At 32.3% G+C, this 144,179-nt stretch overlaps 3 protein-coding genes across 4 annotated transcripts; 2 read left to right on the top strand and 1 right to left on the bottom strand.

Annotated features, from left to right (window-relative positions):
- Window positions 1-70,912: 70,912 nt before the first annotated feature.
- On the bottom strand, window positions 70,913-90,597 carry LOC143057117 (centrosomal protein 15-like). 2 transcript variants are annotated; one of them, XM_076230361.1, is made up of 5 exons: window positions 90,343-90,597; window positions 86,426-86,545; window positions 74,775-74,898; window positions 74,153-74,227; window positions 70,913-73,335 (listed from the first exon to the last, which is right to left on the bottom strand). In XM_076230361.1, the coding sequence occupies exons 2-5, from the start codon at window positions 86,434-86,436 to the stop codon at window positions 73,192-73,194; spliced, it is 354 nt and encodes a 117-aa protein (XP_076086476.1). In that variant the 5' UTR covers window positions 86,437-86,545; window positions 90,343-90,597; the 3' UTR covers window positions 70,913-73,191. The 2 variants fall into 2 exon arrangements, with proteins under 2 accessions (XP_076086476.1, XP_076086475.1); XM_076230360.1 differs by lacking the exons at window positions 86,426-86,545; window positions 90,343-90,597 and adding an exon at window positions 77,687-77,951.
- LOC143057116 (uncharacterized) lies at window positions 77,889-97,530 on the top strand. Its single transcript, XM_076230359.1, has 8 exons — window positions 77,889-77,998; window positions 82,216-82,981; window positions 83,845-84,030; window positions 87,080-87,418; window positions 88,202-88,310; window positions 90,284-90,510; window positions 94,654-94,780; window positions 96,130-97,530. The coding sequence occupies exons 2-8, from the start codon at window positions 82,238-82,240 to the stop codon at window positions 96,267-96,269; spliced, it is 1,872 nt and encodes a 623-aa protein (XP_076086474.1). The 5' UTR covers window positions 77,889-77,998; window positions 82,216-82,237; the 3' UTR covers window positions 96,270-97,530.
- A 7,670-nt stretch (window positions 97,531-105,200) lies between these two features.
- Window positions 105,201-115,791, top strand: LOC143057949 (uncharacterized). The gene is made up of 3 exons (XM_076231420.1): window positions 105,201-105,500; window positions 110,194-110,563; window positions 114,866-115,791. Exons 1-3 carry the CDS (start codon window positions 105,315-105,317, stop codon window positions 115,633-115,635), a joined length of 1,326 nt encoding a protein of 441 aa, XP_076087535.1. The 5' UTR covers window positions 105,201-105,314; the 3' UTR covers window positions 115,636-115,791.
- The last annotated feature ends 28,388 nt before the right edge of the window (window positions 115,792-144,179 follow it).

Raw genomic sequence — 144,179 nt, 5'->3', positions numbered from 1 at the left:
TACCTATATTTATTTGTCCGTAAAACCCTTTATCATTAGTTTATTATACTTCTTTTCGTGTACAATTTTTTTGGACAAACAATCGATTGTCGTTTTCAAAATATTTCGGGTTTAAAGGCATCTTTTGTTCTAGGTATTGGAGAAATCATTAAAATTGATAAAACTGCTTTATGACCAGCGGCAAATATTACAGTCATAATGCAACATATATAGTAACAAGTTTGTGATGCAAAACATTGCTCTAGTGAAATAACAATTCCAGTTAATAGTTTCTTGTTTACCAAACCAATGATCGATGTAGAAAAACGTCTGAAATAAACAATGATTGATTTATTGATTATTGGTGTTTAATGCCACTTTCATCACTATGGGATATTTCATACGAACAGTAATTTTTATTATCTGAAAATGCCGAAAAATTGACAGAAAAATAAATTTGTGGTAGCATGAGCCAAGTGAATAGTTCATGCATACATATATTTTGTCGCTGGGATGCTGTCCCATTGAGGGAAACTCACATCTCTCTTTCACGTCAACTTTGCGCATGTCTTTTGGGTTGTTTTTTTTTTGTCGTTAGGTTGCGGTTCATTGACGTTTACACCACACTTGTTTTTGATGGACATTGTAAATTTTCAAACATGCAGTAAAGGAGTTATTGTAGGCTGATAAAAGCTGAAGAGAAGATAAATAGACCTGACAGAAAAAAAAAAGAAATGATCTTATTTTCAAACATGACCTGTTGGGTCGCTCGTATTTCGGTTGTCCATAAATATAGTTCCTGTCATTTTTATGAATGTAAACTATGAGTACTGTGTCTTTTAGGTGGACATCAGTGGCTTAAAATTATTAGTTATGCTATTTCTTTTATAGGGAAGATGATCGTCATTTTTAAATATTTATTTTAATCAGATGGCATTGTGAATTTAAGTGGCAGAGTTGTATGGATGGCAAATCTGTCTAACTAACAAACGAAATAGAAAATCGTAGGTTAAAAAATGCGACTTTTCCAATGTGTCTATTGACTCCATTTAAATATCTAAGCAGTTCAAAAATGTTCACAGTCGAGTATAAGTCAAGATTTTCCAGAGATTTTCATCTTTTGTTTTCCTTTAGTAGCTGTATACTTCAAATGTGTAAATGCCAAAAAAATGTCTTCACTGGGAGCCCCAGAGCTGAAACATGTAGACTTCAGTTTAGCAGGGACGTAACTCTAAGGCTAGTTTTTGGTCATTTTGCACATAGGAACTTTACAGAAACAGTTAGTGTTAAACCATTGTGCTTCACGACGACGTGTCTTCTTAATTACAGAATGATGCATTGAAATAGAGACCGCGCGATACATTTACAGAATTTTAGAAGTTTTTCGACATATAAAACACCCTTTCACTTTGAAAATTAATATTCTATATTTAATGGTGTCGACTTAAAGTTGCAAGACGAGTTTACTTTAAGTATGAAAAGTTTAACTTAGTATATATTTATAAACAAAAGGTCTCCACACATAAATTGTAATGGACACAAAGACCTTAAAAAGCAGCTCCTACCTATATTTATTTGTCCGTAAAACCCTTTATCATTAGTTTATTATACTTCTTTTCGTGTACAATTTTTTTGGACAAACAATCGATTGTCGTTTTCAAAATATTTCGGGTTTAAAGGCATCTTTTGTTCTAGGTATTGGAGAAATCATTAAAATTGATAAAACTGCTTTATGACCAGCGGCAAATATTACAGTCATAATGCAACATATATAGTAACAAGTTTGTGATGCAAAACATTGCTCTAGTGAAATAACAATTCCAGTTAATAGTTTCTTGTTTACCAAACCAATGATCGATGTAGAAAAACGTCTGAAATAAACAATGATTGATTTATTGATTATTGGTGTTTAATGCCACTTTCATCACTATGGGATATTTCATACGAACAGTAATTTTTATTATCTGAAAATGCCGAAAAATTGACAGAAAAATAAATTTGTGGTAGCATGAGCCAAGTGAATAGTTCATGCATACATATATTTTGTCGCTGGGATGCTGTCCCATTGAGGGAAACTCACATCTCTCTTTCACGTCAACTTTGCGCATGTCTTTTGGGTTGTTTTTTTTTTGTCGTTAGGTTGCGGTTCATTGACGTTTACACCACACTTGTTTTTGATGGACATTGTAAATTTTCAAACATGCAGTAAAGGAGTTATTGTAGGCTGATAAAAGCTGAAGAGAAGATAAATAGACCTGACAGAAAAAAAAAAGAAATGATCTTATTTTCAAACATGACCTGTTGGGTCGCTCGTATTTCGGTTGTCCATAAATATAGTTCCTGTCATTTTTATGAATGTAAACTATGAGTACTGTGTCTTTTAGGTGGACATCAGTGGCTTAAAATTATTAGTTATGCTATTTCTTTTATAGGGAAGATGATCGTCATTTTTAAATATTTATTTTAATCAGATGGCATTGTGAATTTAAGTGGCAGAGTTGTATGGATGGCAAATCTGTCTAACTAACAAACGAAATAGAAAATCGTAGGTTAAAAAATGCGACTTTTCCAATGTGTCTATTGACTCCATTTAAATATCTAAGCAGTTCAAAAATGTTCACAGTCGAGTATAAGTCAAGATTTTCCAGAGATTTTCATCTTTTGTTTTCCTTTAGTAGCTGTATACTTCAAATGTGTAAATGCCAAAAAAATGTCTTCACTGGGAGCCCCAGAGCTGAAACATGTAGACTTCAGTTTAGCAGGGACGTAACTCTAAGGCTAGTTTTTGGTCATTTTGCACATAGGAACTTTACAGAAACAGTTAGTGTTAAACCATTGTGCTTCACGACGACGTGTCTTCTTAATTACAGAATGATGCATTGAAATAGAGACCGCGCGATACATTTACAGAATTTTAGAAGTTTTTCGACATATAAAACACCCTTTCACTTTGAAAATTAATATTCTATATTTAATGGTGTCGACTTAAAGTTGCAAGACGAGTTTACTTTAAGTATGAAAAGTTTAACTTAGTATATATTTATAAACAAAAGGTCTCCACACATAAATTGTAATGGACACAAAGACCTTAAAAAGCAGCTCCTACCTATATTTATTTGTCCGTAAAACCCTTTATCATTAGTTTATTATACTTCTTTTCGTGTACAATTTTTTTGGACAAACAATCGATTGTCGTTTTCAAAATATTTCGGGTTTAAAGGCATCTTTTGTTCTAGGTATTGGAGAAATCATTAAAATTGATAAAACTGCTTTATGACCAGCGGCAAATATTACAGTCATAATGCAACATATATAGTAACAAGTTTGTGATGCAAAACATTGCTCTAGTGAAATAACAATTCCAGTTAATAGTTTCTTGTTTACCAAACCAATGATCGATGTAGAAAAACGTCTGAAATAAACAATGATTGATTTATTGATTATTGGTGTTTAATGCCACTTTCATCACTATGGGATATTTCATACGAACAGTAATTTTTATTATCTGAAAATGCCGAAAAATTGACAGAAAAATAAATTTGTGGTAGCATGAGCCAAGTGAATAGTTCATGCATACATATATTTTGTCGCTGGGATGCTGTCCCATTGAGGGAAACTCACATCTCTCTTTCACGTCAACTTTGCGCATGTCTTTTGGGTTGTTTTTTTTTTGTCGTTAGGTTGCGGTTCATTGACGTTTACACCACACTTGTTTTTGATGGACATTGTAAATTTTCAAACATGCAGTAAAGGAGTTATTGTAGGCTGATAAAAGCTGAAGAGAAGATAAATAGACCTGACAGAAAAAAAAAAGAAATGATCTTATTTTCAAACATGACCTGTTGGGTCGCTCGTATTTCGGTTGTCCATAAATATAGTTCCTGTCATTTTTATGAATGTAAACTATGAGTACTGTGTCTTTTAGGTGGACATCAGTGGCTTAAAATTATTAGTTATGCTATTTCTTTTATAGGGAAGATGATCGTCATTTTTAAATATTTATTTTAATCAGATGGCATTGTGAATTTAAGTGGCAGAGTTGTATGGATGGCAAATCTGTCTAACTAACAAACGAAATAGAAAATCGTAGGTTAAAAAATGCGACTTTTCCAATGTGTCTATTGACTCCATTTAAATATCTAAGCAGTTCAAAAATGTTCACAGTCGAGTATAAGTCAAGATTTTCCAGAGATTTTCATCTTTTGTTTTCCTTTAGTAGCTGTATACTTCAAATGTGTAAATGCCAAAAAAATGTCTTCACTGGGAGCCCCAGAGCTGAAACATGTAGACTTCAGTTTAGCAGGGACGTAACTCTAAGGCTAGTTTTTGGTCATTTTGCACATAGGAACTTTACAGAAACAGTTAGTGTTAAACCATTGTGCTTCACGACGACGTGTCTTCTTAATTACAGAATGATGCATTGAAATAGAGACTGCGCGATACATTTACAGAATTTTAGAAGTTTTTCGACATATAAAACACCCTTTCACTTTGAAAATTAATATTCTATATTTAATGGTGTCGACTTAAAGTTGCAAGACGAGTTTACTTTAAGTATGAAAAGTTTAACTTAGTATATATTTATAAACAAAAGGTCTCCACACATAAATTGTAATGGACACAAAGACCTTAAAAAGCAGCTCCTACCTATATTTATTTGTCCGTAAAACCCTTTATCATTAGTTTATTATACTTCTTTTCGTGTACAATTTTTTTGGACAAACAATCGATTGTCGTTTTCAAAATATTTCGGGTTTAAAGGCATCTTTTGTTCTAGGTATTGGAGAAATCATTAAAATTGATAAAACTGCTTTATGACCAGCGGCAAATATTACAGTCATAATGCAACATATATAGTAACAAGTTTGTGATGCAAAACATTGCTCTAGTGAAATAACAATTCCAGTTAATAGTTTCTTGTTTACCAAACCAATGATCGATGTAGAAAAACGTCTGAAATAAACAATGATTGATTTATTGATTATTGGTGTTTAATGCCACTTTCATCACTATGGGATATTTCATACGAACAGTAATTTTTATTATCTGAAAATGCCGAAAAATTGACAGAAAAATAAATTTGTGGTAGCATGAGCCAAGTGAATAGTTCATGCATACATATATTTTGTCGCTGGGATGCTGTCCCATTGAGGGAAACTCACATCTCTCTTTCACGTCAACTTTGCGCATGTCTTTTGGGTTGTTTTTTTTTTTGTCGTTAGGTTGCGGTTCATTGACGTTTACACCACACTTGTTTTTGATGGACATTGTAAATTTTCAAACATGCAGTAAAGGAGTTATTGTAGGCTGATAAAAGCTGAAGAGAAGATAAATAGACCTGACAGAAAAAAAAAAGAAATGATCTTATTTTCAAACATGACCTGTTGGGTCGCTCGTATTTCGGTTGTCCATAAATATAGTTCCTGTCATTTTTATGAATGTAAACTATGAGTACTGTGTCTTTTAGGTGGACATCAGTGGCTTAAAATTATTAGTTATGCTATTTCTTTTATAGGGAAGATGATCGTCATTTTTAAATATTTATTTTAATCAGATGGCATTGTGAATTTAAGTGGCAGAGTTGTATGGATGGCAAATCTGTCTAACTAACAAACGAAATAGAAAATCGTAGGTTAAAAAATGCGACTTTTCCAATGTGTCTATTGACCCCATTTAAATATCTAAGCAGTTCAAAAATGTTCACAGTCGAGTATAAGTCAAGATTTTCCAGAGATTTTCATCTTTTGTTTTCCTTTAGTAGCTGTATACTTCAAATGTGTAAATGCCAAAAAAATGTCTTCACTGGGAGCCCCAGAGCTGAAACATGTAGACTTCAGTTTAGCAGGGACGTAACTCTAAGGCTAGTTTTTGGTCATTTTGCACATAGGAACTTTACAGAAACAGTTAGTGTTAAACCATTGTGCTTCACGACGACGTGTCTTCTTAATTACAGAATGATGCATTGAAATAGAGACCGCGCGATACATTTACAGAATTTTAGAAGTTTTTCGACATATAAAACACCCTTTCACTTTGAAAATTAATATTCTATATTTAATGGTGTCGACTTAAAGTTGCAAGACCAGTTTACTTTAAGTATGAAAAGTTTAACTTAGTATATATTTATAAACAAAAGGTCTCCACACATAAATTGTAATGGACACAAAGACCTTAAAAAGCAGCTCCTACCTATATTTATTTGTCCGTAAAACCCTTTATCATTAGTTTATTATACTTCTTTTCGTGTACAATTTTTTTGGACAAACAATCGATTGTCGTTTTCAAAATATTTCGGGTTTAAAGGCATCTTTTGTTCTAGGTATTGGAGAAATCATTAAAATTGATAAAACTGCTTTATGACCAGCGGCAAATATTACAGTCATAATGCAACATATATAGTAACAAGTTTGTGATGCAAAACATTGCTCTAGTGAAATAACAATTCCAGTTAATAGTTTCTTGTTTACCAAACCAATGATCGATGTAGAAAAACGTCTGAAATAAACAATGATTGATTTATTGATTATTGGTGTTTAATGCCACTTTCATCACTATGGGATATTTCATACGAACAGTAATTTTTATTATCTGAAAATGCCGAAAAATTGACAGAAAAATAAATTTGTGGTAGCATGAGCCAAGTGAATAGTTCATGCATACATATATTTTGTCGCTGGGATGCTGTCCCATTGAGGGAAACTCACATCTCTCTTTCACGTCAACTTTGCGCATGTCTTTTGGGTTGTTTTTTTTTTGTCGTTAGGTTGCGGTTCATTGACGTTTACACCACACTTGTTTTTGATGGACATTGTAAATTTTCAAACATGCAGTAAAGGAGTTATTGTAGGCTGATAAAAGCTGAAGAGAAGATAAATAGACCTGACAGAAAAAAAAAAGAAATGATCTTATTTTCAAACATGACCTGTTGGGTCGCTCGTATTTCGGTTGTCCATAAATATAGTTCCTGTCATTTTTATGAATGTAAACTATGAGTACTGTGTCTTTTAGGTGGACATCAGTGGCTTAAAATTATTAGTTATGCTATTTCTTTTATAGGGAAGATGATCGTCATTTTTAAATATTTATTTTAATCAGATGGCATTGTGAATTTAAGTGGCAGAGTTGTATGGATGGCAAATCTGTCTAACTAACAAACGAAATAGAAAATCGTAGGTTAAAAAATGCGACTTTTCCAATGTGTCTATTGACTCCATTTAAATATCTAAGCAGTTCAAAAATGTTCACAGTCGAGTATAAGTCAAGATTTTCCAGAGATTTTCATCTTTTGTTTTCCTTTAGTAGCTGTATACTTCAAATGTGTAAATGCCAAAAAAATGTCTTCACTGGGAGCCCCAGAGCTGAAACATGTAGACTTCAGTTTAGCAGGGACGTAACTCTAAGGCTAGTTTTTGGTCATTTTGCACATAGGAACTTTACAGAAACAGTTAGTGTTAAACCATTGTGCTTCACGACGACGTGTCTTCTTAATTACAGAATGATGCATTGAAATAGAGACTGCGCGATACATTTACAGAATTTTAGAAGTTTTTCGACATATAAAACACCCTTTCACTTTGAAAATTAATATTCTATATTTAATGGTGTCGACTTAAAGTTGCAAGACGAGTTTACTTTAAGTATGAAAAGTTTAACTTAGTATATATTTATAAACAAAAGGTCTCCACACATAAATTGTAATGGACACAAAGACCTTAAAAAGCAGCTCCTACCTATATTTATTTGTCCGTAAAACCCTTTATCATTAGTTTATTATACTTCTTTTCGTGTACAATTTTTTTGGACAAACAATCGATTGTCGTTTTCAAAATATTTCGGGTTTAAAGGCATCTTTTGTTCTAGGTATTGGAGAAATCATTAAAATTGATAAAACTGCTTTATGACCAGCGGCAAATATTACAGTCATAATGCAACATATATAGTAACAAGTTTGTGATGCAAAACATTGCTCTAGTGAAATAACAATTCCAGTTAATAGTTTCTTGTTTACCAAACCAATGATCGATGTAGAAAAACGTCTGAAATAAACAATGATTGATTTATTGATTATTGGTGTTTAATGCCACTTTCATCACTATGGGATATTTCATACGAACAGTAATTTTTATTATCTGAAAATGCCGAAAAATTGACAGAAAAATAAATTTGTGGTAGCATGAGCCAAGTGAATAGTTCATGCATACATATATTTTGTCGCTGGGATGCTGTCCCATTGAGGGAAACTCACATCTCTCTTTCACGTCAACTTTGCGCATGTCTTTTGGGTTGTTTTTTTTTTTGTCGTTAGGTTGCGGTTCATTGACGTTTACACCACACTTGTTTTTGATGGACATTGTAAATTTTCAAACATGCAGTAAAGGAGTTATTGTAGGCTGATAAAAGCTGAAGAGAAGATAAATAGACCTGACAGAAAAAAAAAAGAAATGATCTTATTTTCAAACATGACCTGTTGGGTCGCTCGTATTTCGGTTGTCCATAAATATAGTTCCTGTCATTTTTATGAATGTAAACTATGAGTACTGTGTCTTTTAGGTGGACATCAGTGGCTTAAAATTATTAGTTATGCTATTTCTTTTATAGGGAAGATGATCGTCATTTTTAAATATTTATTTTAATCAGATGGCATTGTGAATTTAAGTGGCAGAGTTGTATGGATGGCAAATCTGTCTAACTAACAAACGAAATAGAAAATCGTAGGTTAAAAAATGCGACTTTTCCAATGTGTCTATTGACTCCATTTAAATATCTAAGCAGTTCAAAAATGTTCACAGTCGAGTATAAGTCAAGATTTTCCAGAGATTTTCATCTTTTGTTTTCCTTTAGTAGCTGTATACTTCAAATGTGTAAATGCCAAAAAAATGTCTTCACTGGGAGCCCCAGAGCTGAAACATGTAGACTTCAGTTTAGCAGGGACGTAACTCTAAGGCTAGTTTTTGGTCATTTTGCACATAGGAACTTTACAGAAACAGTTAGTGTTAAACCATTGTGCTTCACGACGACGTGTCTTCTTAATTACAGAATGATGCATTGAAATAGAGACCGCGCGATACATTTACAGAATTTTAGAAGTTTTTCGACATATAAAACACCCTTTCACTTTGAAAATTAATATTCTATATTTAATGGTGTCGACTTAAAGTTGCAAGACGAGTTTACTTTAAGTATGAAAAGTTTAACTTAGTATATATTTATAAACAAAAGGTCTCCACACATAAATTGTAATGGACACAAAGACCTTAAAAAGCAGCTCCTACCTATATTTATTTGTCCGTAAAACCCTTTATCATTAGTTTATTATACTTCTTTTCGTGTACAATTTTTTTGGACAAACAATCGATTGTCGTTTTCAAAATATTTCGGGTTTAAAGGCATCTTTTGTTCTAGGTATTGGAGAAATCATTAAAATTGATAAAACTGCTTTATGACCAGCGGCAAATATTACAGTCATAATGCAACATATATAGTAACAAGTTTGTGATGCAAAACATTGCTCTAGTGAAATAACAATTCCAGTTAATAGTTTCTTGTTTACCAAACCAATGATCGATGTAGAAAAACGTCTGAAATAAACAATGATTGATTTATTGATTATTGGTGTTTAATGCCACTTTCATCACTATGGGATATTTCATACGAACAGTAATTTTTATTATCTGAAAATGCCGAAAAATTGACAGAAAAATAAATTTGTGGTAGCATGAGCCAAGTGAATAGTTCATGCATACATATATTTTGTCGCTGGGATGCTGTCCCATTGAGGGAAACTCACATCTCTCTTTCACGTCAACTTTGCGCATGTCTTTTGGGTTGTTTTTTTTTGTCGTTAGGTTGCGGTTCATTGACGTTTACACCACACTTGTTTTTGATGGACATTGTAAATTTTCAAACATGCAGTAAAGGAGTTATTGTAGGCTGATAAAAGCTGAAGAGAAGATAAATAGACCTGACAGAAAAAAAAAAGAAATGATCTTATTTTCAAACATGACCTGTTGGGTCGCTCGTATTTCGGTTGTCCATAAATATAGTTCCTGTCATTTTTATGAATGTAAACTATGAGTACTGTGTCTTTTAGGTGGACATCAGTGGCTTAAAATTATTAGTTATGCTATTTCTTTTATAGGGAAGATGATCGTCATTTTTAAATATTTATTTTAATCAGATGGCATTGTGAATTTAAGTGGCAGAGTTGTATGGATGGCAAATCTGTCTAACTAACAAACGAAATAGAAAATCGTAGGTTAAAAAATGCGACTTTTCCAATGTGTCTATTGACTCCATTTAAATATCTAAGCAGTTCAAAAATGTTCACAGTCGAGTATAAGTCAAGATTTTCCAGAGATTTTCATCTTTTGTTTTCCTTTAGTAGCTGTATACTTCAAATGTGTAAATGCCAAAAAAATGTCTTCACTGGGAGCCCCAGAGCTGAAACATGTAGACTTCAGTTTAGCAGGGACGTAACTCTAAGGCTAGTTTTTGGTCATTTTGCACATAGGAACTTTACAGAAACAGTTAGTGTTAAACCATTGTGCTTCACGACGACGTGTCTTCTTAATTACAGAATGATGCATTGAAATAGAGACTGCGCGATACATTTACAGAATTTTAGAAGTTTTTCGACATATAAAACACCCTTTCACTTTGAAAATTAATATTCTATATTTAATGGTGTCGACTTAAAGTTGCAAGACGAGTTTACTTTAAGTATGAAAAGTTTAACTTAGTATATATTTATAAACAAAAGGTCTCCACACATAAATTGTAATGGACACAAAGACCTTAAAAAGCAGCTCCTACCTATATTTATTTGTCCGTAAAACCCTTTATCATTAGTTTATTATACTTCTTTTCGTGTACAATTTTTTTGGACAAACAATCGATTGTCGTTTTCAAAATATTTCGGGTTTAAAGGCATCTTTTGTTCTAGGTATTGGAGAAATCATTAAAATTGATAAAACTGCTTTATGACCAGCGGCAAATATTACAGTCATAATGCAACATATATAGTAACAAGTTTGTGATGCAAAACATTGCTCTAGTGAAATAACAATTCCAGTTAATAGTTTCTTGTTTACCAAACCAATGATCGATGTAGAAAAACGTCTGAAATAAACAATGATTGATTTATTGATTATCGGTGTTTAATGCCACTTTCATCACTATGGGATATTTCATACGAACAGTAATTTTTATTATCTGAAAATGCCGAAAAATTGACAGAAAAATAAATTTGTGGTAGCATGAGCCAAGTGAATAGTTCATGCATACATATATTTTGTCGCTGGGATGCTGTCCCATTGAGGGAAACTCACATCTCTCTTTCACGTCAACTTTGCGCATGTCTTTTGGGTTGTTTTTTTTTTGTCGTTAGGTTGCGGTTCATTGACGTTTACACCACACTTGTTTTTGATGGACATTGTAAATTTTCAAACATGCAGTAAAGGAGTTATTGTAGGCTGATAAAAGCTGAAGAGAAGATAAATAGACCTGACAGAAAAAAAAAAGAAATGATCTTATTTTCAAACATGACCTGTTGGGTCGCTCGTATTTCGGTTGTCCATAAATATAGTTCCTGTCATTTTTATGAATGTAAACTATGAGTACTGTGTCTTTTAGGTGGACATCAGTGGCTTAAAATTATTAGTTATGCTATTTCTTTTATAGGGAAGATGATCGTCATTTTTAAATATTTATTTTAATCAGATGGCATTGTGAATTTAAGTGGCAGAGTTGTATGGATGGCAAATCTGTCTAACTAACAAACGAAATAGAAAATCGTAGGTTAAAAAATGCGACTTTTCCAATGTGTCTATTGACTCCATTTAAATATCTAAGCAGTTCAAAAATGTTCACAGTCGAGTATAAGTCAAGATTTTCCAGAGATTTTCATCTTTTGTTTTCCTTTAGTAGCTGTATACTTCAAATGTGTAAATGCCAAAAAAATGTCTTCACTGGGAGCCCCAGAGCTGAAACATGTAGACTTCAGTTTAGCAGGGACGTAACTCTAAGGCTAGTTTTTGGTCATTTTGCACATAGGAACTTTACAGAAACAGTTAGTGTTAAACCATTGTGCTTCACGACGACGTGTCTTCTTAATTACAGAATGATGCATTGAAATAGAGACCGCGCGATACATTTACAGAATTTTAGAAGTTTTTCGACATATAAAACACCCTTTCACTTTGAAAATTAATATTCTATATTTAATGGTGTCGACTTAAAGTTGCAAGACGAGTTTACTTTAAGTATGAAAAGTTTAACTTAGTATATATTTATAAACAAAAGGTCTCCACACATAAATTGTAATGGACACAAAGACCTTAAAAAGCAGCTCCTACCTATATTTATTTGTCCGTAAAACCCTTTATCATTAGTTTATTATACTTCTTTTCGTGTACAATTTTTTTGGACAAACAATCGATTGTCGTTTTCAAAATATTTCGGGTTTAAAGGCATCTTTTGTTCTAGGTATTGGAGAAATCATTAAAATTGATAAAACTGCTTTATGACCAGCGGCAAATATTACAGTCATAATGCAACATATATAGTAACAAGTTTGTGATGCAAAACATTGCTCTAGTGAAATAACAATTCCAGTTAATAGTTTCTTGTTTACCAAACCAATGATCGATGTAGAAAAACGTCTGAAATAAACAATGATTGATTTATTGATTATTGGTGTTTAATGCCACTTTCATCACTATGGGATATTTCATACGAACAGTAATTTTTATTATCTGAAAATGCCGAAAAATTGACAGAAAAATAAATTTGTGGTAGCATGAGCCAAGTGAATAGTTCATGCATACATATATTTTGTCGCTGGGATGCTGTCCCATTGAGGGAAACTCACATCTCTCTTTCACGTCAACTTTGCGCATGTCTTTTGGGTTGTTTTTTTTTTTGTCGTTAGGTTGCGGTTCATTGACGTTTACACCACACTTGTTTTTGATGGACATTGTAAATTTTCAAACATGCAGTAAAGGAGTTATTGTAGGCTGATAAAAGCTGAAGAGAAGATAAATAGACCTGACAGAAAAAAAAAAGAAATGATCTTATTTTCAAACATGACCTGTTGGGTCGCTCGTATTTCGGTTGTCCATAAATATAGTTCCTGTCATTTTTATGAATGTAAACTATGAGTACTGTGTCTTTTAGGTGGACATCAGTGGCTTAAAATTATTAGTTATGCTATTTCTTTTATAGGGAAGATGATCGTCATTTTTAAATATTTATTTTAATCAGATGGCATTGTGAATTTAAGTGGCAGAGTTGTATGGATGGCAAATCTGTCTAACTAACAAACGAAATAGAAAATCGTAGGTTAAAAAATGCGACTTTTCCAATGTGTCTATTGACTCCATTTAAATATCTAAGCAGTTCAAAAATGTTCACAGTCGAGTATAAGTCAAGATTTTCCAGAGATTTTCATCTTTTGTTTTCCTTTAGTAGCTGTATACTTCAAATGTGTAAATGCCAAAAAAATGTCTTCACTGGGAGCCCCAGAGCTGAAACATGTAGACTTCAGTTTAGCAGGGACGTAACTCTAAGGCTAGTTTTTGGTCATTTTGCACATAGGAACTTTACAGAAACAGTTAGTGTTAAACCATTGTGCTTCACGACGACGTGTCTTCTTAATTACAGAATGATGCATTGAAATAGAGACTGCGCGATACATTTACAGAATTTTAGAAGTTTTTCGACATATAAAACACCCTTTCACTTTGAAAATTAATATTCTATATTTAATGGTGTCGACTTAAAGTTGCAAGACGAGTTTACTTTAAGTATGAAAAGTTTAACTTAGTATATATTTATAAACAAAAGGTCTCCACACATAAATTGTAATGGACACAAAGACCTTAAAAAGCAGCTCCTACCTATATTTATTTGTCCGTAAAACCCTTTATCATTAGTTTATTATACTTCTTTTCGTGTACAATTTTTTTGGACAAACAATCGATTGTCGTTTTCAAAATATTTCGGGTTTAAAGGCATCTTTTGTTCTAGGTATTGGAGAAATCATTAAAATTGATAAAACTGCTTTATGACCAGCGGCAAATATTACAGTCATAATGCAACATATATAGTAACAAGTTTGTGATGCAAAACATTGCTCTAGTGAAATAACAATTCCAGTTAATAGTTTCTTGTTTACCAAACCAATGATCGATGTAGAAAAACGTCTGAAATAAACAATGATTGATTTATTGATTATTGGTGTTTAATGCCACTTTCATCACTATGGGATATTTCATACGAACAGTAATTTTTATTATCTGAAAATGCCGAAAAATTGACAGAAAAATAAATTTGTGGTAGCATGAGCCAAGTGAATAGTTCATGCATACATATATTTTGTCGCTGGGATGCTGTCCCATTGAGGGAAACTCACATCTCTCTTTCACGTCAACTTTGCGCATGTCTTTTGGGTTGTTTTTTTTTTGTCGTTAGGTTGCGGTTCATTGACGTTTACACCACACTTGTTTTTGATGGACATTGTAAATTTTCAAACATGCAGTAAAGGAGTTATTGTAGGCTGATAAAAGCTGAAGAGAAGATAAATAGACCTGACAGAAAAAAAAAAGAAATGATCTTATTTTCAAACATGACCTGTTGGGTCGCTCGTATTTCGGTTGTCCATAAATATAGTTCCTGTCATTTTTATGAATGTAAACTATGAGTACTGTGTCTTTTAGGTGGACATCAGTGGCTTAAAATTATTAGTTATGCTATTTCTTTTATAGGGAAGATGATCGTCATTTTTAAATATTTATTTTAATCAGATGGCATTGTGAATTTAAGTGGCAGAGTTGTATGGATGGCAAATCTGTCTAACTAACAAACGAAATAGAAAATCGTAGGTTAAAAAATGCGACTTTTCCAATGTGTCTATTGACTCCATTTAAATATCTAAGCAGTTCAAAAATGTTCACAGTCGAGTATAAGTCAAGATTTTCCAGAGATTTTCATCTTTTGTTTTCCTTTAGTAGCTGTATACTTCAAATGTGTAAATGCCAAAAAAATGTCTTCACTGGGAGCCCCAGAGCTGAAACATGTAGACTTCAGTTTAGCAGGGACGTAACTCTAAGGCTAGTTTTTGGTCATTTTGCACATAGGAACTTTACAGAAACAGTTAGTGTTAAACCATTGTGCTTCACGACGACGTGTCTTCTTAATTACAGAATGATGCATTGAAATAGAGACCGCGCGATACATTTACAGAATTTTAGAAGTTTTTCGACATATAAAACACCCTTTCACTTTGAAAATTAATATTCTATATTTAATGGTGTCGACTTAAAGTTGCAAGACGAGTTTACTTTAAGTATGAAAAGTTTAACTTAGTATATATTTATAAACAAAAGGTCTCCACACATAAATTGTAATGGACACAAAGACCTTAAAAAGCAGCTCCTACCTATATTTATTTGTCCGTAAAACCCTTTATCATTAGTTTATTATACTTCTTTTCGTGTACAATTTTTTTGGACAAACAATCGATTGTCGTTTTCAAAATATTTCGGGTTTAAAGGCATCTTTTGTTCTAGGTATTGGAGAAATCATTAAAATTGATAAAACTGCTTTATGACCAGCGGCAAATATTACAGTCATAATGCAACATATATAGTAACAAGTTTGTGATGCAAAACATTGCTCTAGTGAAATAACAATTCCAGTTAATAGTTTCTTGTTTACCAAACCAATGATCGATGTAGAAAAACGTCTGAAATAAACAATGATTGATTTATTGATTATTGGTGTTTAATGCCACTTTCATCACTATGGGATATTTCATACGAACAGTAATTTTTATTATCTGAAAATGCCGAAAAATTGACAGAAAAATAAATTTGTGGTAGCATGAGCCAAGTGAATAGTTCATGCATACATATATTTTGTCGCTGGGATGCTGTCCCATTGAGGGAAACTCACATCTCTCTTTCACGTCAACTTTGCGCATGTCTTTTGGGTTGTTTTTTTTTTTGTCGTTAGGTTGCGGTTCATTGACGTTTACACCACACTTGTTTTTGATGGACATTGTAAATTTTCAAACATGCAGTAAAGGAGTTATTGTAGGCTGATAAAAGCTGAAGAGAAGATAAATAGACCTGACAGAAAAAAAAAAGAAATGATCTTATTTTCAAACATGACCTGTTGGGTCGCTCGTATTTCGGTTGTCCATAAATATAGTTCCTGTCATTTTTATGAATGTAAACTATGAGTACTGTGTCTTTTAGGTGGACATCAGTGGCTTAAAATTATTAGTTATGCTATTTCTTTTATAGGGAAGATGATCGTCATTTTTAAATATTTATTTTAATCAGATGGCATTGTGAATTTAAGTGGCAGAGTTGTATGGATGGCAAATCTGTCTAACTAACAAACGAAATAGAAAATCGTAGGTTAAAAAATGCGACTTTTCCAATGTGTCTATTGACTCCATTTAAATATCTAAGCAGTTCAAAAATGTTCACAGTCGAGTATAAGTCAAGATTTTCCAGAGATTTTCATCTTTTGTTTTCCTTTAGTAGCTGTATACTTCAAATGTGTAAATGCCAAAAAAATGTCTTCACTGGGAGCCCCAGAGCTGAAACATGTAGACTTCAGTTTAGCAGGGACGTAACTCTAAGGCTAGTTTTTGGTCATTTTGCACATAGGAACTTTACAGAAACAGTTAGTGTTAAACCATTGTGCTTCACGACGACGTGTCTTCTTAATTACAGAATGATGCATTGAAATAGAGACTGCGCGATACATTTACAGAATTTTAGAAGTTTTTCGACATATAAAACACCCTTTCACTTTGAAAATTAATATTCTATATTTAATGGTGTCGACTTAAAGTTGCAAGACGAGTTTACTTTAAGTATGAAAAGTTTAACTTAGTATATATTTATAAACAAAAGGTCTCCACACATAAATTGTAATGGACACAAAGACCTTAAAAAGCAGCTCCTACCTATATTTATTTGTCCGTAAAACCCTTTATCATTAGTTTATTATACTTCTTTTCGTGTACAATTTTTTTGGACAAACAATCGATTGTCGTTTTCAAAATATTTCGGGTTTAAAGGCATCTTTTGTTCTAGGTATTGGAGAAATCATTAAAATTGATAAAACTGCTTTATGACCAGCGGCAAATATTACAGTCATAATGCAACATATATAGTAACAAGTTTGTGATGCAAAACATTGCTCTAGTGAAATAACAATTCCAGTTAATAGTTTCTTGTTTACCAAACCAATGATCGATGTAGAAAAACGTCTGAAATAAACAATGATTGATTTATTGATTATTGGTGTTTAATGCCACTTTCATCACTATGGGATATTTCATACGAACAGTAATTTTTATTATCTGAAAATGCCGAAAAATTGACAGAAAAATAAATTTGTGGTAGCATGAGCCAAGTGAATAGTTCATGCATACATATATTTTGTCGCTGGGATGCTGTCCCATTGAGGGAAACTCACATCTCTCTTTCACGTCAACTTTGCGCATGTCTTTTGGGTTGTTTTTTTTTTTGTCGTTAGGTTGCGGTTCATTGACGTTTACACCACACTTGTTTTTGATGGACATTGTAAATTTTCAAACATGCAGTAAAGGAGTTATTGTAGGCTGATAAAAGCTGAAGAGAAGATAAATAGACCTGACAGAAAAAAAAAAGAAATGATCTTATTTTCAAACATGACCTGTTGGGTCGCTCGTATTTCGGTTGTCCATAAATATAGTTCCTGTCATTTTTATGAATGTAAACTATGAGTACTGTGTCTTTTAGGTGGACATCAGTGGCTTAAAATTATTAGTTATGCTATTTCTTTTATAGGGAAGATGATCGTCATTTTTAAATATTTATTTTAATCAGATGGCATTGTGAATTTAAGTGGCAGAGTTGTATGGATGGCAAATCTGTCTAACTAACAAACGAAATAGAAAATCGTAGGTTAAAAAATGCGACTTTTCCAATGTGTCTATTGACTCCATTTAAATATCTAAGCAGTTCAAAAATGTTCACAGTCGAGTATAAGTCAAGATTTTCCAGAGATTTTCATCTTTTGTTTTCCTTTAGTAGCTGTATACTTCAAATGTGTAAATGCCAAAAAAATGTCTTCACTGGGAGCCCCAGAGCTGAAACATGTAGACTTCAGTTTAGCAGGGACGTAACTCTAAGGCTAGTTTTTGGTCATTTTGCACATAGGAACTTTACAGAAACAGTTAGTGTTAAACCATTGTGCTTCACGACGACGTGTCTTCTTAATTACAGAATGATGCATTGAAATAGAGACCGCGCGATACATTTACAGAATTTTAGAAGTTTTTCGACATATAAAACACCCTTTCACTTTGAAAATTAATATTCTATATTTAATGGTGTCGACTTAAAGTTGCAAGACGAGTTTACTTTAAGTATGAAAAGTTTAACTTAGTATATATTTATAAACAAAAGGTCTCCACACATAAATTGTAATGGACACAAAGACCTTAAAAAGCAGCTCCTACCTATATTTATTTGTCCGTAAAACCCTTTATCATTAGTTTATTATACTTCTTTTCGTGTACAATTTTTTTGGACAAACAATCGATTGTCGTTTTCAAAATATTTCGGGTTTAAAGGCATCTTTTGTTCTAGGTATTGGAGAAATCATTAAAATTGATAAAACTGCTTTATGACCAGCGGCAAATATTACAGTCATAATGCAACATATATAGTAACAAGTTTGTGATGCAAAACATTGCTCTAGTGAAATAACAATTCCAGTTAATAGTTTCTTGTTTACCAAACCAATGATCGATGTAGAAAAACGTCTGAAATAAACAATGATTGATTTATTGATTATTGGTGTTTAATGCCACTTTCATCACTATGGGATATTTCATACGAACAGTAATTTTTATTATCTGAAAATGCCGAAAAATTGACAGAAAAATAAATTTGTGGTAGCATGAGCCAAGTGAATAGTTCATGCATACATATATTTTGTCGCTGGGATGCTGTCCCATTGAGGGAAACTCACATCTCTCTTTCACGTCAACTTTGCGCATGTCTTTTGGGTTGTTTTTTTTTTGTCGTTAGGTTGCGGTTCATTGACGTTTACACCACACTTGTTTTTGATGGACATTGTAAATTTTCAAACATGCAGTAAAGGAGTTATTGTAGGCTGATAAAAGCTGAAGAGAAGATAAATAGACCTGACAGAAAAAAAAAAGAAATGATCTTATTTTCAAACATGACCTGTTGGGTCGCTCGTATTTCGGTTGTCCATAAATATAGTTCCTGTCATTTTTATGAATGTAAACTATGAGTACTGTGTCTTTTAGGTGGACATCAGTGGCTTAAAATTATTAGTTATGCTATTTCTTTTATAGGGAAGATGATCGTCATTTTTAAATATTTATTTTAATCAGATGGCATTGTGAATTTAAGTGGCAGAGTTGTATGGATGGCAAATCTGTCTAACTAACAAACGAAATAGAAAATCGTAGGTTAAAAAATGCGACTTTTCCAATGTGTCTATTGACTCCATTTAAATATCTAAGCAGTTCAAAAATGTTCACAGTCGAGTATAAGTCAAGATTTTCCAGAGATTTTCATCTTTTGTTTTCCTTTAGTAGCTGTATACTTCAAATGTGTAAATGCCAAAAAAATGTCTTCACTGGGAGCCCCAGAGCTGAAACATGTAGACTTCAGTTTAGCAGGGACGTAACTCTAAGGCTAGTTTTTGGTCATTTTGCACATAGGAACTTTACAGAAACAGTTAGTGTTAAACCATTGTGCTTCACGACGACGTGTCTTCTTAATTACAGAATGATGCATTGAAATAGAGACTGCGCGATACATTTACAGAATTTTAGAAGTTTTTCGACATATAAAACACCCTTTCACTTTGAAAATTAATATTCTATATTTAATGGTGTCGACTTAAAGTTGCAAGACGAGTTTACTTTAAGTATGAAAAGTTTAACTCAGTATATATTTATAAACAAAAGGTCTCCACACATAAATTGTAATGGACACAAAGACCTTAAAAAGCAGCTCCTACCTATATTTATTTGTCCGTAAAACCCTTTATCATTAGTTTATTATACTTCTTTTCGTGTACAATTTTTTTGGACAAACAATCGATTGTCGTTTTCAAAATATTTCGGGTTTAAAGGCATCTTTTGTTCTAGGTATTGGAGAAATCATTAAAATTGATAAAACTGCTTTATGACCAGCGGCAAATATTACAGTCATAATGCAACATATATAGTAACAAGTTTGTGATGCAAAACATTGCTCTAGTGAAATAACAATTCCAGTTAATAGTTTCTTGTTTACCAAACCAATGATCGATGTAGAAAAACGTCTGAAATAAACAATGATTGATTTATTGATTATTGGTGTTTAATGCCACTTTCATCACTATGGGATATTTCATACGAACAGTAATTTTTATTATCTGAAAATGCCGAAAAATTGACAGAAAAATAAATTTGTGGTAGCATGAGCCAAGTGAATAGTTCATGCATACATATATTTTGTCGCTGGGATGCTGTCCCATTGAGGGAAACTCACATCTCTCTTTCACGTCAACTTTGCGCATGTCTTTTGGGTTGTTTTTTTTTGTCGTTAGGTTGCGGTTCATTGACGTTTACACCACACTTGTTTTTGATGGACATTGTAAATTTTCAAACATGCAGTAAAGGAGTTATTGTAGGCTGATAAAAGCTGAAGAGAAGATAAATAGACCTGACAGAAAAAAAAAAGAAATGATCTTATTTTCAAACATGACCTGTTGGGTCGCTCGTATTTCGGTTGTCCATAAATATAGTTCCTGTCATTTTTATGAATGTAAACTATGAGTACTGTGTCTTTTAGGTGGACATCAGTGGCTTAAAATTATTAGTTATGCTATTTCTTTTATAGGGGAGATGATCGTCATTTTTAAATATTTATTTTAATCAGATGGCATTGTGAATTTAAGTGGCAGAGTTGTATGGATGGCAAATCTGTCTAACTAACAAACGAAATAGAAAATCGTAGGTTAAAAAATGCGACTTTTCCAATGTGTCTATTGACTCCATTTAAATATCTAAGCAGTTCAAAAATGTTCACAGTCGAGTATAAGTCAAGATTTTCCAGAGATTTTCATCTTTTGTTTTCCTTTAGTAGCTGTATACTTCAAATGTGTAAATGCCAAAAAAATGTCTTCACTGGGAGCCCCAGAGCTGAAACATGTAGACTTCAGTTTAGCAGGGACGTAACTCTAAGGCTAGTTTTTGGTCATTTTGCACATAGGAACTTTACAGAAACAGTTAGTGTTAAACCATTGTGCTTCACGACGACGTGTCTTCTTAATTACAGAATGATGCATTGAAATAGAGACCGCGCGATACATTTACAGAATTTTAGAAGTTTTTCGACATATAAAACACCCTTTCACTTTGAAAATTAATATTCTATATTTAATGGTGTCGACTTAAAGTTGCAAGACCAGTTTACTTTAAGTATGAAAAGTTTAACTTAGTATATATTTATAAACAAAAGGTCTCCACACATAAATTGTAATGGACACAAAGACCTTAAAAAGCAGCTCCTACCTATATTTATTTGTCCGTAAAACCCTTTATCATTAGTTTATTATACTTCTTTTCGTGTACAATTTTTTTGGACAAACAATCGATTGTCGTTTTCAAAATATTTCGGGTTTAAAGGCATCTTTTGTTCTAGGTATTGGAGAAATCATTAAAATTGATAAAACTGCTTTATGACCAGCGGCAAATATTACAGTCATAATGCAACATATATAGTAACAAGTTTGTGATGCAAAACATTGCTCTAGTGAAATAACAATTCCAGTTAATAGTTTCTTGTTTACCAAACCAATGATCGATGTAGAAAAACGTCTGAAATAAACAATGATTGATTTATTGATTATCGGTGTTTAATGCCACTTTCATCACTATGGGATATTTCATACGAACAGTAATTTTTATTATCTGAAAATGCCGAAAAATTGACAGAAAAATAAATTTGTGGTAGCATGAGCCAAGTGAATAGTTCATGCATACATATATTTTGTCGCTGGGATGCTGTCCCATTGAGGGAAACTCACATCTCTCTTTCACGTCAACTTTGCGCATGTCTTTTGGGTTGTTTTTTTTTTTGTCGTTAGGTTGCGGTTCATTGACGTTTACACCACACTTGTTTTTGATGGACATTGTAAATTTTCAAACATGCAGTAAAGGAGTTATTGTAGGCTGATAAAAGCTGAAGAGAAGATAAATAGACCTGACAGAAAAAAAAAGAAATGATCTTATTTTCAAACATGACCTGTTGGGTCGCTCGTATTTCGGTTGTCCATAAATATAGTTCCTGTCATTTTTATGAATGTAAACTATGAGTACTGTGTCTTTTAGGTGGACATCAGTGGCTTAAAATTATTAGTTATGCTATTTCTTTTATAGGGAAGATGATCGTCATTTTTAAATATTTATTTTAATCAGATGGCATTGTGAATTTAAGTGGCAGAGTTGTATGGATGGCAAATCTGTCTAACTAACAAACGAAATAGAAAATCGTAGGTTAAAAAATGCGACTTTTCCAATGTGTCTATTGACTCCATTTAAATATCTAAGCAGTTCAAAAATGTTCACAGTCGAGTATAAGTCAAGATTTTCCAGAGATTTTCATCTTTTGTTTTCCTTTAGTAGCTGTATACTTCAAATGTGTAAATGCCAAAAAAATGTCTTCACTGGGAGCCCCAGAGCTGAAACATGTAGACTTCAGTTTAGCAGGGACGTAACTCTAAGGCTAGTTTTTGGTCATTTTGCACATAGGAACTTTACAGAAACAGTTAGTGTTAAACCATTGTGCTTCACGACGACGTGTCTTCTTAATTACAGAATGATGCATTGAAATAGAGACCGCGCGATACATTTACAGAATTTTAGAAGTTTTTCGACATATAAAACACCCTTTCACTTTGAAAATTAATATTCTATATTTAATGGTGTCGACTTAAAGTTGCAAGACGAGTTTACTTTAAGTATGAAAAGTTTAACTTAGTATATATTTATAAACAAAAGGTCTCCACACATAAATTGTAATGGACACAAAGACCTTAAAAAGCAGCTCCTACCTATATTTATTTGTCCGTAAAACCCTTTATCATTAGTTTATTATACTTCTTTTCGTGTACAATTTTTTTGGACAAACAATCGATTGTCGTTTTCAAAATATTTCGGGTTTAAATGCATCTTTTGTTCTAGGTATTGGAGAAATCATTAAAATTGATAAAACTGCTTTATGACCAGCGGCAAATATTACAGTCATAATGCAACATATATAGTAACAAGTTTGTGATGCAAAACATTGCTCTAGTGAAATAACAATTCCAGTTAATAGTTTCTTGTTTACCAAACCAATGATCGATGTAGAAAAACGTCTGAAATAAACAATGATTGATTTATTGATTATTGGTGTTTAATGCCACTTTCATCACTATGGGATATTTCATACGAACAGTAATTTTTATTATCTGAAAATGCCGAAAAATTGACAGAAAAATAAATTTGTGGTAGCATGAGCCAAGTGAATAGTTCATGCATACATATATTTTGTCGCTGGGATGCTGTCCCATTGAGGGAAACTCACATCTCTCTTTCACGTCAACTTTGCGCATGTCTTTTGGGTTGTTTTTTTTTTGTCGTTAGGTTGCGGTTCATTGACGTTTACACCACACTTGTTTTTGATGGACATTGTAAATTTTCAAACATGCAGTAAAGGAGTTATTGTAGGCTGATAAAAGCTGAAGAGAAGATAAATAGACCTGACAGAAAAAAAAAAGAAATGATCTTATTTTCAAACATGACCTGTTGGGTCGCTCGTATTTCGGTTGTCCATAAATATAGTTCCTGTCATTTTTATGAATGTAAACTATGAGTACTGTGTCTTTTAGGTGGACATCAGTGGCTTAAAATTATTAGTTATGCTATTTCTTTTATAGGGAAGATGATCGTCATTTTTAAATATTTATTTTAATCAGATGGCATTGTGAATTTAAGTGGCAGAGTTGTATGGATGGCAAATCTGTCTAACTAACAAACGAAATAGAAAATCGTAGGTTAAAAAATGCGACTTTTCCAATGTGTCTATTGACTCCATTTAAATATCTAAGCAGTTCAAAAATGTTCACAGTCGAGTATAAGTCAAGATTTTCCAGAGATTTTCATCTTTTGTTTTCCTTTAGTAGCTGTATACTTCAAATGTGTAAATGCCAAAAAAATGTCTTCACTGGGAGCCCCAGAGCTGAAACATGTAGACTTCAGTTTAGCAGGGACGTAACTCTAAGGCTAGTTTTTGGTCATTTTGCACATAGGAACTTTACAGAAACAGTTAGTGTTAAACCATTGTGCTTCACGACGACGTGTCTTCTTAATTACAGAATGATGCATTGAAATAGAGACTGCGCGATACATTTACAGAATTTTAGAAGTTTTTCGACATACAAAACACCCTTTCACTTTGAAAATTAATATTCTATATTTAATGGTGTCGACTTAAAGTTGCAAGACGAGTTTACTTTAAGTATGAAAAGTTTAACTTAGTATATATTTATAAACAAAAGGTCTCCACACATAAATTGTAATGGACACAAAGACCTTAAAAAGCAGCTCCTACCTATATTTATTTGTCCGTAAAACCCTTTATCATTAGTTTATTATACTTCTTTTCGTGTACAATTTTTTTGGACAAACAATCGATTGTCGTTTTCAAAATATTTCGGGTTTAAAGGCATCTTTTGTTCTAGGTATTGGAGAAATCATTAAAATTGATAAAACTGCTTTATGACCAGCGGCAAATATTACAGTCATAATGCAACATATATAGTAACAAGTTTGTGATGCAAAACATTGCTCTAGTGAAATAACAATTCCAGTTAATAGTTTCTTGTTTACCAAACCAATGATCGATGTAGAAAAACGTCTGAAATAAACAATGATTGATTTATTGATTATTGGTGTTTAATGCCACTTTCATCACTATGGGATATTTCATACGAACAGTAATTTTTATTATCTGAAAATGCCGAAAAATTGACAGAAAAATAAATTTGTGGTAGCATGAGCCAAGTGAATAGTTCATGCATACATATATTTTGTCGCTGGGATGCTGTCCCATTGAGGGAAACTCACATCTCTCTTTCACGTCAACTTTGCGCATGTCTTTTGGGTTGTTTTTTTTTTTTGTCGTTAGGTTGCGGTTCATTGACGTTTACACCACACTTGTTTTTGATGGACATTGTAAATTTTCAAACATGCAGTAAAGGAGTTATTGTAGGCTGATAAAAGCTGAAGAGAAGATAAATAGACCTGACAGAAAAAAAAAAAAATGATCTTATTTTCAAACATGACCTGTTGGGTCGCTCGTATTTCGGTTGTCCATAAATATAGTTCCTGTCATTTTTATGAATGTAAACTATGAGTACTGTGTCTTTTAGGTGGACATCAGTGGCTTAAAATTATTAGTTATGCTATTTCTTTTATAGGGAAGATGATCGTCATTTTTAAATATTTATTTTAATCAGATGGCATTGTGAATTTAAGTGGCAGAGTTGTATGGATGGCAAATCTGTCTAACTAACAAACGAAATAGAAAATCGTAGGTTAAAAAATGCGACTTTTCCAATGTGTCTATTGACTCCATTTAAATATCTAAGCAGTTCAAAAATGTTCACAGTCGAGTATAAGTCAAGATTTTCCAGAGATTTTCATCTTTTGTTTTCCTTTAGTAGCTGTATACTTCAAATGTGTAAATGCCAAAAAAATGTCTTCACTGGGAGCCCCAGAGCTGAAACATGTAGACTTCAGTTTAGCAGGGACGTAACTCTAAGGCTAGTTTTTGGTCATTTTGCACATAGGAACTTTACAGAAACAGTTAGTGTTAAACCATTGTGCTTCACGACGACGTGTCTTCTTAATTACAGAATGATGCATTGAAATAGAGACTGCGCGATACATTTACAGAATTTTAGAAGTTTTTCGACATATAAAACACCCTTTCACTTTGAAAATTAATATTCTATATTTAATGGTGTCGACTTAAAGTTGCAAGACGAGTTTACTTTAAGTATGAAAAGTTTAACTTAGTATATATTTATAAACAAAAGGTCTCCACACATAAATTGTAATGGACACAAAGACCTTAAAAAGCAGCTCCTACCTATATTTATTTGTCCGTAAAACCCTTTATCATTAGTTTATTATACTTCTTTTCGTGTACAATTTTTTTGGACAAACAATCGATTGTCGTTTTCAAAATATTTCGGGTTTAAAGGCATCTTTTGTTCTAGGTATTGGAGAAATCATTAAAATTGATAAAACTGCTTTATGACCAGCGGCAAATATTACAGTCATAATGCAACATATATAGTAACAAGTTTGTGATGCAAAACATTGCTCTAGTGAAATAACAATTCCAGTTAATAGTTTCTTGTTTACCAAACCAATGATCGATGTAGAAAAACGTCTGAAATAAACAATGATTGATTTATTGATTATTGGTGTTTAATGCCACTTTCATCACTATGGGATATTTCATACGAACAGTAATTTTTATTATCTGAAAATGCCGAAAAATTGACAGAAAAATAAATTTGTGGTAGCATGAGCCAAGTGAATAGTTCATGCATACATATATTTTGTCGCTGGGATGCTGTCCCATTGAGGGAAACTCACATCTCTCTTTCACGTCAACTTTGCGCATGTCTTTTGGGTTGTTTTTTTTTTGTCGTTAGGTTGCGGTTCATTGACGTTTACACCACACTTGTTTTTGATGGACATTGTAAATTTTCAAACTTGCAGTAAAGGAGTTATTGTTGGCTGATAAAAGCTGAAGAGAAGATAAATAGACCTGACAGAAAAAAAAAAGAAATGATCTTATTTTCAAACATGACCTGTTGGGTCGCTCGTATTTCGGTTGTCCATAAATATAGTTCCTGTCATTTTTATGAATGTAAACTATGAGTACTGTGTCTTTTAGGTGGACATCAGTGGCTTAAAATTATTAGTTATGCTATTTCTTTTATAGGGAAGATGATCGTCATTTTTAAATATTTATTTTAATCAGATGGCATTGTGAATTTAAGTGGCAGAGTTGTATGGATGGCAAATCTGTCTAACTAACAAACGAAATAGAAAATCGTAGGTTAAAAAATGCGACTTTTCCAATGTGTCTATTGACTCCATTTAAATATCTAAGCAGTTCAAAAATGTTCACAGTCGAGTATAAGTCAAGATTTTCCAGAGATTTTCATCTTTTGTTTTCCTTTAGTAGCTGTATACTTCAAATGTGTAAATGCCAAAAAAATGTCTTCACTGGGAGCCCCAGAGCTGAAACATGTAGACTTCAGTTTAGCAGGGACGTAACTCTAAGGCTAGTTTTTGGTCATTTTGCACATAGGAACTTTACAGAAACAGTTAGTGTTAAACCATTGTGCTTCACGACGACGTGTCTTCTTAATTACAGAATGATGCATTGAAATAGAGACTGCGCGATACATTTACAGAATTTTAGAAGTTTTTCGACATATAAAACACCCTTTCACTTTGAAAATTAATATTCTATATTTAATGGTGTCGACTTAAAGTTGCAAGACGAGTTTACTTTAAGTATGAAAAGTTTAACTCAGTATATATTTATAAACAAAAGGTCTCCACACATAAATTGTAATGGACACAAAGACCTTAAAAAGCAGCTCCTACCTATATTTATTTGTCCGTAAAACCCTTTATCATTAGTTTATTATACTTCTTTTCGTGTACAATTTTTTTGGACAAACAATCGATTGTCGTTTTCAAAATATTTCGGGTTTAAAGGCATCTTTTGTTCTAGGTATTGGAGAAATCATTAAAATTGATAAAACTGCTTTATGACCAGCGGCAAATATTACAGTCATAATGCAACATATATAGTAACAAGTTTGTGATGCAAAACATTGCTCTAGTGAAATAACAATTCCAGTTAATAGTTTCTTGTTTACCAAACCAATGATCGATGTAGAAAAACGTCTGAAATAAACAATGATTGATTTATTGATTATTGGTGTTTAATGCCACTTTCATCACTATGGGATATTTCATACGAACAGTAATTTTTATTATCTGAAAATGCCGAAAAATTGACAGAAAAATAAATTTGTGGTAGCATGAGCCAAGTGAATAGTTCATGCATACATATATTTTGTCGCTGGGATGCTGTCCCATTGAGGGAAACTCACATCTCTCTTTCACGTCAACTTTGCGCATGTCTTTTGGGTTGTTTTTTTTTTTGTCGTTAGGTTGCGGTTCATTGACGTTTACACCACACTTGTTTTTGATGGACATTGTAAATTTTCAAACATGCAGTAAAGGAGTTATTGTAGGCTGATAAAAGCTGAAGAGAAGATAAATAGACCTGACAGAAAAAAAAAGAAATGATCTTATTTTCAAACATGACCTGTTGGGTCGCTCGTATTTCGGTTGTCCATAAATATAGTTCCTGTCATTTTTATGAATGTAAACTATGAGTACTGTGTCTTTTAGGTGGACATCAGTGGCTTAAAATTATTAGTTATGCTATTTCTTTTATAGGGAAGATGATCGTCATTTTTAAATATTTATTTTAATCAGATGGCATTGTGAATTTAAGTGGCAGAGTTGTATGGATGGCAAATCTGTCTAACTAACAAACGAAATAGAAAATCGTAGGTTAAGAAATGCGACTTTTCCAATGTGTCTATTGACTCCATTTAAATATCTAAGCAGTTCAAAAATGTTCACAGTCGAGTATAAGTCAAGATTTTCCAGAGATTTTCATCTTTTGTTTTCCTTTAGTAGCTGTATACTTCAAATGTGTAAATGCCAAAAAAATGTCTTCACTGGGAGCCCCAGAGCTGAAACATGTAGACTTCAGTTTAGCAGGGACGTAACTCTAAGGCTAGTTTTTGGTCATTTTGCACATAGGAACTTTACAGAAACAGTTAGTGTTAAACCATTGTGCTTCACGACGACGTGTCTTCTTAATTACAGAATGATGCATTGAAATAGAGACTGCGCGATACATTTACAGAATTTTAGAAGTTTTTCGACATATAAAACACCCTTTCACTTTGAAAATTAATATTCTATATTTAATGGTGTCGACTTAAAGTTGCAAGACGAGTTTACTTTAAGTATGAAAAGTTTAACTCAGTATATATTTATAAACAAAAGGTCTCCACACATAAATTGTAATGGACACAAAGACCTTAAAAAGCAGCTCCTACCTATATTTATTTGTCCGTAAAACCCTTTATCATTAGTTTATTATACTTCTTTTCGTGTACAATTTTTTTGGACAAACAATCGATTGTCGTTTTCAAAATATTTCGGGTTTAAAGGCATCTTTTGTTCTAGGTATTGGAGAAATCATTAAAATTGATAAAACTGCTTTATGACCAGCGGCAAATATTACAGTCATAATGCAACATATATAGTAACAAGTTTGTGATGCAAAACATTGCTCTAGTGAAATAACAATTCCAGTTAATAGTTTCTTGTTTACCAAACCAATGATCGATGTAGAAAAACGTCTGAAATAAACAATGATTGATTTATTGATTATTGGTGTTTAATGCCACTTTCATCACTATGGGATATTTCATACGAACAGTAATTTTTATTATCTGAAAATGCCGAAAAATTGACAGAAAAATAAATTTGTGGTAGCATGAGCCAAGTGAATAGTTCATGCATACATATATTTTGTCGCTGGGATGCTGTCCCATTGAGGGAAACTCACATCTCTCTTTCACGTCAACTTTGCGCATGTCTTTTGGGTTGTTTTTTTTTTTGTCGTTAGGTTGCGGTTCATTGACGTTTACACCACACTTGTTTTTGATGGACATTGTAAATTTTCAAACATGCAGTAAAGGAGTTATTGTAGGCTGATAAAAGCTGAAGAGAAGATAAATAGACCTGACAGAAAAAAAAAAGAAATGATCTTATTTTCAAACATGACCTGTTGGGTCGCTCGTATTTCGGTTGTCCATAAATATAGTTCCTGTCATTTTTATGAATGTAAACTATGAGTACTGTGTCTTTTAGGTGGACATCAGTGGCTTAAAATTATTAGTTATGCTATTTCTTTTATAGGGAAGATGATCGTCATTTTTAAATATTTATTTTAATCAGATGGCATTGTGAATTTAAGTGGCAGAGTTGTATGGATGGCAAATCTGTCTAACTAACAAACGAAATAGAAAATCGAAGGTTAAAAAATGCGACTTTTCCAATGTGTCTATTGACTCCATTTAAATATCTAAGCAGTTCAAAAATGTTCACAGTCGAGTATAAGTCAAGATTTTCCAGAGATTTTCATCTTTTGTTTTCCTTTAGTAGCTGTATACTTCAAATGTGTAAATGCCAAAAAAATGTCTTCACTGGGAGCCCCAGAGCTGAAACATGTAGACTTCAGTTTAGCAGGGACGTAACTCTAAGGCTAGTTTTTGGTCATTTTGCACATAGGAACTTTACAGAAACAGTTAGTGTTAAACCATTGTGCTTCACGACGACGTGTCTTCTTAATTACAGAATGATGCATTGAAATAGAGACTGCGCGATACATTTACAGAATTTTAGAAGTTTTTCGACATATAAAACACCCTTTCACTTTGAAAATTAATATTCTATATTTAATGGTGTCGACTTAAAGTTGCAAGACGAGTTTACTTTAAGTATGAAAAGTTTAACTCAGTATATATTTATAAACAAAAGGTCTCCACACATAAATTGTAATGGACACAAAGACCTTAAAAAGCAGCTCCTACCTATATTTATTTGTCCGTAAAACCCTTTATCATTAGTTTATTATACTTCTTTTCGTGTACAATTTTTTTGGACAAACAATCGATTGTCGTTTTCAAAATATTTCGGGTTTAAAGGCATCTTTTGTTCTAGGTATTGGAGAAATCATTAAAATTGATAAAACTGCTTTATGACCAGCGGCAAATATTACAGTCATAATGCAACATATATAGTAACAAGTTTGTGATGCAAAACATTGCTCTAGTGAAATAACAATTCCAGTTAATAGTTTCTTGTTTACCAAACCAATGATCGATGTAGAAAAACGTCTGAAATAAACAATGATTGATTTATTGATTATTGGTGTTTAATGCCACTTTCATCACTATGGGATATTTCATACGAACAGTAATTTTTATTATCTGAAAATGCCGAAAAATTGACAGAAAAATAAATTTGTGGTAGCATGAGCCAAGTGAATAGTTCATGCATACATATATTTTGTCGCTGGGATGCTGTCCCATTGAGGGAAACTCACATCTCTCTTTCACGTCAACTTTGCGCATGTCTTTTGGGTTGTTTTTTTTTTTTGTCGTTAGGTTGCGGTTCATTGACGTTTACACCACACTTGTTTTTGATGGACATTGTAAATTTTCAAACATGCAGTAAAGGAGTTATTGTAGGCTGATAAAAGCTGAAGAGAAGATAAATAGACCTGACAGAAAAAAAAGAAATGATCTTATTTTCAAACATGACCTGTTGGGTCGCTCGTATTTCGGTTGTCCATAAATATAGTTCCTGTCATTTTTATGAATGTAAACTATGAGTACTGTGTCTTTTAGGTGGACATCAGTGGCTTAAAATTATTAGTTATGCTATTTCTTTTATAGGGAAGATGATCGTCATTTTTAAATATTTATTTTAATCAGATGGCATTGTGAATTTAAGTGGCAGAGTTGTATGGATGGCAAATCTGTCTAACTAACAAACGAAATAGAAAATCGTAGGTTAAAAAATGCGACTTTTCCAATGTGTCTATTGACTCCATTTAAATATCTAAGCAGTTCAAAAATGTTCACAGTCGAGTATAAGTCAAGATTTTCCAGAGATTTTCATCTTTTGTTTTCCTTTAGTAGCTGTATACTTCAAATGTGTAAATGCCAAAAAAATGTCTTCACTGGGAGCCCCAGAGCTGAAACATGTAGACTTCAGTTTAGCAGGGACGTAACTCTAAGGCTAGTTTTTGGTCATTTTGCACATAGGAACTTTACAGAAACAGTTAGTGTTAAACCATTGTGCTTCACGACGACGTGTCTTCTTAATTACAGAATGATGCATTGAAATAGAGACTGCGCGATACATTTACAGAATTTTAGAAGTTTTTCGACATATAAAACACCCTTTCACTTTGAAAATTAATATTCTATATTTAATGGTGTCGACTTAAAGTTGCAAGACGAGTTTACTTTAAGTATGAAAAGTTTAACTCAGTATATATTTATAAACAAAAGGTCTCCACACATAAATTGTAATGGACACAAAGACCTTAAAAAGCAGCTCCTACCTATATTTATTTGTCCGTAAAACCCTTTATCATTAGTTTATTATACTTCTTTTCGTGTACAATTTTTTTGGACAAACAATCGATTGTCGTTTTCAAAATATTTCGGGTTTAAAGGCATCTTTTGTTCTAGGTATTGGAGAAATCATTAAAATTGATAAAACTGCTTTATGACCAGCGGCAAATATTACAGTCATAATGCAACATATATAGTAACAAGTTTGTGATGCAAAACATTGCTCTAGTGAAATAACAATTCCAGTTAATAGTTTCTTGTTTACCAAACCAATGATCGATGTAGAAAAACGTCTGAAATAAACAATGATTGATTTATTGATTATTGGTGTTTAATGCCACTTTCATCACTATGGGATATTTCATACGAACAGTAATTTTTATTATCTGAAAATGCCGAAAAATTGACAGAAAAATAAATTTGTGGTAGCATGAGCCAAGTGAATAGTTCATGCATACATATATTTTGTCGCTGGGATGCTGTCCCATTGAGGGAAACTCACATCTCTCTTTCACGTCAACTTTGCGCATGTCTTTTGGGTTGTTTTTTTTTTTTTGTCGTTAGGTTGCGGTTCATTGACGTTTACACCACACTTGTTTTTGATGGACATTGTAAATTTTCAAACATGCAGTAAAGGAGTTATTGTAGGCTGATAAAAGCTGAAGAGAAGATAAATAGACCTGACAGAAAAAAAAAGAAATGATCTTATTTTCAAACATGACCTGTTGGGTCGCTCGTATTTCGGTTGTCCATAAATATAGTTCCTGTCATTTTTATGAATGTAAACTATGAGTACTGTGTCTTTTAGGTGGACATCAGTGGCTTAAAATTATTAGTTATGCTATTTCTTTTATAGGGAAGATGATCGTCATTTTTAAATATTTATTTTAATCAGATGGCATTGTGAATTTAAGTGGCAGAGTTGTATGGATGGCAAATCTGTCTAACTAACAAACGAAATAGAAAATCGTAGGTTAAAAAATGCGACTTTTCCAATGTGTCTATTGACTCCATTTAAATATCTAAGCAGTTCAAAAATGTTCACAGTCGAGTATAAGTCAAGATTTTCCAGAGATTTTCATCTTTTGTTTTCCTTTAGTAGCTGTATACTTCAAATGTGTAAATGCCAAAAAAATGTCTTCACTGGGAGCCCCAGAGCTGAAACATGTAGACTTCAGTTTAGCAGGGACGTAACTCTAAGGCTAGTTTTTGGTCATTTTGCACATAGGAACTTTACAGAAACAGTTAGTGTTAAACCATTGTGCTTCACGACGACGTGTCTTCTTAATTACAGAATGATGCATTGAAATAGAGACTGCGCGATACATTTACAGAATTTTAGAAGTTTTTCGACATATAAAACACCCTTTCACTTTGAAAATTAATATTCTATATTTAATGGTGTCGACTTAAAGTTGCAAGACGAGTTTACTTTAAGTATGAAAAGTTTAACTCAGTATATATTTATAAACAAAAGGTCTCCACACATAAATTGTAATGGACACAAAGACCTTAAAAAGCAGCTCCTACCTATATTTATTTGTCCGTAAAACCCTTTATCATTAGTTTATTATACTTCTTTTCGTGTACAATTTTTTTGGACAAACAATCGATTGTCGTTTTCAAAATATTTCGGGTTTAAAGGCATCTTTTGTTCTAGGTATTGGAGAAATCATTAAAATTGATAAAACTGCTTTATGACCAGCGGCAAATATTACAGTCATAATGCAACATATATAGTAACAAGTTTGTGATGCAAAACATTGCTCTAGTGAAATAACAATTCCAGTTAATAGTTTCTTGTTTACCAAACCAATGATCGATGTAGAAAAACGTCTGAAATAAACAATGATTGATTTATTGATTATTGGTGTTTAATGCCACTTTCATCACTATGGGATATTTCATACGAACAGTAATTTTTATTATCTGAAAATGCCGAAAAATTGACAGAAAAATAAATTTGTGGTAGCATGAGCCAAGTGAATAGTTCATGCATACATATATTTTGTCGCTGGGATGCTGTCCCATTGAGGGAAACTCACATCTCTCTTTCACGTCAACTTTGCGCATGTCTTTTGGGTTGTTTTTTTTTTTTTGTCGTTAGGTTGCGGTTCATTGACGTTTACACCACACTTGTTTTTGATGGACATTGTAAATTTTCAAACATGCAGTAAAGGAGTTATTGTAGGCTGATAAAAGCTGAAGAGAAGATAAATAGACCTGACAGAAAAAAAAAGAAATGATCTTATTTTCAAACATGACCTGTTGGGTCGCTCGTATTTCGGTTGTCCATAAATATAGTTCCTGTCATTTTTATGAATGTAAACTATGAGTACTGTGTCTTTTAGGTGGACATCAGTGGCTTAAAATTATTAGTTATGCTATTTCTTTTATAGGGAAGATGATCGTCATTTTTAAATATTTATTTTAATCAGATGGCATTGTGAATTTAAGTGGCAGAGTTGTATGGATGGCAAATCTGTCTAACTAACAAACGAAATAGAAAATCGTAGGTTAAAAAATGCGACTTTTCCAATGTGTCTATTGACTCCATTTAAATATCTAAGCAGTTCAAAAATGTTCACAGTCGAGTATAAGTCAAGATTTTCCAGAGATTTTCATCTTTTGTTTTCCTTTAGTAGCTGTATACTTCAAATGTGTAAATGCCAAAAAAATGTCTTCACTGGGAGCCCCAGAGCTGAAACATGTAGACTTCAGTTTAGCAGGGACGTAACTCTAAGGCTAGTTTTTGGTCATTTTGCACATAGGAACTTTACAGAAACAGTTAGTGTTAAACCATTGTGCTTCACGACGACGTGTCTTCTTAATTACAGAATGATGCATTGAAATAGAGACTGCGCGATACATTTACAGAATTTTAGAAGTTTTTCGACATATAAAACACCCTTTCACTTTGAAAATTAATATTCTATATTTAATGGTGTCGACTTAAAGTTGCAAGACGAGTTTACTTTAAGTATGAAAAGTTTAACTCAGTATATATTTATAAACAAAAGGTCTCCACACATAAATTGTAATGGACACAAAGACCTTAAAAAGCAGCTCCTACCTATATTTATTTGTCCGTAAAACCCTTTATCATTAGTTTATTATACTTCTTTTCGTGTACAATTTTTTTGGACAAACAATCGATTGTCGTTTTCAAAATATTTCGGGTTTAAAGGCATCTTTTGTTCTAGGTATTGGAGAAATCATTAAAATTGATAAAACTGCTTTATGACCAGCGGCAAATATTACAGTCATAATGCAACATATATAGTAACAAGTTTGTGATGCAAAACATTGCTCTAGTGAAATAACAATTCCAGTTAATAGTTTCTTGTTTACCAAACCAATGATCGATGTAGAAAAACGTCTGAAATAAACAATGATTGATTTATTGATTATTGGTGTTTAATGCCACTTTCATCACTATGGGATATTTCATACGAACAGTAATTTTTATTATCTGAAAATGCCGAAAAATTGACAGAAAAATAAATTTGTGGTAGCATGAGCCAAGTGAATAGTTCATGCATACATATATTTTGTCGCTGGGATGCTGTCCCATTGAGGGAAACTCACATCTCTCTTTCACGTCAACTTTGCGCATGTCTTTTGGGTTGTTTTTTTTTTTTGTCGTTAGGTTGCGGTTCATTGACGTTTACACCACACTTGTTTTTGATGGACATTGTAAATTTTCAAACATGCAGTAAAGGAGTTATTGTAGGCTGATAAAAGCTGAAGAGAAGATAAATAGACCTGACAGAAAAAAAAAGAAATGATCTTATTTTCAAACATGACCTGTTGGGTCGCTCGTATTTCGGTTGTCCATAAATATAGTTCCTGTCATTTTTATGAATGTAAACTATGAGTACTGTGTCTTTTAGGTGGACATCAGTGGCTTAAAATTATTAGTTATGCTATTTCTTTTATAGGGAAGATGATCGTCATTTTTAAATATTTATTTTAATCAGATGGCATTGTGAATTTAAGTGGCAGAGTTGTATGGATGGCAAATCTGTCTAACTAACAAACGAAATAGAAAATCGTAGGTTAAAAAATGCGACTTTTCCAATGTGTCTATTGACTCCATTTAAATATCTAAGCAGTTCAAAAATGTTCACAGTCGAGTATAAGTCAAGATTTTCCAGAGATTTTCATCTTTTGTTTTCCTTTAGTAGCTGTATACTTCAAATGTGTAAATGCCAAAAAAATGTCTTCACTGGGAGCCCCAGAGCTGAAACATGTAGACTTCAGTTTAGCAGGGACGTAACTCTAAGGCTAGTTTTTGGTCATTTTGCACATAGGAACTTTACAGAAACAGTTAGTGTTAAACCATTGTGCTTCACGACGACGTGTCTTCTTAATTACAGAATGATGCATTGAAATAGAGACTGCGCGATACATTTACAGAATTTTAGAAGTTTTTCGACATATAAAACACCCTTTCACTTTGAAAATTAATATTCTATATTTAATGGTGTCGACTTAAAGTTGCAAGACGAGTTTACTTTAAGTATGAAAAGTTTAACTCAGTATATATTTATAAACAAAAGGTCTCCACACATAAATTGTAATGGACACAAAGACCTTAAAAAGCAGCTCCTACCTATATTTATTTGTCCGTAAAACCCTTTATCATTAGTTTATTATACTTCTTTTCGTGTACAATTTTTTTGGACAAACAATCGATTGTCGTTTTCAAAATATTTCGGGTTTAAAGGCATCTTTTGTTCTAGGTATTGGAGAAATCATTAAAATTGATAAAACTGCTTTATGACCAGCGGCAAATATTACAGTCATAATGCAACATATATAGTAACAAGTTTGTGATGCAAAACATTGCTCTAGTGAAATAACAATTCCAGTTAATAGTTTCTTGTTTACCAAACCAATGATCGATGTAGAAAAACGTCTGAAATAAACAATGATTGATTTATTGATTATTGGTGTTTAATGCCACTTTCATCACTATGGGATATTTCATACGAACAGTAATTTTTATTATCTGAAAATGCCGAAAAATTGACAGAAAAATAAATTTGTGGTAGCATGAGCCAAGTGAATAGTTCATGCATACATATATTTTGTCGCTGGGATGCTGTCCCATTGAGGGAAACTCACATCTCTCTTTCACGTCAACTTTGCGCATGTCTTTTGGGTTGTTTTTTTTTTTTTTTGTCGTTAGGTTGCGGTTCATTGACGTTTACACCACACTTGTTTTTGATGGACATTGTAAATTTTCAAACATGCAGTAAAGGAGTTATTGTAGGCTGATAAAAGCTGAAGAGAAGATAAATAGACCTGACAGAAAAAAAAAGAAATGATCTTATTTTCAAACATGACCTGTTGGGTCGCTCGTATTTCGGTTGTCCATAAATATAGTTCCTGTCATTTTTATGAATGTAAACTATGAGTACTGTGTCTTTTAGGTGGACATCAGTGGCTTAAAATTATTAGTTATGCTATTTCTTTTATAGGGAAGATGATCGTCATTTTTAAATATTTATTTTAATCAGATGGCATTGTGAATTTAAGTGGCAGAGTTGTATGGATGGCAAATCTGTCTAACTAACAAACGAAATAGAAAATCGTAGGTTAAAAAATGCGACTTTTCCAATGTGTCTATTGACTCCATTTAAATATCTAAGCAGTTCAAAAATGTTCACAGTCGAGTATAAGTCAAGATTTTCCAGAGATTTTCATCTTTTGTTTTCCTTTAGTAGCTGTATACTTCAAATGTGTAAATGCCAAAAAAATGTCTTCACTGGGAGCCCCAGAGCTGAAACATGTAGACTTCAGTTTAGCAGGGACGTAACTCTAAGGCTAGTTTTTGGTCATTTTGCACATAGGAACTTTACAGAAACAGTTAGTGTTAAACCATTGTGCTTCACGACGACGTGTCTTCTTAATTACAGAATGATGCATTGAAATAGAGACTGCGCGATACATTTACAGAATTTTAGAAGTTTTTCGACATATAAAACACCCTTTCACTTTGAAAATTAATATTCTATATTTAATGGTGTCGACTTAAAGTTGCAAGACGAGTTTACTTTAAGTATGAAAAGTTTAACTCAGTATATATTTATAAACAAAAGGTCTCCACACATAAATTGTAATGGACACAAAGACCTTAAAAAGCAGCTCCTACCTATATTTATTTGTCCGTAAAACCCTTTATCATTAGTTTATTATACTTCTTTTCGTGTACAATTTTTTTGGACAAACAATCGATTGTCGTTTTCAAAATATTTCGGGTTTAAAGGCATCTTTTGTTCTAGGTATTGGAGAAATCATTAAAATTGATAAAACTGCTTTATGACCAGCGGCAAATATTACAGTCATAATGCAACATATATAGTAACAAGTTTGTGATGCAAAACATTGCTCTAGTGAAATAACAATTCCAGTTAATAGTTTCTTGTTTACCAAACCAATGATCGATGTAGAAAAACGTCTGAAATAAACAATGATTGATTTATTGATTATTGGTGTTTAATGCCACTTTCATCACTATGGGATATTTCATACGAACAGTAATTTTTATTATCTGAAAATGCCGAAAAATTGACAGAAAAATAAATTTGTGGTAGCATGAGCCAAGTGAATAGTTCATGCATACATATATTTTGTCGCTGGGATGCTGTCCCATTGAGGGAAACTCACATCTCTCTTTCACGTCAACTTTGCGCATGTCTTTTGGGTTGTTTTTTTTTTTTTGTCGTTAGGTTGCGGTTCATTGACGTTTACACCACACTTGTTTTTGATGGACATTGTAAATTTTCAAACATGCAGTAAAGGAGTTATTGTAGGCTGATAAAAGCTGAAGAGAAGATAAATAGACCTGACAGAAAAAAAAAGAAATGATCTTATTTTCAAACATGACCTGTTGGGTCGCTCGTATTTCGGTTGTCCATAAATATAGTTCCTGTCATTTTTATGAATGTAAACTATGAGTACTGTGTCTTTTAGGTGGACATCAGTGGCTTAAAATTATTAGTTATGCTATTTCTTTTATAGGGAAGATGATCGTCATTTTTAAATATTTATTTTAATCAGATGGCATTGTGAATTTAAGTGGCAGAGTTGTATGGATGGCAAATCTGTCTAACTAACAAACGAAATAGAAAATCGTAGGTTAAAAAATGCGACTTTTCCAATGTGTCTATTGACTCCATTTAAATATCTAAGCAGTTCAAAAATGTTCACAGTCGAGTATAAGTCAAGATTTTCCAGAGATTTTCATCTTTTGTTTTCCTTTAGTAGCTGTATACTTCAAATGTGTAAATGCCAAAAAAATGTCTTCACTGGGAGCCCCAGAGCTGAAACATGTAGACTTCAGTTTAGCAGGGACGTAACTCTAAGGCTAGTTTTTGGTCATTTTGCACATAGGAACTTTACAGAAACAGTTAGTGTTAAACCATTGTGCTTCACGACGACGTGTCTTCTTAATTACAGAATGATGCATTGAAATAGAGACTGCGCGATACATTTACAGAATTTTAGAAGTTTTTCGACATATAAAACACCCTTTCACTTTGAAAATTAATATTCTATATTTAATGGTGTCGACTTAAAGTTGCAAGACGAGTTTACTTTAAGTATGAAAAGTTTAACTCAGTATATATTTATAAACAAAAGGTCTCCACACATAAATTGTAATGGACACAAAGACCTTAAAAAGCAGCTCCTACCTATATTTATTTGTCCGTAAAACCCTTTATCATTAGTTTATTATACTTCTTTTCGTGTACAATTTTTTTGGACAAACAATCGATTGTCGTTTTCAAAATATTTCGGGTTTAAAGGCATCTTTTGTTCTAGGTATTGGAGAAATCATTAAAATTGATAAAACTGCTTTATGACCAGCGGCAAATATTACAGTCATAATGCAACATATATAGTAACAAGTTTGTGATGCAAAACATTGCTCTAGTGAAATAACAATTCCAGTTAATAGTTTCTTGTTTACCAAACCAATGATCGATGTAGAAAAACGTCTGAAATAAACAATGATTGATTTATTGATTATTGGTGTTTAATGCCACTTTCATCACTATGGGATATTTCATACGAACAGTAATTTTTATTATCTGAAAATGCCGAAAAATTGACAGAAAAATAAATTTGTGGTAGCATGAGCCAAGTGAATAGTTCATGCATACATATATTTTGTCGCTGGGATGCTGTCCCATTGAGGGAAACTCACATCTCTCTTTCACGTCAACTTTGCGCATGTCTTTTGGGTTGTTTTTTTTTTTTGTCGTTAGGTTGCGGTTCATTGACGTTTACACCACACTTGTTTTTGATGGACATTGTAAATTTTCAAACATGCAGTAAAGGAGTTATTGTAGGCTGATAAAAGCTGAAGAGAAGATAAATAGACCTGACAGAAAAAAAAAGAAATGATCTTATTTTCAAACATGACCTGTTGGGTCGCTCGTATTTCGGTTGTCCATAAATATAGTTCCTGTCATTTTTATGAATGTAAACTATGAGTACTGTGTCTTTTAGGTGGACATCAGTGGCTTAAAATTATTAGTTATGCTATTTCTTTTATAGGGAAGATGATCGTCATTTTTAAATATTTATTTTGATCAGATGGCATTGTGAATTTAAGTGGCAGAGTTGTATGGATGGCAAATCTGTCTAACTAACAAACGAAATAGAAAATCGTAGGTTAAAAAATGCGACTTTTCCAATGTGTCTATTGACTCCATTTAAATATCTAAGCAGTTCAAAAATGTTCACAGTCGAGTATAAGTCAAGATTTTCCAGAGATTTTCATCTTTTGTTTTCCTTTAGTAGCTGTATACTTCAAATGTGTAAATGCCAAAAAAATGTCTTCACTGGGAGCCCCAGAGCTGAAACATGTAGACTTCAGTTTAGCAGGGACGTAACTCTAAGGCTAGTTTTTGGTCATTTTGCACATAGGAACTTTACAGAAACAGTTAGTGTTAAACCATTGTGCTTCACGACGACGTGTCTTCTTAATTACAGAATGATGCATTGAAATAGAGACTGCGCGATACATTTACAGAATTTTAGAAGTTTTTCGACATATAAAACACCCTTTCACTTTGAAAATTAATATTCTATATTTAATGGTGTCGACTTAAAGTTGCAAGACGAGTTTACTTTAAGTATGAAAAGTTTAACTCAGTATATATTTATAAACAAAAGGTCTCCACACATAAATTGTAATGGACACAAAGACCTTAAAAAGCAGCTCCTACCTATATTTATTTGTCCGTAAAACCCTTTATCATTAGTTTATTATACTTCTTTTCGTGTACAATTTTTTTGGACAAACAATCGATTGTCGTTTTCAAAATATTTCGGGTTTAAAGGCATCTTTTGTTCTAGGTATTGGAGAAATCATTAAAATTGATAAAACTGCTTTATGACCAGCGGCAAATATTACAGTCATAATGCAACATATATAGTAACAAGTTTGTGATGCAAAACATTGCTCTAGTGAAATAACAATTCCAGTTAATAGTTTCTTGTTTACCAAACCAATGATCGATGTAGAAAAACGTCTGAAATAAACAATGATTGATTTATTGATTATTGGTGTTTAATGCCACTTTCATCACTATGGGATATTTCATACGAACAGTAATTTTTATTATCTGAAAATGCCGAAAAATTGACAGAAAAATAAATTTGTGGTAGCATGAGCCAAGTGAATAGTTCATGCATACATATATTTTGTCGCTGGGATGCTGTCCCATTGAGGGAAACTCACATCTCTCTTTCACGTCAACTTTGCGCATGTCTTTTGGGTTGTTTTTTTTTTTTTTGTCGTTAGGTTGCGGTTCATTGACGTTTACACCACACTTGTTTTTGATGGACATTGTAAATTTTCAAACATGCAGTAAAGGAGTTATTGTAGGCTGATAAAAGCTGAAGAGAAGATAAATAGACCTGACAGAAAAAAAAAGAAATGATCTTATTTTCAAACATGACCTGTTGGGTCGCTCGTATTTCGGTTGTCCATAAATATAGTTCCTGTCATTTTTATGAATGTAAACTATGAGTACTGTGTCTTTTAGGTGGACATCAGTGGCTTAAAATTATTAGTTATGCTATTTCTTTTATAGGGAAGATGATCGTCATTTTTAAATATTTATTTTAATCAGATGGCATTGTGAATTTAAGTGGCAGAGTTGTATGGATGGCAAATCTGTCTAACTAACAAACGAAATAGAAAATCGTAGGTTAAAAAATGCGACTTTTCCAATGTGTCTATTGACTCCATTTAAATATCTAAGCAGTTCAAAAATGTTCACAGTCGAGTATAAGTCAAGATTTTCCAGAGATTTTCATCTTTTGTTTTCCTTTAGTAGCTGTATACTTCAAATGTGTAAATGCCAAAAAAATGTCTTCACTGGGAGCCCCAGAGCTGAAACATGTAGACTTCAGTTTAGCAGGGACGTAACTCTAAGGCTAGTTTTTGGTCATTTTGCACATAGGAACTTTACAGAAACAGTTAGTGTTAAACCATTGTGCTTCACGACGACGTGTCTTCTTAATTACAGAATGATGCATTGAAATAGAGACTGCGCGATACATTTACAGAATTTTAGAAGTTTTTCGACATATAAAACACCCTTTCACTTTGAAAATTAATATTCTATATTTAATGGTGTCGACTTAAAGTTGCAAGACGAGTTTACTTTAAGTATGAAAAGTTTAACTCAGTATATATTTATAAACAAAAGGTCTCCACACATAAATTGTAATGGACACAAAGACCTTAAAAAGCAGCTCCTACCTATATTTATTTGTCCGTAAAACCCTTTATCATTAGTTTATTATACTTCTTTTCGTGTACAATTTTTTTGGACAAACAATCGATTGTCGTTTTCAAAATATTTCGGGTTTAAAGGCATCTTTTGTTCTAGGTATTGGAGAAATCATTAAAATTGATAAAACTGCTTTATGACCAGCGGCAAATATTACAGTCATAATGCAACATATATAGTAACAAGTTTGTGATGCAAAACATTGCTCTAGTGAAATAACAATTCCAGTTAATAGTTTCTTGTTTACCAAACCAATGATCGATGTAGAAAAACGTCTGAAATAAACAATGATTGATTTATTGATTATTGGTGTTTAATGCCACTTTCATCACTATGGGATATTTCATACGAACAGTAATTTTTATTATCTGAAAATGCCGAAAAATTGACAGAAAAATAAATTTGTGGTAGCATGAGCCAAGTGAATAGTTCATGCATACATATATTTTGTCGCTGGGATGCTGTCCCATTGAGGGAAACTCACATCTCTCTTTCACGTCAACTTTGCGCATGTCTTTTGGGTTGTTTTTTTTTTTTGTCGTTAGGTTGCGGTTCATTGACGTTTACACCACACTTGTTTTTGATGGACATTGTAAATTTTCAAACATGCAGTAAAGGAGTTATTGTAGGCTGATAAAAGCTGAAGAGAAGATAAATAGACCTGACAGAAAAAAAAAGAAATGATCTTATTTTCAAACATGACCTGTTGGGTCGCTCGTATTTCGGTTGTCCATAAATATAGTTCCTGTCATTTTTATGAATGTAAACTATGAGTACTGTGTCTTTTAGGTGGACATCAGTGGCTTAAAATTATTAGTTATGCTATTTCTTTTATAGGGAAGATGATCGTCATTTTTAAATATTTATTTTAATCAGATGGCATTGTGAATTTAAGTGGCAGAGTTGTATGGATGGCAAATCTGTCTAACTAACAAACGAAATAGAAAATCGTAGGTTAAAAAATGCGACTTTTCCAATGTGTCTATTGACTCCATTTAAATATCTAAGCAGTTCAAAAATGTTCACAGTCGAGTATAAGTCAAGATTTTCCAGAGATTTTCATCTTTTGTTTTCCTTTAGTAGCTGTATACTTCAAATGTGTAAATGCCAAAAAAATGTCTTCACTGGGAGCCCCAGAGCTGAAACATGTAGACTTCAGTTTAGCAGGGACGTAACTCTAAGGCTAGTTTTTGGTCATTTTGCACATAGGAACTTTACAGAAACAGTTAGTGTTAAACCATTGTGCTTCACGACGACGTGTCTTCTTAATTACAGAATGATGCATTGAAATAGAGACTGCGCGATACATTTACAGAATTTTAGAAGTTTTTCGACATATAAAACACCCTTTCACTTTGAAAATTAATATTCTATATTTAATGGTGTCGACTTAAAGTTGCAAGACGAGTTTACTTTAAGTATGAAAAGTTTAACTCAGTATATATTTATAAACAAAAGGTCTCCACACATAAATTGTAATGGACACAAAGACCTTAAAAAGCAGCTCCTACCTATATTTATTTGTCCGTAAAACCCTTTATCATTAGTTTATTATACTTCTTTTCGTGTACAATTTTTTTGGACAAACAATCGATTGTCGTTTTCAAAATATTTCGGGTTTAAAGGCATCTTTTGTTCTAGGTATTGGAGAAATCATTAAAATTGATAAAACTGCTTTATGACCAGCGGCAAATATTACAGTCATAATGCAACATATATAGTAACAAGTTTGTGATGCAAAACATTGCTCTAGTGAAATAACAATTCCAGTTAATAGTTTCTTGTTTACCAAACCAATGATCGATGTAGAAAAACGTCTGAAATAAACAATGATTGATTTATTGATTATTGGTGTTTAATGCCACTTTCATCACTATGGGATATTTCATACGAACAGTAATTTTTATTATCTGAAAATGCCGAAAAATTGACAGAAAAATAAATTTGTGGTAGCATGAGCCAAGTGAATAGTTCATGCATACATATATTTTGTCGCTGGGATGCTGTCCCATTGAGGGAAACTCACATCTCTCTTTCACGTCAACTTTGCGCATGTCTTTTGGGTTGTTTTTTTTTTTTTTGTCGTTAGGTTGCGGTTCATTGACGTTTACACCACACTTGTTTTTGATGGACATTGTAAATTTTCAAACATGCAGTAAAGGAGTTATTGTAGGCTGATAAAAGCTGAAGAGAAGATAAATAGACCTGACAGAAAAAAAAAGAAATGATCTTATTTTCAAACATGACCTGTTGGGTCGCTCGTATTTCGGTTGTCCATAAATATAGTTCCTGTCATTTTTATGAATGTAAACTATGAGTACTGTGTCTTTTAGGTGGACATCAGTGGCTTAAAATTATTAGTTATGCTATTTCTTTTATAGGGAAGATGATCGTCATTTTTAAATATTTATTTTAATCAGATGGCATTGTGAATTTAAGTGGCAGAGTTGTATGGATGGCAAATCTGTCTAACTAACAAACGAAATAGAAAATCGTAGGTTAAAAAATGCGACTTTTCCAATGTGTCTATTGACTCCATTTAAATATCTAAGCAGTTCAAAAATGTTCACAGTCGAGTATAAGTCAAGATTTTCCAGAGATTTTCATCTTTTGTTTTCCTTTAGTAGCTGTATACTTCAAATGTGTAAATGCCAAAAAAATGTCTTCACTGGGAGCCCCAGAGCTGAAACATGTAGACTTCAGTTTAGCAGGGACGTAACTCTAAGGCTAGTTTTTGGTCATTTTGCACATAGGAACTTTACAGAAACAGTTAGTGTTAAACCATTGTGCTTCACGACGACGTGTCTTCTTAATTACAGAATGATGCATTGAAATAGAGACTGCGCGATACATTTACAGAATTTTAGAAGTTTTTCGACATATAAAACACCCTTTCACTTTGAAAATTAATATTCTATATTTAATGGTGTCGACTTAAAGTTGCAAGACGAGTTTACTTTAAGTATGAAAAGTTTAACTCAGTATATATTTATAAACAAAAGGTCTCCACACATAAATTGTAATGGACACAAAGACCTTAAAAAGCAGCTCCTACCTATATTTATTTGTCCGTAAAACCCTTTATCATTAGTTTATTATACTTCTTTTCGTGTACAATTTTTTTGGACAAACAATCGATTGTCGTTTTCAAAATATTTCGGGTTTAAAGGCATCTTTTGTTCTAGGTATTGGAGAAATCATTAAAATTGATAAAACTGCTTTATGACCAGCGGCAAATATTACAGTCATAATGCAACATATATAGTAACAAGTTTGTGATGCAAAACATTGCTCTAGTGAAATAACAATTCCAGTTAATAGTTTCTTGTTTACCAAACCAATGATCGATGTAGAAAAACGTCTGAAATAAACAATGATTGATTTATTGATTATTGGTGTTTAATGCCACTTTCATCACTATGGGATATTTCATACGAACAGTAATTTTTATTATCTGAAAATGCCGAAAAATTGACAGAAAAATAAATTTGTGGTAGCATGAGCCAAGTGAATAGTTCATGCATACATATATTTTGTCGCTGGGATGCTGTCCCATTGAGGGAAACTCACATCTCTCTTTCACGTCAACTTTGCGCATGTCTTTTGGGTTGTTGTTTTTTTTTTGTCGTTAGGTTGCGGTTCATTGACGTTTACACCACACTTGTTTTTGATGGACATTGTAAATTTTCAAACATGCAGTAAAGGAGTTATTGTAGGCTGATAAAAGCTGAAGAGAAGATAAATAGACCTGACAGAAAAAAAAAGAAATGATCTTATTTTCAAACATGACCTGTTGGGTCGCTCGTATTTCGGTTGTCCATAAATATAGTTCCTGTCATTTTTATGAATGTAAACTATGAGTACTGTGTCTTTTAGGTGGACATCAGTGGCTTAAAATTATTAGTTATGCTATTTCTTTTATAGGGAAGATGATCGTCATTTTTAAATATTTATTTTAATCAGATGGCATTGTGAATTTAAGTGGCAGAGTTGTATGGATGGCAAATCTGTCTAACTAACAAACGAAATAGAAAATCGTAGGTTAAAAAATGCGACTTTTCCAATGTGTCTATTGACTCCATTTAAATATCTAAGCAGTTCAAAAATGTTCACAGTCGAGTATAAGTCAAGATTTTCCAGAGATTTTCATCTTTTGTTTTCCTTTAGTAGCTGTATACTTCAAATGTGTAAATGCCAAAAAAATGTCTTCACTGGGAGCCCCAGAGCTGAAACATGTAGACTTCAGTTTAGCAGGGACGTAACTCTAAGGCTAGTTTTTGGTCATTTTGCACATAGGAACTTTACAGAAACAGTTAGTGTTAAACCATTGTGCTTCACGACGACGTGTCTTCTTAATTACAGAATGATGCATTGAAATAGAGACTGCGCGATACATTTACAGAATTTTAGAAGTTTTTCGACATATAAAACACCCTTTCACTTTGAAAATTAATATTCTATATTTAATGGTGTCGACTTAAAGTTGCAAGACGAGTTTACTTTAAGTATGAAAAGTTTAACTCAGTATATATTTATAAACAAAAGGTCTCCACACATAAATTGTAATGGACACAAAGACCTTAAAAAGCAGCTCCTACCTATATTTATTTGTCCGTAAAACCCTTTATCATTAGTTTATTATACTTCTTTTCGTGTACAATTTTTTTGGACAAACAATCGATTGTCGTTTTCAAAATATTTCGGGTTTAAAGGCATCTTTTGTTCTAGGTATTGGAGAAATCATTAAAATTGATAAAACTGCTTTATGACCAGCGGCAAATATTACAGTCATAATGCAACATATATAGTAACAAGTTTGTGATGCAAAACATTGCTCTAGTGAAATAACAATTCCAGTTAATAGTTTCTTGTTTACCAAACCAATGATCGATGTAGAAAAACGTCTGAAATAAACAATGATTGATTTATTGATTATTGGTGTTTAATGCCACTTTCATCACTATGGGATATTTCATACGAACAGTAATTTTTATTATCTGAAAATGCCGAAAAATTGACAGAAAAATAAATTTGTGGTAGCATGAGCCAAGTGAATAGTTCATGCATACATATATTTTGTCGCTGGGATGCTGTCCCATTGAGGGAAACTCACATCTCTCTTTCACGTCAACTTTGCGCATGTCTTTTGGGTTGTTTTTTTTTTTTTGTCGTTAGGTTGCGGTTCATTGACGTTTACACCACACTTGTTTTTGATGGACATTGTAAATTTTCAAACATGCAGTAAAGGAGTTATTGTAGGCTGATAAAAGCTGAAGAGAAGATAAATAGACCTGACAGAAAAAAAAAGAAATGATCTTATTTTCAAACATGACCTGTTGGGTCGCTCGTATTTCGGTTGTCCATAAATATAGTTCCTGTCATTTTTATGAATGTAAACTATGAGTACTGTGTCTTTTAGGTGGACATCAGTGGCTTAAAATTATTAGTTATGCTATTTCTTTTATAGGGAAGATGATCGTCATTTTTAAATATTTATTTTAATCAGATGGCATTGTGAATTTAAGTGGCAGAGTTGTATGGATGGCAAATCTGTCTAACTAACAAACGAAATAGAAAATCGTAGGTTAAAAAATGCGACTTTTCCAATGTGTCTATTGACTCCATTTAAATATCTAAGCAGTTCAAAAATGTTCACAGTCGAGTATAAGTCAAGATTTTCCAGAGATTTTCATCTTTTGTTTTCCTTTAGTAGCTGTATACTTCAAATGTGTAAATGCCAAAAAAATGTCTTCACTGGGAGCCCCAGAGCTGAAACATGTAGACTTCAGTTTAGCAGGGACGTAACTCTAAGGCTAGTTTTTGGTCATTTTGCACATAGGAACTTTACAGAAACAGTTAGTGTTAAACCATTGTGCTTCACGACGACGTGTCTTCTTAATTACAGAATGATGCATTGAAATAGAGACTGCGCGATACATTTACAGAATTTTAGAAGTTTTTCGACATATAAAACACCCTTTCACTTTGAAAATTAATATTCTATATTTAATGGTGTCGACTTAAAGTTGCAAGACGAGTTTACTTTAAGTATGAAAAGTTTAACTCAGTATATATTTATAAACAAAAGGTCTCCACACATAAATTGTAATGGACACAAAGACCTTAAAAAGCAGCTCCTACCTATATTTATTTGTCCGTAAAACCCTTTATCATTAGTTTATTATACTTCTTTTCGTGTACAATTTTTTTGGACAAACAATCGATTGTCGTTTTCAAAATATTTCGGGTTTAAAGGCATCTTTTGTTCTAGGTATTGGAGAAATCATTAAAATTGATAAAACTGCTTTATGACCAGCGGCAAATATTACAGTCATAATGCAACATATATAGTAACAAGTTTGTGATGCAAAACATTGCTCTAGTGAAATAACAATTCCAGTTAATAGTTTCTTGTTTACCAAACCAATGATCGATGTAGAAAAACGTCTGAAATAAACAATGATTGATTTATTGATTATTGGTGTTTAATGCCACTTTCATCACTATGGGATATTTCATACGAACAGTAATTTTTATTATCTGAAAATGCCGAAAAATTGACAGAAAAATAAATTTGTGGTAGCATGAGCCAAGTGAATAGTTCATGCATACATATATTTTGTCGCTGGGATGCTGTCCCATTGAGGGAAACTCACATCTCTCTTTCACGTCAACTTTGCGCATGTCTTTTGGGTTTTTTTTTTTTTTTTGTCGTTAGGTTGCGGTTCATTGACGTTTACACCACACTTGTTTTTGATGGACATTGTAAATTTTCAAACATGCAGTAAAGGAGTTATTGTAGGCTGATAAAAGCTGAAGAGAAGATAAATAGACCTGACAGAAAAAAAAAGAAATGATCTTATTTTCAAACATGACCTGTTGGGTCGCTCGTATTTCGGTTGTCCATAAATATAGTTCCTGTCATTTTTATGAATGTAAACTATGAGTACTGTGTCTTTTAGGTGGACATCAGTGGCTTAAAATTATTAGTTATGCTATTTCTTTTATAGGGAAGATGATCATCATTTTTAAATATTTATTTTAATCAGATGGCATTGTGAATTTAAGTGGCAGAGTTGTATGGATGGCAAATCTGTCTAACTAACAAACGAAATAGAAAATCGTAGGTTAAAAAATGCGACTTTTCCAATGTGTCTATTGACTCCATTTAAATATCTAAGCAGTTCAAAAATGTTCACAGTCGAGTATAAGTCAAGATTTTCCAGAGATTTTCATCTTTTGTTTTCCTTTAGTAGCTGTATACTTCAAATGTGTAAATGCCAAAAAAATGTCTTCACTGGGAGCCCCAGAGCTGAAACATGTAGACTTCAGTTTAGCAGGGACGTAACTCTAAGGCTAGTTTTTGGTCATTTTGCACATAGGAACTTTACAGAAACAGTTAGTGTTAAACCATTGTGCTTCACGACGACGTGTCTTCTTAATTACAGAATGATGCATTGAAATAGAGACTGCGCGATACATTTACAGAATTTTAGAAGTTTTTCGACATATAAAACACCCTTTCACTTTGAAAATTAATATTCTATATTTAATGGTGTCGACTTAAAGTTGCAAGACGAGTTTACTTTAAGTATGAAAAGTTTAACTCAGTATATATTTATAAACAAAAGGTCTCCACACATAAATTGTAATGGACACAAAGACCTTAAAAAGCAGCTCCTACCTATATTTATTTGTCCGTAAAACCCTTTATCATTAGTTTATTATACTTCTTTTCGTGTACAATTTTTTTGGACAAACAATCGATTGTCGTTTTCAAAATATTTCGGGTTTAAAGGCATCTTTTGTTCTAGGTATTGGAGAAATCATTAAAATTGATAAAACTGCTTTATGACCAGCGGCAAATATTACAGTCATAATGCAACATATATAGTAACAAGTTTGTGATGCAAAACATTGCTCTAGTGAAATAACAATTCCAGTTAATAGTTTCTTGTTTACCAAACCAATGATCGATGTAGAAAAACGTCTGAAATAAACAATGATTGATTTATTGATTATTGGTGTTTAATGCCACTTTCATCACTATGGGATATTTCATACGAACAGTAATTTTTATTATCTGAAAATGCCGAAAAATTGACAGAAAAATAAATTTGTGGTAGCATGAGCCAAGTGAATAGTTCATGCATACATATATTTTGTCGCTGGGATGCTGTCCCATTGAGGGAAACTCACATCTCTCTTTCACGTCAACTTTGCGCATGTCTTTTGGGTTGTTTTTTTTTTTTGTCGTTAGGTTGCGGTTCATTGACGTTTACACCACACTTGTTTTTGATGGACATTGTAAATTTTCAAACATGCAGTAAAGGAGTTATTGTAGGCTGATAAAAGCTGAAGAGAAGATAAATAGACCTGACAGAAAGAAAAAAAAAATGATCTTATTTTCAAACATGACCTGTTGGGTCGCTCGTATTTCGGTTGTCCATAAATATAGTTCCTGTCATTTTTATGAATGTAAACTATGAGTACTGTGTCTTTTAGGTGGACATCAGTGGCTTAAAATTATTAGTTATGCTATTTCTTTTATAGGGAAGATGATCGTCATTTTTAAATATTTATTTTAATCAGATGGCATTGTGAATTTAAGTGGCAGAGTTGTATGGATGGCAAATCTGTCTAACTAACAAACGAAATAGAAAATCGTAGGTTAAAAAATGCGACTTTTCCAATGTGTCTATTGACTCCATTTAAATATCTAAGCAGTTCAAAAATGTTCACAGTCGAGTATAAGTCAAGATTTTCCAGAGATTTTCATCTTTTGTTTTCCTTTAGTAGCTGTATACTTCAAATGTGTAAATGCCAAAAAAATGTCTTCACTGGGAGCCCCAGAGCTGAAACATGTAGACTTCAGTTTAGCAGGGACGTAACTCTAAGGCTAGTTTTTGGTCATTTTGCACATAGGAACTTTACAGAAACAGTTAGTGTTAAACCATTGTGCTTCACGACGACGTGTCTTCTTAATTACAGAATGATGCATTGAAATAGAGACTGCGCGATACATTTACAGAATTTTAGAAGTTTTTCGACATATAAAACACCCTTTCACTTTGAAAATTAATATTCTATATTTAATGGTGTCGACTTAAAGTTGCAAGACGAGTTTACTTTAAGTATGAAAAGTTTAACTCAGTATATATTTATAAACAAAAGGTCTCCACACATAAATTGTAATGGACACAAAGACCTTAAAAAGCAGCTCCTACCTATATTTATTTGTCCGTAAAACCCTTTATCATTAGTTTATTATACTTCTTTTCGTGTACAATTTTTTTGGACAAACAATCGATTGTCGTTTTCAAAATATTTCGGGTTTAAAGGCATCTTTTGTTCTAGGTATTGGAGAAATCATTAAAATTGATAAAACTGCTTTATGACCAGCGGCAAATATTACAGTCATAATGCAACATATATAGTAACAAGTTTGTGATGCAAAACATTGCTCTAGTGAAATAACAATTCCAGTTAATAGTTTCTTGTTTACCAAACCAATGATCGATGTAGAAAAACGTCTGAAATAAACAATGATTGATTTATTGATTATTGGTGTTTAATGCCACTTTCATCACTATGGGATATTTCATACGAACAGTAATTTTTATTATCTGAAAATGCCGAAAAATTGACAGAAAAATAAATTTGTGGTAGCATGAGCCAAGTGAATAGTTCATGCATACATATATTTTGTCGCTGGGATGCTGTCCCATTGAGGGAAACTCACATCTCTCTTTCACGTCAACTTTGCGCATGTCTTTTGGGTTGTTTTTTTTTTTTGTCGTTAGGTTGCGGTTCATTGACGTTTACACCACACTTGTTTTTGATGGACATTGTAAATTTTCAAACATGCAGTAAAGGAGTTATTGTAGGCTGATAAAAGCTGAAGAGAAGATAAATAGACCTGACAGAAAAAAAAAGAAATGATCTTATTTTCAAACATGACCTGTTGGGTCGCTCGTATTTCGGTTGTCCATAAATATAGTTCCTGTCATTTTTATGAATGTAAACTATGAGTACTGTGTCTTTTAGGTGGACATCAGTGGCTTAAAATTATTAGTTATGCTATTTCTTTTATAGGGAAGATGATCGTCATTTTTAAATATTTATTTTAATCAGATGGCATTGTGAATTTAAGTGGCAGAGTTGTATGGATGGCAAATCTGTCTAACTAACAAACGAAATAGAAAATCGTAGGTTAAAAAATGCGACTTTTCCAATGTGTCTATTGACTCCATTTAAATATCTAAGCAGTTCAAAAATGTTCACAGTCGAGTATAAGTCAAGATTTTCCAGAGATTTTCATCTTTTGTTTTCCTTTAGTAGCTGTATACTTCAAATGTGTAAATGCCAAAAAAATGTCTTCACTGGGAGCCCCAGAGCTGAAACATGTAGACTTCAGTTTAGCAGGGACGTAACTCTAAGGCTAGTTTTTGGTCATTTTGCACATAGGAACTTTACAGAAACAGTTAGTGTTAAACCATTGTGCTTCACGACGACGTGTCTTCTTAATTACAGAATGATGCATTGAAATAGAGACTGCGCGATACATTTACAGAATTTTAGAAGTTTTTCGACATATAAAACACCCTTTCACTTTGAAAATTAATATTCTATATTTAATGGTGTCGACTTAAAGTTGCAAGACGAGTTTACTTTAAGTATGAAAAGTTTAACTCAGTATATATTTATAAACAAAAGGTCTCCACACATAAATTGTAATGGACACAAAGACCTTAAAAAGCAGCTCCTACCTATATTTATTTGTCCGTAAAACCCTTTATCATTAGTTTATTATACTTCTTTTCGTGTACAATTTTTTTGGACAAACAATCGATTGTCGTTTTCAAAATATTTCGGGTTTAAAGGCATCTTTTGTTCTAGGTATTGGAGAAATCATTAAAATTGATAAAACTGCTTTATGACCAGCGGCAAATATTACAGTCATAATGCAACATATATAGTAACAAGTTTGTGATGCAAAACATTGCTCTAGTGAAATAACAATTCCAGTTAATAGTTTCTTGTTTACCAAACCAATGATCGATGTAGAAAAACGTCTGAAATAAACAATGATTGATTTATTGATTATTGGTGTTTAATGCCACTTTCATCACTATGGGATATTTCATACGAACAGTAATTTTTATTATCTGAAAATGCCGAAAAATTGACAGAAAAATAAATTTGTGGTAGCATGAGCCAAGTGAATAGTTCATGCATACATATATTTTGTCGCTGGGATGCTGTCCCATTGAGGGAAACTCACATCTCTCTTTCACGTCAACTTTGCGCATGTCTTTTGGGTTGTTTTTTTTTTTTTTTGTCGTTAGGTTGCGGTTCATTGACGTTTACACCACACTTGTTTTTGATGGACATTGTAAATTTTCAAACATGCAGTAAAGGAGTTATTGTAGGCTGATAAAAGCTGAAGAGAAGATAAATAGACCTGACAGAAAAAAAAAGAAATGATCTTATTTTCAAACATGACCTGTTGGGTCGCTCGTATTTCGGTTGTCCATAAATATAGTTCCTGTCATTTTTATGAATGTAAACTATGAGTACTGTGTCTTTTAGGTGGACATCAGTGGCTTAAAATTATTAGTTATGCTATTTCTTTTATAGGGAAGATGATCGTCATTTTTAAATATTTATTTTAATCAGATGGCATTGTGAATTTAAGTGGCAGAGTTGTATGGATGGCAAATCTGTCTAACTAACAAACGAAATAGAAAATCGTAGGTTAAAAAATGCGACTTTTCCAATGTGTCTATTGACTCCATTTAAATATCTAAGCAGTTCAAAAATGTTCACAGTCGAGTATAAGTCAAGATTTTCCAGAGATTTTCATCTTTTGTTTTCCTTTAGTAGCTGTATACTTCAAATGTGTAAATGCCAAAAAAATGTCTTCACTGGGAGCCCCAGAGCTGAAACATGTAGACTTCAGTTTAGCAGGGACGTAACTCTAAGGCTAGTTTTTGGTCATTTTGCACATAGGAACTTTACAGAAACAGTTAGTGTTAAACCATTGTGCTTCACGACGACGTGTCTTCTTAATTACAGAATGATGCATTGAAATAGAGACTGCGCGATACATTTACAGAATTTTAGAAGTTTTTCGACATATAAAACACCCTTTCACTTTGAAAATTAATATTCTATATTTAATGGTGTCGACTTAAAGTTGCAAGACGAGTTTACTTTAAGTATGAAAAGTTTAACTTAGTATATATTTATAAACAAAAGGTCTCCACACATAAATTTTGATGGACACAAAGACCTTAAAAAGCAGCTCCTACCTATATTTATTTGTCCGTAAAACCCTTTATCATTAGTTTATTATACTTCTTTTCGTGTACAATTTTTTGGGACAAACAATCGATTGTCGTTTTCAAAATATTTCGGGTTTAAAGGCATCTTTTGTTCGAGGTATTGGAGAAATCATTAAAATTGATAAAACTGCTTTTTGACCAGCGGCAAATATTACAGTCATAATGCAACATATATAGTAACAAGTTTGCGATGCAAAACATTGCTCTAGTGAAATAACAATTCCAGTTAATAGTTTCTTGTTTACCAAACCAATGATCGATGTAGAAAAACGTCTGAAATAAACAATGATTGATTTATTGATTATTGGTGTTTAAAACCACTTTCATCACTATGGGATATTTCATACGAACAGTAATTTTTATTATCTGAAAATGCCGAAAAATTGACAGAAAAATAAATTTGTGGTAGCATGAGCCAAGTGAATAGTTCATGCATACATATATTTTGTCGCTGGGATGCTGTCCCATTGAGGGAAACTCACATCTCTCTTTCACGTCAACTTTGGGCATGTCTTTTGGGTTGTTTTTTTTTTTGTCGTTAGGTTGCGGTTCATTGACGTTTACACCACACTTGTTTTTGATGGACATTGTAAATTTTCAAACATGCAGTAAAGGAGTTATTGTAGGCTGATAAAAGCTGAAGAAAAGATAAATAGACCTGACAGAAAAAAAAAAGAAATGATCTTATTTTCAAAAATGACCTGTTGGGTCGCTCGTATTTCGGTTGTCCATAAATATAGTTCCTGTCATTTTTATGAATGTAAACTATGAGTACTGTGTCTTTTAGGTGGACATCAGTGGCTTAAAATTATTAGTTATGCTATTTCTTTTATAGGGAAGATGATCGTCATTTTTAAAAATTTATTTTAATCAGATGGCATTGTGAATTTAAGTGTCAGAGTTGTATGGATGGCAAATCTGTCTAACTAACAAACGAAATAGAAAATCGTAGGTTAAAAAATGCGACTTTTCCAATGTGTCTATTGACTCCATTTAAATATCTAAGCAGTTCAAAAATGTTCACAGTCGAGTATAAGTCAAGATTTTCCAGAGATTTTCATCTTTTGTTTTCCTTTAGTAGCTGTATACTTCAAATGTGTAAATGCCAAAAAAGGTCTTCACTGGGAGCCCCAGAGCTGAAACATGTAGACTTCAGTTTGGCAGGGACTTAACTCTAAGGCTAGTTTTTGGTCATTTTGCACATAGGAACTTTACAGAAACAGTTAGTGTTAAACCATTGTGCTTCACGACGACGTGTCTTCTTAATTACAGAATGATGCATTGAAATAGAGACTGCGCGATACATTTACAAAATTTTAGAAGTTTTTCGACTTATAAAACACCCTTTCACTATGAAAATTAATATTCTATATTTAATGGTGTCGACTTAAAGTTGCAAGACGAGTTTACTTTAAGTATGAAAAGTTTAACTTAGTATATATTTATAAACAAAAGGTCTCCACACATAAATTGTAATGGACACAAAGACCTTAAAAAGCAGCTCCTACCTATATTTATTTGTCCGTAAAACCCTTTATCATTAGTTTATTATACTTCTTTTCGTGTACAATTTTTTTGGACAAACAATCGATTGTCGTTTTCAAAATATTTCGGGTTTAAAGGCATCTTTTGTTCGAGGTATTGGAGAAATCATTAAAATTGATAAAACTGCTTTATGACCAGCGGCAAATATTACAGTCATAATGCAACATATATAGTAACAAGTTTGTGATGCAAAACATTGCTCTAGTGAAATAACAATTCCAGTTAATAGTTTCTTGTTTACCAAACCAATGATCGATGTAGAAAAACGTCTGAAATAAACAATGATTGATTTATTGATTATTGGTGTTTAATGCCACTTTCATCACTATGGGATATTTCATACGAACAGTAATTTTTATTATCTGAAAATGCCGAAAAATTGACAGAAAAATAAATTTGTGGTAGCATGAGCCAAGTGAATAGTTCATGCATACATATATTTTGTCGCTGGGATGCTGTCCCATTGAGGGAAACTCACATCTCTCTTTCACGTCAACTTTGCGCATGTCTTTTGGGTTGTTTTTTTTTTTTTGTCGTTAGGTTGCGGTTCATTGACGTTTACACCACACTTGTTTTTGATGGACATTGTAAATTTTCAAACATGCAGTAAAGGAGTTATTGAAGGCTGATAAAAGCTGAAGAGAAGATAAATAGACCTGACAGAAAAAAAAAGAAATGATCTTATTTTCAAAAATGACCTGTTGGGTCGCTCGTATTTCGGTTGTCCATAAATATAGTTCCTGTCATTTTTATAAATGTAAACTATGAGTACTGTGTCTTTTAGGTGGACATCAGTGGCTTAAAATTATTAGTTATGCTATTTCTTTTATAGGGAAGATGATCGTCATTTTTAAAAATTTATTTTAATCAGATGGCATTGTGAATTTAAGTGTCAGAGTTGTATGGATGGCAAATCTGTCTAACTAACAAACGAAATAGAAAATCGTAGGTTAAAAAATGCGACTTTTCCAATGTGTCTATTGACTCCATTTAAATATCTAAGCAGTTCAAAAATGTTCACAGTCGAGTATAAGTCAAGATTTTCCAGAGATTTTCATCTTTTGTTTTCCTTTAGTAGCTGTATACTTCAAATGTGTAAATGCCAAAAAAGGTCTTCACTGGGAGCCCCAGAGCTGAAACATGTAGACTTCAGTTTGGCAGGGACTTAACTCTAAGGCTAGTTTTTGGTCATTTTGCACATAGGAACTTTACAGAAACAGTTAGTGTTAAACCATTGTGCTTCACGACGACGTGTCTTCTTAATTACAGAATGATGCATTGAAATAGAGACTGCGCGATACATTTACAAAATTTTAGAAGTTTTTCGACTTATAAAACACCCTTTCACTTTGAAAATTAATATTCTATATTTAATGGTGTCGACTTAAAGTTGCAAGACGAGTTTACTTTAAGTATGAAAAGTTTAACTTAGTATATATTTATAAACAAAAGGTCTCCACACATAAATTGTAATGGACACAAAGACCTTAAAAAGCAGCTCCTACCTATATTTATTTGTCCGTAAAACCCTTTATCATTAGTTTATTATACTTCTTTTCGTGTACAATTTTTTTGGACAAACAATCGATTGTCGTTTTCAAAATATTTCGGGTTTAAAGGCATCTTTTGTTCGAGGTATTGGAGAAATCATTAAAATTGATAAAACTGCTTTATGACCAGCGGCAAATATTACAGTCATAATGCAACATATATAGTAACAAGTTTGTGATGCAAAACATTGCTCTAGTGAAATAACAATTCCAGTTAATAGTTTCTTGTTTACCAAACCAATGATCGATGTAGAAAAACGTCTGAAATAAACAATGATTGATTTATTGATTATTGGTGTTTAATGCCACTTTCATCACTATGGGATATTTCATACGAACAGTAATTTTTATTATCTGAAAATGCCGAAAAATTGACAGAAAAATAAATTTGTGGTAGCATGAGCCAAGTGAATAGTTCATGCATACATATATTTTGTCGCTGGGATGCTGTCCCATTGAGGGAAACTCACATCTCTCTTTCACGTCAACTTTGCGCATGTCTTTTGGGTTGTTTTTTTTTTTTGTCGTTAGGTTGCGGTTCATTGACGTTTACACCACACTTGTTTTTGATGGACATTGTAAATTTTCAAACATGCAGTAAAGGAGTTATTGAAGGCTGATAAAAGCTGAAGAGAAGATAAATAGACCTGACAGAAAAAAAAAGAAATGATCTTATTTTCAAAAATGACCTGTTGGGTCGCTCGTATTTCGGTTGTCCATAAATATAGTTCCTGTCATTTTTATAAATGTAAACTATGAGTACTGTGTCTTTTAGGTGGACATCAGTGGCTTAAAATTATTAGTTATGCTATTTCTTTTATAGGGAAGATGATCGTCATTTTTAAAAATTTATTTTAATCAGATGGCATTGTGAATTTAAGTGTCAGAGTTGTATGGATGGCAAATCTGTCTAACTAACAAACGAAATAGAAAATCGTAGGTTAAAAAATGCGACTTTTCCAATGTGTCTATTGACTCCATTTAAATATCTAAGCAGTTCAAAAATGTTCACAGTCGAGTATAAGTCAAGATTTTCCAGAGATTTTCATCTTTTGTTTTCCTTTAGTAGCTGTATACTTCAAATGTGTAAATGCCAAAAAAATGTCTTCACTGGGAGCCCCAGAGCTGAAACATGTAGACTTCAGTTTGGCAGGGACTTAACTCTAAGGCTAGTTTTTGGTCATTTTGCACATAGGAACTTTACAGAAACAGTTAGTGTTAAACCATTGTGCTTCACGACGACGTGTCTTCTTAATTACAGAATGATGCATTGAAATAGAGACTGCGCGATACATTCACAGAATTTTAGAAGTTTTTCGACATATAAAACACCCTTTCATTTTGAAAATTAATATTCTATATTTAATGGTGTCGACTTAAAGTTGTAAGACGAGTTTACTTTAAGTATGAAAAGTTTAACTTAGTATATATTTATAAACAAAAGGTCTCCACACATAAATTGTGATGGACACAAAGACCTTAAAAAGCAGCTCCTACCTATATTTATCTGTCCGTAAAACCCTTTATCATTAGTTTATTATACTTCTATTCGTGTACAATGTTTTTTGGACAAACAATCGATTGTCGTTTTCAAAATATTCCGGGTTTAAAGGCATCTTCTGTTCGAGGTATTGAAGAAATCATTAAAATTGATGAAACTGCTTTATGACCAGCGGCAAATATTACAGTCATAATGCAACATATATAGTAACAAGTTTGTGATGCAAAACATTGCTCTAGTGAAATAACAATTCCAGTTAATAGTTTCTTGTTTACCAAACCAATGATCGATGTAGAAAAACTTCTGAAATAAACAATGATTGATTTATTGATTATTGGTGTTTAATGCCACTTTCATCAATATGGGATATGACATACGAACAGTAATTTTTATTATCTGAAAATGCCGAAAAATTGAAAGTTTTTTTTTTATCAGGTCCATTTATTTTCTCTTCAGCTTTTATCAGCCTACAATAACACATTTACTGCATGTTTGAATATTTACAATGTCCAACAAAAACAAGTGTGGTGTAAACGTCAATGAACCGCAACCTACCGAAAATAAAACCAAAAGACATGTGCAAGTTTGACGTGAAAGAGAGAGTTTCCCTCAATGGGACAGCATCCCAGCGACAAAATATATGTATGCATGAACTATTCACTTGGCTCATGCTACCACACATTTATTTTTCTCTCGATTTTTCGGTATTTTCCGAGAATACAAATTACTGTTCGTATGAAATATCCAATAGTGATGAACGTGGCATTAAACACCAATAATCAAGAAATCAATCATTGTTTATTTCAGACGTTTTTCTACACCGATCATTGGTTTGGTAAACAAGAAACTATTAACTGGAATTGTTATTTCACTAGAACAATGTTTTGCATCACAAATTTGTTACTATATCTGTTGCATTATGACTGTAATATTTGCCGCTGGTAATAAAGCAGTTTCATCAAATTTAATGATTTCTTCAATACCTCGAACAAAAGATGCCTTTAAACCCGGAATATTTTGAAAACGACAATCGATTGTTTGTTCAAAAAAATTGTACACGAAAAGAAGTATAATAAACTAATGATAAAGGGTTTTACGGACAAATAAATATAGGTAGAAGCTGCTTTTTAAGGTCTTTGTGTCCATCATAATTTATGTGTGGAGACCTTTTGTTTATAAATATATACTAAGTTAAACTTTTCATACTTAAATTAAACTCGTCTTGCAACTTTAAGTCGACACCATTAAATATAGAATATTAATTTTCAAAATGAAAGGGTGTTTTATATGTCGAAAAACTTCTAAAATTCTGTGAATGTATCGCGCAGTCTCTATTTCAATGCATCATTCTGTAATTAAGAAGACACGTCGTCGTGAAGCACAATGGTTTAACACTAACTGTTTCTGTAAAGTTCCTATGTGCAAAATGACCAAAAACTAGCCTTAGAGTTAAGTCCCTGCCAAACTGAAGTCTACATGTTTCAGCTCTGGGGCTTCCAGTGAAGACATTTTTTTGGCATTTACACATTTCAAGTATACAGCTACTAAAGGAGAACAAAAGATGAAAATCTCTGGAAAATCTTGACTTCTACTCGACTGTGAACATTTTGAACTGCTTAGTATTTAAAGGGAGTCAATAGACACATTGGAAAAGTCGCATTTTTTAACCTACGATTTTCTATTTCGTTTGTTAGTTAGACAGAATTGCCATCCATACAACTCTGACACTTAAATTCACAATGCCATCTGATTAAAATAAATATTTAAAAATGACGACAATCTTCCCTATAAAAGAAATAGCATAACTAATAATTTTAAGCCACTGATGTCCACCTAAAAGACACAGTACTTATAGTTTACATTCATAAAATGACAGGAACTATATGATGAGTTTATGTAACGTTGGAATGGTAGACATTTTTATGTTCTGAGACTTTTGGGATTTAAACGTACAAAAACGAGGATTAAGTAGAAAAAAGTATTTTTCAAACTGTTTTCTTAACGGTGATTGACAAGTATTTCATGAATATTAAAAAAATATACCACAATGACAATGGATGCCGCGAAGAGAATCGATTAACTTTTTTGGATTTTATAAAAAGAGCCATTTGCCAATGTTATAAAAATAATAACTAATCAAAGAATTCAAATATCGAAAAATATTCAACGAGTGACCGAACAACACATTAATTCACGAATGCGCGTAGCGCATGAGTTAAATATCAGTGTTGTTCGGCCACGAGTTGAATATTTTTCGATATTTGAATTCTTTGATTAGTTATTATTTTTATTACATTGGCAAATGGCTCTTTTTATAAAATTAATGTAGAAAATGTAAGGAACTATATGTTTTTCCTACACATGTTTTGGCGTAATTGACGTCTTGACAACGCCTATTGTTGTATGACGTCAGAGAGTGAAATAACCACGTTTATTTCACATGTGAAATTATCGGTTTTTATTTGACTGGGAAATCAATGTAATTCATTGCAACCAATGTAATAATTATAGTATAACTAATCGCCGTATTTGAATATCAAAAATAAGACAACGCGTGACCGAACGACGCATGGATTAAACGAGTGCGCAGCACGATTTTAATCCATAGCGGCGTTCGGTCACAAGTTGTCTTATTTTTGATATTCAAATACGGCGATTAGTTATTCTTTTTATTACATTGGCAAATGGCTTTTTTTATGAAATTAATGTAGAAAATGTAAGGAACTATATCTTTTTCCTACGCATTGACAATTTGTTTTGATCCGACGTTATCGACGTCTTGACAACGCCTATTGTTGTATGACGTCAGAGAGTGAAATAACCACGTTTATTTCACATGTGAAATTATCGGTTTTTATCTAACTGGGAAATCAATGTAATTCATTGCAACCAATGTAATAATTATTAGTAACTTATATTTTTATTTATTTTTTTAAACAATTTTGATCTAATTCTTATAGGTTTTTCATTATCATTTTTAGTATGGAAGTGAACGCAGGAGAAGCTAGTGAAAGGACCAGCACCAGTAACTTGCATAACAAACCAGTCGTAACATTTGTCAGTTGAATATGGGTTTTCGACCAAAATTGACAATCTGAATTATATCTTAAGATGTGATTGTATATATAACGTATAGCAGTCTTTAAAATGTAAATATAAAAAAGTCCTTCATATTTTTGAAATTTTTTGAGCAGTTCTTGAAATCATTTTCTTGTTGATGGTTCATAAAAATAAGAAGATATTGTATGATTCTTCAGATTGGATTTACAGAATTTTTCACATGTATTTTTGCAGTACTCACCAAAGCTACCTATGCAACAAATAAACAGTTTTCGTTTTTTTTTACTTTTACATGTCTGCTTCAATTGTGTAATTGGTGTTGTTTATTCAATCTATTTCCTATCAGATGATTTGAAACATTAATATCAATAACCCATTAGATTGTCAGTGCATATGGTTGCTTAAACGATTTAGCAATTGGTTGTTGTTTGATATACGTCAAATGGCAATTAATGCATGCATATTCAGAACGAGAAACTATTTAAAACTAATTCAATTGGTAGATTCTTTAAAGGAGAATACCGCAAGGATATTTTTTGGGGTTTGTCACTGGAAAGCAATGATAATCGGAATGGTCACAGACTATTTCCATTCTACCAGGGCACCTGAGGGGCCCTCAAATTATTGCAATGATTCTAAAACGTGAAGATCTAGTTGTTATCTCTGATCAGACAATGCTACAAATTCGTAATCTAACACAGCGATACTGATGCCCAACTACGGCAATGGTTTTACTATCTGTTGGAAGACGTCTAGTGAAAATATTTCTGATAAAGCAATACGATTGATAGACAAATCATGGTTTCTGAAGTGTTAAGTGAGTAGATTGTGCATGGGTGATACAGGTATATTCAATTTGGCAGTTTATTTTCAATTTGTACAACTTATCTGTAAAAAGAAGTATTTCATTACTCAAAATAAACTCTTTAAAGGTAACAGGTTTATCATTTGGGACACACATTTTCTCTACAAGAGACTTGTTAGTGATACTTAAAGCCAAAATCAAGTACAAAGTACCACAGCTTTGAGGACCAATAATCCTGAAATATTTCACCATATACGCATAAGTTATGAGTAGAACTAATTGCTAAATGCAGCATATTTGTAACTAAAATATTCTACTTAAAGATCTAACCGAGACATTGGAATCCATGGACAGTGTTAGAAAGCAATATTTATCAAAACAGACAGATTGAATGGAATCTAAGTAACTCAAAATATTTCAATTATTTTATTCTTATATAAAAGTTTACAACTATAATACTAAACACACAACTTTCTATTTAAATATTCTATGAAATTAATATAACTAAAATGCAAAAAGTCTATTTAGATAAATGCTAATTAACTAGATGTATTCTGAAATCCTGAAACATTAAAAAGTATAAAAACAAAAATACTGAACTCTGAGATATTCAAAACAGAAAGTCTGTATGTAGTCAAAGATAGTGTGATATGTAGCAGATACTTTAAATTCATTAATTCAGAAAATGTGTTTTCTTATATGGAAAAATATTATGACATTGAATTTCTTAGAAAAAAAGCTCCACATGCAATAACCATATGAACTATACAAATAACTTCTATCAAGAGTTTGCAAATTTCATTATTTCGAGAATTTTCAAATTGAAATACATCAAAAATAAATTTTAGACAAAATAGTATTTAAACTATCACAAAGTGACGATCTATCAACACTTTTGTGGTATAGATGAGTAGCTTAGACATTCAGTACCCTATCATTATAGAACACTACTAGCAAAATGCTAAATATTTTATTGAATTATTGTAATGTTCATGTTCTTCATGTCAAGTTTTTTTTTTACATTGATGACAACACTGCCTTAATTTCTGAATTAATATGGACTGTAGTAAACAGTTCAAAATGACACTGAGACATACAAATCATAATATCCAAGAGAATGAAATAAATGATAAAAATGTACAAGTATTGAAATAAAATGTTGAAAGTAAAGAGGGCAAAACAAAACTATATCATGAATGAAAATTACCTGATTATTTTTTGTTGATTGCACATTTGTTAATCATAACCTAAAACTGTTAAAAAATTAATGTAATTGATATGAAAAAAAAAACATCATGCTTAGCATCATGTTATATCTTAACTAACAACATACTGCTCAATATTTCAGTACCATAATATTGTTTTTCAGTAAAAAAAAAACCTACTAAACTGCATCTTGCTTTGATTTTAATAAACTCATTATAGATACCAGGATTAAATTTTTAATTTACGCCAGATGCGCGTTTCCTCTACAAAAGACTCATCAGTGACACCCTTATCCAAAAAAGTTAAAAACACCAAATAAAGTACGAAGTTAAAGAGCATTGAGGACCAAAGTTCCTAAAAGTTTTGCCAAATACAGCTAAGGTTATCTAATCCTGAGGTAGAAAAGCCTTAGTATTTCAAAAATTCAAAAGTTTTGCAAACAGTTGACTTATAAATATGACCACATCAATGATCATTCTTGTCAGCATGCACAGAATGCTGACTACTGGGCTGCTGATACCCTCAGGGAATTAAAACTCCATCAACAGTGTCATCAATACACAGAGTGAATTTGGTGATTAAAGATAGAGATTGGTAAAGAAATTTGTTTAACTATCATCCTTTAAATGGTTATTTTTAGACTTGTGATAGTTTATCAAGCTGTAAATGTAATAATTGGAATTGTGTAGGGTTAAATACGTGTTGACTATAAGGAAAATTCACAACTTTAATATGATAGATACAATATTTACCTTTTTCAAGATTTTTGATAGCTCTCGTAATTAATTTTTTATTTCAATGAAATTGTCTTTGAAATTCAGGATTGGGAGGGGTGGTGTGCGAGGGGTCCTGATCCTAAAATCCCAGGCTTCCTGAGGTCCCCAATTTAAAAAGAAAATCCTGACATCCTGAAATTCGAAAAAAGAAATCTCAGATTTTGGAAACACCTTATCCTGATGTCCTGAAAAGGTCCTGCCCCCTCTCCTGATTGGTTCATGGATTTTCCCTTAAAGGAGATAATTTAAAATAGTTTCAAAGAAATATCATTTCAATGTTATATGTATTGCTTATTTATTCATATAGCTATAAATATAATAAAAATATGATTGTACAAAGGTAAACAATGAAAGACAGAAAAGTAGAAAAAAGAAACAATGTTTTATTAAAATTTGTTTCTAAATATATATACAAGTAAGATAGTATGGATAATTCAATAAAAAAAAAAGTTCTGTATAGAAAAACTAACATTTGTTCTTGTATTGCCTTTACAGCTTTTAATTGTATAGACTACAATAAAAGAACAATACGGCATCCAATTAAAAGCAGAAAAGAAGTTTCCATGAGAAGACCATTTTTAAGATTAACTAATGATTAAAATATATACTGTAAATTCAGAAATTATTGCGATGTTTTTATTATTGCGAAAATTGCAACAGGGTTATCATAGCAATATTTAAAACTTGCATTTTGAAAATTTTTATATGAATCAAACAGGATTCTTCTGAATATCGCAAACATTAAAATCGCATATTAGTCTTAAATGACAAAATCGTTAAAATAAATGCACGCAATAATTTCTGAATTTACAGTCTTTGAACACGGTCCAGTTTATTTTTCTATGTTTTTTACAAAGGAGTATGTTCGGTAAGGTCCTAAAATGGCCCCCTTTTTTAGCTTAAATTTCAAATTCGGATTTATTAACAAATATCACAATAAATTATAGCTAATACAGTGACTAGATAGGAAATAAGCCATTTTGTTGAAAATTTTACGTTTCTGCGTTTCATTATGACGTCACAAATTGTACTCATATTGATTTTCACGAAAAATTCAGTGAAAATGGGTGAATTTCCATAGATTACTGGACAGGAAACATAGAGCACATACGTCGACAACAAAGATCTTTTAAAATAATGTTTGTGAAGACATTTTAAATGTCTTATTTGAATATTAAGTTTGTCGACGCCTGCGCTCTATGTTTCCTGGTCCTAAATTTGGTTGAAATCCAGCTGATTTTGTCAAATTTCACCAAAATCCCTTATCTTGACCGTTTTGGGATGAAAAAATCCACGTGTTAAAATTAAACTTTGACAAAAACGGTTCTGTTTTACTTTCTCACATGTCTTTAAGGCATCTTAAAACATTTATTGTCTTGTAACTATGCACTTTATAATTGGGGCCAAATATGGCCCTTACCAAACTTACTCCTTTGATTTCAAAGCTACATGTCTAGGAATAAGTTTGATCTATAAGCAATCATACTGTACAATATCATAATTCATAAGTAATTTTTCTATTCTCTATAAGGTGTCAGACCACCAATTCAAAATCGCTATTTTATCCCAACAAAATATTGCAATATTCACAGCTTTCAAAATATTTGACCTTAAGTTTAACTTCATAGCTATATAAACCATGTATATCCTGAATTATACATGTGCCACCTTTCTACATACAAATTTTGAACCAATGTTTAAATTATTGTCAGAAAGAAAAATTGTTCGAAAGACAAACTACTGAAAATAACTCCTCGTTTTCTAGAAATCTTATACTAGTATACTACGGAGCACATTAATACTAAATTTTTAATGTAAAGTAAAGTACACTTGATTTTTAGCCCACAATTGTCTAAATAATACTCTTTCACTAACAATTTTATTTCTGCAAATTTGTTGGTTATTGAAAGTAAACAATGACATAGAAGGCACTATTTTTTGTCAGGAAAAGGCTACTTTTACATGTACGTTCTAAATTGGAGTGGGTGAATTGGTGGTCTGACACCTAAAACCACATAAAATGCACAAGAAATTCTAAACTATGATTGAAAAATTATCAAAATCTAAAAATAAACACATTACTGAGCAAAGATCAAAGAAATACTGATAAAAAAACAGCCATACTTATGGATTACCTGATTAACATAAAATTTTAAATGAAAATTTTATAATATTAAAAACAATCATAAATGGTCAATTGTAAAGTAACATACATGTATTTACTTTAACATAGCATGTTGAAGACTGAAGATCTGAGATAATGATTTTCTATTTTAATCTTAAAACATAAGCATAAAAAAACTTTAAAACGTTGTTTAAAAAACTTATCAAAATGACACTCATGAGGCTTGTTTAGGGGGGGTATCAATATCCCATATCCCATTAAGTTTTTATCCCAATATCCCGTATCCTTATAATGTTTACCCCTAATATCCCAAAAAATATTGTTTACAAATATCCCATATCCCTAAAACTATTTTGAAATATCCCAAAAAATCATTATAAATTCATTCCCATACCCATTTTTTTCCTCATCATCACAACGTCAACAATTTTGACTGGGAAAACAAACTGTGTTTAAGGAAATTTACAGTGCATACTTCCAGTGTTAAATAAGAATATACATGTATGTGTCCAAAAGATGAAGTGTTCCATCTTAGAGCCTTGTATAACAAACTCTTTTTATGTGATCTTAAACGATAAATTTAGTGTAAGGGGTCTAATTTCAGACTTTTTTTTAATTGTTCAAACCGTGATGCATATGACTGTAAAATTTCATTTTGATAGCATTCTTCTTTCATTGATAAGAAACTTCATCCCACACGTTAACCTATGTTGGAAAGAACAGAAGGAATCAACCCTGTCTCTTGTCTGAGATTGCTCTGACATCCAACGGCTGTTTTGCCAGACAAGCTGAGACTTTGGGACGTCAGAGCACGTCCATATCAAAAAGTGGATATTTAGCATGCAAGTTCAATAACTCAAAATTTAACACAAAAAAGCTTTCTGCTAATGTACCTTTATTACACTTCACTGTTGTAATATTTTTACAGCAGGCAAAATTTGCTCAGCCCTTGTTTTGCAAAGAAATAACACAGCATTTGACTCTGTGATCTTTAACTTTATGAATTACATAGATCCCAATATTTTTGTTACTTTTTTTAAATTTCCTTCCTCACAACACCAGTAATAGAAAGAAATATATTAATTTACATTGATTATTTAGTAATTATTCGTTATTAACATAGTTTATACGGCGAAATATCTACTTTTAGATATGGGACGTGCTCTGACGTGCCTCGGCCCAGCTTGTCTGGCAAAACAGAGCAATCTGTGAAACGTGGAGACCTCTGAAGATCTTCACCACGTAAAAAATAAGAGGTAAAACACTAGAAAATATCCTGTAATCATATAAAGCATCAAAACAAATAAAAACATTGACAACAATAAGGCTTTACTCATCAGATGGATACATCTAACAAAAATCTATGATTATTTCAAGAAAATTATCAATGCATATGAGCATATAATATAAAAAAAAATATGTTATATGATTGCACATGAGACAACTCTTCACAAGAGACCATGTGACACAAAATTAACAACTTTAGGTCACCGTACGACCTTCAACAATGAGCAAAGCTAATCCCGCATAGTTAGCTATAAAAGGTCCCGAAATGACAAATGTAGAACAATTCAAACGAGAAAACTAACGCTCTAATTTATGTATAAAAAAATGAGCAAAAAACAAATATGTAACACAGCAACAAACGACAACCACTGAATTAAAGACTCCTGACTTTGGACAAGCACATACATACAGAATGTGGCGAGGTTAAAAAGTAAAATCACAAAAATACTGAACTCAGAGGAAAATCAATTCGGAAAGTCCATAATCACATGGCAAAATCAAATAACAAAACGCATCAAAAACGAATGGACATGTTAGCGGGATCCCAACACTCCCCTTAACCTGGGACAGTGGTGTAACAGTACAACATAAGAACGAACTATACAAATCAGTTGAAAAAGGCTTAACTCATCAGATGGATACAAATAGAAATACATTTAACAAAAACAGAGAGTGGACGTGACCGAGTACTTGTACATCCCATCAACAAAAAGACGCTAAGTACAGATCTGATAGTACTCGCAGTTACTGACAGCCAGTTCAAATCCAATTACAACTAATAAAAAGTAATGCATCTGAGACTAAATTATCAATCATTACACATCCAGCATCCAATGGCACGGTAAACATCTCCGTAAAAATGAGGATGTGCTATCCCGTTTAAAATAAGTTTTCTACAGGTAGAACCAAACTTCAAAACCAAATCTAGAATTTGGTAAAGATTTTAAGTGATTTGTGGTAACGAAATCCCTGACTTAATAAATTACCAGTAATACATAGACTTCGTTCATTAAAATCCAAAATGTTACAACAGCCACGGGCAAAGCGGAGGTGTTGTGATATACAAACACCGTAAGATAGTGCCAAAGGAACATCACCATCAAAAAAAGGAAAATTAACAATAAGGAACGAAGTATGGAAAGCAAAACAAATACTTTTAAAATTATCAGTACATATGAGCATATAAATATCGAAAATAGATCAATACTTTTCGCTTGGGTTTGGATGACCTTTAAATAAAACGACCATAAACTCAATTAAAATCTACAAAGCACTAAAATGACCTTTAATATTAAACTTTTTTGGGGCAATTTTATCAAGTGAGATGTAAATATTTCTGTACTTAACTTTTAAGTTCCACTTATTATTTTTCATGTTAAAAATTCAATATCCTTATAAATGAATCAATATCCCATATCCCATTTACTTTTAGGACAAATATCCCATATCCCTAAAATTGAAATGGCAAATATCCTGTATCCCAATATACCCTATACAAGCCTCACTCATGTCCTTTCAAGGTCCTTGATTTGCTAATGGAAACCCCAAAAATAATTTAGAACAAAATTAAATTGGTTTAAAATAATTCTAGTTAAATGCAAAATATAAGTATTACATAAATTGCAAACATAAATGCATTATACAATAAAATGCAATATAATATGATAATCTTGCTGGCAACTACAGGTAGTATAATGAAACAAGAATGTGTCCCAAGTACACAGATCTCTGTACTATCATTTTCTATGTTCAGTGGACCGTGAAAATGGGATAAAACCTTTAATTTGGCATTAAAATTAGAAATTTCGTATCATAGGGAACATGTTTACTAAGTTTCAAGTTGATTGGACTTCAACTTCATCATAAACTACCTCGCCCAAAAATTTAACCTCAAGTGGGATGGAGGGACAGACGAATGGATGGAGGAATGGACGGATTGACGCACAGACCAGAAAACATAATGCCCATAAATGGGGAATAAAAATATGTTTTGAACGCCAATGATATTCTTCACCTAACATAAATGTATTGTTCAACTAGAAAAAGTAAATATTTTCCTTATTACTGTATGACATCAACAATATTGCGATTCTTGTAGTGAATTTTATTGTCTTGTAATATCAAGATCACAAATAGATAAACCAATTGTTTTTTTCTTAACATCTAGGGGCTCTTTTTCACAAAATGATCTTATAAATAAAATTGATCGTTAGCAGTGCAGAAATGTTTATGACTTAAAAGGTGGGTTTTTTTCATAAGATATTTAGTGAAAAAAAGACACAATTTTAATCAATTGTACCAAAAATTTAAGTATATGCAATTTACAAAGAGAACAAATATAACTATAGAAACTTACATGAGGTATAAAATAAGGTATAACATACAATAATACATGTATAAATTAATTGAAGACAAATTGCTTGGGCAGTATACAACTCTGAGTATATAAAATACATACATGTAAAAAATAATACAAATAAACGTATAATTTACAATTTGAACTCTAAATGAGTATTTATATTTAGTATAAATTGCTGATATGTTCTGTTTCAAGTCTATAAATTATCTATATGACTCTAATGATGTGGAATATAATGAATATTTTTCCAATTTTCAGAAAAATCAATATACATGTACTAGTGAATCCAAAATGGTTTCCTTATTTTACAACATTTGTACAAGTGCATTTCCTTTCAGACAGAGGCTTTCATTGTGTTTCCAATATTCTTGAAATGTGTATATTTGAACACCAAAAAGTAACATAAAAAATAAGTACTTAACCCTTTTTCACAGGTATTAAATATAGTTTCCATATTAGAGTACTCGTTCAAATTTGGGTTCAATAAAATAAAATTTGTTTGGTATTAAAGATTCATACATCTTAAACAAATGATAGAAATTTCACTAAATGTATTATTCTTATTAATAAAAAGATGATATATAGCAATACTATTAGTTTCAAAAAATCTAAGAATTATAACATCATTTTATTAAAATTCGTGAGTTATCTCCCTTACAACATTTCTACATTTTGAAATATCACAGGTGGTCCAAAGGACACAGTTATCGTCTATTTCTTTATGTCTTATGAGCGAAATATTAAGTAAGGGGATAATAATTCTGGGTGCTGATAATTTATGTTAAGTAGTGATTTGGTTTAGTTAAAAAAGGTCAAAAATTAGTAATTCTGAAGCTGTCAAACTGAACTTTTAGACCCCCCTTACATAGAATTGTCAATCTTTTGAGTTATAGCTGGTAGACTTTATTTATTATTTTGATATTATTTGTCTCTAGTAGTAGTGCAGTACACTGTAAAAATCTTTTTAATTTGAATTTATTGTCTAAAAGAAATTCTAAAAGAAATGCACTACAAAATAACTGTATTTTAGGCCAAGTTTGTGAAAATGTGCTCCTTGCATACTATAAGACAAATGTAAAAATCTTATAAAGTAGATTAGTAAAAAATAAATAAATGCCAAATGTTATTGCGTAAATATTAAATGCAATAAAAAAATTTGACTGTATAAAAAATCTTTTTCAAATTTCTATTTCTTTTTTAAGTTAAGTTTTTAATTTCTTCATTTTTCTTATCTTACAACACAACCACTGAACACTTTGTATGGAATATACACACCTATAAGGCATTTCACGTTAGCGTATTACATCTACATTTACATATTATAAACTACATGTATATATTAACTGTATACCACAACATCTATTACATTTATTTAAATATACATTACAATTTACAATATGTATTAAATAAGCTACATATATACTATGTCTACTTTGATCTCTTCCAAACCCTCTTAGGCTTGGAAGGTTTCTGTTTTCCTGTTGTTTTCTTTGACGATGACAAGCTGGTTTTCTTTTGAAGACTTTGTTCCCACAGTGGTTTCAGACTCTTCACCATTGACCAATAATTGTTCTACAATGAATAGGCAAAGCTGCTATATTATTTGTAAATTGAATTAGGAGTCATACACTTTATTCACACAAAATCTTTTAACTGAAACTAATTGTAAAATATACTAAAATGTTCATGAATCACATGTATTTTAACTTGTGAGATTTTTTGTGAAATAAGTCGCTCTTCACACTCCTTACCCAATTGACCAATATTTGTCCTAAAATGAAAAGTTTATCAAGTTTTAGTAAAATACTATCCGTTTTTGAAAACAGATGACCTACGTTATGCCAAATAAATGTATAGTGTAGCTTCAAACACAAGCACACCAATAGAACATTAAAATATATATCTACAGTAACAGTTTGAACTTTTTCCAATATCCAAATATATATTGAAATATACTTGTTAATATAATGGAATTTTATGTGACTGTCTTACAAGTGAAAGGTTTAGTTACCAATAAAACCAGGTTTAATCCAACATTTTCTACATAAGAAAATGCCAGTACCAAGTCAGATATATATTGTTATCCATTCATTTGATGTGTTTGAGCTTTTGATTTTGTCAATTGCTTACAAATTACAGACAAATGTAACACTAAAACTTAATAACTTAATAACCTATAATGAAAAGGGAGGGGGTATTAAAAAGTCTGCCGAAATATTAAGGGCACCAAAATGACCTGAAAACACCACTATAATGGAAAAAACTTGTGAACATTTTTAAAAATACTTAAAAATCATAACATGCCATGCATAATCTGTTCTTTATAATGTCATTTGAATTTGTAGTCATTTGCATACATAAAACAAGTGTTATAAGCTCTGAATTTTACCTGTAATGTAGTTAGTCTAGGGCTAGGTGGATTACAAGCTTCCTGATAAAGTCGATCTTCTGTGCTTTCCAAATCCTGTAACAAATATCTGATTATTGTTCCCTGATATATTAGAAATATAGACATTTTGTGTGAAAGGTTAAAACAGAAAAAGTCATTTGAACTATGCATACTTCAATTAAAAATATGTTACAATGTATAATGATACATGTGTAGGTGTTTTTTTGTACATATGTCTTTCCAGCAAAAGATGAATTTTTGTAAAAAAAATAAGTAATGCCACCTAGGGCTTCCGTTTTTAGGAAATTAAGGGAAAATTTACTGATCTTTTAATTTAGGTCATGACTGGCAAATTAATATGACCATTTCTGGACCTTTGATTGAAATGTGTTTTACTGACCTGGGTTATATGTAGGTCTGTGGCTTTATCAGGAAGAAGGGCCAATATTTCTCAAAAGTTGTGTTTTTACTCGACAATGTCTACTACATGTATGTGAATTATTGTTTTACTATTCATGGTTTTATATAAACTTTATTTGTATTTCAATATTTATATATATATAAATATCATCTATATCATATCTGCAACTTTATTTAGTCTATAATATAAAAAGATATCTACCTCCAACAACGCTGTGTTTCTAATTGTAGCTGTATTCACATGGGTTTTCACATTCTGACGTCTGGCAAGCTGACTTTCTACATATGTCATAGAATAATGAACAAGAGTCTCCCTCTTGGCAACACTATAAAGAGAAATATTTAAATAAAATTATACTTAAGGTGTACATTACTGTTAAGGAGTTAATTCACAAATGAGAAGCATGCTATGATGATAAGTTCAATTATCTCCCCTTGGAGATGTCTAAATAAAATTATTTTGCTTCATCATTATTATATAGTCTAATGCGTGGTAATACAGCAGAGTTCTGATTTATGTTTAAAAGATTAATGGTCAAATACATGTAAATGGGACAGATATATATAAAGTAATTTCTAAAATGCATAAAAAAATTACCATAGCCTAGGAGTTTTAAAAGATGTTACTTCTTTACTTATTCTGAAAATGTTTTTTTGTGTTGAATATGTCGTTTATCATACCAAGCTACCTACTTGCAGTATTTACACCAAAGCTAGTTATAACAACAATCATGATTTTCAAACACTTAACAATAATAACAAGTTTAGCTGTGTAAATACCAGTTAGCAGTAATCATATCCTCGTGTGATATGATTTCATTATGTGACTTTAATAATAACAATTTTCACTGCCTACTGTTTTCACTGCTGTGTTTCTATTCACGCCAGTACTCAAATTTAAAAGCATGTTCTGTCAAATGTTTTTAGGCATCTAGATTTTTTAGTCAGGGTTACTTTGATTTTTTAATGTTTCCGATTACTTTGCGATTTTCGTATGTCATACAATGACATCAATTCATATATGTTTTTGTATGAAGTAAAAATTAAATCAGTTCACGTTCTGAAAATGATTATTAAATACAGAAATGAGTTCTTTGGAAGTTAATTGTCGTTCTGGTGATTGCTTGAATAAAAAAAAAAATTTAATATTTAATAGTCAATACTAAAAATGGTTTGTAATAAGTACGACCAAAATCACGTGACAGTCATGAAACTTGAAGATCTGGTGTCTGACAAGCAGAAGGCATAGCAGTATTATATATATGTATTACCCTTTAGAAATTTTGTAGTGATGCATACATGTATTTTAACATAAAATAAGAATGGCTGGACAAATAAGTTTGATTAAATTTGTTCTTGCATCTTTAAAGGGGCTTGGATATGTTTGACATTCGTCACGTTGTAGTGTTGTTGTTGTTCCAAATATAGAAACCGGAAACACATCAAAATGTATGTGAGCGCAATCGAGACTGATTGAATATGAATGATACGAAAACATATAACACAACGATACATAATTAACTTTTAATAATTTATCATCAATGATTAATGAAAAAATACATTTCAATATAATAATTCCCTAATTTTTATTCAGGAAAATATAAGTATTTTGGTATTAACATGTACACATGTACATGTACATATTTAAAAAATATGTAATAACTCAACTGGAATTTGAATACAATTTAATTGCGAATGTATAGGCTACAATGTGAGCAAAAAGCCTACATGAATGGGGCGAATGTGAAGTGGGCGAATGCGTAGGGTATACATGTATTGGGACTTTGGGAGTGAACGGACCTGATACCTTTCTAGAGGAGATCAAACGATAACCTAAATAAATGTGTTCACTTTTGATCTGTAGTGAGAATTTATTGAAACGGCTGAGCTAGCGGGGTATTACTTCATGAGACACAATATGAAATACACACGAAAACACGTTTACGTCACAGGCACTTGTTTTCTATCCATTGGAAGGTCGACTATCCATATAAATTCTCGACTATAATCCATATAAATATAAATTCTATTTATATGGATAGTCGACCTTCCAACATTTGGATAGAAACAAGTGCCTGTGGTTTACGTTGCAATATAAACATACATTAATGTGTACATAAAATTGAGAAAGGAAATGGTGAATATGTCAAAGCGACAACCACCCGACCATAGAGCAAACAACAGCCGAAGGCAACCAATGGGTCTTCAATGTAGCGAGAATTCCCGCACCCGTAGGTGTCCTTCAGCTGGCCCCTAAAATATGCATAATAGTACAGTGATAATGGACGTCATACTAAACTCCGAATTATACACAAGAAACTAAAATTTAAAATCATACAAGACTAACAAAGGCCAGAGGCTCCTGACTTGGGACAGGCGCAAAATTGCGGCGGGGTTAAACATGTTTATGAGATCTCAACCCTCCCCCTATACCTCTAGCCAATGTAGAAAAGTAAAAGAATAACAATACGCACATTAAAATTCAGTTCAAGAGAAGTCCGAGTCTGATATCAAAAGATGTAACAAAAGAAAATAAATAAAATGACAATAATACATAAATAACAACAGACTACTAGCAGTTAACTGACATGCCAGCTCCAGACCTCAATTAAACTGATTGAAAGATTATGTCTTCATCATATGAATATCAGGTACAATCCCTCCCGTTAGGGGTTTAGTATCATACTATCATAAAATATATGAGAAGAACATAACCCGTGTCATGCCAACAACTGTTTTTTTAGAAATAAATGTGTGTTCATATATACATGTATATACACAGGCACTAGACGTTCTGTCAATAGCATGAAAATATTGGCAATGGGAAGAAAATAGTGTCCATATATATAATATAGACATTGGAAGCCTTCTCTATATTATATATATGGACACTATTTTCTTCCCATTGCCAATATTTTCATGCTATTGACAGAACGTCTAGTGCCTGTGATATATATATGTTTCTGATGAAATATTGATGATATATCAGGTTTGCAAGAATAAAGAATTGAATTAATTATTTGATAGATCAGAGAATATTATATACATGATTTGCATAAAGAAATTCAGAGCTTAATTATTTATAATTATATGACAACAACAACAGAAACTTGCAGTTCTTCATGAAGACGACTCAGCTGTATTTCTCTTTTTGTCCATTCATTCAGCCTATCATGGTACACATTTTCAGCCGAGCTATTTAATGTCATCACTTTCATTTTTTGAAATCAGTAGCATCGCTTCAAAGCACCGATTTTTATTTTTTACTCTGCATACTAACTCGGTTGTCCGAGACGCCTTACTCTTTTTCGATCTTCTTTATTGAAGAGTTCACCGGTCTAGTGGTTGAAGGCTGTCTGTAAATCAACTGCATAATAACCTACCTGTGCATTATTTGTGTGTTGACAAGCGTTGCAGAGGTAGCAGGTGCACTATTTTTAATTTAACTCATATAGAAAGTGGTATATTGAACTTCTAACATGAAAAGCAATGACGAAAATAAAATGAAACATTTGTAAACAAATGACATGGGGTTATCTCCCATGCCAATGAATCTAATCGTGCTAATGATCTTTAGTGCTTCATATGACATAGACAATTATTTGATTGATTTCTGGTTTCCTTAAAATCCAGTTGCAAATATTACATGCATGTTCAGGACGAGAACAAATTAAGTTCTATAAACACAAAAGACAGGTCCTGTTAATGTTATTATTGATGACATGATAAGGCCAATTAAAATTAATTGATAGATTTTCATCCCCGCCTGCCCCTCTGAAATCGCCCCGCCCCGAATTTTTTATTTTATAAAATTTACGATTTCCGGATTTTGTTCATTCCCGTTACCGGTAACCGTTAAAATTTCGTTTCATTAAATGCTTCCTGTTTCAAATTTCGGTTTTGTACCTCGAGTAAATCTAACCAAAATGATTAAGTCGACCTTTCCGCTGCTCTATGATGACAACATCATCTTCCGAGAGTAAAGGTTGATAACGAGAATGACATGAAATATTGGTGTTACGAGAAAAACGCTGTTTCCAAGACTGCAAATCGCGGTATGTCACAAATTACTGTGATTAGAAAACTGCGGACTTTTTTATTTATGCAATGAATTTGTCTCAGGAAATTTAAACTGTAAATGATACCCAAAGCACAAGATTCGTGGAAACCATTGATACAGAAAACATGACTGAATTATAGATATTGAAACACAAGCACGAACTTGTCAGATTTATGACCGTTTATTGAATTTAAAAAGTCGACTATCATACGCATTTTATTTATGCAAGCCATTTGATTTTACCCATGGCTGGCTTTTTATGTTGACAAACAGCAAATGTCCCAATACACCCAAAAAGACGCATTAAACAACATTTTTTTTTTATTTATTAAGTTCATGTTTTACATGATAATTATATTTTCATCTTAAGTACAAACCCTATTATTTTCAACACTGAGTTTTCATTTTATTCTGTACTCATAATAATTGTGTTGCATACCAATGCATTTGCTTCATTTTATGGTAATACAAACCATTGTTTAGAAACCCAAATACATTTTGTGTATGTAGTCTAACTGAAGAGAGTATTTCATACACGTTTTTGTTGTTAAGTTTTTAAAGCCGGATTTGAAATATTATGTAAGATTCCTCATACTTGTGTATACATGATATAAGCTTATTATTACACTTGCATATATGAAGAACTCGTCACAAAAGGGTTTCATATGAAATAAAATTTAAAAAATAAAATCCTCCCACCCGCCCCATTATTTTCAAAAATTTGGATGAAAATCTACTAATTAATTTTAGTTGGCCTAAACAACCCAACCAAATGTACAACACTACCTTTTTGAATGTGGCCTGTATTCAGATGCCAGAGACAAATTATTTCATCAAATATACTTCATAACAGGACAAATTTTAACAGATCTAGACAATTTATTAACAATCAATTTGCCAAATGCAGAAAATATCAATCATTGAATCAACTATTAGCGGAGTACATAGAGGAAACAAACCGTTTTAGTGGATAATTTGATACAAATTTCTTTAATTTTTTTATATTTTTAATTGTTCATGCCATTTCAATAACCTAATAAACCATTTTTTAAATTTATTTCACTTCATACAATAATTCTATAATATTTTTAAAGCGCCACCTACAATATATAAGTACAAAGGAGAAACTACATTTGTGATAATTATCTTACAAGAGAGGATAATTTACAAGAGAGATTACTCTGTCATCACGACAAAGATTGAAGATTGAAGAATGTTATTCAGAGTCAGGGACTTCTTTTCGTTTGGTTGATCATATATGTTATATGTTGCTCATTTCCTGTGGGTGACATGATAAACAACCCAACCAAAATGTAACGGAGGGCGTCGATGACGACACATCCCAGGACGTGTAGTGGCCAGTACTTTGCCCTATTTGACCATCGGGATACCTGATATCAGATTATGGCTGAACAACAGACAATGAATCAAATGAAACTATATTTTATTCACAAATGTACAATATTTGCATGAATTTAAACAAAGTCGGATAAACAAGAGTCAGAAAACTTTCTTAAATGAAGTTTAAAAATGAAGAGTTTAAAATGTAAAATGAAAATAGTGTTCCCAGAGTTAGTCTTAAAAGTAAAGCAAATTTGCTTCGCATTGTGTTTTTAAAGAAGTAAAAGTTGCACCTAGAAAAATGTAGAAGGGGTGACTAACTCTGGCGAACTGCACCGAAGTGGTGGCTAACTCTAGACTCGAGTGGTACTATTTTAGTTCCGGCGAGTATTTGGAGGCCTGTGCAAGGCCGACTTCGACTCAATAATACTTAAAATCCTAAACTTGTCATTAATCAGGACAACTTTAACATAAAAGGTAATGAACAAAAGATGAATAAATGAATATTCTTAAAACATTATAAAACCAGATGCTCCCCAGGGCGCAGCTTTATACGACCACAGAGGTCAAACCCTGAACAGTTGGGGCAAGTATGGACACAACATTTAAGCTTGATACAGCTCTGAATTTGGATTGTGATTAAATAGTTGACACAACATAGGTTTCTGACACAGAATGAATGTGGTCTAAGAACTTAAACTTAAAAACTTAAATTTTTTAAATTGGACATTTACCTATTATGGTCCAATATCCAAAATCTAAATACATGGTTAGATTCAGCAGATCATAGAACCCCAAGAATTAAATTTTTGATGAAATCAAACAATGTTCAATTTTAGACCCTTTAGACCTCAATGTGGACCAATTTGATAACCGGGCCCAAATATTAAAAATCTAAATACATGGTTAGATTCAGCATATTGAAGAACCCCATATATTTAATTTTTGTTGAAATCAAACAAAGTTTAAATTTTGACCCTTTGGACCTCAATGTAGACCAATTTGAAAACGGCACAATACTGTGCAATTGAATATTTCTTGCTATTGCGCAAAACTGTGCAATTGAAAATTTCTTGCTATTGCGCAATATTGTGCAATTAAATATTTCTTGCTATTGTGCAATACTGTGCAATTGAAGATTTCTTGCTATTGTGCAATACTGTGCAATTGAAAATTTTTTGCTGTTGCACAATACTGTGCAATTGAAGATTTCCTGCTATTGCGGAATACTGTGCAATTGAAAATTTCTTGCTATTGCACAATACTTAATATAATAATTTTGGACCCTGATTTGGACCAGCTTGAAAACTGGGCCCATAATAAAAAATCTAAGTACATGTTTAGATTCAGCATATCAAAGAGCCCCAAGAATTTGATTGTTGGTAAAATCAAGCTAAGTTTTATTTTGGACCCTTTGGACCTTAATGTAGACCAATTTGATAACCGGGCCCAAATATTAAAAATCCGAATACACAGTTAGATTTGGCATATCAAAGAACCCCAATAATTCATTTTTTGATGAAAAAGTTTAATTTTGGACCCTTTTGGCCCCTAATTCGTTGGGACCAAAACTCCCAAAATCAATCCAAACCTTCCTTTTGTGGTCATAAACCTTAATATGTTAAAATTTCATAGATGTCTATTAACTTATACTAAAGTTATTGTGCGAAAATCAAGAAAAATGCTTATTTGGGCCCTTTTTGGCCCTTAATTCCTAAACTGTTGGGACCAAAACACCCAAAATCAATCCCAACCTTCCTTTTATGGTCATAAACCTTGTGTTTAAATTTCATAGATTTCTGTTTACTTCTACTAAACATGCTAAAGTTAGAGTGCAAAAACTAAATGTCTTCGGATGACAACGACGCCAACGTGATACCAATATACGACCAAAAATTTTTCAATTTTTGCGGTCGTATAATCATCAAAAGTTAAATACTAAAACTGTAAAATTAACAATCCTTACTTTTATCTTCCGATGTTTACAATGTATATCAAATTTAACTTAAAATAAACATTTAAATACTACATAATTAATCTGTCCAAATTAAGGGGAATTAACCTAGGCACATCAAGGCACATCTATCACAAAAATAAGGGGCATGTGCAGAGAACCAAGTTTTATTAGAATGAGGATCATGATGATTTTACAGTATCAATTGAGTATATTTGAGAACACTGGTTCATGCTGAGAATATTTGAGAACACTGGTTCATGCTGAGAATATTTTTTATACTTTCAGATCAATAGAAATTTAAACATCAATGGGTGTAAGAGGACTTTTATCCACATGTTTGAGAAGACAGGATGAATGTGTAGAGGAGGTTGACCTAATTGAAGTCGCAAGAGAGAGAAATGGAATTGAGATTTTAGTGGATTATTATGCATTTCAGCAGTTTCTTATTTACAAATTCTGGTACGGTTTACAGCAGTATCGTAATAATGAGTTTTTAAGAATCTGTGGAGGAGAGTATAGAACTTTGGAAGCTTATATTACAAAATTTGTAAAAGACTTACAAACGCTTGATATCACTCTTTTATTTTATGTTGATGGTGCAAAAGGGACTTGTACAGAGACGACAAGACAAAAAATTGATACATGGATGAAAAGGCAGTATGCAGATGTTGAAAAGTTAAATCAAATAATGGACGTTTGTCGTGGAGTGACATTTATTCAAGATCTGCCAGAAGATATATTAGTACGACCAGTACTGCTTGAAATTGAGATATTTCACACATTAAAACAGCTAGGATGTTCAATAATTCATGCAATAGCTGGGGAAGCTGACTATGTTATTGCTAAAGCTTTAAAAGATAGGTCTAAGGCATATGCAATATTATCTAATGATTCTGACTTTTGTATCTTTAAAGACTCTTGTTTTATTCCATTAGAACTATTTGATCAATACCATGATATGAAATTAGGATATCCAGGAGATTTACCAGAACGGCCACAGAGACTTATGGTAGGAGTCATAAGACCTGCAAAGGTGATGGAAATGTTAAAGGTATTTTTATATTTAAAATTGTTTTTAATTATAACAAAAAAAAGAACGAATTGTGCTTACAAAGTATATTTTCCATTAGCATGATTAGCCATTTGAATTCAGAATTAAAAAAACTATTGATAATTCTATTGTTTATACCATGTATACCCACAACTCAAAATAACGTTGAACATTTATAGATGATTGGAGTTATTAAATGTATTCTAAGTATAAAAATTTCCAATTAACTTTTTGTGTGAAAAGGTTATTTTTTACAACTCAAAGCTGTATCATAAAAAGATTTTCAGGGTGTGCTAGTTTACAGAAAAATGAATCTAACATGGTACTTAGAAAATTTTACCATATATGTGAAAATGTATCGTCTTCGAAATGACCCATCATACATCATTGTACATTGTCAGACATATGTCCAAGTTCAAAATATGGACTGAGCTACAGAAGAAAACGTTACCATTACCAGCTATCATCATGGAAATCAATTACACCTCCTGACCCACTTAAATCCCTCAGCCAACAAGGCCCCTCCTCCTATTGAGGAAACAATGAATATTTGTAAAAAAACTGTTCTTTATACTATTTTTAAGCCCCATTTATGGGCATTATGTCTTCTGGTCTGTGCGTCAATCTGTTCATGTGTTCGTCCATCTGTCCCATTTCAGTTAAAGTTATTGGTCGATGTAGTTTTTGATGAAGTTGAAGTCTGATCAACTTGAAACTTAGTAAACATGTTCCCTATGATATGATCTTTCTAATTTTAATGCCAAATTAGAGATTTTATCCCATTTTCACGATCAACTGAACATAGAAAATGATAGTGCGGATGGGGCACATTCTTGTTTATTTATTAATTATATATTTTTCAGTTTAAAAATTATCATTTATTGGTTGAATTGGCAGTTGTTGCTGGTAACGATTTTACAGGACCATTCATGCATAATGGACTTCAGGCACAGCTAGACATCCGGGGACACCCTAATATTCAGACCATAGCAGGTTGGTTATGGCATTATAGAAGTGCTGATCATCACCCTGTTCTTGATAATGCAATGGTAAGAAAAGTTTACATGCTAAATACGTTTAAAACTATAAATAAAATCGCCTTACATTAACTTTTGGCTCCTTATTGTTCATGGGTTTTCAAACTGCATAGAATTTTGGGTAAAGGTGAACCACAATTTTTTTTTTAAACAAATTTGTAATTTTTTATAGACTTGTATGCAGACTTTGACGAAACCATGAAATAAAATATTCACACAATACAATTTTTTCTCATTCAACAAAAATTGGTACACATGGAAATAAAGAATCTGCAGTATGTGCAATTCACTTTTTTTTTTTAACTTTTGTTACAATGGTTACATACATGTAGTATCCTTTTAGTAATATTATTTTGAATGGAGAATAAATACAAATGATAGATTTTTTCTTATTTTAATTTTTATTATGTACATTTCAATCTTATAAAAAAATGGATACATGTCAGTTTGTTTGTTTTCACCATACATTTTGTACATCATTTGTACATGATGAGTAAAATTCTCAGAATTTTTGTTTATATAATTATATTGGTAAATCATGATTAAAAGAATAGAAACTTTATACAAATGTTATAGAAATAAATAGTGTTGTCAAATCGTACACTTTTGCCTAACCGGTTACTCGGACAATCATTCGACCGATTAACCGGTTAACCGGTATAGTTCAGATTGGGGTTTGAAAGCCTTATCAATAGTACCCTACACATAGATATAAGATGTAGTATGAGTGTCAATTTGACAACCTTTCATCCTAGTCATAAATTTACGCTTTTAAAATTTAATATTGTCCTTTTGGCATTATACGGCTTGCTTTGAGGATTCCTGGCGATGTTTGATCTTTAATAATCAGATGCACCGTATCAACTATTGCGTCTGTACCAACTTAAGATTGAAAAATAAAATAAAACTTCTATATCTCGTAGGATTGAATATGTCTGAAACCGATTATTCTTTTCTTTTCTCTTGTTGTCTCCGAAAATAATGTGGAGTGTTTCAATTTGAAATGATTAATTATAAAAAAGAAGATGTGGTATGATTGCCAATGAGACAATTTTCCACAAGAGACCAAAATGACACAGACATTAACAACTATAAGTCACCGTACGACCTGTTTCTTTGCTTTGTTTGCTTGTTTCTTTAAGCATGTTACTCGTACTATCACGTATTCATTGAGAACATTCACTTTGGTTTGTATTTCACAATTTTTAGTAAGCAATTCGTTTCAAGTAAGACTACGCCTTGCACGACGGAGGCTGCACATTTAGATGTAGGTCTACACAAAAATAGATGAAAAAACGAACTTATGAAGTAAATCATAAAATTTAATGGCATTACTGATTTAAAGTTACTGTTAAAAAAACATGTAAACTAATTATGTTTCTTTAAGATCCTGCCCCAAGCTGAGAGACAAGTTCTAATTAATTTTATGTTTTTAGGATGAACAATAACAATCAATATACTGGATAATTGATCTGTCTAATATATTAACACGACGACATTTTTTAAATAAAACATAACTATTTAATGATTTCTATACAAATATATCAAATCTAACAAAATTGAAAAAAGTCAGGTTAACCGGTTAGCGATTTTGGTATTCGGTATTCGGTCGTTCGAACGGTTAACCGGTTAACCGTTGACAACACTAGAAATAAACACTAAGTGAGAGATTTACAATTTTACAAAATAAAACAATTTACAGTATAAATTATTTATTATAAAATTTTGAGTTATCTCCCATTGTAAATCAAATTTTACAGAAAAAACAAAATTTTTTATTTTATTTTTTTGAACATGTTGAATGAAAAATTATTTGAAAGAAAAGTCCTGAAAACACTGCATTTCTGTATTAAACTTCATTTGAAAGATTTTACTGTCAGTAAAACTGACATGCTTTTTATCATAGTAGTTGAACTTTTTAGAACTATGTGCCATAAGGACCCTATTGGTGGTCAAAACTTCTAGGTCTCCTATGCCTATCCTGTGGCAGAGTAGAAATGCATATCATCATAATAATTAAACAAACGATACTTTAGAAAAATTAAGTAAATCTTTTGAATTTAATATTTTTTACAATTTAAATAATAAGACAGGAGTTGGCTCTAGCTCTGCACCATAAAGGGCCAGGCTGAAATGTGAAATGACAAAATCCATCACATGAACTGAAATGTATATCTACCCTTTGAATAATAACTCTGCAATATTTGGTTGAGTTTACTATAGATTGTTGCTCTTAAAAAAACACATATGATGAACAATGAAAGTTCTTAAAATGTGACATGAAAAATTTAATATAATCCAGTAGTTGAATTCATAAGGTTTTTTTCAGAGCTATCCTTGTATAATCTTCATTATATTCTAATTCATTTCCTCAAACGAATATAAAGTATTTAAAATATAAACAAACATTTGTTTCATAGGAATAGCTCGGCAGCATGTGTAGCTTACTGTGAAAATTTTATTAAAAAGAAAATTTGAGTCCTGATGTCATCAGATACCAGATCACCGCTGCGTAGTACACGCCAGCCTACAAAATAGAAAATCATAATGAGAAATCATATATACATATACCTATATATTATAGGTCTTCATGATCAACCAAACAATGTCATACTGGTAGTATTAATATCTATCTATCTATGCATAAAATATTTCATAAATACAAGCATACAACTGGGGGGGGGGGGGGGGGGGGGGAGGAGGGTCTTTACCTAAAATAAACTAATAAACTGCACTTCTCTGAACAGTATACGAGCGTCGAATGACAATATATCTTAACTAACTTTAACAAGAAAACTATTCGCGTTTTAAAAATCCTGTGCTATTTACAATATATTTACCCAATGCGACAAATATTGACCAATCCGAAATATCATATATTTTAAACATAAACCTGTTTATCTTATATAAACACCAATAGATGACCACTATGCGGACACACACTCATGTGTGATTGTTTACAAAATAGAAACACATGTAAGCTCAACTTTAATAAATACATTCATACTGATTTGCTTGATCTTTAAAATGTTTTTTACTTAAATATTTTTTTTTTTTTCAGAGACATAATCCTCAGTTTTGTAATGCTGTCCAGCATAGTCGTAATTTCTATACATTATCCTACCCAGAAAATACAGTAAAACCTCCACAGAAAGGTTACTTTTCACAGCTGATTGGAGAGAGAATAATTAATGGTACACTTCCATCAAACATCATGGCTATGCATAATAACTTTTACTGGCATAGGATGTGTCTTGAAGACAACTCTCAAGGATGGCCTTGTGTTGAAGTCTCATTGGCAGAATTAAGAGGTAGAATTTATCGCATAGTTCTTCCAAGGCAGGAATGTCTGGTTAATGAACATGGGAGAAATCCGTGGGAGCCTTTTAAGGCTGCTGGAGTAAGTAGTTGTGTTTTTTTTTTGTAATAGGTTACTCCCCTTTAAATCAAACCCCTCTGAGTGAGAACTTTTCTCAGGCCTTCATTTAGTTGCATGTTTGAGTTTTTGTATACAAGACAGCTTCACAAGTAAAGGTTCAAAACTGACCATAAGATTTTATAATTGAAGCAAATTTTTAACATGAGGGTCTGATTGGGGGTCAATAGAATAGAGGAAAATTACTAAAATGTGCAGTATAATTGGTGAAAATAATTAAAGAATAATAGAATAAAAACTAAAGAATAAAGAATAACTGGTTATTAAAATAGAGGAAGTACAGAAAAATGGACAAAATAGATAGAAAAAAGAGACAAATGGTATAAAAAATTTAAGAATGAAATGAAGGACCCTCATAAAGATTTTTATAAGAGCACTGTTCTTGTTTCCTAATTCAATAAATTGAAATACTTGTATTTATTAACTCTTTTAGCGATACATAACAAAATCTTAAAGAAAATGTGTTAACAAAAAAAACAAAATTTTTCAAGTTTGGTCCATGGACATTGACATCACAAAACAGAGGATATAGCTTTTTGCTCAAATTTGATGGAAATTTTACCTGTTGAATGATTAAGTTTTTAATGAAAGAAGTGAGGCTTAGTAGAGAGAGAAAATCATGTACATGCTTGTAAGTAAAGAAAATATTGAAAATTATTTTTAAATGGAATAGCCTTAATTTTAAAACAAGTATTCAAAATTTCAAATTTCAAATAAAAAATACTAAACTTCTATTTTACATTTTAGATAATGGCATCAGATGATCCTGACCTCCCTGTTATACATAAAATACAACAAGATAAGATATTCTGGAACCTGAAACATTTTCATCATGTCATGTCTCATCAAGAGGAACGTGAGTAAAATACAAACAGGGATACAGAAATATCAGCATTTTTGATACTCAAACCTAAAATAAAATACATTTACACAATTGATCATGTTGGACCTCTTTTTCCTTTTGTTCTTATATTTAGATACAATGCAAATGGCATCTGCAACTTAAAGGTTTTCAAAATGTCACGGGGGGGTCTCAACATGGGATTTTGGGTACAGGTGTGCAGCTGGGATTTTAAATACACCCCCCATTCATATATTGAATAATTGTGAAATCCCTACCTATACATATATTTCACAGCGAAATCATAACCCATTCATATATTTATCAGCTCAAATAGTACCTATATGCATATACAATCTTATTATACATCAAAAACACTACCTATTGATATATTTCCTCGTTAAAATTGCACCCCATTGATATATTTGACGGATCAAAAAAGGGACCCATTCCAGCGGCACATATGTATATACCTTTATATAGGAAGAGACCCCCCCGTACAAAACTATCCCTCAGACATGTATTTCAATTTGAAAGAGTTTTGAGATTAAAACATTGTTTAAGAATACAAGTATCTCTTCAGGTACACAAAATCCCAAACATTAAAAAAAAACTAAATACAAATAAAAGATGTTAAGGCTGGACTAAAATATTTCCGGTGTTCTGGTTAAAACCTTACATTTTATATGTTATTTCACTTTTTTTTTCAATTTTAAAGTCATAAGAAACCTCAAATCAAAAAAAAATAATGCATATGATTTTAATAACTCAATGGATAGTTTTCATTATAAAACTTATGTACATATACTTTTTTCTGAAGAAAATTCTTTAATTTATTCATATTTAGAAGAAGTTTACTTTATTTGAATAGCTTCCTTCCAGCAAGCAATTCCCCCGAGATATTTTCCGTATGCAAGGTGACCTCAGTGTGACCCATCTCGTAAAAATCCGGTGACCACAATACGCATGGATGTCCTTAAAATAAACTATTATCTGAATTTACATGTTAAACACGTGCTCAATTTCCATGCTTTTTTGTTTATTTTTCGTCAATTGTTGACAAACAGGTGACAATCGTTAAACTTCGGCTTCAAGACACGAACTTTAATTACCTGCTATATTTTCACAACAACACTGACCGATTGAAAAAAAAATTGACAATTATACGAAATTTACACGAAAAAAATGATAAATTCGAGCACAGAAGACTAAGTTTATGATGTTTGTATGCATTGGTTCAAGAATTGGAAGAACATTATTTTTCACCGGTCACTCGTTTCTTATGACTTTAAATTTCTAAGACATATAATAACTATTTCAGAAGACATTTAAAAATTAACTGAAAATAGTAAGATTGTTTAGAAAAGTTTTAGTAGTTTATCTTTTGATAAAAAGAGATGAGACAGCAACCCAATGATACAATAAAGACATCTAGAGGTATGGTTACTTTATATAATGGTATATCAAAACAGCAACATAAACAAATTTCTAAACAAATTTGAATAATAGATGTCGACACCTATTGCTTAAATAGAGGTTACAGTAGATAAAAAATAAATCTGCTTAAATTTCTGACCTTCATAAGGTTCATCTGATACAATTCAAGCAATTCAAATATGAAGCTTTTTATAGAAATAATTGAAAAAGCAAGTCTTATGTCCAATTTTGAAAAACAAGAGTTAATTCCCCTAGCATATATGTATTTTATGTTATTATAAAGAAGAAATAACCTATATTGTGTTTCACAAATACCACTTTTGTGCATGTACCAAACTATTTTAATTGAATCTTAATTGCTGCAAATTATCGAATCTGATAATCAATATCTTTTTAAGGAGTGTAGGAGATCAACTTTGATACCCAATAGGCAATTTGATTGGTATTTAAAAAAAGTTAATATTTTTAAATGATTGGCTATAGCTAGATATGAGGTATATACTGGTACACAAAGTCAGACAGCTACCAAACAACAGCTTTTTTTTTGGCAGCTGGTAAAGATGTAGTATGGTTTGACAGATATGGTAGAAAGAATGGTTTTATAGTATACCTGCTGAGGTACTTCCTTCTACAGAACTGGGGTAGAAATCTTCATATCATTGACAAAGAATTCCTAGCATTGGCGGCTTTAGCACTCGGTAGACCTAATGAGAAGCACTACCAACAAATTCCTCTCAGACCTACACCGAGATGTGTGTCCATTGGTTCATGGTTTCAGGTAAGTCATAGAATGTAATTTTTTGCTCTTAAAAGAACCTTAGCAATACTTCTAGTCCCTTATTTATAGGCTCAGACCATAACTTATTTTTCTGAAAAAAAATTCATTAAGATATTAATATGACTGTTACCAAAATTTTGATGGGAAAATGTGATACCCTGGATTTATCTATTTTTATGTATACCAATTGCAAATTACAAAATACCTGTTTTACAGGGAAGTACCCATGAACTGTGACATTTCAAGTTTTCATGTGAAATTTTCATATTTGAACATCAGAAAAAGACTTAATGTCTGTAGTAAAAGATTATGCCACCATAACTTTACAACTTTCTTCACACTTTTGAAGGGAATTACACTTGACTATTTTTACCTTAGGTGCTTGTCATGAAAACATTCCCCTCCTGTCTTAAGTTCAATATAGTACAGGTTATTTCTTTGCCAGGGGCTCATTTACTACTGTGTTAAATATCTGTCATTACATTCATTCGTAGCAAGGTTTCCAAATCTTCATGAAGACCTAATGCCTCTCTTACAGATAAGGGTCTAAATGGGGTTTACATAATAGAGAATAAAGGGCCAAAAATGCCAAAATAAAGGGCCATTAATATAAAGAATCAAGAAATATAGCCAAAAGTATACTAAAGGATAATGAGGTGCTGAAATATAATGAATACTGGTAATGCATAAGGGTAAAACAGATTATGAGTACAGAAAAGTGATCTAAAATGTTAAATAATGCAGCAATGAAGGATCCCTATCCATACTGTTATACATGGCATGAAGTTTTTTGTTTTTGAATGAGTATATTTGTGATTATTGCGTTATAAGTATTTTATCTCCTTGAAATGCCTTTTTGAGGGTGCACTCTAAAGTAGGTCATACGATTGACGATTTTAAGTGTAAGGTTAATGCCTCTCATAGGGGAAAACCCGTACAAATTGGATTGAAAGTCAGGGGTGTGTATAGTACCTTTACCATTCACCATGTGTATTTAGGAAATAATTTGATATTAACATTGTGACACTTTAAAATTAGCCCCAAATTTATTCGTAAAAAAAATATCAAGTTTAACCTTTTAAATATGGCATTGGTCAGCTAGTTTTGGTGTTGCTTTGAATGCTGATGCCTTGAAAATAGTGAAATCCAAGTCATTTATTTCACGAAAAATGTCAAAAATTTTGGAAAAAAATTACGATATTATGATTGATTCTTTCTAGGATTCCTTAAATACCACAATCTGGTACATGTATTATGACAGAGTCATTCATAGAACAAAATTACTCACTAAGGTTGGGTTAAAAGAATAAAAATAAATCGTGTTGTATGAATGCCTTAAGTTGAAATGTGTCTATACTTGTTTAAACATAATTATTTGTCAGGAATGTTTTGATTGGCTGATTTTAACTTCCTTGTCTAATATGAGATGTATTATGTCAGATGTTAAACGGCCAGATTTGATTTAGGAGGGTCTGAATGAGGGATCCTTCATTTCTAATATTTTTCTTTTTACATCCTCAAAAATAACTCTTATGCATGTATGCTAAACATGCTAAAAATTCTCACTAAAATTATATTATTATTAAATAAGTCTGTAATATTTATGATTTCTTTAATCCATAAATGGTTCATGTCTGTAATCAGTACTATACACACGTATTACCTAATTCTTTTATTTTTCACAGATATTTAATCTTTTTGTGCTCCATTATTCCCTATTCCTTAATAGTTTTTCTTGTTTTTCTCTATTAATTAATTTTATTTTTTTGCAATTTTTTTATTCTCCCCCTTTTAAACACCATCAAGAGCTTCATATATGTACTAATAGTATTTTGGTAGAATGTGGTTCTGATAAGCATTCATGTATTGTCCTGATCAAAAATATCTATCTAGATCTGTGAACATGATGATCATTTCAAAGAATTTAACAAAAGAAATAATAAAAAAAAATCAATTAAAAAATATCTGATTATGTTATATTGAATAGCTTAAGGTATTAGAATAATATCAAATTTGTCCAAACATATTTGGTAATCATATCCTCTTTAATTGACACCTAGACGTCGCTTCCTGTGTGGTTAACAAGACAATTACGTGACTTTAAGTCATCGTTTCTTCACCTGTGAATTAGTAATGACAAACAAATATTCTCAAAAGTACATTTGATAAATTGGGAGCAAAATGTTCCACACAAATATGCAAAGTTTTAATCTGTAGTCTATAGGTAAAAGTCCTTCAGCTTTTGAAATCGTCAATTTTAAACATAACTGAAATATTAAAACTTTTTAAACAATTGCATGTTTTTGTTTTTTTTAACGATAAAACATGAAAGTTAAAATTCAGAAGATAGATTTCAAATTGCAGGTGCAATATTATGAATATTGATATTCATACTTGTATGTATATTAAAAAAAAATCAATGAGATACCAACAATATCAACAAGGTGCCACATGCCAGGCGCGGATCTAGAGGGGGGGTTCCGGGGGTTGGAACCCCCCCTTTTTTTGGACGATCAATGCATTTGAATGGGGACATGTAATTGGAACCCCCCCCCCCCCCCCTTTGTCCTGGGTTAGGAACCCCCCCTTTTTAAAATGGCTGGATCCGCCCCTGCATGCGGAGCAGTTTAATGTTTGTGAATAAGATATAACAATGCTATTTAGTTTCATGGTTGTGCTAAAGTCTGCATACAAGCCTAGAGAAAAATTGTACTTTTAAATTTAATTCACCTATAATCATGAAATTAACCAAATATGGTACAAATGTATTCAACTCATAATACTGTATAGCAGGTTATTTTTGCGGGTGTGAAATTTCGCAATTTTCATTGAATAAGGTATACGAAATATTTTGGTGGTTATTATTTTGGCAAATTCATAACCTTTATTAATACCTTTGCATGTACACGTTTAAATTGGCAGAATTTATTTTGGCGATTTTCTTCTATCTGCGAAAATAGGCGAAACTTTACACCCTGCGAAAATAACCCGCTATACGGTAATGAATTCACAGAAGAACCATGATGGCCTTGTTATTTACTCCAAATGAAAAGCCATGTCCCCCTTTATGTACAAAAAAGAAAAATCCTTGCCATATATATTAGTGTGGACTTTGATATGTTGCCAGAGGGCATAGAATGAATAGACAGTGGTTATTTATGATAGCTTTGAGTTGTATTCTTCCCTAAGATCAAATAATCAGTTCTCCTTTGATGAAGTAATGAAGGTACCGAGGTGGTGTTATTTGAAGGTGACTGAGAAATCTGTGTGTAAGCAATATCTCTATGTGTGGTCTCAATTCTTGAAAATAATCTTTATAGAAAATTTGAATTTACTTTCTGCAATATCATTGACCCATATTACTTTGAACATTTATTCTAGGAGAGTTTAGCAAACTGTCATAAAAAAATAAGGTCACTGAGACCTATATTTTATGCTTCATTGACTGATATTAGATATTAACTACAATGTAATACAATGTATTGCATTATTGTCTTTGGTTTATTTTATATTAGAATAAAGACTTTTTTTCTAAAAGCAGTTGCATCTTATTTGACAATGCCTTTGTAAAATTTTCTCATGGCAAGAACTGATATACTCCTGGCACATAATATAATTACACATTCTGTGTCATATTTTCTCTTGACAAGAACTAGCATAACCTTCAAACTCTCATTCCTGGACCTTGAAATAAAGGAGTCAAAACAACAGTCTCTGTCATGTGGAACAAACTATAGAATAGAATGTGAATCTAACTAAACCTGCACTCAGTTTACACAAAATAATGCTACAATAAGGTTTATTATATGCAGTACTAGTAAATCCAAGATCTTATAGTCAACTCGGTGGCTTATCAGTGTAAGTAGTTCAACTACTACATTAATTGCCACTTTACATTACGCAACCAAAAATCAATCATCAATCTACTGCATCACTAGCTTGTCAACACTTAGGCTGTGAGTTTGAAACCCACACATGGCAGGGTTGTTTTACTCCTCCCAATAATAAACACTGGCTGACATGATGTAGCCAATTGCGCTGAAAGCACCAATGGTCAATGGTTGTTGGATCAATCTATAATTCCCCCTTTCTGTTTACCTGTAAAGCATGGTCAATAAGTGTTGGTTTTATCATTATTTACAGGATATATACAGACATGCTTACAGTTTTCTAGGAGAGTTACTGTATCTGACCCATGAGTTTCCATTACCCAGGGAGATATACTCAGGAGCTGCTTGGACAGCATTCTATACCTGTTGTAAGGACGAAAGTAAGTAGATAGTTTTCAAAGTTCTCCCGAGATCCTGGAATTACCCCCAGTTTTTGGTAGGGTCTAGTTGCTCAGTCTTTATATTTCTATTTTAAGTTTTGTATAATGTTGTATGTCTTCTGATCGTTTTTATACCCCACCTACGATAGTAGAGGGGCATTATGTTTTCTGGTCTGTGCCTCCGTCCGTCCGTCCGTCCGTCCGTCCGTCCGTCTGTGCCTCCGTTCGTCCGTCCGGTTTAAGTTTTGGTCGAGGTAGTTTTTGATGAAGCTGAAGTCCATTCAACTTGAAACTTAATACACATGTTCCCCATGATATGATCTTTCTCATTTTAATGCCAAATTATAGTTTTGACCCCAATTTCATGGTCCACTGAACATAGAAAATGATAGTGCAAAGTTCAGGTTAAAGTTTTTAGTCAAGGTAGTTTTTGATGAAGTTAAAGTTACATCAACTTGAAACTTAGTACACATGTTCCCTATGATATGATCCTTCTAATTTTAATTCCAAATTAAAGTTTTGACCCCAATTTCACGGGGACATAGAAAATGATAGTGGGAGTGGGGCATCCGTGTACTATGGACACATTCTTGTTTTTTTCTTTTTTGACAGGGCATTGTCAGTTGTTTTTAGCTTATTAGTTTGAATATCCTTTCTAAATCTTTAACCCTTCTCTTACTTTGGATTATAAAAAGTTGTGGTATGATTGACAATCAGACAAATATTCACCTGTATGACCTTTAACAATGAGCAAAACCTGTATTGTATAATCAGATGTAAAAGGCCATGATATGATGAAATTTGAAACTGTATTCCAATGAAATAACCAACAAAACATATAAGGAAACCCCAAAAAATGAGGGAAAGCAACCAAGCAAAACCACTGAATTACAGATAACTGACTTTGGACAGGTACATTAAGAATGTGGTGGGGTTAACGTGTTCATGAAGGCTCAATCCTACCCCTTCACTGGGACATTGGTTTAGCAGCACAGCATTAAAACAAACTGTTAAAAAAACATTGGAAATTATCATCACTTAAGCATTTTAAAAACCCTCACAAAAACACAGGGTAACAATTTAAGAGTAATGAAATATAATTAACGGTACCAATTTTCTTGCACCAGATGCGCATTTCGACAATACATGTCTCTTCAGTGATGCTCGTGGCCAAAATATTTGAAATCCAAAGCTTATATAAAAGATGAAGAGCTATAATTCAAAAGGTCCAAAAAGTATAGCCAAATCTGTGAAAGGAATCATTAATGAACATGCATGACATATTTGCCACTGCACTCACATAAATTTGGTGCCTTTGTTAATTAGTTGTTATTTTTTTTAAATTTCAGCATATTACATGGGTGTAAACCAGGTACCTATGAACTTCTTGCTACAGACTCAGACTGAAATGAATAAGATCACCAAAGAAAAGAGACACATGATTAGATACATTGTTGAAGGAGTATTCCCATTTGATGATAGATTCTGAAACTATTGCATTGTGGGAACTGTCATTTATTACATCAGATTCAGGTTAAAAAGAACAAGATCATTAACGAAAATAGACACATGATAAGATATATTGATGAAGGGATTTTACCAATTCATGATAAAGTCAGAACCACTGCATTGTGGGAAATTTTATTTAGATGAGACGAACTTCTTAATGTTGTCCCTTTGATGATTGGTGAATATGCAGTGTCGGAAAGGGAAAGCAATTGAGGAGCTTTATTTGAAAACATTTTAAGATGTTATCAGAATTGTAGTTAGAACTGATGAAGATGAGTTAAGGAAATTTAGTACTGAATTTAAACCTTAACAAATGTTTACAGTTCTTATAGTATAAATGATGGTGAGAAAATAACTTGTTAAAACCTGTTCTAAAGGTTATCATGTCATTATTAACAAGGTTGAGAAAGATTTTCCGCATGACTGCTATATAGTTGTCAGGCTAATTTTACGTTTTTAAAAATATGCTTGTTTAATTTCTGTGAAATTTTTATTTTTGTGCTGTATACTGCAGGATGTATATCTCATTGAAAATTAATGGTCTAGCCATGTTATGTTGTTATTTATAACTTTATATACTTCGGTAAAATATTGAAAGAGAGAACTGTTTAATACTAAAGAGAAATTTTCCTTGTTTTTTTTTTGTCTTTTCATTCTAAATCAGAAAATGTACAAGAAGTTACTTATTATAGATTATTTTTTAGAAATCCTTATTTAAAAGGAGACAGAAGTAAAGTGGATATTGATTATATTGAATGCACTTACCTGTATAAGTAATAAGTAAGAGGTAATAACTTCGTTTTTTTCACACAATTTTCTTCCTTTCTAGACACCTAGTAAAACAAGTTACTTGATGATCTACTTCTTTGTGTATAAGTGGTGGGTGCATGATCAAATTGTAATAATTTTTCATCTCTACATACAACATACAATGCTAAACAAGTCTCAAGGAATAATTTTATAATATGTTTCATAATGGCACTGGCATAACTTAGCTCATATCACATATGCAACATTGGTTTTATCTTCAGCCTTAATAATTATATATGTATTACAACAGTTGAAAGATAGAATTTTGTAACTTTTTTTTTGCTCTACAAACTATTTATCAGAAGTACTTAATTTATTATGCAGGTCATTCTGTTGCATGTATGTTTGTTATTTTTATTTTCTTATTACTAGTATGTAAAAAGTTTGAGAGTGATTTTTCATGCCACGCAATAAAACAGTGGTAAGAAGTTTGGAATGTTATTATTATGCCTCACTCAAGTCTCTCCCAGAAAGATACTCTCAAAGTTCTTGCCGGCCTTCTAAAAAGAGGAAGCTAGATCAAAAAGACAACCTGAATAAGCATATTTAAATAAACCAAAATAGATGTGCAGAGGTCACCATATGATCTTTAATTGACAATTAACCTGTACTACTAGTATTAGTTTTTAAATGTTGTGAATAATAGACAAGATACACTTTGGGGCTTATTTGGTCCTATTAATTCAATAGAACTAAAACATGCTAAGCATGCAAATTACATTGTTAAGCATTGGAAGAAAGACTTCAAAGATTTTTTTTAGCCACGCCTTAATGACACTTTTAGTTTTATGACAACTTAAAACTTAAAAGCTTACTGTTCGATGTGAGCAATCCACTGTGTTAAAGACCATAATTTGTCCTATAATAGTTTACTTTTATAAATTGTGACTTGGATGGAGAGTTGTTTCTCTGGCACTCATACCACATATTCTTTTATTTATTAAGAAGCTAGATTTTTAGCATAAAGTAGGCTCATTGTCAAGAAGATTTTGGCTTAATTAACATACAACATCTGGCCCGAAGGGCTAACTGAACTTTTCTCATAACTTGGCGTCAGTCGTCCCTCATCTTCGTCCTTCGTCGTCGTCGTTTTCATCTTTAACTTTTACAAAAATCTTCTCCTCTGAAACTACTGTGCCAAATTTAACATAACTTATCCACAATCATCATTGGGGTATCTAGTTTAAAAATGTGTCCGGTGACCCGGCCAACCAACCAAGATTGCCTCCATGGCTAAAAATAGAACACAATGTAGATTTTGGCTTATATCTCTGAAACCAAAGCATTTAGAGCAAATTTGACTGAGGTAAAATTGTTTATCAGGTCAAGATCTATCTGCTCTAAAATTTTCAGATGAATTGGGCAACCTGTTGTTGGGTTGCTGCCCCTGACTTGGTAATTTTAAGGAAATTTTGCCGTTTTTGATTATTATCTTGATTATTATTATAGATAGAGATAGACCATTAACAGCAATAATGTTGACCCCTTAAGGAGTTATTGACTTTTATAGTTATTTTTTTTACAATTTTTGGTAAATTTTTGTTATCTTTTCCAAAAATCTTCTCTGAAAATACTTAGACAAATTTAACCAAACTTGTTCACAATTATCATTAGAGTATCTAGTTTGAAAAAATGTGTCCCATGATCCGCCTGCAAACTAAGATGACCGACATAGTTAAAAATAGAACATCGGGTAAAATGCAGATTTTGGCTCATATCTCTAAAAACCAAAGCATTAAAAGCCAATCTGATGTGATAAAATTGTTTATTAGGTCAAGATCTATCTGCCCTGAAATTTTCAGACCAATCAGGCAACCTGTTGTTGGGTTGCTGCCCCTGATTTCTTAATTTTAAGAAAATTTTGCAGCTTTTGGTTATTATCTTGAATATTATTATTATATAGATAGAGATAAACTGTAAACAGCAATAATGTACAGCAATGTAAGACCTACAAATAAGTCAACATGATCAAAATGGTCAATTGACCCCTTAAGGAGTTATTGCCCTTTATAGTCAATTTTAAACAATTTTCAAAATTTTTGTAAATTTTTACATCATTTTTTCCACTGTTGCTACTGGGGCAGCTTCATTATAGATAGAGATAACTGTAAGCAGCAAGAATGTTCAGTTAAGTAAGATCTTCAAACACATCACCATCACCAAAACACAGTTTTGTCATGAATCCATCTGTGTCCTTTGTTTCATATGCACATACACAAAGGTGAGCAACACAGGCTCTTTAGAGCCTCTAGTTATTATTATCATGAAAACTTTAACAGATGGAGAGAAATTTTAATAAGTGAAAATGACCTAAAGAATAAGATGTACAAATAAGTTGAAGTTAGAAGAAATTGTCAAATGACCTCCTTTAAGACGTATATAAGTACCTTTCAATACAATTTTACCTTTTTTAGCTCACCGTTCTCCTCTAAAAATATTGAACCAATTCCTACCAAACTTAAGGTAGGGTATCTAGGATAAAGTTTGTGTTTTATTTTCTCTTTCATAAAAAAACATTGCCGCCATGGCCAAAAATAGAACACAGGGGTAAAAATACAGTTTTTGGCATATATCTCAAAAAACCAAAGCATTTAGAGCATATCTGTCTATTGTAAAAGTGTTCATTAGGTAAAGTTCTATCAACCCTGAAATTTTAAGATGAATCTAATAACCAGTTGTTGGGTTGCTGTCACTAAATTGGTAGTTTTAGGGAAATTTTGAAATTTTTGGTTATCTTGAATATCATTAATGTTAAAGATAAACTGTAAACAGCAAAAATGTTTAGCAAAGTAAGATCTACACATAAGTTTTATATGGTAAAGATTGTCAATTGACCCCTTAAGGAGTTATTGCATTTTGAGGTCAATTTTACACAATTTGTGTATCTTGTTTTCTAATTTTTAAAAATCTTCTCCTCAGAAACTACTAAATCATTTTCACCAAACTGAATCTGAATGATCCTTAGGGTTTCTAGAATGAATTTTTGTGTTTTATTTTCTGTTTCATCAAAAAACGTGGCCGCCATGCCTAAAATAAGACACAGGTGTAAAATGAAGTTTTGGCTTGTATCTTAAACACTAAAGCATTTAGAGAAAGTCTAATGTGAGGTAAAATTGTTCATTAGGTTAAGTTCTATCAGCCATGAAATTTTCAGATGAATCTTACAACCCATTGTTGGGTTGCTACCACTAGATTGGTAATTTTTAAGGAAAATTTAGCCGTTTTTGGTTATTATCTTGAATATTATTAATGATAAAGATAAACTGCAAACAGCAAGCAATGTTCAGCAGAGTAATATCCACAAATATTTTTTTTAGTTTTTAACATGACCAAATTTGTCAATTGACCCCTGAAGGAGTTATTGCCCTTTAAAGACAATTTTTCACAATTTGTTTATCTAGTTTGCTAACTTTTAAAAATCTTCTGCTTTGAAACTGCTGAATCAATTTCAGCCAAACTTCGGCTGAATGAGTTTCGGAGTATCTAGTATAAAAAATAGCCACTATGGCTAAAATGGACATAGGGGTAAAACGCATTTTGTTTTGCTATTGAAAACAATATGACAGATGCAAAGAACATTTAAATTAAGCAAAACATTACAAGTGAGCGTTTCAGGCTTTTGAGAGCCTCTTGTTTCATTTTTTAGACAGCCTGAAATTATTGAGACATTCTTTTGGTGATAAGAATGTTCAACAAAATATGATCCACAAAAAGTTTTCAAGAAGGAATTGGCATTAACCCCAAGCAAGAGTTATTGCCCTTGGAAGATTGATTTGATCATTTTTATACGACCGCCAAAATTTTAATTTTTTGGTCGTATATTGCTATCACGTTGGCGTCGTCGTCTGCGTCGTCGTCGTCGTCGTCGTCTTTTTCAATATTGTGCTATAGCAATTAATTTTCAATTGGAGTTATCTTTCTTTGTATAGAATAGTAGTTGATAATATATGTTGGAAATTTGCCAGACATGACTATGATGTCATTTTCTATTTTTATTTGCCAATAACTTTATGTAAATAACTTCATTGGAAATTTGCCAATATAAAATGTTGCTGATGAAGCTTTTTTTCCTTATCTTATCTAAAATGTTTTTAGATAATGTATGTTGGACATTTGCCAGACATGACTATGATGTCATTTTCTATTTTTATTTGCCAATAACTTTATGTAAATAACTTCATTGGAAATTTGCCAATATAAAATGTTGCTGATGAAGTTTTTTTTATTGTTTTATACAATAAACAATGTATATTCACTTTTACTACCAACCAATCTTTACCATTCAGTGATAACAAGCACTCTATTTTACATTTTAATATTTTATGATGTATTTAAAAGAGTAGTTATTGTTGCAAACTCCATTAGAAATTTGAATTGATATCAGTTTTGGAAAAAGGGAAACGGGGATGTGAAAAAAAGGGGGGTTTAAATTTTTCTCATTTCAGATTTCATAAATAAAAAGAAAATTTCTTCAAACATTTTTTTGAGAGGATTAATATTCAACAGCATAGTGAATTGCTCAAAGGCAAAAAAAAACTTTTAAGTTCATTAGACCACATTCATTCTGTGTCAGAAACCTATGCTGTGTCAACTATTTAATTTTAGATTTAAAAAGTTTGAAGAAGAAATCTTTAATTGATTTGTAAAATCTTGAAATTTGTTTTGTGTAAAAAAAAACATGTAATGTCAAAAATTTGATCAAAATCCAAATTCAGAGCTGTATCACGCTTGAATGTTTTGTCCATACTTGCCCCAACTGTTCAGGGTTCGACCTCTGCGGTCGTATAAAGCTGCGCCCTGCGGAGCACCTGGTTATGGCATGTTTTGAAGAAACTATAATAGATAGAGAGAAACTGTTAAAAGCAAGTTTTCAGCAAACCCAGATCGATTCTGCAAAAACTCAATTTCGCCGAAATTGTCATTTGACAGTTATAGAAGTTATTGATCTTAAAAGATAATTGTATACATTATATATTCAGAAACCATTAAACAAAGTGAGAATTATAAATAACAGATGTCTAGCATAACAAGATCTGCAAATAGATCAATATAGCCTACATTGTCAACTGACTCCTTTTAGAAGCTATTGCACCTGTATGACCAGTTTTACTCATTACATGATTTTATTTTTTTGGCAGAAATAAAGACATCTCAGTATCTATGATGATTGAGATCATTGACCCCTGGGAAAAATTTTGTCCTTGGAAGATAAATTTTATCTATTTTTCCACAAATCAGTCATCCTGACCAAAATTGTCAAGAAAGCAACTAAAAACTACAAGTTATATGGCTAAATTGTCACACTAGTTGTAGGATTAATTGCTATACATGATTTTCTTTTAATTTTAAATACTTTGATAGAAAGGTAAAAACTATGATCACTGAATTCAAGATCTACTAATAAGCACATTATAGCTGTAGCCCATTGCATGAATGAGGGAAAAGGGGGGATGGCATACGTCTTTACCAGGTAATTTATTCAGGGCTGCGTAGGTATTTATCCGCCAAACATCCCACCCTGGCAAAATCAGAGATATTTTTACTGCCGGACGGTATGTCTTTATCCTAGTAAAATCTTAGAGTAAAATAGAGCCTAGTGAGAATTGTAAGGAAGACCTTCTTTGAACCCAAATGACTATAGTACGCACGTGTCACTTTCAAACGGGACGTAGGCAAGCAACAATCAACCACTAGTGCATCTCTTACGCAATATCGCAATATCTAGAGCGTGTTTAGTACGAAGTAGTGAATAAAACATACAGTTGTCTTATTCATCAATATGCAATGATGAATATTCATACTGAAAGTACATGTGGTTGTCGAAGACAATGACAATATATTTACCACAAGATGTATATTTGAAAAATGTGAATTTGTTCTAAAAATGAATTACACGAGCAAATACTTTCTTCATTTTACCACACAGGCACTTATCTCTAAAAATAAATATAATAATAGCTATATTCATTCAAGTACATGATTATGCGTTTCAATTGATATTTTAGAGAGCTGATTCATTTGCACTCGTACCATATTGTCATTTGAGCGAAAATAATGCATGATAGTAAATTTGCTCGATTCATATAAAAGTGTCACAGGAAGTTTCGCTCAATCGTTTTATCTAAAAATCCAGGTAAATTTAATATTCCAGCACTCAAATGACCCTATGTATTTTGTATTTTCACTCAAATGTCCTTTGCCCGAAGAGAATCATCATAGACCATCAGCCTGCACATATTGACAATTAATGGAGGAAAATAACAACGGAATGATCAAAATTCACAAGTCGAAGAGAAACCGACAAAGTACTGAAGTACTGAAATCGAATGACCGCAAGTTCTTATGGAATAATTCGATTTTTCAAATAGACAAGATTTGAGTAGGCATCCATATTATCCGCAAAACGTTCTTTGTGTATCGCGGTCATCGCGATGTAAAAATTGCAAAATACCGTGACGATAAACGATAAAACGTAGATAAGACATACATGCTACACAGACCTCAACACAGAGAAACACGAACATATATGGATGGCCTTTGATGTAAAAATTATTTTATCCTGAATTATCTTAATACATTTTATATTCACATTCACAAATAGGATACAGAAACAAGCAACAAGACTACTTAAGTTACTCTGTCTCCTATGGATTTTGAATGAGGTGATTTATTTTATCCCATTTATATGGAAATAGTATGATTACCATTGAATCAAAGATACCTATAAATGGCTTAAAAGAAGTTAGCAACTATATAGGCTACCGACTTTAACAATGAGCAAAACTCATCATGATTGCATAACAATCAATAAAGGTCCTCACATGACAAATGTGGCATAAATCAAACGAGAAATGAAAATAAAGGAGATGAGGTATAATTGCTGAGACAACTATCCACCAGAGTTCAAATGACTAGGATAAAAACAATTATGTCAACATATGTACGTAGCCTTCAACAACGAGAAAAAAAATCATATTGTATGACCAGTTATAAAAGGACATGAATGCACAAAAAATATGAAACAATTCAAACGACATTCATATTAAAAATGCATTTAGAAAACAATATAACAGACATCAACCAACGTCGATAACTGAATAACAAGCGACCAAGGACAACCACATAAACAAATGGAAAGGGGTGTAGCAGCTCAATATAAGAACATTTTACCAGAGGCGAATTTAGAGGGGACCAGGTGCCCGTCCCCCTTTTGTGGAAACACTCTTATGTAGTCAGTGCTCCCCACTTTTGTTTATGAAAACTTCTGGATCCGCCACTGCATTTACAATAAAAATTAGTTGTAGTTGTCGTAACTTAATATATCATTACGAAGCATAAAAAATGTTATTTATTTCCATATAATAAACAGGAAATGCTTTATATATACACCAGTTATACAGTAACTACCCGGTTTATAAATGTATATAGTTATGATGTAATGCTATGTTGTGATTTGATTTTTTTAATCAATTTAGTCACACCAGAATTCATTTAATCATTTATTTTTTTACTTTGAATTAATTTTCAATAAATAAAAAAAAATGTAAAGTTTATCATTTGTATATCAACGATCATGTAAAATTACATGCTGAAGACGTAACCATAACGGTCCGGATATATGTAATATACTTGTTCAAAAACTTCCGAGTAATCCATCAATACAATTTGGCATTTGAGTACCGTGGGAAAAGTCGTATCCCTTTTTTACAATCTATTTCACAGAATTTTTAATTAAATTAAATTAAATTACACGTCCGATCTCTTGTTAGTTAGTCCTATATTTAGAAAAATTCCAAAAAAAATAATTGAAACCGCCATATATTTGGCCTATTTTGAATTGAAAATTGCTGTGACGATTTTTTTTTCTTAAATATTCATCGAACAAAAATATAATTTGGGCATCAACCTTTAAAACTAGTATTGTAAATATAATAAATTAAATGTCCAGCATTTAAGAAAATAACTCGCACTGTGATCAAAACTGCCTCTCCTTCACATAAGAGGGAAGCTATATGTAAACATATTCCCGAAACTTTGACGGAAATGACCGAATGATGCTACGATTGCACGATAGCCTGAAGCAACTTTTTGACATTTTTCTGGTTTTACGAAAAGTTATTCCACGGAAGGATAGCTCAGAAATTGCGGAAGAATTTCTCACATGAAGATGATGAAATGAATTTTCATAAGTATTATTGAAAAAAAGGCAATTAAAATGAAGGGAGATATTTTTCTGGTGACTTTTGTTCTATTTCTGTGTTATTTTTCCGTTGATGGTAGTGGATATTTAAAAAATCCAGCATCTCGTAATTCTATATGGAGATATTTTGGAGCTGCATCATTTGCTAGCAATATTATTGCAAACCACGATGACATGAATGTGAACTGTGGAGGTACATTTGTAAGTATATACTGTAGATATTTTGTTCAAATTGGTAAATGCTATATACTAGTCAACAAAATGTACAGAAAAATTGTATACGTTTTCGATATATTATAAAATTGCATACAAGTTTCAAGCTTATAAAAATATGCTCAATTGGTAAATATGTGCTGATGTGGCATAAAGTAATAAACAATCAATCAATCTTGGCAATATCATTAACATAATTTACGGCAACTTTATACGTGATTTTTTGAATATTTATTCATTTCAAATATAAATTTTTACCCAAAATATAAAAAGCGATAGTATAACTGAAAAATTGAAACGTAAACATGTACTTAATATTAACATATGAGATATTGAAATAGTAAATTATTTACCCCGAAATTACGGAGAGATTTTTGGCAACTATATTCCGCAAAAGGATTTTACTTTCTTCAAAACTTTGGCATATTCTGGAAATATGCATTTGATTTTGCAAAAGATTTTTTTTGGCTAAAGATTTTCAAGGTTTTTTTTGTACCCTTTACCGTTTTATTTTTGATGAACCGGAGTACAAACTTGTGTATCGTTTCTTGTATTGATTAGTATATTTTGGCTATTATTTCATTTCATTTTCATTTGTTTTTAAAGTAAAAGTACACTTTTATTACTTATATATATTTAGCTATTTTCAAAAAGTCCACGGATTGTAGTGGTTTCAGAGGCGGATTCAGGGGGCCAAGAGTCCTCCCCTTTTTTGGGGGGAAAAACTTTGTTGATTATATAGGAAATTGAACTTTTTTTTATTCGAATGTCACTGGTCAGTCTTTTGTATACGAAACGCGCCGCGTAAATACAATATCTATGATGAGTTTTATAAGAAAAATTTCTGAATCCGCCACTGCGGTTCAAGTTGCCATTGCAGAAGGCATACAACAGGACACAAACATAAATTTATAAATAAAAACACTAACAAAATAAATTACTTACATATTTAAGTAGAAGAAGACATGAAACCTTAAACAAAATCGCAAAATCATGATTTTGATGATCCTAGCTCCGAGTTGAATAAAAAGAATAAAGTTCACTAAATGCAAATAACAATAGTGGAAATATTATTTATTATTTATTATTCATTATTTATTATTTACTATTTATTATTTATTATAAATGAATATGTAAAATTAATAAATTAAATATAAAAATTGGAGAAAAACATATTTAACAATGATCAAAGTGCCAATTTTTATTTGTACACAATGAACGTCTTTTTTTTTGTTGCTTTTATCCTTTAAGCACCTCGTGATTTTACCATATGTTTGGTCATGTTTTCCTTTAGATTATTCTTAATTATAAAATAGGCAAACCAATTTCAATTTACATTTGCTGTAAAATTCAGTAAACGTGTGACAACACACGTACTTCTTTTCGATTAACAAAGGATAGTTTTCAATTTTTGAAACTCATTATTCACTTCAATTCGATTCAATAATATATTTATAACACCTTTTTTTTATATGTACATTTATTATTAACAATATAAAACATTTCTACGTCTATTTAAAAAAAAGATTACAGGCTATTTTCATCTGTGAATAAAAAACTCATTGCTGTTTATAATAATAATAAAAAAAATATATAAAAAAAAACATAGAATCACAATCAAAATGTTTTCAAATATTTCACTAAAATCGTCATATAATATAATGGACACTTTAACATTGCATGGGCTTCGTCGTTTGAAGTCAATTTTCAAATCTTCCTGTTTCGTTTCCTAATGATGCCACTCCACATACAGCTTTCCCTGGCGGCAAATTGCATTTCCAATTACAACATCATACTTACTGAATGTTCTTGACATAATATTATCAACTACTGAGGTAATATCAATATAGTCTGTAATGTTACCCAAATGTTCAACGATGTAATCAGAAAATGTTTTCCTTATATAAAAATTCCATGCACTTGTGGTTTCTACTCAGAATATATATGCCCAACTAAAAACCTTACTGTTTAACCAATTAGAACTTATATTGTTCAAATGCCACCAAAGTCGAACTAATTAATTACCTTTGATTTTGAAAGATGGATATGTAATTAACAGTAACTGTAACTGCAGCGTATGGATTAAATTTACATACTCCGAGGAATAATTTGCAAGCTCTGCTATGTATGGCATTTGTTCTTTTTTTTCAAATTCCTGCAAATAAATATCATCACAATATACATCAAATTCAAATATTTTTAAAACTACATTATGAATAACGCAACATAATAATTTACATTTTCTTATAAACAAAATCAAATGTTATATTTGCAGAAGGTTCAACAGGTTTACTTTAAGAGTTAAATTATGCTATAAAAGTTCACTTAAAACTAGATCAAAACCAAATAAGTATAAGGAGTTGATTTTTCAATGATAAGATATACTTGTAATTTTACAATGTTCTTAAATGCACAATATCACTCTTTTCGGAATGAATATTCATATAATTATCTCCACACCATTTATGAGGGTTTGGATGGGGTTAAATGATTAAAGAATAATGCCCTTAAAAAATGAAGATTAGAGAATAACGGGCCAAAAAAATGAAGATTAGAGAAAAAAGGGGTTAATTTTTTGAAGATTAGAGAAAAAAGGGGTTAATTGTTTAAAGATTAGAGAAAAAAGGGGTAAAAATTAAATGTTTACAGAATAACAGACCCCCTCCCCCCCTATCCAGACCCTCATTTATCTTATGCATTTGCCATTCTTTTTATCGCCTTCTAGAATAACCACATCATCATCATAGTGTAATATGCAAACTTTATGATCATTAATATCAACACACACTCATATCATTTAAAGTGTGAGACTAAATCATTTATAAAGAAATTAAATAGCATAGGTGATAATGGACATCCTTGGGTAAAACTGTTGTTGACATTTAATTTTTCTGATAAATGACTTTTAATCGTACTGAATATTTATATGAATAGACTGTATAGCAGCACAAATTTTGCTGCACTGAACACCAAGCCTATTTAGCTTTGACCACAATATTTGTTTGTAGTATCATAGAACTTTATAAAATCAATAAATATTTACTCGTACTGAATAAACAATCTTGAAGGTCACAAGAAAACTATGGAGTAAATATTTATAATAGAAAGATCACTATTATCAATTCATTTTTACGGTTGCCAACGACTTTCGTACATCGTACATGTATATATGTATAGCTCGATTATCTCCCATTACTACAACATTGATTTATTTTGTGGGTTTTATTCCGGCTTTGTCTTGATTCTGAAATTTAATTGCCATTGAAAAAATCATCACCATATCATTAGAATTTTACTCAAAGTGTATAAAATGACACATTGATCTATACGTATAACTTTATAACGGATGAAATCTATCCCTAACTCTGGCGAATTGTTGTTATACTGACAGTGATCAACGAACATAATGACGATTTAAAAAATCATAGCTTTATAGTTTTGCTCTCGGAGATTTGATATCTATTTTTCTGACAGTTTGGATGAGAGGTTAGAACTGCTCAAAACTGTACACGACCATGTTTTGGCCCGTAAACAAGACATTAATGTGTTAAATATTTCGCATTCATATTTTAGATGTGCTCAAGGGCTTCAAGCTTCGTGTATCACATACAAAACTGCAAATAGTGCCAAAATATCTCATATTGATATCTTATTATTGATATTAAGATGCAAGAAAATGTCTTAGACATTTTGCTACAGAGGTGCTCTATGTATCATTCTGTGAAAAACCACAAACAGTTTGAAAAAAAAATCTGTTTATATAATTTCAGAAACCAACCATTGTCTCTTATCATACCTACTCCTTTATCTCTAGAACGGATTATATTTCATATTATTGATAATTGGTTTGTCAGAGTAGTAGTGTCAATGGCGAACTTGTTTGCCTTAACGTTTCTTGGTCAACATTGGTACAGAGTTTTAAAAAGAACTCGTATTGCATTGGCTGTTATTTGAATATTGACTCTATTATACAAACTTATGACTTGTATTCTTGTGCAGATTTCAAGGATATCTCTAGATATAGAAGATCAATATCAGAGAGCAATATCTCCTGCACCGTCACGTAAAGTCACCCTTGTAGATTTTCGAAAAAGAACAGTCTAATATCACTACAAGGCAGCACTCACACCAGAAAAGTGGAGAGGAATTAGTATAATTTGCAATAACTTGTTTCCCTATCCCCTATAAATAAATATATTGAAATAAAAAAAACTAAGCAGATGTGGTATGAGACACAGAGTGCCAAATTACAACTCTCCATCCAAGTCACAATTGGTAAAAGTAAACCATTATAGGCCAAAGTATAGTCTTAAACACGGAGGCTTGGCTCACACCTAACAGCAAGCTATAAAAGGCATAATGTACAGAAACTTAAAAATGTTTGAGTAAAATTTTGTGTCAGCTGGTGCTAAAAGGGATTAAAACCAGATTTATTCATACAAGCAATCTTATCAAAATACAGATCCCGAGTCCAAGCTTGTCTTACAAGACTATAACAATACTCCATGTTACTTTCTGATCTAGTACAAGTTATTGATCAGCTAAAGGATCACAAGCCAATGAAGTTGAAGCCTTCAAATTTTTAAGGTGTGTATTAGCCTGACAAAATCAGAGGATCCCAAAAGGTCTTTGTTCCATTGAAGTATCGACAAACTTATGTATTCCTCTTTGGTTTTTGTAGGTTAAAGATCACAATGACCTACCACAGAAATGCGGAATATGTGGAGACCCTAAAAATGGACCGCTTGACCACGAAGACCCGTCAAAATACGCAAAAGGATATATTACTCAGGTATACCACGAAGGCACCACCATCAATGTTACAGTAACCGTGACAGGAAAGAAAGAAGGGGGCTTCTTCATGCTGGATCTCTGTTGTCCAGCTGGCAACAGTCCAGTTACAGAGCAATGTTTTCAACGTCTTATATTTAAGGATACCAATTCAAATACACTTCCAATCAACAACTTCGAAGGGGATGGATCATTCGAAGTAATACTACCACCTGGAGTGACCGGCGATCGTTGTGTCATGCGTTGGATTTGGATTACAGGTAAAACAGAAATGCTAAAGCAATTAATCTTATCAAAGATAAATTTCCTGAAGAAAAAAAATTGTTCAATCGAAAAATGCTTCAGCAAACTTGCGACCTCTGTTCACCTAAAAGTTCTTAAAAATAAATATTTTAGTCGTTTTGCCGACAAATCAAAAATAAACATGTCAATGTTTCATACATCATTTGTAAGTAGAAAAGGTTTAGAAATTCTTAATTTTACCTCGAGAAATCTCCGAAAGGGATTTAAATCATGGTTAAAATCTAATTTTGAAAGAAAAGAAATCGTTTAAAAGTTTTGAAATTTTAAATTTAAATTATAAAACAAGTTCATGCTAATTTTATAGCAATACCGAAATACTAAAGAAATATCTATCAATGAAAAATTATGTTTAAATATACTTTAGATCATTTCGAATAAGTAGATTTTAATTTCAGTTCAGTATATGTAAATATAGTCCCGAGAAACTATCGTATGGCGACATGAATCCCAATATTGAATTAACTTGAAAATAGTAGGTCATATTATACAAATCGAAAACTTTTTAAGAATATATTCAAGGAAATGTATGATGGGTAATTGTATTTGCGTAGGCTTCAAGTAAGAATAGGGGGAAAACGCCAGATATTTTCAATTGGACACATTCAAGTACATTTTTTTAACAAATCGGAGTAACTTTTTCGCGCTTTACGTGGATCATAGTCAGCAGACGATTTTTCTGAGACACGTTTTATAGGTATTTTTATGTGCTTGGGTTAATTAAGAATGGTAAAAATCCGTGAGATATTTTGCGCTGGAACACATTCAAGTACATTTTTTTTTTTAATCGGAGTAACTTTTTCGCGCTTTAATTGGATCATAGTTAGCAGACGATTTTAACACGAAGCTTAAAGACAGAAGAACAAAAGGTAGGACAACTGCTTTTGTATATATACAAGTATTTATAAACATGTAGCTATAAAAAAAAAACACACATGAATTTGTATATATACGTCATTTATAAACATGTAGCTATCGAACCAAATATCATTTTGGTTCAAAATCAAGGTATATAAACATGTAGCTTTAAGAAAAAAAACAGAGAATGGATTAGAAGACAAATTCATTGTATGTGAGAATAAAACAGCAGAGAGGGCTAAATTTCTATATAAAAAAAAAGAACTATGGCACAGTTGCCAAAAAAGCCTGTATGCTGATATTGCACTGCCTGTTGACTTCGGGCTGTCTTGATGACGTTTACAATTGTATAAAATATGTGTCTTAGTTCATATTATTTACTATGTTTTGCCATAACTGCAGTCATGCGCTATTCTATCATAATGTTTTACAGCAATTAATTGACTGTAAGCACAACATTTATATGAAAGCTTGCGATAGAACTATATGTACGATAGTGATGAAACCAATTCTATTTGTGCTTTTTGCGAGTTGCTTGCAATATGAAACATAAAGCCCAACAATTACTTTTAGAAATATTGATGCAAAATTTAGTTTAGTTTCATGTACTGAATTATAGTCATCTGTATTGTTCTGGTTTTTTTTAACGATCCTGAGGTTCTAGGAATTTTTTACCACATTTTCACGTGTTTCCCGCTAAATGTTTTTGGAAAAGTTGACCTTGACATAATTGGAAAAAACAGATTCTACAACTTTAAATAATGTATTATTATATTCACCCCTTATCAAGCCTCAGCTTCAAAATTTGACCAATTCAACAAATCTTGCGCAGTATTCAAGAGAGACATGTATTTTTCCAACCACATAAAAGTTCGTTTTTATGATAAAAATATAACATAATTTACATGTAAACCTTAAATGTTGAAATTTTATCATTCACATTTTTAAGTACAAGTGTGGACACAAAACAATGTGGATAAAAATTATTTGATGTGTGCATCAATAGTGGCAATCGTGAAACTCGGGGATTGATTGTTGCTTCTTAAATTCTAGTGGCAAATATCTCGTTCATTTTCAAACAAATACAAATTAACAATTACAACAATATGTAGGAGGTTCCAGTTAGGTCAACTGGGTTGATAGCCGGGAAATTAAGACTGCCACTCGAAATGAAAGGCACAGACATTTTGCCACCTATATAGATTCTTAGATAGTTAGTGTGCCCAAAGCATCTGTTTTAACCTCCCCATCCCAACCGGACGTTACTATATATATTCCAAACAGTCCAACTGTGGTTGTTACTTAAAATATAATTAATGTATGGGGTGGTAAATTCAATTTATTTGGACCTGTTCAGATTGAGGCCTTTTTGTTTAAAAAGAAGCATCGGTTTCATCCTCCCCATCCCAAACCGGACGTGCCTATATATATTCCGAACAGTCCAACTGTGGTTGTTACTAAAAATATAATTAATGTATGGGATGGTAAATTCAATTTATTTTAACCTGTTCAGATTGATGCCTTTATGTTAAAAAACAAGCTTCAGTGCGAAATTCGTTTTGTAAGACTAAGTCTGCCACTAAAAAGTATTCAGGTGAACCACTAGCTCATTTATTTAGCTTTAAGATTAAATTTGGCCTAGATATGATGTATCGAAAAATAAATTGGTAAAATGTACACACATGTATAAGTGATATACATTTTCTAAAATAACATGTATATAAATAGCCTGCAGTTAAATGTCAACCATATCTATAGCTATCTTCATTTTCTCACACGGAAGTACATATAAGTTATAGATTTCTAATTACATTTTAATCTAATATTTTGCTACATTTTTGCTGCACTGCATATTTTTCTGCGCTAAGAAAATATTTGCACATATTTTGTCAAAACCTTTCAAAGGTTTTCTTTTATGCTTATTTTTTATTTGTTTCATTCTTTATGCGTTTTTGCACTTAATGTGCATATAGATTTGTTTTTACATTTCAAATTAACACTTTGCTGCTTTATTGCTCCACTGCATATTTTCCGCGCTTATAGAATTTATTTGCTCATATGTTGCCCAAGCCTTTGAATGTTTTTCCCTCGGCCTTATCTTGTATTTGCATCAAGATTTTCATGAGCTTGTGTACAATATGAGCATCAATATGGTGAGTTCAAATTCTTATTTGCTCTTCTGCTGCATATTATGCGCTTACATACATTTGCCCCATTAGCGCAATCGTAGAGTAAATGACAACAAACGAATAGAAAATAAATGCGAGCACGTATATTCAGCACTTTACCACCTGCGAATAAGAAGCGCACATATGCAATAGGTAAGCATAAATTTATAAAAGATATAGACCAACCTATTAAAAAAGGTTTCAGATTGATATAAGTTGTTCAGTTTTTATATCAGATGAGACATGAGAACCAAAAAGAAAGATTCATTTGAAGTAAAAAATAAATAAAAATAGAATAATGTAATTTTGGATGTAACACGTCTTCTAATTGGCTGAAATGTTTTAGTCTACTAGCTCATAGACAAAATTTTGTCATGTGACCGTGACGTCATCAACGTTTTTTTTTTCATGATTTACTCCTTTAAATATAAGAAATTACAGATTTTTTCTGTCTATTAAAAAAAACCCACAAAAATGAGCTGCAATCCATTGGTTGGTGATATTTATTCGAAAATTAAAATATTAAGTCGTTCCTCGAATAAAATAATACAGAAGACATATTCTTCTTTTACTTGAAACATATAATTCATGGCACAAATTAACCCGATATCAATTTAACTTCTTTTTGATTTTGATGTACAAGATAATTTCAATAATATGTTGAGTATGATATTTTATCTTTATCACTTAGAAGAAACTTTTCTATTTTGATAATGTCAGCAGATTTTGTTTAAATTAATATTTGCGAATCTTCATAAAAATGTATCCGTGTTTTTTTCATTTTTTTTTTTTTCTGAAATTAATTGTATTTCTATATCTGCAAACTTGTGTCATACTTGCTTAAAATAGTTACATCAAATCTGGTTTATGCCAGTCGTGTCATGCTGCGCTCATGATATACGCAGAATAAATTTGTCAAAAGGGCCAATAATATACATCATTTATCTACATGTATGTAGATTAAAAAAAGAAGAAATCGTATAACCTATTAATTTACAAGGATCGAAGAACAAATGTACAATAAATTCAATCATAAATTTAAAAAGTTTCATTTTGAATCTTTTTCAGCGCTCACGATATACGCAGAATAAATTTGTCAAAAGGACCAATAATATAGATATGTAGATTGAAAAAAAAGGAGAAATCGTATAACCTATTAATTTGCAAGGATCGAAGAACAAATGTACAATAAATGCAATCATAAATTTAAAAAGTTTCATTTTGAATCTTTTTCAGCGAACGAATACAGTTGTGACCCGACAGGACTGTGCGGAGTAGGATACTGGGAGCAACCAGCTTTTGTAAACTGCGCAGACGTTATTGTTTTAGCTACTGGAGATCCAATACCACCAGATTTCGAGTATCCTGATTACACATCGACCTATAGTTCAATCAATGGATGCTGTGATAATGGGACCTCATCGACATCAGCGACACCTGTTCCGACTGACTTGTCAAGTGTTCCAATCGGAGGCTCGACAACACCAGTTGCCACAACTACAATGTCACCGACTACTTCCATTGGAATATCAATTGTTACCGTCGATCCAACAGGCGTAACGGGGACGACTGATACACCACCAAGCACACAAGGTCCTATTATTGGCCCAGTTGGTCCAGTAATTGCCTCATCTGGGTTAGGTCTTCCAAGTTTGGGATTTTTCGCACCGTTTTTACCATTTGGGTTGCCGGTTTTGGCAAAGTTTGGTTTTGGATGGTGGGCAAATAGGCAGGCAGGAGGTATTGCACCACGTGTAAATATTCCACCGCCCCCTGGTCCAATTGTATATGAACCAATGCCGCTCTTTGGAGGTCCTTCCTACGTTCCGGCACCTGTTCCGGTTTCAAAACATTACAAGTCTTATGGGAAATCGGAAAGCGTACATGGATATGGAAACAATTATAATAGCTATAATGGTAACTATGGCAACAACAATTACGGAAACAACCGTAACAGTTATCGTAGCAGTTATGGTAATGGCAACTATAACGGAAAGAAAAAGTAAAAATATGGTATTGATAATGCAACCATATTCTTCGGGAACAGTCGTTAGAATACTATGTATATAAAATACTGGTAATGAGGTTTGATGTGTTTTTATGCAATGTGTGATTATGAAAAATTAAGTTTTTTATATCAAATTTTTTAGTATAATTAATGATATCACAAAAAAAAATAGTTTGAGCTGCTAAGATTATTTATTCTTGGTGTTTGTAAATTATGTCTTTATTGCATTATCTGATAGAGAATTATGCCCACGTTTTGATTTTCAATACTTTGCTGAAAAATGACCATGTAATTCCTCTCTGCTGCTCCTAAATAAGAAAAGGATGCTTTTATTTATTTGTTATTATATATAGGGTAATAAAGAGATTATACAAATTGACTTATTTTATTTTCGAAACCTCGGGCATTAATTGTACTGTCAATCAAGTGAACCTATGTTCTATTGGAATTAGAACATGGCTTTGTTTACCCGGCAAAAAAAGGACGTTATATTTTTTTTAAACTACTGAAATGTTAGATGCGAATAAAGTATGATTGAATGATACCAAAAAACACAAACGCAACAACAAATTCAAATAAAAAAAAAATACAGTAGAAAGCAGCTGCACCGTAAGTTTTGTATTTTTTTCTAAAATTTCACCTCATGATTAAATCTGCACTTTTAAAATGATACAGAACACGAAACTTTCTTTATGTCTAAATGTATAGTTTTTTGGGTTTTTTTTTATTCATCTTAAATTTGAGAAAATAACTTGAGTAGCAAAGTATGCTTAATTTTCCCGTATCCTATATAGTAATGTCTGGATGGGTCCTTCATAACGTTCACTCTCTTTTTTATCTCATCTCATTTCAGTCTATTCTTTATTTATTTTAACCGTCATTCTCCATTCTTTATTTCCTTGGCTTAATTTTCTCTTTTAATTTTACCCTTAATCTATATTTATTTTTCCACTATTCTCTATTCTGTAAAACCCATCCAGATTATCATAGTCAATGTATATAGTTTACCTATTACCCTTAAACATGAAACGGTGCTGTTAAAATTTTCCGGTTTATATAGCTGTCATGAATTTGTCACAATGATGCATATTAAAACTTTCAACAAATTGATAAACAAAAAAACATCATCGACTATAATCCTATTTTCTATAGTAAAATCTACAGGAGTTAATTTAGAACAACGCCACACTGACAAATGATTTCAAATTGCATCAATATAAGAAATATGACATTCGAAAAATTACAATTTACAGAACAAAAATAAAGATATACAAAAAAGGTCGTTATAATTGCCTATGTGACAACAGAAACTCAACGAGGGACCAAAATGTTGTAGAGGTATGCAACTATAGATCACCGAACAGCCATCAACAATTAGCAAACCCAAACAGCAAAGCAAGCCATAGAAGGCCCCTGATGACAAATGTAAAACAATTCATACAGAAAACTAAAGATCTGATTAATGTACAAAGAAAAATAAGGAAAATCAAATATGATATGCAACAAACGATAATCACTAATAGAGGCTGCTGACTTGGAACAGGTACATACATACTAAGCTAATCAAGTCAAAGACTTAAACTTTCCCCGACAAGAACTAACATTTAAAAATGCATGTTATGTTTCATCTGCATATACTAATTATAACATGAAAATCATGCATACAAAGTAAACCATCCTACAGGGACATTCATGAATAAGATTTTAAATCAAACTGAGAGAACAAACACAGAGAAACAGACAAATAAAGGAAACATATTGGTATGAGTGAAGAAAGACATTTACCTAGAATGATTGCATTCACCGATATAAGAGCGTGAGCGAAATGTTTTCATTCAGCATATTTCGTTTGATATATATAAGAAGATGTGGTACGAGTTCAAATGAGCAAGCTTACAGTAATAAAAATATGATAGTGATGATGACTATGCAGGCACTCCGTGATTCTTTAATGACCTTCGCCATATACGCTCGGTTATAAAAGTTAAAAAAGCAGAAAAGTATATAAAATATTGGAGTGCATAAAACCAAAAAGGCATTCATTGAACAGTCCAAGGAACGACATCAAAAGTTCAATGAAGGATAAAAAACACTTAATTCACATAGTTTTTTCACTGACCACCGCCCCCCCCCCCCCCTTCACTTAATTTGGGAAAAATTGATAAACCCATATGGATATACATGTATATAACAAATCAATGTCGGATAACCAAATTTTGCAGCAGTTCAACCCCCACCCCAAACTATTTGAATTAAGTTTTTTTTATCTTACATTGATCTTTTGATGTCGTCCCTAAGGTTACCACGGTAAAATTTTCACGTATCCTGAAACTTAAGGGCAATTTTCTCTACTCTGTTTTTCGGGGTAAAGTATCCTCTATTCGTTATATTTTGACTACACACTTTTCTCTTTTCTTTTTTTATTTGCTTAAAATTCCAATTGCTTAAAATTCTCTTTACTTATTTTTTTTTATCCTTTATTCAGTTTGTTTGCCTGTTATTCTTCATTCTGCCATCCAGACCTTCTATATAAGTAACCATCAATACTTCATCACAACAGATGACAAAATGAATTTGGCTTGATACCATAAATTGACCAATTCAAGTTTTTAAAAATAATATATTAAAAAATGTTGACGATACAAACTGGAATCACACACCAAAGTGAAAAACATGTAAATAAACAAGCACACTAAGAAAGCCATTCGATTTTCAGTTTGAGTCTGTAAAAAAATGAGAAAGGAATACAAATATAAAAAAGAAGATGTGGTATGATTGCCAATGCGACAACTATCCATAAAAGACCAAAATGACACAGACATTAACAACTATAGGTCACCGTACGGCCTCTAACAATGAGCAAAGCCCATACCGCATAGTCAGCTATAAAAGGCCCCGATAAGCAAAGTTCACTATGACATGCGCATTAACTGGCAGCGTCAGTTATATTTTTAAACCGATTTTTGTAAGTATATTAGTGTTTTAAATTGTATTCAGTCTTTTCTACTTTTTTCACTTTATTAAACAAATATTTCACTGTATAAATATACGTCTAACGCTGACAGAATTAGACGTAAGTAGTATGTTTCAATGCCTCCATGGCCATCGTAAGTACGTTCAAGGGAGAAAACACAAATATCTATATCTGTTTAGCAAGAAAAAAATAGATCTACTAGAAGACGCCCACAAAATCGCAATACAATTGGCAAGTGTTTACCCTATCAGCTTCTCAATGTTTTCATATATTGTTGTACTTCGACTGAACATGCACGATAGCGTAATAGACACGGATCGATTACAGTCTCCGATGTTTTCTAAAAAAAATGCGTTTTCTGTGAAAAAAAGACTGTTTCAAAAGTACAAATTTAGAAAGTACAAATCACTACATTTGTACGTCATATCACAAATATTTCCAACTTTGTATGGTTTCAGAGGAGTTGCGGCTCAATGCAATCGGTCTCTTCCTTTAAATAGTAGTAAAGATATCAACGCATTGCTTCTTTGTGAATTAGCTGGTGGAAGGTCTACTTTGCTTTGCTTTTTTTTTAATTTACACTTTTGAGAAGTCTTAACAAGTGCAACATAGAACCAATGTATTGCACGTATTTACATTGGTCAATTTTTTCTTGTCTTAATGATAATGTCTAAAAATTAACTTAACCATACATACGTTTTAAGTTAATCAACATTGGTCAAATCATTTTGTTCTCTAGTAAATGCCTAAAAATAAACTGAACCTTGATATACGTTTTCTTTCGATATCCATCGATGACGAAGACGTCAAAAAGTAAACTTTTGTATTGTGGTCATAATAGTCTTTTTTTTTAAATACTAGAGAATTTTTGCAAATACCAACAAAGGCCGTGATATTACTGTGTTCACTGTCAGTACAAATATTATGGAAGTAGCATGTCTAGGTGTACATTAACTGATAAGAATTTCAATTCCGTACCCCCTATTCTATAATTCTCTTGTTCTGTATATGTTTGAAGCATTTCCGGTCAAAATCATTGCCAATGTCAGCACTGTTCACCATATTTGTGCACTATTTACTTTGTTTGGTCAGCTACCAATATGAAAAAAATAGGTAAGGTATGACTTTTAATGAGACAAATAACCATCGAAGACCGAAAAGAAGAATACGTCAACAACTTTCGGGCACTACATGACCTTCAGCAATGAGCAAAACCCATTCCTTTTAGTAAGCCAGAAAAGCACCCCTGGCAAAATGTGAAACACATAAACAAAAAAAACTCATATTTATGATAAAAACAACAAACGAAAAAAAAAGGCAATCAAGGGTAATCACTGAAAGCTCCTTGCTTTGGACAGGTGCATACAGAAGATGGGCTCGTAGCCTACCCAACCGAGATTCTGGCGTAGCTGCACAACATAAAAACAAACTTTCAAAAACAGTTAAAAAAGACTCGTCGAATCGAATCGACACCAGGCTAACTAAAAAACATAGCAAATAGACGTAAAACATAAGGTACCGTGAAAGAGAAACTAATCAAACGAATAGCATCCTGTTATTCAAAGATAGCCATGGATGCTATCTGTTTAATTTGTTTTCCGTTTATTTTACGTCATGAATTGGGCCGTTGGCTTTTCGTTTGAGTTGTTTAAGATAATGTCATGTCTAAGCCTTTTATAGCTGACTATATATTTTATTTTGCTCAGCGTTGCTTATATCGATAATTTTACTGAGCCAGAGAAAGAAAATCATTAGAATTGATTTTTTGTTTAAAACTTCTTTTAATTAATCCATACAAGAGGAATTATACTTCAACATGGTTGTGATAAATTCATTTCCAATTTTGAAGAATTTAAGATATTTTCATCCCTTAGTTAAAATACTAAAGGGTCGATTATTTTTATTTTTCAGTGTATTGTATAATATTTTGTGAAAACACATGTCACTTTGATGAATAATTTACTTATGTACTAACTAATACTGACACGTGCATACTCCATAAGAAACAGCAATACGAAATCTCTCACCAAAGAAAGGAAAATTAGCTAAGGCAAAGGAGAAATTGTTCCACATATCATAACAAGATCGGCATAAAAGTGCATTTCAGATGTGGTCCATTTAACTCTTTGTCAGGAGGCTCTAGAATATTTAACGGCATAAACTCTGATGTCTTTTTGTTTATGCTTAGTTTAATCATACTTGCCTCTTTTTGATTCGGAGTTTTTTTTTATTTGCACGTGTGTTCTGAGATGTGACAGTACGACAAAACCATTTGCAAAGTCTAATTCTTCTAGACAGACAAAGAGATCCCACATGATGCCTGTATGGTTGATTGCATTATCGAAAAGAAAGGATGACATGATTCAACCTTGTCTAACTTATGATCTTACAGGAAATTGCCTGATGTGAAGGTCTTACAGTGCATCTGAATTCTGTATAAAACATTTTAATTTATATTTTGGCTGGCATCCCATAGCGTAGAAAGATCCTCCTTAATCATCTTTTATGTGTACATGCTGTCAAAGGCTCTTTTTTCAAATTAATATCTTTGAATTTAACCAGTCAGTAGTCTTAATCAAACTGTGCGCTGTTCAATGATATTTTGTTTACACACATAGTCGCAACAGCTCTGTCCTTTTCTAAAACCTGTCTGTTCCTTTTGGATCTTGTTATTTGTTACTTTTTTAACCCTCTCTATCAGTATTTTGCAAAATGTTTTATTTTGGATCGATACTAGGGTAGTTCCTCTACAGTTTCTAATATATAAGATCACTTTTCTTAGACAATGATATTTCCTTCTGATCAGTGTAAGTATCCTGTTGTATCGCCAGGTATGTTTGAAAGATGGATGTAGAATGTTAGCTGTTACTGTTCGATCTACATTTAAAAAGTTTTGCTGATAGTTTACCATTTCCATGAGCTTTGTAATTCGTAAGGCACTTAACTGTTCTCCATAACTATCTTGGACTTCGACGTTATTACTGTGTTCATTTTAAAATCTTGTTTTCAAATAGACTTTTGCTGTTGTTTCTGGTTCTGACATATCTAAAACTTCTATGAAAATTTGCTCTCTTTCAAAGGGTATTATCCGGGGGCGGGGGGGGGGGGGGGGTGTTACTGACTATCCTTTTGGGTATACCTGTGCCGACAGCACTTGCCAAATCGTACCCTGTTCTAACCAGAAAACAATGAAAAACATACCCTGTTCTAAACAGAAATATGGAAAAACATACCCTGTTCTAGACACGCTCAGAAAATGTATACCCTGTTGTAGACCGTATAAAATAGATGCTGTTCTAGAACCGGGTTGTAGACTGTATCTTAAACAGTTAAATACGCAATCCTGTACTAGACAAATACTTTTGTTTTAAAAAAGAACCTGTTCTCACCAGCAAGACATGGAAAAGCGACCCTGTTTTAACCAGCAGGACATGAGAAAGGGACCCTGTTCTAACCAGCAGGGCATGAAAATGGACCCTGTTTTGCGGCACACTCATACCACTAAAAATATAGGAAGTAACCCTTCCCCCCCCCCCCCCCCCGGGGTTATTATGTGACCCTGTTTGTCTCTTACTGGCATGTTGACTTATCTTTTGTGGTGACGCAGCTTCTTTGTGATATAAAAAAAAAACACCACCCAGTCTTTCCTCTGAAACATCTTTTTTAGCCACTTTTGCCATCCCTACAATGAAAACTTTTTTTTAGATGTATTTTGTTTTTATTTCCTTCTACCGTTGGAGTAAGTATTGTCCAAATAATCTCTCTTTCAGTCGATCAGGACATGCTTGAAATGTCTTCTTATTTAGTTGTTTTATCAAAAAAAACATTACCCTGGTTTGAACCAAAGAGTTTTTCACTGATTTTTTTGTTGTTGAAAATTTATTCCACTTCATCTACTGTTTCATTTCATTTTATCCATGCAGGTATAATGTTCTAGGAGTCGAAAGCGGTTCTTCAGATTTCATTTAAAGTCATATTTTGTATTTACATTTCCGTGTTTCCCTGTGTCAAATATCAGCATGTTGCAATTTATCTTGGTTAGTTTTAGTTTATTATTAGCTTTGTCAAGAAGCTTGTAAATTCCTACATCAGCAACTCGCCTTGCTCTTATACCCACTAAGGATCCCTTTCATTTTCCGTTGGTAAATATGTGATCAATATGGTCTTTGTCTCTCCCTCGAGGTGCTGTCCAAGTCAGTTTATTGACCTTCCAGTGTGGGACCAATGTTCCACTTATTATCAAGTTGTTATTCAAACAGACATCAACCTGAAATTCTTAATGCATGCTACCAAAACCCAATTATTTATATCATGACGGTTGTTAATATCATCGGTTACTTTATAAATCTCCAATGAAGATTTTTAAGTGTTTTTGTAGTATTTTCTATATTTCAGCTAGGAGTATTTTATAGAATTCCGTGTTCAGCTTTATTTGTTTGAGAACGAAATTAAAATATTGGTTTCGTCGTAGGTTTTATATGTAGTCGTGCAATTAGTAGTCTTTGTAGACTGGACTACTCTATCAGCGATTTACTTAAGATGATGAATACAAGAGTATATGATTGTGCTTCTCAAGTTTTTATTGCAGAACTTTGTCCATTTGCATTCACTTATTCATAGTATATACATACTACCATTCCCAAATCAAGAAAAACATACTATTAAGGTGGTACCCAACACTTTCATTAAAATTAATTTGGCTCGTTTAATTTTCATTAAATTTTGACAAAGTATTTACTTTGACCCTTTGACAAAAATATAAAAATTTCAAAAACTTTGAACCAACCGTTTGTTCAGAAAAATTACACTGGTTATATAGCAGTTTGACAAACACTAATTTTGATCATTGAGAAGCTTTATATTGCCTTTACAACACAACGTAATTAAAACGTTTAGCTGATATTATAGAGTTATCTCCCTGTAGTGTTAGGTACCACCTTAAAATGAGTACAAATGGTTATTAAGCATATTTATTTTCGTTCAAACCACTTGTTATATGACTTCATAACTCATAAGAAAGGGACAGGTATGATACCCCGCCCGAGTATACTGTAAATTGAAATAAGAGAGCCACCACTTAGCCTAAAGAGGAGGTGGTGGTGTGTTTTTTTGTCTGAGTCATACTTTCTTTTTTGCGCCCACAAATATTTTTTTCCGAACATCAATTTCATCACCCTATTTTTTTCTTCTTCAAAATTTAACAATACAAGGTATAGGCAAATCTATATTCACAATATATTTTTTTGTTATCTGCTTTACCACAATACCTCTTTCTATCAAATTGGGGATCAGGATATATTTTTAAGGGGGAGAAATAAAACACTCACCCCCCTCATTTGAAGTGAAAGGATTGTTCCCTAAGTAAGTTCGATTATCTTCCCTTTTACAGGTAGGACCAATCTTATATATCTGTATGCAGTTTTAGTTTGTCATTTTATTTTCGACTTATTCCCACTGGTATCTTTCACTTTTAGATGTTTTTTTTAAAATGTGTCATTTTCAACAATATCTATCTATCAAGTTTCCATGAGCTTTGTAATTCGTAAGGCACTTAACTGTTCTCAATAACTATCTTGGACTACGACGTTATTACTGTGTTCATTTTAAAATCTTGTTCTCAAATAGACTTTTGCTGTTGTTTCTGGTTCTGACATATCTAAAACTTCTATGAAAATTTGCTCTCTTTCAAAGGGTATTATCCCGGGGGGGGGGGGGGGGGTGTTACTGACTATCCTTTTGGGTATACCTGTGCCGACAGCACTTGCCAAATCGTACCCTGTTCTAACCAGAAAACAATGAAAAACATACCCTGTTCTAAACAGAAATATTGAAAAACATACCCTGTTCTAAACAGAAATATGGAAAAACATACCCTGTTCTAGACACGCTCAGAAAATGTATACCCTGTTGTAGACCGTATAAAATAGATGCTGTTCTAGAACCGGGTTGTAGACTGTATCTTAAACAGTTAAATAAGCGATCCTGTACTAGACAAATACTTTTGTTTTAAAAAAGAACCTGTTCTCACCAGCAAGACATGGAAAAGCGACCCTGTTCTAACCAGCAGGACATGAGAAAGGGACCCTGTTCTAACCAGCAGGGCATGAAAAAGGGACCCTGTTTTGCGGCACACTCATACCACTAAAAATATAGGAAGTAACCCCCCCCCCCCCACGGGTTATTATGTGACCCTGTTTGTCTCTCACTGGCATGTTGACTTATCTTTTGTGGCGACGCAGCTTCTTTGTGATAAAAAAAACACCACCCAGTCTTTCCTCTGAAACATCTTTTTTAGCCTCTTTTGCCATCCCTACAATGAAAACTTTTTTTTAGATATATTTTGTTTTTATTTCCTTCTACCGTTGGAGTAAGTATTATCCAAATAATCTCTCTTTCAGTCGATCAGGGCATGCTTGAAATGTCTTCTTATTTAGTTGTTTTATCAAAAATACATGTCTCTGGTTTGAACCAAAGAGTTTTTCACTGATTTTTTTGTTGTTGAAAATTTCTTCCACTTCATCTACTGTTTCATTTCATTTTATCCATGCAGGTGTAATGTTCTAGGAGTTGAAAGCGGATCTTCAGATTATACCAGCATGTTGCAATTTATTATGTTCAGTTTTAGTTTATTATAAGCTGGGTCAAGAAGCTTGTAAATTCCTACATCAGCAACTCGCCTTGCTCTCATACCCACTAAGGATCCCTTTCATTTTCCGTTGATAAATATGTGATCAATATGGTCTTTGTCTCTCCCTCGAGGTGCTGTCCAAGTCAGTTTATTGACCTTCCAGTGTGGGACCAATGTTCCACTTATTATCAAGTTGTTATTCAAACAGACATCAACCTGAAATTCTTAATGCATGCTACCAAAACCCAATTATTTATATCATGACGGTTGTTAATATCATCGGCTACTTTATAAATCTCCAATGAAGATTTTTAAGTGTTTTTGTGGTATTTTCTATATTCCAGCTAGGAGTATTTTATAGAATTCCGTGTTCAGCTTTATTTGCTGGAGAACGAAATTAAAATATTGATTTCGTCGTAGGTTTTATATGTAGTCGTGCAATTATTAGTCTTTGTTGACTGGACTACTCTATAAGTGATTTACTGAAGATGATGAATACTCCTCCCTGATTTTAATTAATTGTTATTTGTTAACAAGAGTATATGATTGTGCTTCTCAAGTTTTTATTGCAGAACCTTGTCCATTTGCTCTCACTTATTCATAGTATATACATACTACCATTCCCAAATCAAGAAAAACATACTATTAAAATGAGTACAAATGGTTATTAAGCATATTTATTTTCGTTCAAACCACTTGTTATATGACTTCATAATTCATAAGAAAGTGACAGGTATGATACCCCGCCCGAGTATACTGTAAATTGAAATAAGAGAGCCACCACTTAGCCTCAAGAGGGGGTGGTGGTGTGTTATTTGTCTGAGTCATACTTTCTTTTTTGCGCCCACAAATATTTTTTTCCGAACATTAATTTCATCACCCTATTTTTTCTTCTTCAAAATTTAACAATACAAGGTATGGGCAAATCTATATTCACAATATATTTTTATTGTTATCTGCTTTACCACAATACCTCTTTCTATCAAATTGGGGATCAGGATATATTTTTAAGGGGGGAGGAATAAAACACTCATCCCCTCATTTGAAGTGAAAGGATTGTTCCCTAAGTAAGGTCGACTATCTTCCCTTTTACAGGTAGGACCAATCTTATATATCTGTATGCAGTTTTAGTTTGTCATTTTATTTTCGACTTATTCCCACTGGTATCTTTCACTTTTAGATGTTTTTTTTAAAATGTGTCATTTTCAACAATATCTATCTATCAAGTTTCCATGAGCTTTGTAATTCGTAAGGCACTTAACTGTTCTCAATAACTATCTTGGACTACGACGTTATTACTGTGTTCATTTTAAAATCTTGTTCTCAAATAGACTTTTGCTGTTGTTTCTGGTTCTGACATATCTAAAACTTCTATGAAAATTTGCTCTCTTTCAAATGGTTTTATGTGACCCTGTTTGTCTCTCGCTGGCATGTTGACTTATCTTTTGTGGCGACGCAGCTTCTTTGTGAAATAAAAAAACACCACCCAGTCTTTCTTCTGAAACAGCTTTTTTAGCCTCTGTTGCCATCCCTACAATGAAAACTTTTTTTTAGATATATTTTTTTTTTGCCTTCTACCGTTGGAGTAAGTATTGTCCAAATAATCTCTCTTTCAGTCGATCAGGGCATGCTTGAAATGTCTTCTTATTTAGTTGTTTTATCAAAAATACATGTCCCTGGTTTGAGCCAAAGAGTTTTTCACTGAATTTTGTGTTGTTGAAAATTTATTCCACTTCATCTACTGTTTCATTTCATTTTATCCATGCAGGTATAATGTTCTAGGAGTTGAAAGCGGTTCTTCAGATTTCATTTAAAGTCATATTTTGTATTTACATTTCCGTGTTTCCCTGTGTCAAATATCTGCATGTTGTAATTTATCTTGGTTAGTTTTAGTTTATTATTAGCTTTGTCAAGAAGCTTGTAAATTCCTACATCAGCAACTCGCCTTGCTCTTATAGTCCCACTGAGGATCCCGTTCATTTTCCGTTGATTGTTATGTGATCAATATGGTTTTTGTCTCTCCCTCGAGGTGCTGTCCAAGTCAGTGTATTCACCTTCCTGTGTGGGACCAATGTTCCACTTATTATCTTACCTCCTATACATTTCCAGGAATCTGATTGGTTAAAAGCATCCGCGTGCAAACCGTGTATATTTGATATTAGGTTAGTAGGGAGGCGGGGTTTATCTCATACACGGTTAGTAGTGGAGTTACGTCCCTTTATATTCCATATTAGGTAAGAAGGGGGCGGGGCTTATTTCATACACGGTTAGTTATGGTGTTATGTCCCTTTATAAAAACAAAACGGTACTGAGAAAATAACTTAAAAGTTCCAACAGACGAAGACATTGATGATTAAGATTGAAATAAATTCATAAAACACATTTAAACCTTACAAGTCGTTATTGTTGGCATCTGTTTTTGTAGGATCAATGGCCGAGTATTTTCTTAATGCTAACAGTATTGAAGACTTGCTCGTTTTGAGAATCACTAGTCTTAATTTCACATGTTAAGATAGTCGGTAAGATAAATTCGTTACATAGTGTGCTAGTGACGTAATACGGTATATATGGGGTCAGTAAATTCCATATGGGGATTTGAGCTTCGCTCTCACCCCATATGGAATTTACTGACCCCATATATACCGTATTAGGTCACTAGCACACTATGTAACTAATATAATCAAGTTGTTATGCAAACAGACATCAACCTGAAATTCTTAATGCATGCTACCAAAACCCAATTATTTATATCATGACGGTTGTTAATATCATCTCCTACTTTATAAATCTCCAATGAAGATTTATAAGTGTTTTTGTAGTATTTTCTATATTTCAGCTAGGAGTATTTTATAGAATTCCGTGTTCAGCTTTATTTGTAAGAAAACGAAATTAAAATATTGGTTTCGTCGTAGGTTTTATATGTAGTCGTGCAATTATTAGTCTTTGTTGACTGGACTACTCTATAAGTGATTTACTGAAGATGATGAATACTCCTCCTTGATTTTAATTAATTATTATTTGTTAACAAGAGTATATGATTGTGCTTCTCAATTTTTTTTTTGCAGAACCTTGTCCATTTGCATTCACTTATTCATAGTATATACATACTACCATTCCCAATTCAAGAAAACATACTATTAAAATGAGTACAAATGGTTAAGCATATTTATTTTCGTTCAAACCACTTGTGATATGACTTCATAACTCATAAGAAAGTGACACGTATGATACCCCGCCCGAGTATACTGTATATTGAAATAAGAGAGCCACCACTTAGCGTCAAGAAGGGGGGGTGTTATGGTTTTTTGTCTGAGTCATACTTTGTTTTTTTGCGCCCACAAATATTTTTTTTCCGAATATCAATTTCATCACCCTATTTTCCATCTTCAAAATTTAACAGTACAAGGTATGGGCAAATCTATATTCACAATATATTTTTTTGTTATCTGCTTTACCACAATACCTCTTTCTATCAAATTGGGGATCAGGACATATTTTTAGGGGGGGGGGAATAAAACACTCATCCCCCTCATTTGAAGTGAAATGATCGTTCCCTTAGTAAGTTCGATTATCTCCCCTTTTACAGGTAGGACCAATCTTATATATATGTATGCAGTTTTAGTTTGTCATGTTATTTTCGACTTATTCCCACTGGTATCTTTTTCTTTTAGATTTTTTTTTAAATGAGTCATTTTCAACAATATCTATCTATCAAGTTAGGAGGATTTGCGCTTACTAGACAAATAGAGTAATAAACAGAAAGACAGACATACAGGGTTATTCCTGTATATATTCGTCCCCATTAAAAAGGGGTATAATAAAAAGAAGACACAATCACGGAGAGATGACTAGCCACTTAACAAGACCTTTAAGAAGGATGTATTGGGCCAAGATTCTCTGTCTTTAAGCCCTTATTGTTATGTGTTATAAGTGTTGGTGTTTCACTCTCTGTATTTAGCTGTCTTTCTTCGAACAATTCTCTTGATGTTTTAGGGTAATTTTTTTGTATTTTCTATATAACTTATATCTGGTATATTTTTCTTCTCTATAAATTGTGTTGTTGTAAACTAGTATTATGATATATTTGTGTTTCTGTAAACATTCAAGAATGTGTAACAGATCATAAAAAAGTGGTAAAGTTAAGTTACCTTTAAAAGGTATTGTCAGTTTCAGTCAACTGGTGTATAAAAATTGATGTATATACCATGCTCAGATCTCCACATATTTGAATGAAGTCAATTTGTGTATGCTAAATATTAATCCTAATTTATCATGTAATGACATTTATTTCAGGTACCATATAAAACAATTATTCAAAACATTAAGAGAATACTATTCAAGTTCCGTTGTGTAACCTACATTATTTTTTATACTAACACTATGTTCTACACTATAAATGACCAAATAAGAACAAATTAACCATATAAAACTAAACTTAATGGTTATTCCCCATTGGGTGGTTAATACTTAAACACTCAAGTACAAATCAAAACTCTGTATTTGGAAGCTAAACAACATTCATAAATATCTACTCCAATTTGTATTTTAAACGACAATTATTTCGCACATGTATGTTATGATTTGTTTTTCATAATCACTTGATTCTGGTCGTCCCTTTTTAATTTCAAAAGAAAAATATACTTTAAAAGGAACATTTAAAAAAAATACTTATCAAGAAAAAATATAGACTTCTATTGAAGATTCGATTTTAATATAATATTTTTGTATTTGCAGCAACTGAATGGAATTGCGAATTGAACATTTGTGGAGTAGGATATGGCGCACAACCAACTTTTGTAAATTGTGCTGACGTCACGATTTTGGAAACTGGTCAAGCTATACCTACGTGGTTTCAATCAGCAGATTATCAGTCTCTGTATGCGTCCATTTATGGAACTGGACCATGGTTAACAACACCACCAATGCTAAGTACAGATAAAATCCAAGTCACAACAACTAAGAAACCTGTACCACTGTCAACAGAAAAAATCCAAGATACAACAACAACAAAAAATCCGATCATAATAGTAACTGTTCCATTAACAACAAAGGGCACAGGTTCATCTACCAGCGGCACTACTGAGACTCCACCTTCTGAGGCACCACCTTTAGTGATCGCTACTACGACACCTGTGCAACCGACAGGGCCAAATGGTGTGGTCATTGTTACCCCAGGACCATCTGGTACAACAGGACAACCAGGAACAAACATGGGTACAACTACTCCTGGGACTGTTCTCGAACGCATATTCGGTGGAGTGTTTGGTGGAACCAATGCTGGCACCTCTACAAACAACAACCAGATTGTTTCTTTATTGCCCCTTTTGATTGGAGCGCTGCTTCTCGGACCTTTCTTTGGTAGTTCTGCGTCTGTTTCTGATCCATCTTCTCTTATTATTGTGGATGCGGTAAATGACGTTCCTGTTGCAAATCCAGTTATAACAGGAATGGGGATGCCAATGTTTGTACCTGATCCTCAATCTGGTGTTGTAAATTGGCATGATACCCGAAGCTTTGCTAACTACAGATCATATGGGACGGGAAACTCTGGCTCTGTTCGTGGGTCCTATGGTGGGAACTATAAACCGTATGGAACAAAAATGGGTGGAGTGCATCGCATGTCTAATACTGGTTGAAAGGAGTCAGTGAAACATCTCATACATATATGTATATATAAATATGTTAACTTTATTTTAATTTCGAATAAATACAGATGCATCCCAATATAGCTTATTTCAGTAGACCCAAAATGTATATTGAATCCATTGCACGTCATGTCCTTGCTCATCATTCTTCATTAGATTCATCTCTTAGAAAAAGTAAAATCACAAAAATATTGAACTCCGAGGAAAATTCAAAAAGGAAATTCCTTAATCAAATGGCAAATTCAAAATCTCAAACACATCAAACGAATGGAGAACAACTGTCATATTCCTGACTTGGTACAGGCATTTTCGTTTGTAGAAAATGGTGGATTGAACCTGGTTTTATAGCTAGCTAAACCTCGAACTTGAATGACAGTCGCATCAAATTGGCTTGCTTTTTAACAATTGGTCAAACTTACTATAAGACATAATGCATCTTAAGATGTCTTTAACCAATTGATTTATAATGACAATTAATCGTATACCTCCACCAATGTCATTGACTGTCAAGATTTTTGTTTTACAATGTAACAGTATATGTATATCAATCGTTCATCGTTCAAAACTGATATATGTCTGTGGTACATGTAAAACAATGTGTTTAGGTATAATTAATATTGATAAACTACGTGATTTTTTAAAAGAAAATTACAAGAGGCAACCTCGTTTTTCTTATATCTACAAGGGGGAGGGGTCTACTGTTATTCTTCATTCTCAATTTTAAGACTAGATTCGGGCGATGATAGTTTACCGATGTTAAAATTTTAGATCGAATAGAAAGAAAAAAATCAAGGTAAAAAAAAAACATAAGACTTGCATGAACTTCAAAAGGTAGTAGACTTTAGGTCAAAAATATCAAATTTGTACTTGAAACAACGAATCCTGTATTTTGAATGGTTTTTTTTTGAGTTGGAGAACGATAATCGTTCTCAAAAGTTGTATGACTGTTAGCGCAAATGTGTCGACTAAAAGTAGCCAATTTGTCTATCATTTACCCCCAATTTCGATAGAATTCCTATTACAGGATATGTTTCATTCCCTTATTTAGACATATTAGTATTACGCTTTTGTTTATAATTTTTTGTTCAGTACTTGCGTTGATTTTTAATCCTGGTACCTTTGATAACTATCATTGCATGCACCCCATACTTTAAAGACAATAACAATTAAAGAGACGAGAAGGTTTGTATCACATTAACTTATTAGAATGATTAACACAGCAAAAAGCAAAATATAAGATCTAAGTAGAACGCAAGTATAAATATTTCTAATGTTTATAAATTGCTTTCAATTTTTGGGGGTACATGTGATATGATATTCTATATGATGTCTGTTGTTGATTCATGAAAAAACTCTAAAATTTTATTAGGAAAATACTGACAGGTTTATCTGTTTTTAGTAACTATATTATGAAGAAGGGAAATATTAAGAAATCCAATGTTTATAAATGACTTTCCATCGTTGGTCTTGATCACGAATTGACTGATTGCTACAGTATAAAGTAAAATAATAAAAATACCGAACTGCAAGGAAATTCAAAACGGAAAATCTGTCATAAAATGTCAAAAATCAAAAGCTCAAACACAACTAACGAATGAAAAACAACTGTCATACCACTGACTCGGTACAGGCATTTCCTTATGTAAAAAATGGTGGATTTGTATCATCACCAAAACGTTGTTAAAGTTTATCTCAAGTTTTATATCAATTTTGTCAAGTAACTGACTACAAAAACATTAATGGTACCAATTTTCCTGCACCAGATGCGCATTTCGATAATACATGTCTCTTCAGTGATGCTCGTGGCCAAAATATTTGAAATCCAAAGCTTATATAAAAGACAAAGAGCTTTAATCCAAAAGGTCAAAAAAGTATAGCCAAATCCGTAAAGGGGTCAGAGCTTTGCATGAGGGAGATACATTCCTTAATTTATAATATTTTCTAACATTTTGTAACAGCAAATTTTAATAACACCAACAAATCCGTATTTTCATGCCAATACCGAAGTACTGGCTACTGGGCTGGTGATACCCTCGGAGACTAACTGTCCACCAGCAGAGGCATCGACCCAGTGGTAGTAATAACATTAACGGTACCAATTTTCCTGCACCAGATGCGCATTTCGACAATACATGTCTCTTCAGTGATGCTCGTGGCCAAAAAATTTGAAATCCAAAGCTTATATAAAAGATGAAGAGCATTAATCCAAAAGGTCCAAAAAGTATAGCCAAATCCGCGAAAGGAATCAGAGCTTTGAATGAGGGAGATACATTCATACAAAATTGGCTAGAATATATCACCTCAAAATCTCATGGACAGATGATAACTTTACAACTATAGTTTCATCCTCTGTAATAGCCCTGGTGTAATTCTGTTTGAAGTTGATGCGATATTCTTTTTACACCCCTTCACGCCTTTCCTTATGGTTTTCTATTGTACATGTACGAGTTACTTACGAATTCAATCATATAAAATTAGAATATTTATTCGAAACCTTTAGGATTCCATCCTCAGTACTGATTCCTTACCTTTATTTTGGCATAAATTGGCTTTTAATGCTCGTGAACTACGTATTTGGTGTGGCCTTCCGACAATTTTAATTCGAGCAATGTTTTATACAGATGGAATCTGCGTTTATGTCTGCCAAATCATAAAGAAACGATGATTTAACTTCAAGGGGATATGGGTTTTTTTCTTTAAAAAGTATACTGATCCCCAAATTAATGAAAATATTCAGTTCAAGCAGAGGGGAAAAAAATATTCTGTATCCAGATTTTCCACATACCATATTTGTTGATGTCCTGTCACTCAATAAACAACATTTCAGTGAGTGCTTACATCTCATATATTCCAGTGAACTTGATATAAATGATACTACGATGTGTTCCTCGATATTGACACACGGGGACGACGTCAAATAAGATTATACGACATGCGTTATGATTTCAACTTTCCAATAGTCAACCTTCCCTTTCTCAGCAGGAAAACAACTTCTGCTCTATCGTATTGATACGTATCTTAATTAAAATGTTAGGTTCTTGTATGTCTGCACTCCTCATTAAAAGTAGTGGTATCCTCATACAGAGACTGCTCCAATAAAGTTATGAGGAAGAACAAAATATAATCCTCACGTTAATAAGTTGATGATCATCATCTGGTATTTGTTGACCGATACAATATGTATTTTTGGTAATCACTTTCCACATGTTATCGCAGAATCAGATCTTCAGATAAAACAATAAGCATTTAAACTTAAATTTTACCCATAGTGTTCTATTGTCAACGTATATTTGTTCCACCCAACAGAAGTTCCAATGGAAACTTTGTTATAAACATTGTAATAATATCTATTCCTGTTGGAACAAATATTTTATACCATTTTAGGAACATAATTATACTGTAATATTTATTCCTGTGGAAATGAAATTCAAGAAATTGTTTTCCTTTTGAATCTTACATTATTAAGGAACTTCCATTCCGTGACACTATTACCTATTTTTGTATGGATAAACACGAGGGATTCTGTGTTTATTTGGAGCCGCATACCCTGACCTTTGGCCCAGTTATGCTCGTTTTAGACCTATTAGATTTCCTCAGTTCTTGTTTTCTTTGTTTTGTTTTCTTAATCCAATTGAGATATTTGAACATTGGTAAATAACTGTTGCCTAGATTAACTATGTTTTTACATTATTCTTCACATATTTGTTACATTTGGGTTATGTGTTATTTCAACAGTTATTCGACATTCCAAAGAGAACCAACAGTGCACCTCATTTTGCCGACTTGTTACTTTATATTAAAATTAGAAAGACATCGCATAAAAGCTTCTAAGGAATATTGAAAAGAAGAAATGGAATTTTCATCTAACTTCATTTTACGGCCATATAGTTGACGCCCTCTCACTTAATTAATAAAAGTTACTACAAATGTATGTTGAACTCATCTATCCCACCGAATCCCATGAAAAACATTACACCAGAAATGCAGTTCAGTCTTCCTTATATCTTAATTTGAATTTAGAAATTGACAATGAGGGTCGCTTGTGACCACATTTTACGAAAATAGAGATGAATTCAGCATCTCTAATTGTAAACTTTCCATTCTGTGCAGAAAAATTCCAGCAGCATGATAGGCAAAAAATGCAGAATAGAGGACAAAATATAAACAGGGTACTGATGATTAAATAGACAGAATAGAGATAAAGGGATGCTAAAATATACAAATGAAAAAGTTAATAATAGGCAAAATAAACAAAAAATAGAAAAATATATCTAAATTTAAAAAAAAAATAAACCAAACAAATGACACATCCTGGTAAGTGATTGTATTCGTCTGGTTTTAGAAATGATTCAGTATGAAAACAGTTCGATTCAAAACATCATAGTATTAGATGTCAAACAATTTTGAGGTTCTGGGTGGTCGAACCTTCATTTCATTAACTGTTTTTATTATTTTCTCTATTTTGTTTTTAATTAATTTTGCCTCTTTTTTCTCTATTCTTTATTTTAAAACACTAAATTTTTCACGGATTTACTCTTTCGGCTTTTGTTTTCCTTTTTCATTTGTTTGTCCTTTTTTCCGCATATTCTGCCCATTACATTTCTTCAAGGATGCGTTAATCAATATCGATAATGCGTCCATTTCCTACCAAGATTTGTAAATCACAAACATTTAAAGTAAAATAATCTTATAACATGTATAAACCGCATGGCAAATTTTGCTTAAACATACTTTGATAAAAGGCTTTACCACATGATAAATATAGTTACTGTGTTTACAGAGGGGAAATATGATGTCAACCATAACATTCTTTATTAATATTTCCAAAGTCATAAATAAATTTTTGAATCGGCAATATTTGATGGAATATATGATATTCTTACTCTTCTTTTCGTAAACATACTTGAGTTCACAATACTTATCGTTTCCATTTGCATATGCATTCTGTATGCAAGAGGTCTTGATAGGGGTTACAGAACAGAAAATCAAATCAATAAACAGGGAAAAATGAGCGAACAAAATAAAGAATGGAGAATAATAGAGTGCAGAAGAATAAAAAAGGGAAATAACCGAGTTATGTAGTACAACAAGGATAACAGAAATGAACGATGTATTACAGCATATGATAAAGAAATCATATAAGACATCTTAACATTTTTACCATTATTCTCAATTCTGAAAAACCCATCCACACCCTCATGCACGTGGCATAAATTATTAGGCAGCAACCATTTGATTTTCGGGGGGGGGGGGGGGGGCTATGGACTTTTTTGGAAAAAAAGGTTGTTTTCCAGTTTTTGGAGAAAAAAATAATTTGTTTTTGACCCTGAGAAAAAAATGTTTGTTTTACCCTCAGCTGCCACTGTATGTAATGCTAAAATTGAAAGAAAATAAACTGACAACGCCATGGCTAAAAATTGAAAAGGACAAACGGACAAACAATAGTACACATGACACAACATAGAAAACTAAAGAATACACAACACGAACCCCACCAAAAACTAGGGGTGATCTCAGGTGCACCGGAAGGGTAAGCAGATCCTGCTCCACATGTGGCACCCGTCGTGTTGCTTACATCCGGTAAAAAGTCTAATATGGTAGGTCACATTTATGAAAGGGAAGGGGATTGTAGTTACAATGTCAGGAAAATATCCGATATCATTTGTGAAACGGTTATTCCATAACGGTCAACCAACTCGTGATGGCGTCCGTAAAATTTACGAAGAGATGATTTCAACTTCACCATTTGGAACTCTTGATTTAATAGCTTCCTTGTGAGCAACAACCCTCTAGCAAGAAAATCATGATAAGAAATGCAAGTACGGGAATATCGTATCAATTGGGAAATATATACACTGAATGCAGGTGCTGCTGGAATGTTGCTACTTAGAAATGAAAAATTCACAATTGAAAAGCTGAAATCATCTCTTTTGTCGTAAAGTTTTGTTATGCATCGACCCTCATTGTCGAATATACTTATAAAAATGGTTGACACAAACGTACTGATGAATTTAAGAGTTATTTCCCTTAGCCGAGGTCTTCTCCCGTAATATGTTGTAACGTTGGTACATAAATTTATTTAAAAACTGAATATGTTTGTGGCTTTCCAAATTCCGGATACTTTTAGTGGTTGTGTGTTGCTGTCTGTAATTGTTGTTTAAATTCGTTTTAGGCCGTGTTCACACCAAACGCCATGTACAGTAAACTTGTTTACAATTAGTTTAACGTACTGGCCATTGGTTTCACATTAAATTTGTTCACATCTATACACCTTGTTTAATTACCTGTACATAATATTTGTTCACACTTGTAAACTCTATGTCATTTAAATGTTCATTACGTAGAACCGAATGCAAAGTTTTCGGACAACTTTTCTAGCAGTAAGGCAACGACCATTTGACTTCAAATCGGGGGAGGGAGGGGTGTATCGATGGAAATATTCCGAACCCAAATTGGATAAAAATAAAAGGTCCTGCAGATGATACAAAAATATTCTAAATCAAGGGTTTCCCATACATTATAGTGTTAAATGTTGAAAAAAAAATTGATTACCAGCATCGAAAAAAAACCGGAATAAAACGTTTGCGCGGAAAAATTTCTGGCTCAGATAAATTATCAAAATACCCCCCCCCCCCCCCCTTTTTTTCCTTTTTTTAAGTTAAGTGGTTGCTTCTTTATGAAAGCCATTTTGCTGATTTGCAGTAGTTTAAAAATAATAAAGATGTCTTGTTTAAGCATTAGAAAACGTAGACTGCAGCAGCGTGCTTACAGGCGAAGAATATATATTTTTATTCTCATAAAGCCAATGCATTACGTCGGTATAGAGATTACGGTACAGAGATTGAAGGAGAAGAAGGAATGATATATTAGGGATCACTATATTCCTATTCGTTCTGTTTGTTTCAAATGGTATTTCTTCTCCAAGGAGTATTTGGCAAAGGAGGGAGTAATGTTGGGTTTTTTTAAGGGTAATTTAACGGATCCGAGATACATTTACTAGACAAACAATACATTTACCTCACACTTTTGAAGTAATGCATTTATGAGTGAACCGTTGTTTGAGTAAAGACCAGTGGCATACATTTCTGTGCAAGTCAAGTCGATTCGGAAAGACCTTAATTCTCAAATGAATGATGTGTTCGGCAATGATGCTGCTTTGAGTCTTGATAAGGGCTTAATAAAGCTACGTAAAGTTTTAAAAAAAAACCAAATAAATATATCAAGTTTAGACAAATATTTCCGTAAAGAACTTTATAAATAATTGCTATAAATATCAATTTTATTCAAAAATTGTTTCTTCCTTAAATATACACGGTGAAACTAATGTTTCAAATGACTAGTTTTGTGTACACTTAATCTACACAAGGCCTACATCGAGTATCGACTGCATGTAGACAAAACATGTTTTACACTATATGTAAACATTGAATTTTATCAATGGGAACGTAATTTTGTTTAGTTTACGTGTGAGTTACACTTACACAACACCGAGTTTAGGTCAATGTGAACACGGCCTAAGTCTATGAGCATAGTTTTTCTCTATTGTATTGTTTTACATTTTATCATCCTTATTAGCTGACTATACGGTGTGAGTTTAAATCGTTTTTTGACAAGTCGTGGGATGAACTGTAGCTGTTAACATCCTTGTCTTTCGGTCTTTGGTTGATAGTTGTTTCATAGGCAATCATACCACATCTTCTTTTTTTATATGCACTGTGGCACAAATTTGAACAATCAAGACAATTTTGAATTAGATGGTTTTATTATATAAGGGGTAAACAGTGATGGTTTGGGAAATCGTGTTTACAAAAGTGGAATGGGGACAAAATCATTAAAACACGTTGGAAGTAAAAAAAATAACAAAACAGCGACATTTGGGAATAAGCACTCCTTGTTGCCCTCTCGTTAGAACTATAAACGAATGGACAGTGTTGTCCGATTTAAATTCTAGACGTTCAATTTTCTTTTTCAGCTGCTGAGTATGGATGTGATGATGACAAACCACCACCGCAAAGATTATGTGGCAGAGGGTATGGTAACCAGCCAACATTCGTCAATTGCGCAGACGTCAAAATTGTTCAAAAGACCACGCAACTCCCATTAGCCGGTTTCGAAGCTCCGGTTTACGAAGCATTGTATTCTAGTATGGATGGTACAACAAAGTCCACCGACAAACCGCCAGTATTTACATTATCCCCGTCAAAAGAACCCGTTATTGGACAATCATCGACAACGACAGAAACACCACCAACTAAATCTGGAAGTTTAATTGGACCAATTATCCCTGGAACAGGTGGTCTTCTTGGTGGTGGTGGATTACTTGGTGGTGGTGGTGGATTACTTGGTGGTGGTGGTGGTGGATTACTTGGTGGTGGTGGTGGATTAGCAGCTGGTAATAATGCTGGAAATGCCATATCAAATTTATTCAATGGAGGAACAGGGACAGCAACAGGAACCGCAGCCGGAACTGGAACCAATACTGGATTATTTGGCGGAACTGGTAACGGCTTGGCATCTTTGATACCCTTGTTGCTCCTGTTGTCAATATTCCCTGCATTAGCAGGTGCCACAGGTGGCAGAGGAGGTGGAGGTGGAGGTGGAGGACAACGAATTATCATTACAGGAGATGATCCGCCTCCGAGAATACAAACCAGTCCTTTATTTCCCGGACGAGGTGGTCCTTTTCCTCCATCGCGTTGGATGCCACGGTTCGGTAGTCCTGTATTTGTTCCTGGTCGACAAGCATGGGTATCAGCGGCACCACATGTATCAACGGGTTACCAGAGGAGGAGGGGTTACGGGAAGTCTAATAGATATTCTAGCTATAACGGTTAATTTGAATAAAACCTAAACCGGTTGTCAATATTATACAGATTTATTTTCTATGATTTGTTAACATAATTCTACTAGTACATGATGAATGGGATCAATTCACAACTTCTAATAAATGTCTTATTAATATCATAGAATTCGGTACTGGTGTCATCTCATCCATTTTATTATTATCCGTAATTTGTGACATTAAAATGAATTTCATATCTCTTATATACATGATATAGATATCAGAAGATGTGGTATGAGTGCCTATGAGACAACTCTCCATCCAAGTCACAAATTACGAAAGTAAACAATTATGGGTCAAAGTACGATCTACAACACGGAACCTTGGCTCACAACGAACAGCAAGCTACAAAAGGCTCCAATAATTACTATTATAAAACCATTCAAACGGGAAAACCCACGGTCTAATCTATATAAAAAAAACAAGAAACGATACATACTTATAACCCACATCAACAAATGAGTTTTTTTTTTTATTAAACTCTTAAAACCGGTATTGTCATAATATGTAAGTAAGCAAGAAAATACGTTATTTTTATTCATGTTCAGACTTAAATAAAGGCAAAGACTGTTCAGCTCGTCAGTCAGAATAACATGTCTGTGTGTGGTGAAATGTCCTGATGCGCACTATAATCTTGTGAACTACCGCCTGGCTCGGCTTGTCAGCCTAAAGAATAATGTGGTACAAAAATATTAAGAACAGAAAAATAAATTTCAAAAGAGAATAAAAATGTAGTAAATTCGCCTAAAAAATAAAGAATACAGAATTGAAGGACCTTTCCTACAGACCTTCATATATAATGCCTAAATAAAGATGTCAACCAATCAAACTGGATGTGAAATGTTTTTTGTATTGAATAGAGATCGCATTATTCAAATAAAGGCAACAGTAGTGTACCGCTGTTCAATAGTCATACATTGATTAAGCGAAAACAAAGGCGGGTCCCAAACCAAAACCGAGGGAAACACATCAACTATAAGAGGAAAACCTGAACTGCAACAAAACAAATACCAACAAACATAGAAACGGACTATTTGATAACAACTGCCATATTCCTAACTTAGGACAGGACATTTTAAGAACAAATAGTGAGTTTAACCTGGTTTTATTGCTAGCCAGAATTCCCGCTTGTGTACATGCTAAAATACTTCTAACATGAATACAGTACAAATAAACACAATAACACTCATTACAGAGAAACGGGATAGACAAACAACTGTCCAATGTATTGATCCTACCTGTCATCTGTGGTCAATATGAAGATAAAGTTGTATCGATATCTAACAATTGATTACGCTCGAATCAATTTAAAACCAGTCTTGAACTTGCTGAGGCGTGACCTATTCATAACTTTTGGTGCGAGAAGAAGAATAGCAATAAACAGTGGGGTTTCCAACGGATTGCTTTCATTTTGTCAAGTACGTGTAGGACAGTCCGAATCGGGTTCAATCAATTCTGTAATCTTTATTTTTTTTCTTATTAATTTCTTTGTAGTCATTCCATTTCAATTTTATTCAGTTACACATAAGAGTTAAATTAAAGGATCTGTAAAGGACGACTATACAAATCCTTGGAATATTTTATTAAAAATTGTCTTCTTTCGGCTTCAATTGAAATCAGATGAATATCATTGATGAATAAAATGTACAAGATAGATAGTTTGTTGGATCTGTTCACATATATTTCCTCGTAGACCCATGGATTTTATATCATATTTCAACAAAATGGTGTTTGTTTTTATTGCACTTCTGTTCAGTGGTTTGTTATTCCGTTGTTCTCCTCTTATAATTGATGTATTAACCTCAGTTTTAGGTTTTTGTAACTCGGATTGGTTTTCGCTCCATCGATTCATGACTTTTGAACAGCGGTATACTACTGTTGCCTTTATTTACAACAATGCAAATAAATATAACTTCAACATCGCGGTTCAAATCTTAGAGCGTTTAACGATAGCTACAAAAAACTATAAAGTATAGAAAGTCCCTGGTTTGACTGTCCCTTTGGTATCTTTCGCCCCTCTTTTACTATTAAAGACAATCCGACATGGAAACAATTCAGAAAAGATTATACGATATCCAAAGAATAGAAAAACCAAATAACAAAGCCAAACGGTTTATGAAATGCAGGCACATAGTTTATTTCTTCGTAAATTATACGGACGCCATCATGAGTTGGTTAACCGTTATGGAATAACCATTTTACAAATGATATCGGATATGTTCCTTACGTCGTAACTACAATCCCCTTCCCTTTCATAAATGTGACCTACGGAATTAGACTATTTACCGGATTTGTTATCTCATAAGCAACGCGATAGGTGCCACATGTGGAGCAGGATCTGCTTACCCTTCAGGAGCACCTGATATCACCCCTAGTTTTTGGTGGGGTTTGTGTTGCTTATTCTTTAGTTTTCTATGTTGTGTCATGTGTACTATTGTTTGTTTGTCTTTTTCATTTTTAGCCATGGCGTTGTCAATTTATTTTCGATTTATGAGTTTGACTGTCCCTCTGGTATCTTTCGCCCCTCTTTTAAAGCAACAGTTCAGTTTTTGAGGAAAATAAAATTTGTAGAGAGATAAGATAAAAAAGTAAGATTACAAAAATACGGAACTACAAAGAAAATACAAAACGGAAAGTCCCTTATCAAAGGGCAAAAAATAAAAAGTTCAAATACATCAAAAAGTAAATTCACAAAAATACTGAACTCCGAGGAAAATTCAAAAATGGCAAAATCAAAAGATAAAACACATCAAACGAATGGACAACAACTGTTATATGCCTGACTTGGTACAGGCATTGTCTTATGTTGTTACGACTACCAAACGATGTTAGGACAAAACGCTATGGTGAACGACGGTTCGATATTGCCGCACCAACTCTTTGGAACAGCTTACCTTCATCCTTACGAAATGAACAATCTCTTGACGTTTTTAAAAAGGATCTTAAGACATATTTTTTCCGAAGTGCTTTCATTGATTTTTTGTAAATTTTGAAATTTATGAACAATTTGTTTTACCAGTTGATTGTATTGTGAACTTTTACTTAATAGTTTTTAATACTTGAGTCACTGTGGTTTAATGATAATCATTATTTTAAATTTATACAGAGGAAATTTTTCTTAACTCATTTTTATTTTTTGAAACTTTTTACTTTTCTTTCATTTTGATTAATTTTAAATTTTTGATATTCTTTGTGTGAGTTGTACATTCTTTTATATTATTCTATTTAACCGACAATCAATGTTTTCATTTTACACGCCACTGCTCAGAAATTGTATTTATGTGATTGTATATTTTGCTTTTACCTTATGTATCTTATTTTTTGTTTATTCATGTTAAGCGCTTAGGGTAATTTTTCAAATTATATAATGCGCTATATAAATATTGTATAATAATAATAATAATAATAATGTTGAAAATGGTGGATCGAACCTGGTTTTATAGCGCTAAACCTCTAACTTGTATGACAGTCGCATCAAATTGGATTATATTGACAACGAATGGACAAACACTGTTATATTCCTGACTTAGTACAGGCATTTTCTTATGTAGAACCACCCAAAAACAAATACGTTTTGAAAACCAGAAACACTCAGTCGAAGATAACTTAAATCTGTCAATTGAAATATCTGCTTCTGGGGCAAAATAATCAGTAAAGACCTTTATTTATGTACAAAACTAACTTACTTGAAAAAAAAATACAATTGGAAACGACAGATGTGGAATAATAACCATGCCCCTTTACTGGAAGGAACATTTTAAAAAACAACAAAAGAAAACCTTAAAAGAAGCCGGAATGAATGAATCTGAATATGAGGGGTTAAAAAAGGAAAAAAAATTATTTATATTAGTTAGTATGAGTAATCAACATGTAATCATACATAAGAAATCAGCTAAAAAATAAAAGATGTCCTCTCAGTAATGAATAAATCTGAACATGCTGATCATTTTTTAATTTAAAACTGGTCTATAAAATAAAAGTTTTCAAGATCAAGGTAATAGACAAAAACACTAAAAATGGCTAAAAATCGGCATTAAATAGCAATATTTCCAATAAGGAGTTGACTGATGTTTTCGGCCATAAGATATACTAGTAGATCTTGTCTTATTGACCATTTTTCTAATTAAATATTTCACAAATTAGTAGCTTTTGTAGACAAAACCTGCGTCTGTCGTACACAATTTATTCCTGGTGTCTATGAATATCTACTGACGGTGTTGATGCAAAAAGACATTAGGTAAATCTCAATATTATGAATATCTTTGCTCCCTTAGGTTATCTCTATCTATAAAAGAATTCAATTGAACCATGCACCAAAATCTCTGTAGACTTCTTATTACATATTGTGTCATTGTACATTGATCGGTGTTGTATCGATGTATACAATACTCTCTTTTTGTTCTTAATAAGAGTTGGTGTAATATATACAGTCCTACGTCCGGAACCTGTTGTT

This window comes from Mytilus galloprovincialis, chromosome 13, assembly GCF_965363235.1.
Source record: "Mytilus galloprovincialis chromosome 13, xbMytGall1.hap1.1, whole genome shotgun sequence".
Classification (NCBI taxonomy): domain Eukaryota; kingdom Metazoa; phylum Mollusca; class Bivalvia; order Mytilida; family Mytilidae; genus Mytilus; species Mytilus galloprovincialis.
This window is presented reverse-complemented; position numbering and strand designations above follow the sequence as displayed.

Excerpts from the sequence above, each read along its gene's own strand:
- LOC143057116 (XM_076230359.1), top strand. The coding sequence starts at position 82,238 with ATGGGTGTAAGAGGACTTTTATCCACATGTTTGAGAAGACAGGATGAA. Across the intron at positions 87,419-88,201 it reads AGCCTTTTAAGGCTGCTGGA|ATAATGGCATCAGATGATCC; the intron begins GTAAGTAGTTGT and ends TTTACATTTTAG. Across the intron at positions 94,781-96,129 it reads TACCTGTTGTAAGGACGAAA|CATATTACATGGGTGTAAAC; the intron begins GTAAGTAGATAG and ends TTTAAATTTCAG.
- LOC143057949 (XM_076231420.1), top strand. The coding sequence starts at position 105,315 with ATGAAGGGAGATATTTTTCTGGTGACTTTTGTTCTATTTCTGTGTTAT. Across the intron at positions 105,501-110,193 it reads TGAACTGTGGAGGTACATTT|GTTAAAGATCACAATGACCT; the intron begins GTAAGTATATAC and ends TGGTTTTTGTAG. Across the intron at positions 110,564-114,865 it reads GCGTTGGATTTGGATTACAG|CGAACGAATACAGTTGTGAC; the intron begins GTAAAACAGAAA and ends AATCTTTTTCAG.
- LOC143057117 (XM_076230360.1), bottom strand. The coding sequence starts at position 77,790 with ATGAAAGTGATGACATTAAATAGCTCGGCTGAAAATGTGTACCATGAT. Across the intron at positions 74,228-74,774 it reads GAAACACAGCGTTGTTGGAG|GATTTGGAAAGCACAGAAGA; the intron begins GTAGATATCTTT and ends TATTTGTTACAG. Across the intron at positions 73,336-74,152 it reads CTAGACTAACTACATTACAG|AACAATTATTGGTCAATGGT; the intron begins GTAAAATTCAGA and ends TATTCATTGTAG.